The sequence below is a fragment of the Vespa mandarinia genome, chromosome 9, assembly GCF_050613455.1.
Source record: "Vespa mandarinia isolate Hongniang chromosome 9, ASM5061345v1, whole genome shotgun sequence".
Classification (NCBI taxonomy): Eukaryota; Metazoa; Arthropoda; class Insecta; order Hymenoptera; family Vespidae; genus Vespa; species Vespa mandarinia.
This window is the reverse complement of record NC_140818.1, coordinates 5,842,693-5,986,871: the sequence shown is the minus strand read 5'-3', so window position 1 is coordinate 5,986,871 and position 144,179 is coordinate 5,842,693. Positions and strand designations below refer to the sequence as shown.

The window sequence follows — 144,179 nt, the reverse complement described above, 5'->3', positions numbered from 1 at the left end:
ACACACGAAAGGGGGTTGCTACCCCCTTTTCGTCACCCTCTCATCCGATCGTTCACACAACAAGTTTCTCTCATCGATCCGATCGATCCCACCGATCGATTTCGCTTACTCCTATTCGCAAATACAAAGGAGCATGATTCTAGTCATCGCATAACAGATAGATTATCGCACAATGAACAATTGTCGAGATCGACTTTGATGAAAATTTGACGAGATTCTTAATTAATCGTCTTTGACTTTTTGCATTTCTTAATTATATTCTGATCAAGGAATGAAATTGATATTGTATATGATTACAATGGATTTTCAATATAAGCTGTTTAGCTTAAAAAAGATGAGAAATATTGTTTCTGAATTTGTATTCAATAATTATTATATTTGTAATATTTCTTTCATAAATATAGATACTTAGAACGTAGAAGCAGTGTTATTAACAATATATTGCGATTTGTGTAGGGTTGAGAAAAATCGAAATATAGTCAAATTCTAATCACGAATATTACAATCTTTTGTATACCATAAACTCGTCTCTTTGATGTATTCGTTGGTTTCGGAGAATTACGGGTTAAAAGTTTTGTATACCGAACACGGTTGCGGAGTCCAATAATTCCAGGCTGTATAGAAAGAGACATATATATATATATATATATATATATATATATATATATAAATATATATATATGTATATATATATATATAAATATATATATATATGTATGTATATATTTGTGTTTCCTTTTTACAACCTCGTAAATCGCGTTTCCGTTAAACTGCGCTTTTTATAAAGTAGTTCGAAAGTTACGTTATCCGTTCCTATTTTGACTATCTCAGTTGGGTGACGGTCACAATCGTGGCCGGATTATCTGTGCGATATCGACTATTTCATTCGCTTGCTCGGTCAGCTTCGTCGACCCACGAACTACCAAAATGATACTGGAGTAGGAAGTGCTGGAAAATTTAAAAATACTATACTTGCACACGCATACTTCCATTCCCTCGATGCTCATTAATTATTCCCGCTCGAGGTGAGTTCACAAAGTCGTCTCTCGCGTGACCAGAAACTCGAGGGTGTGCCATAGTCCTTCATCCGCCTATTCACCATTTCTCAGCATTCTCATCCGTAGTGTATTAAGACATTACGATCTTAGAGATTACGTGAAACTTTTTTCCCCGAACTTATCTCTCTTTAACATGGTAAATGCTTCAGTATACTTAACTTTTTCTTTTCCTCATTGTTCATAATATTTTTAATCTTTATGTAAATTCTCGTCGGATGAATTTTTTTTTTCCATCAGAAATCAGGGCTAAAAGATGATCAATTAGCTTTAGAAAATGAAAGAAATAATACAAGATAGTTAGTTAAAATCGAAAAACGGAAAAGCCGAGTTTCTTGTACGTCTTTCGGTGTCCGAGAAGTCCGTTTTACGAGAGTATTCCGACAGGAAGAGCTTCAGGGGAAGGTTGGGGTAAAGGGTGAGAGATGGTAGGGAGAGAGAGCAATCGACGAAGCTAGAGGCATGTAATAAGAGAGCAGTGCTTTCGGCTCCCTCACTCTCTTTCTCTCTCGCTTTCTCTCTCTCTCTCTCTCTTTCTTTTCCTTCCCCTCTCTCTCTCTCTCTCTCTCTCTCTCTCTCTTTCTCATTCTCTTACTCTTTCTCTCTTGCACTCCGTTTCGCTTTCTCTGTCTATATGTATCTCTCTTTCTCTCTTGTACGTTGCATGGGACGATGTTGTCCAGTCGCTGGATCTCCGTGCATGGGGGTAGAAACGGAGGTGAAACGAGGGCCGAGGGGTGTCCAGTGACGATGGGTCGTCATGGCAACCGACTGCACCACCTCATCACCCCGTGCATCCCCCATGGCTGCAGTTCGAGTTTGCGAGCGGAACTGCATCCTGCGGACGAGGGAACCCTGAATTTCGGTGGATAAGTACGGAGCCGTGCGGGGTGAAGGGTAGTCCGCCGGGAAAAGGGAGGAACGGACAGTCACCCCTACGCGAATCTATGTCTAATGATTATCGTTGCCTTCTCGGGGCCGTTCGCGTGTAGCCGCTGCCGTCTCCTCGCTTGGACTCGTTCTGTTTAAAATAAAAAGCTGCTTTCAATGATACCGAAACGAGCTATAATATCTCTGATTTTTTTTTTGTTATGTATATATATATATATATATATATACATACTAGAATATCGATTATATAAATGAAAATTTTTTGATAAAAGAACAGTAACTTTTCTTATGATTTTGAGATTGTACAAAAAAAAAAAAAATGAAAAAAAAAAGGTAAAGAAAAGAAGATATTCCTCTGGATAGATTTTTATAAATAAAATCGCACGAAACATCTAATATTTTTGTTCTTTCCAAGAGAATAATGAAACTCTAAGCCTTACAAAATATTTTTAAATACGTATTATATATTCCACGTTTCACCACGATTTTCATTCTATAAAGTATAATTCGATTTCTATTCAATAATTTATTTATTTCAATAAAATGAAAACATGGAGGAGTTATGTGCGCGTTAATGCAAAAATTTCACGAGGTATGCGGATGCATTATTACGCTCACCACGTAATTTGAAAAGTGGCTACATTTTTGTCAAAATTTTTGCTAAAGAATAAAAAATAAAAGTAAAAGAAAAGAGAGAGAGAGAGAAAGAAAAGAGCAGTCGCGCGAGGAAAGTTCCATGATGTCGTTCGTCTCGTACGATGAAATAACGATTTTATATGTTTTATCGATAGAAGAATCTTGCTCTATAGCGTGATAACAACGACGTAAAAAGAATAAAAAAAAAAAAGAAAAAAAAGAAACGAAGAGGTGATAGGAGAAAGGTATTCTCGATAAAATACTCGAGGATACACGCTCAGCCAGATTCGATCGATCTTTCTTCGAGGAAAATATCGTTGAGTCGAGCCAAGTCGAGCAACGAAATCGGTAGATTTATAATCGGTTGAGCTATAATCGGTCTAGTCGATGATGAAAGTAAACGCATAGGAAAAGAGAGAACTAGACCGCTGACAAGGTGGTTGTAGGGAGTAACCAAGTAACGTAGGAGTCTCGTGTAGTACAGAAGAGAACGATCGAACGATAGACAAATAATGACTTCTGCTCTGCGATAAGAGCTAGCCGCGATAACGGTCGACTCGTTCGACTCGGTCGACTCAGCGAATCTCCTTGAACCAGGCCAATCGTCAGCGTTTTACGCGAAACACGACATTAGGGCTCACCTGGCTCGCCTGATGGACGTGCACGCGACTTTGAAAGTTTTTCGCGGGGACGACGGTAGCGACTCGACTAGTAGCGGTTCTACTACTCCTCCTATACGGGAAGGCGCATTACAATATTTATCTTATTTATCGGAGGTTTGCGCCATTTTCTGATCTGATTCCGCGATAGCGGTCACGTACAACCCGTGGCGACGGAGACAACACACAAGGTGGCGTGCCAGAAAATTATTATATGCCTTACTTTGCCGTCTGTCTGCCGAGTGAATATTTTATTAATTCCATAAAGCCCGTACACTGGACTCTCTCTTTCTCTCTCTCTCTCTCTCTCTCTCTCTTTCTCTCTTTTCTCTTGCTTTCATTCTCGCTTCTCAGGCAACGTCGATGGAGGTGTCTCTCGTTTGGCACGAAACGATCAGTGGATAACTGATAATTTTACGTTAGAGACGAAAATGATGTCAACGTGGATACACGAAGCGGGTATTCTCGTTGCCTCAATTTGGTCGCTTTTTAATATTCGTTACATCAGCAGTTAGCATTAGACTTCTTCGATATTTCGTGCAATTGTATGAATCTTCTCGTTAACCGAAGAAATTCCTCATAAGATCGGTCTTCGGCTTTCATGTCCTCGAGCCATTGAGAAACACGGTCACGCGCGGATCCATAATGGCTAGGAGCCAGAAAGTTTTGTCCTCGAAGGGAGAAGAGCCGAGTTCTCGCGGTATCCTTAGGTCGAAGGATACCCAAAGCTGGCAACTATGAATTTATGCAAATCGAGATAAGACTGGCAGATTTCCGTGACCTCGACTGCACGAGTCTCAGCCATCGGCGTATAGCGCAGCTTGCGAAGTGGCTTACCGTTTGGACTTCGTGCCCTCCGGACTAACTAGACTAGTCAAACGGTCCGAACTATCCTCGGACTTAACCGACTGTTAAGTTCGACTAGAGTTACTCGCAAGACCGAGCCCGTGTAATCCAACGGATCCTCGGAAATGCTTCGGCGTAAACGTCTAAGCGTCGGTCCTTGTCCCTGGACGATTCTAAATTCATGACGTCAAATGTAAAGGAACTTACTTATATAGAGTATACAAGTTTTACTCTTATAAAAGTAAAATAGTTTGATTTGACGTGTTTAACGATTACTTACTTGAACTTGCTAGATGACTTTGTAAAAGAATCAAACAAGTGATATAGATCTAGGCCGAAGGGCATGATAAATGCTTTAATTAGAAACATCCACATTGTCTGGATAAAATCGACGTCGTTCGAAGCAGCCGTAAAGACACGGAAAAAAATAGCTACGTACGCGTACTAGGTAGATACATAGAACACGCAGGTTTTGACATTATCGCGATCGCTACGCGTCCTAAGGGACCTGTCTTGATTTCAAAATCGTCTTCTTTTTTGTAAACGCGTCGAGCAGATCTAGATAGGTTGTACGCCGACTCATTAATATTCCATGACGGACTTAATTGACGCGATATCAACTAGGGACCTTGCGGAAAGTCATCGAACGACAGTAGTGTGTCCGCTCTCAGGGAAATAACGAATGCAAGGAATCAATTGTGCTAGCCGAGATAGTCCTCGTCTCTTCCCGCAAGGTGGGCGCGCGCAACGTAGCTTCGACGTAAAACTAAGAGCTAGGGAGCTCAAAACCGATAAGATCGTTCGCGTGAGTCTACTCGGGGGTAGTTTGCCCCAAATGGCTAGTCCCATTTCCCTCTTTTATAAGTAGCCACCGTTTCGACGTGTTTCCATCGTTGCGACCACGTAACGCCCGTTTCTTTTTCATCCTTCCTGTCTTTTCACATTATAAGCTACGTTTTCGTCAATTCCCCCTCCCTCGAAGCTCCAATTACAATGAAAAGCAACAATACACCATGTGAGTGTATTTATTTCATCTTCTCAAGTATCTTACCTTATGTTTGATATCTTACACGCTTATCATACTCCTTATGTGATAAAGCTGATAAGAAAAGTTCATCGATAATCGACTATATCATTCAAATTCGTATGCTCTTCTCGCGCATGCGTCACTTGAGTTTCTCAAGTTTTACGACAATTTAAATACTTCCCCCTTCATAGCGGACTCAAATTTTATTCGAAAAAATTCAGTAGAATCAAAAAAAAAAAAAAAAAAAGAAAGAAAAAAAAAGAAAAAAAAAAGAATAAGACGAAGGGTGAGTGGGATTCGAAAGAGACGATAGCAACTAGCGACTGGTTTATTAACGCCAAGCCGAGTAGCAAAAGCGGTGGTAGGAGCGAGGCCGAGGGTGGATTTGAGCTGAAAAAATCTGCCTATTCCTTCGGATTCCGAGCTGTTCGGGGTGTCCTTTTCCCCCTTTCTCTACGGAGGGCCGCGAAGAGGTACTTTTCGGGGCCGTGCGAATCCCAACGAACAACCGAGCGAGCGAGTGAGCAAGCAAGAGAGAAAGAGAGAGAAAGAGAAAGAGAGAGAGAAAAAGAGAAACAGAGAGAGAGAGAGAGAGAGAGAGAGAGAGAGAGGGAAAGAGAGAAAGAGGAAGAGCGATAGAGAGAGCTGGCAAGCTGAAATCCTGACGTCCTGACGTGGCAGTGCGAGAGATCGAGCGCGAGATCGGGCTTACGAGTGCCCGCCGCGCTTCCACTTACACTTGCGCGCTTGGACGCGCTCAGCTAAGCTCAGCACATTGCTGTATGCCTAGCGGCTTTACCCTCGACAATGTTTTCATATTGTGCCGCGCGCCTGTTTATGGGCACGGGCCGCCTACTTGGCCAGCATTTTGCTCGCTTTTCTCCGCTTCTTCTCTCTTCTCTTCTCTTTCCTCTTCTTGGCTCAGCTCCTTCTACACCATCCGCGACTGCAATCTCTCTCTCTCTCTCTCTCTCTCTCTCTTTCTCTTTCTCTTTCTCTCTCTCTCTCTTCTTTCCCCTCTTCCTATCTTTCTTTTTTTCCCGATATCTCGCTATCCTTCTTTCTCTCTCATCGTTGCAAGAATCAACGTGTCTCTTGGTTTTCAGCTTTACCTTCTTGTTCTCTTACGAGAACGAGCTTAAAAGCGCTGAAGGACTCGCGGGACCTGCCTCCACCGCCTCATCGCTGGAGAACTTGAAAGGAACCTCCAAGAGAGATACTCGACTCGGCTCGAGTACTTCCCTCGGCTTACCGTTTGTCTCCGCTTCTTTCTCTCTCTCTCTCTCTCTCTCTCTCTCTCTCTCTCTCTCTCTATCTCTCTATCTCTCTATCTCTCTTTTTTCTCTCTCTTCTTCTCTTGCTCGTTCTCTGTCCTTTCACCTTCTCTTCCTCTCCTTCTCTTGGTATATTTTCCTTCTTTTTTTTTTTCGAACCTACCCGAATCCAGGCCCGAGTCTCAACATGGTACAGCTCTTCGCGTTCGTACCTGTTCGCACGAGGACGACTTTGGTGTGCCGGTTCAAGTACGTCGATGGCGCCCGTTTATTTCTTCTGAATGCGATTCGGTCCACCTGTCGTTCTTCTCTTTTTTCATTACTTTTTTTCTCTTTTCTCTTCTTATACTTCGCACACCTTCGCGCTTCGCGAAAGAGAAAGGACGGCGAGTGCTTGGAAGAAGTGCGACGAATCGACGCTTCGAAAAAACGCTTGGGCTATTTTCTTTTCTTTTTCTCTTGCTCTCTCTCTCTCCCTCTACCTCTCTCTCTCTCTCTCTCTATCTTTCATTCTCGTCGTCCCTTGCTTTAGACGTGATCGTTAATGATAAGATTTCATTACTTTTCTTTTTAACTTCGTCTTTTTTAACTTCAAAGATCTGTCGATTTATTCAATCTTGACAAATTATCTTTATTATTTTATAGATAATCATCTTTTATAGAGAACGATTTGACATGGATAAGATTGGATACGTATATGGCAAGAAGCATGAGATATGTTGCCCATGTGTTAAAATCATAAGCTTTGATTTTAAATATCTATGATCATTATTATTCTATCTTAAAAAGGTTTATATGTTTGTAACGTCCACGTAAGACAGGGAGATACCTTATGTCGTGCCTGGGGATACCATATGGCAATTAAGCTAGAGGGAGATAAGGGATACGGAGCAAATATTTGCAGGGTGACGCCTTTACTTGCGCGCTAGTAGATAGGACTCTTTTTATGTTATCGACGTTTTCAAATATTGTAATCGTGATAGTTAATATAATTGATGAGAAATAACGTCGATATTACGATGTTACGAAAAGAATCAAATTTTTATTTATACTTTCGAAACTACTACGATTCCTTACGTAACATTACCTTCGGCTTGTTTAAACAAGGATAAAAAAAGAAAAAAGAGAAAAATGCTGCGGAGTGAATCGTCGAGCTTATAAAGAGTACCAATACGAAAAATATCTCTTTTTAATCGATATATTGTCGTAGTTTATAAAATAACGTTCAATTGTTGCGCTTAAAAATAGTATGTCGAAATACTCTTTCGTTTTTAGAGACGAATGAAATAACAGTATGTACTACGGCATGTATTCTTTTGTTCGTGAACATTATTGTACCATCATAATTCATAGGGAAATAGTAGAATCATTTTATCGTTATTACAAATCTCACGGATAGTTTTCTTTTTCTATTTGAAACATCGATAAAATCAATATTTTGTAATATTCTAGGATCTATCTTAGAGAAAAAAACAAAATTGGATTTATATATTTATATTATAATTTTCCTGAGAATTGGGGAAGGGTGAATAATCGATTTAATTAATAACTCTCTCAGAGAAGTTTCCCTTTTTCTCCCAGTGAACTTCTTTGAATCAACCCTTTCATGATTCTGCTTTTTTTTTATATCGTTTTATATTATATATATATGTGCATGTATACATATATATATATATATATATACATATTCCTCCTACTTTACATTACGTATATTTCGTATTCTTTCTATAAGCTACATACCTTGAGAAGAAAAGACGAACGTCCGTTAAAAAGTTCATGGTGGTCAACGAACAGCAGACAAGCCGAAAGTAAAAGAGTCGAGGTGCTTAACTTTAAGCCGGCGCTAATGAGATTGAAACACAATGAAAATGTCGTATAACGAGTGGAAGAAGCTTTTGGTCTTTGAATCAAAGTCCGGCTACTTTCCAAAATCTCTGAAAAGCTCCTCGACCGGTCGAAGTGCAGCCGTTAGATGGTCGACGGTAAAAATTTTCCGAGAAATTTTTAGTCAGACGAAAAAGATCTCTTGTCTTTTCGTCGATTACATACACTACTCAAGAGGATATAAAATTAATGAACTTATTATTATTCTGATCGCAATAATCCAAATCAAGAATTTATTTCTTTTATCTTCTTAAAAGCGAATATAAAATCTATTTTAGATTAATTATTGATAAATACGTCATGATATTAATAATGCATCTTATTTCTAATAGATGTGAGCGAATCGATCATATACGATAACTTAGATAGGTATATACGAAAGCTATAATATAAAGGAAAATAGAATTTTAAAAAGTATGTTCGTTCGACATTTTTCCATTGAATCCGAATCTTCTTTTAACGATCTTAAAACGAAAACAAGTGCGTCATGGTAAACGTGTGTCGTTAACGTATACGTCGCACTTTCGACGTATTTAGATTCAAAGATACATCACACACACATAGATACACACATATACACATACACACGCACACACATATATACATACAGACATACTAGATACATAAGCATAGGTAGGTTGTTGTAGACGAAGGAAATCGTCGACGAGAGTGATGATTTCGAATCTACCATATGGCAAGGTTCTACGTTGTGCTTATCAAGAGATAAGTCGATGCAATTAAAGCGACTCTTTCTCTCTTTCTCTTTCTCTCTTTCTCTTTCTCTCTCTCTCTCTCTCTCTCTCTCTCTCTTTCTCTTTTTCTCGCACACGTAGGCACTGTCTACCTGTCCTTCGCACGTAGGCAACATGTCGAGCTCATTGGGATTTTTAGTCCATGTGGCGGCTTGCTATATAGCACCTAAGTCTTTTTATCGGACGAAGGTACGCCTTTTAACGAGCGTACGGTAAACCGAGATAGGAGATAGCGGATTTGAATGCTCACCGTGCCATAACTATAGTCAAGGCAAATGACGAGAAACGTTGGGAAGAGCTACGTGTGATTCGAGAAAATCCGATGAATTTTTTCTAGCGATAAATCTATCCGCTTTCTACGTTTTCTTTTTTTTTTCTCTCTCTTTTTTTCCCGTTTCCTTTATTTCCCTCTCTTTTTCTTTTTTTTTTTTTTTTTTTTTATAGAAAAGATACGAGTATTTATTTATCTGTTTTTTGTTCAAATTGATCAATCGAGATAGTTTAACAATTTCATTCATCGTTTCCTCAATTACTCTTTTGTTTTTCATTTATAATATCGATAGTTATTTAAAAGCTACGTATTTTAATGTGTAGATTTTTCAGATACTTACGATTTATAATATTTATTATTCAATTTATACATTCCAAATATTTTCGCTTTGTTATAATTAAAGATGATTTTTTTTTTTTTTTTTTTTTTTAATTATAATTAAAGATGACATTTTCATTATGCCATAACTCCATATAATTTCAATGCTTATCTTTATATAAATGAAAAATTATTTATCTTATTTATTGCCATGATTGCGTGATCAAGAAAGAGATAATAGTTGATCAGTAAGATTTTCCTTTCTTGCCCAAAATTCGTTCTCTCTGAGCCATTAATTCCTCGGCGGTGATAATGACTTGGCATCTATGCGCCTGTGCGTTGCATCTTATGCTTTGACAGCATTCACGATCAACCACGCACTGTAAACAAATAAAATATTAGTTGATACAATTATACTAATTATTAAAAGCAATTTGCATTAAATGAACCAGAATCGTTTAGATATATCATGTTCTCATTTACTCGTATATAATTAGAACTTCACTTATTTATTTATTTAGCTATTTAGAAAAAAAAAAATATATATATATATATATTGTTTTCTTTTTATCGTTATAAGACTGTATTCGTCGATACTTTTAAGAAATGATAGAACGATTTTTTTATTGACTTTCTACGTAATAACATATAATAACATAAACGAACTTCATTCGTATCGATGGGAACATTCGCATATTTAAATGGCGAAAAGTCAATATATGATTATCATTGAATACTAAAGTTCTAACCTTATTAAGATGCGCAATGCGATGAATTCACACGATTAGAATTTCCAATTTGTGACTTCACTTTGATTATATAGTATATAGAATAAAATATTAATAATACAAGCTAAATAATCAATAATAGGATGATTTAATTTAATAAATAGCTAATCGTATATCATTTTTGTTAAAATGTCCTTGTATATAGAAACACGGACACAAGGTCATTGCCGTGAAACGAATTTTAACGTAAATTGAAATATTTATGTATGTTTTGTTATTTATTTATTTATTTATTTCTTTTTTCCCCTAATAAACGAGAAAGAAACGTAAGACTAGAGAGATATCATGTGAAACAATCGACAAAGCAGAAAAACAGGCTATATGTAAATGTGTACTGACGGGGTCACCGTGCCGACCGCAGCGTGAGTTATCGGGAGCAGCCACGATAAGTGTGCTAGCAAGAAGAGTTACAAAAACGAGCAGCATGAACTTCGACATCTTCGTTGTTTCTTGGAATTCTGTAAGGAAAACATTGTGATCTAATTAATAAATGATCATTAGTATAAAATATATTTTTATTGTGAAATTTTAATTATATTGCCAATGAATAATCGTAATACTGTTTTGGCATTTCTAACTTTAATCTCTTTCACGAGGAATTTTATTCAAGGTTTTAAAGATCAAAAGCAATATTCGTGAAACGCAGAACCGTCACGCACGAACACACTCATACATATGCTCACTAAAAGAAAAAGAAAAATCACATGCACACACACATAGAAACACAGGCGATGTATATCAACGATTATACAGGTGTGTAGATAAATGAATCATTACTGGTTGCCCTGACTCGTTCTTGAATAAAGGATCCAGTGACTAAAGACTATACATACTCATGGTCGAGCATGTATGGACGTTTAATCCACTTTAAAACGTTTATTCTTCGTTACGTAGCTATTGGAATAAATAAAGACGATTGTTCGAACACGTATACGTGCGAATGTGTGAAGAGAAAGTATGTCACAACGGCATCTCGAACCTTTCAAAAAATATAATATGAAAGATCTCCTTTAATGAAAATATTCACTTCCTTTTTAACGAAACGATCGATGTAAATATGTAACAATAATCGACGCAATCCGTGTGATTAAAGAAATAGTTTTATATTATTATCACTTGATACTTACAAATGGGCTTATTATTCGCTAACGAAATATAAACTACGCACAGATTCCGTCGCAAAGATATCTTCTCGAGAGTTCGACCTCGACTACCTTCCTTCGTTCGTTCTGTTCAAACTATATACGAAGAGTGTATACATATATGTATACACAAAGTATAGAAGTAGGAGAAACGGTGACTTTATGAATCTCGATGGCTTCTTCGAAACATATATGAGTCATTTACGAGCGAGTTTAGGCTCATGGGTCGTTTCAATGAAAAATGACCCTGTTATCTTACTTCTGTTATCGTTTCTTAAAACATATTCATAATATAAATTTCATATGCTGTTGCTTTAACAAGTGTTTTTTATTACTTTATAAAACTTGTATCGTACATAAAAAATAATAGTCGATAGGTTATTCGTATTTCTTTTTTTTCCTGTTTACTTTTTTCTTTCCTTTTTTTTTCTTTTTTGTGTATAATTAAATAAAATAAAAAGGAACGATTAATGTACGCCATTCTCTATTGATCATCGTGCAAGAATGAAAATTTTATTTTTCCTCGAGATTTTATATCGACTGTAAGTCTTCACTTTCTGCGCCGTACGGTATGAAACGGACAAGTGCCTTTTGACTTTTGCACCGATATTCTATCGAGTGCATATTGCACGCTTCGTACATTCCATTGATCTCTCCACAAAGCCCTCTTGTTCTTTAATTCGCTTGACAGGAAATAACAGAGGAAGAAATCGAGTCACACACTGTTATTGCTCCTTTATTTCGCAACGGTAGTCGGAGAAAAGAGAAAGAAATACACAACAATACGATTTTTATCCATCATCGAATATATCGATACCATTATGTTGCGATAATAAGTAAATGTTTTACGTCTTTTTGAGGAACTTAAGTGATTTCATTTTCTTTTTCTTTTCTTTTTTTTTTTCTTTCCAATTTAAATAAAATATTCATAATATGCACGTTTTAAAATTAGTATCACGATAACAATTTTTTTTTTTTTTTTTTAAATATCTTATCTGGATTATTCTTTTTTATTTAATTATACTGTAATTTTAAAAGAAAACAAAAGTATGATAATGTATAGAGCTTTTATTTTCAATAAAATTATCATTTATTTCAACGATTTTCATTAAGTTCATTGATGCTCAATATATATTTTAAATATGTCCAAACCATAATGTTACATTTGATTTTCAAATAATTAAAAAATATAACACGGGTTGTTTATTGAACGATAATATTTTATGTGGTTGGTGGATATGGTGGTGGACCAATAGGTCTGGTATCTGCACCGGGAATTATCAATCCATGTTTTGGTACGCACTTAGCCGCGTAACTTAGACAAATAAGGTTACGACAGCAATCTGAGTAAATTTGACACTGTAAAGGAGAAATACTATTTAATAAATTTGTCTATGAAATTTGATTGCTATTCTTTGTTTTGAAACAATTTTCATTTTTATTTTCAACAAAAATCGTAAATAGATAAATATCACTATCAAAGCTTAATTATTATAGCAAACTTACGTATCCAAGCCACGGACTGCATGAAGCTTCTGATTCTTTAGGCTTAGGTGCAGCAAGAGCTAATGCGAGGAGAGCAAGAAAGATGAATTTTTGCATGATTATGCGTTCTTTTTGTCCTAAAAAAAAAAAAAAAAATATTCAACTTATATATGAATCAATTGCAATTGTGAAGTGTAAAATGTACTATACAAAATAAAAAAGTTTTTATTCGAAACGACGAGATGAAATTGTAATGATGATAATAAATCGAAATGTATATCGGAAAGAATAATATTTGATAAATAATAATTAATAATAAATCGTTAATATACTTACCGTGTTAAATGTTAAAATAGCAATCGGTGTTAGAAGCACAAGTTACTTATAAATCTTACTTAAGAAGATGATAACTTACTAATTTCTAAACGGCGATAATCTAGTATTTATACGATTTCTTGACGTATAAGCTGATAAAAAGAATACGTAATAGAATATCTACCTGCGTATATTTTTTTCTATATAGAAAATATCATTTATCTTTTAACCTTCATTTTAATCGTTGTAGAATTACAACAGTCATACTAATATTTATTTTATTTGTTTAATAATTGTACAACATAATATATATCGAACAATAGAGTATATGCATTTTCTATCTGATGAATTGATATGTATAATAAAACAAGTACTTACATGCTAAATTGTTTTTGAAATTTATGTATACGCATACTTGTATACTTATGTATATTTCAATATATATACTTAACATTAATAATATATGAGGATGTATCCGTAAATATGTATTTTTAAAATGAGAAAGAATTATAATTAATAACATTCATCGAATATCTGATTTATTAATTACTCGTTTTATTCTGAAGACTTCATAATAATAAATATATATTAAAACTATTGGATTGAATAATTATAAATTCATTTATATAAATTCCTTTAGAATTATAAATCTATCAAAGAAAGCAAATAGTTAAATAAACTGTATCTCTTATCGTTCTCTTTTTTGTCTGAAACAAAAAGGGAATTAAATTTTTTATATTAACATTAGAATATTACGCATTATGTTTTATTCAAACGTTAATACCATATCGATAAAACCAGAAATCGAAAAGCAAATATTTTTACGGTGATATCATTCGATCTTGGATTTATCTAAGGTAAAAAAGATTTTATATCGTACTATCGACGAAATTTTCATGGTGAGTAATATGATAAAAAAAAAAAAAAAAAAAAAAAAAAAAGAAAATTTGTTTCTAATAATACATATATATTTTCCAATTAAATAATAAGTCAAATTAAAGAAGTCATTGTGTACGATTAATTGATAAAAAATGTATATTTGATTGTAAGCCTACGAAGTAACGTCGAAATGTCAGTAAGCTCATTGTGATTACTGGTTGCCATCACTGTTAGCGTCAGCCAATGGCCAGTTTCCACCCTTTGTGCAACGATTAGCCCAAGGGTTGCATATCAACAAACCACAGCACTGGTTACTGTTGGAGCACTGTAAAAATCGAAACGCAAAGCTTATCGATAAAACAGCTAAAATCATGGATGGTTGTATAATAGCACATATGTTATACAAAATTTCGTATAGATTTGTTAATTGATTAATTTTTTTTTTTTTTTTTCAATATATAACTCACCATCACAATTATATTTCACCAATAAAAAGATACTTACAGGCTGGCCTGGTTGTAAACAAGCCATGACACAAGTCAATGTCAAGAGAGCAAAGTAAAGAAGCAATAAAAGCTTAGCCATTTTATTTTATTTTATTTTTTTTTTTAATTTTCTGAAAAAAAGATATATAACTTTAATTATTTATGAAAATAATTAAATTAATGAAAGAATTAGAATTAATTAATTTGTACAAAGTTCTTTAATTACGTCCTAAAATTATATCTCACCTTACAGATTTCACTCGGAAATGTGTCACAAGATTTCTAAACCGTTCTAGCGTTAGCATGACATATTTATAGTGTGTCCACATAAACAAACAAAGATAAAATTGTGTTTTATTAACTAATGTTATATGAACATTACCTGGATATCTTTCACAGAAAAAAGAAATATTGTTTACCATATTATTTTTCTAACAATATTATCATCTATCAAGGTTCATCGATCGTAAAATATCACGTACATACTGTATGTATAAAAATATTATATAAAGCTATATATACGCTGCGCTCATTTTTTTAACGTAAATTACCCCTTATTGTCCTGCACTCGCGGAAATAACAAGACTATTCTTGAAATTCCAATCATCTTGATAATTTGATAAGATTCACGTGATGTTTGCCCATCTATGATCTGATTGTGAACTAAGGAACGCTTATTTCAATTATTTCAAAAGATTACTTCAATTTTTTGATAGAAAATATAAATATTTTATTTAATCAATAAGTATTATTTAATATATATGCATATATTTATTACGTTATGTGAATATATAAAGAAAAGAGGCATCCAAAGAGATTATTGATTTGTGAAATTTTCCACTTGTACATATGCACATAAATTTGAAAATTAAAAAAAGTGTGATCGTAAAGTAAATAAATGATATCTCGTATGATTTTTTATTGAATTTATCATCAGTAAAAAGATCTAATAAACTTTCCTGATATTTATGTATGCTCCAAACTAAAATTATTCTGTCTGTATTTGAAGCAATCCCGATATGATCTATATAATATTATATATTGTATTATTACGACAGTATATATATATATAGACAGATATATATATAGATATATATGTCTGAAGTGTACCTTTCGAACAAGTGATTGATACACAAAGGAGAACAACGTTATCTTATTTATATCTTGCAAATAGATAAGATCTTGAACGTAAAGTGTATTTGTATATTTGCTTTAGTCACTGATAGTGGAGAATCAAAAATATTTTTATATATTGTGACTAAGAAAAATAAACTTATGATTTAGAATCATGCGATGATATTACTGAGATTGCGTCCCTATCTCTCGGTATCATAAAGCCATGTTATTTCGGAATGAAAAATAATATCAATTTTTATACATTGTTCATATATTCGCCGAGGTCTTCTATATATAATGATATACATTCGAATATCAATATATAATAATCGTATATTTTATGGTTGATCGATGTAAGTATTACATATTTAAAACGTCATTGATTTATTTATTTAATGTGATACGTATAAATGATTAGTATGATGATACTCCAATTTATACGTTTAAACGAAAATTTATTCTATCGAATGCATACGTATACCAAGCAAATATTATTGCATTGATTTAAATGTGACTCTTGCGATTGTCGGATTACATGAAACACAGATATCCCGATTGATTATTTAAACGTGTTTAATGATATTTGTGCTATTTATTTTCATTCACGTAGTAATAGCCAGAATTATATATCGTCGATCAGATAAATAGGGATTATGCAGTTAAAGTCTTTTAAGTTCGTTTTATTTTGTTGATCAGATAATTTTAATTTTGCGGTTCTTTTACCGAATCTATTTTTTTTTTCTTTTTCTTAAAATATCTTATCAAAATATTGAAAAAGACTTTATTAAATCCTATACGGACTTTTACGATTCTAACGCATTTTGACAAAAAAATAAAAAACACAAATGCATATTGAATCGATATCATTGGTAATCATATCGTATAAGATAAAATTTTACTCTCGTGATTCGTGCATTGATAAAGAGGATACTGACCTACTAAGTTAAGGGAATCATTTTGAATTCTTCATCGTTTAAAATTCTTCCATTAAGGTTTAAACAGATAAAATGCATATTTTTATATGCTATATAATATCTATTGAAAAAAAAAATATTAATAAGAAAAAATAAAGACAGATATTTATAAAATTAAATGAAGTAAACTTGTAATTGATATTAAACGTTGTAGTTTTATTTTACATTTTTATAATAATAATTGTAACATTTATATATTTTAATAACGAATATCAATAACATGTTATTAATCGTATTAAATTAATCAACATGTCCAATTATGTATATGTGTGTTTTTACTTTAATTTGTTCTTTTTAAGGCACACATAATTTAGCGTAGCTATCACATCTCAGATAAAAGCAGCAGTCTGAATTGCGTTTACACTATAACATTAAAAATAAAAATATTTTAGACAAATTTTCTTATAATCATTTATAGCTTTATAGCTTTCGATGAACGTATTCATTACTTTCTATTCATTCAAACGTTTACTTCGTAAACAGCGGTGACTCGATCGAAGAGATAAAGTGTAATTGAATAAATACGTGTTTGCTCAAATATTTACGAATTTAAAAAAAAATAAAAAAAGGTACAGTCTCGTTTGCTAGATTTTAAAATAAATTGACCACAAAAAGTGATGAATGAAATACGACATTCTATCTCGTGATAAGAAATGTTCAAAATGCATATTAAAAATGAAATAATTAATAGAAATAATTAGTTTACTAACGTGAGCAGCCTGATGACCGCATCCGGCTAATTGTCCTTCTTCGTTTTCTTGTAAGGTTGGTGCAGCCAAAATAGTTTGAACGATGATGCACATTATTAGTGCAATAACGATTATTGAAAACGTAACCTTTGACATTTTGATAATATTTTATACTAGAAATTAAACGATTGGTATTAGAACGAATATTAATCTTTTTAAAAGAAATTTTTTAATAGAAATATGTTAAATAAATTCACGATTTTAAACTATTATATTTGAATAGTTATATTTTCTTTGAAACACTTAATGCTTCTATCGCCTTGGCTTATTGACTTATGTTCAATTTTGATACCTATTCCAATATATATTACCGGTAAAGAAAGATCGCAGGAAATAGATTACGAACATACACACACACACACACACATCGATATATACAAATAATCGTATATTAATCAAAAGGTATCTATCTGTTTTTAATATATTTCAATTAATTTTTTAATAATCGGGGAAGACCTAAAGTATATATATGTATATAGATTCGATACATTGTAAGATCGTATAATACAATATAAATATAAATAGTACATGTATATGTTTTGATTTCTAGACATTGGGGATGGCCCTCTGTTTATCAATAAGGATCGTCGAAAGATATAATGAGCGATTAAATAATAGTATCGAATCAATCACCGAACGATCAACTTGCGTGCGTATGTGTACGTATGCGAAAGCACGAGCGTAACAGGAGAAACATTCGTAAGGAAATTAATATCATTACAATTTTATAATAATATATTTCAAAAACAATTTTGTCTTATTAATAAATAATATTATATAATATAACATTAGTAAGTATATGTGGTATATACGTTATTACGTGTAATTTTATTAATTGTAAATCGTCGTCGATCGTTCGCGAATACATTAGGTAATGGGAAAAGAAATTCTCATCTATCGAATAGAAAACGCATATAAGCGATGCTCTTTGGAGCATCTCTGAACTCCATTTAAAATGGGGGGGGGGGTGGAGGACAAATAAAAAAGCGTTGCGATTTGGTGTCGGTAGTAATCGTCCATTACGCCTTTCGGGCATGACGTCGGGGATAATTGGCGTAGCACGCGGGCGTAATATTTCAGAACACCTGCCGTGTAACGCGCTCACATGTCAGGCGACCTATCAAAACCGCTCTCTAAATTGACTCAATTGTCGTTGCCCGAGGGAGAAACCTCCTCGTTCGGATATTTTCGGTCGCTCGATGAAACCATCGACCGCGGTTGAGAATTTATCTTTTTTCCCTCACTTTTTTACGATCTTTCCTCGAGAAATCGAATCATTGTCAGTTTATTGTTTGCTCAAAACAATCTTATAATCGCATTTCACACTGACCTCTGTCCGAGAAGAAAATCTAACTGAGAATACGACGTTCTTGGTAATCCAACGTCAAGAAGAAAATGTTTTATCGAAAATAAGATAACGTCGGAAATATCACACTCGTTATGCATCATTCGAATTTCTCGGATAAATATTAATCAATAATAATATATGGAAAATAAAAATTTTGTTTTTTTTTTATTTCTATTAGATTATATATAAAATAAGTTGTCATTAATTTTCTCTTATTTATTTAATAAATTAATTCAATTCTTATAATTGGCTATTAGTTTATTCGACGTATATATTTAATCCATTTATCATATTATATTTAACAACTCATTTATATGTATTTTATTAATAACACATACCTATGTAGATATATAATTAATTAACAAAAATATCGATAAAAGATATACGTTTAATACGTGGAAATAATTGAAAGTTATCTTGAGAAATGTAAGAAATTATTCTATACGTACGTGTTACGCATACATTTAATAGAACGTTCATTCGTAATGTATGACTTGACTGGGATATATGACGTGTTTCAAGGTTACTTTCAAGGAATAGATAAAGCAGAAACATCTTTCACTAATTCTATTTATGCTTTAAGAAATGATTGATGCTTGAACGTACATGACCTTCGTTGTAAGATTTTAGTTTCTTGGTACTATTGTAATATACTAGATTAAAGTGTATAAACATTTCTTTATCATAACATTTTAATTGATTTACAGATGGAAATATAAAATTGACTTTGATCATATGTAGTAAATAGTAAATGAAACTCGTGTATAAGGGTAACGTCTGAATTAGGATCGCGTGTTAGAAGTATGTATATACATACGTATATCCTTTGCCTAACACGGGGTTCCTTTAGCACGCACTTCCGTTTTACATTTCCGAGCTAACAGCTCCTTTCCGTTAACCGTAAGAAACCATTACGTGTTACGTATAATAGTATTAGCATAAACGCCTTTTAGGGGAGAAGAAATACGATTTGTCGACAGTCATCGTCACTCGATTTACTATTCTTGGGTTATCGTACATCTAAGAAATTAATTTTCTCTATTACTTGTGCGTAGATCTGCATTCGTGTCTTCATTATTTTATCGGAATGAAAATTCTTCGAATTAAGGTCGGTCACGCTACACGCTTTCGATTTATACATCTTTTTTCTTTTTTTCTTATATTTTTTTTTTTTTTTTTTTTTTATTTTATTTTAATAACGATGAATGTAATAGTACTAAGAAAATAGTTGACATTATTTCACAACTATGATCTTTCCTTAAAGATAAAAGAAATACGATTTATTACGATTTTATCGTAATAAAGTTTAGACATTGGTATTTATCGGTGAGAATCTTCTAGAATTACCATATCGATTGATCGGGTTATCTAAAGAGAAAATCAGTGCTTTTACATGGACGTGCGTATTCAAGTAAGAGTGAGTTTGAGAACGAGAGAGACAGTTCGTCCTAAGGGATATCGTTCCCCTTTAGCGAAGTCGCTTAAGTGATAAATCTTAGCCGCTAACGTCGTCCTGTCTTTCGCGGTTTTGCCTCGCAGGATCTATTGCTCCCTTAGTTAGTGCTTCTGTGGTACTTGGACTTACCACCTCGACGGCAGCAGGGAACGTACGTTCTTCTTCGAAGCACATCGTTGCATCTCCTTCAGCACTATTCCTTTCCTCCCTTTTCCTCTGTCGTTTCACGCCATCTCGATGGTTCTCTTGACTAGGCTGAAGTGCCGGACAATTTGATAATTGGATCTGCGGCAGCGTCGTGATTTACGTGTAGGAGGGTCCAGCTGACCATTCTGAACATAGACTAGAGAGAGAAAGATAGACAGTGTGTGTGCGCATGTGTGTGTGTGTATGTGCCTGTGAGAGAGAGAGAGAGAGAGAGAGAGAGAGAGAGAGAGAGAGAGAGAGGAAGAGTAAAGAGAGACTGGCAACCTAGAAGCAACTGCTGGTGGAAGCTACGCTTTCGTAGACCACTATCTCCACCAGCAGAAAGTGGCTCGAGCGTCTTTGCTACGACGAATTAGATGAAACTATCGTAGACCACTGACTAGACACTGTTTTAGGATATCGCTTGCCAATTACGAGATTATATTTAAAACGAATGAAATAAAATGATCGATATAATTGAATGAATTATATAAAGTTTTAAAAAAGACTAATCATAAGAATCACAGATTAATACAATACGTTCATTCTATAAAATAAATTTATTCAAACGAAATTGTAATACAGTACTCGATATAATTGGTATTGAGTTTTAGCTTTTGAAGAACTTTTATCGGGAAGAATCAGAAAATAAGAAGAAGAAGAAGAAGAAGCAGAAGTAGGAAGAGAAGGAGGAGGAGGAGGAGGAGGAGAAAGAGGAACGATTTGTACGTTCAGTACGATAAAGAAGATAAATTCATTAGGTGTAGGTAAAGTATAATAAAAGAGTCTCTTATCGGGCAATTTAACATTCCGATATGAAAGTTCTACGATCATGTGTAAGATCGTTTTCAGTATTAAAAGTCCAAGTACGGTGGATTATTTTGTTTCTTATTCCAACGCCAGGATGTTCTACCTATGACTTTTTCTTTCTATCTCCTTCTCTTTTTCTCTCTCCTGGGAGAAGAGCTACGTGGGTTATTAAGAAAAAAGGAAACGACGAGAGGCAAGAGACTACCTCGGCTGTAGTAAGCAAAAGAAGGAAAATTGTGCCGGGGGAGATTGGATGAGGGATAGAAAGAGAGAGAGAGAGAGAGAGAGAGAGAGAGAAAGAGACAGAGAGAGAGAAAGAGAAAGAGAGAATGTGAGAAAGAGACAGTAAGAGGAAAGAGAAGCGAGCACGGGGAAGGATAAAGTTTCGCTTTACTCACATTATTTCCGCCAGGAAACGCGTTTTCGCGTTATATCCACTGTCGTTTCTTTATACGTTTGAGTTGTTTCACAGCTGCGGTGTTGGTCCCCGCTTTTACAGGCCTCCTTCTTTTTTCTTTCTTTCTCTCTCTCTCTCTCTCTCTCTTTTTATTTTTTACTGTAAATTGATCCCTCTTGGCGATCTCATGTCTTTTCCTCATACAAGGAAATAAGACAAAGGGACGAATATGCTGACGTCTATAAGAGAAGTAACTTAGACGCGAAGAAAATTAAAAATCCAACTATTCTGAAGTAAAAAATTTGATGTACGTGTGAATTTTTGATGTTATTAATTGATGTTATTAATTGATGTTATTAATAATTGTGATGTATTAATTGAATCTATTTTTCTCTAACCTTTCATTGAAGACAATGATTAATTTCTTTAAGAACAATTGCCATTTTTGTTATCTCATTAATAAATTCAATGATATTTCATTGATCCGTATAACGCTTGATAATAATCGATTTATTGATGTAAATTGAAAATTTCAAAATTATATCACTATTTTTTTACGTTATACTAAGTAATGTGCTAATAAAAATCAACGAATGATTCTCATCGGAGAGATTTCTAAAGTTTAGGTTATTTCTAAACTGCGAAAAAGTGAATAGATATAAAAGTAAGACGGTAAACTTTGAAAGTCGAAGTTACAATCTCTTACGAATCTATTTTTCTCTGAGAAGAAAGAGAGGGTATCCATCGTAATAACCTTTAGTTACGATAAAAGGAATCGTTTCTACGATGGTAGCTCTGCAATATCCTTCCAGCTGTAATCTCAGCTTTACTGTCTTACGTAAATCGTACAACCCCCGTTTCGATGCATAAACATGAGAGGAAAAAATCGTACTTCACGAAACTCTTCGATTTCACGAATTACCAAGTCTGCCAAGGGTTAAGACAGTCAATTCGATTGCCTTTTCTCATCTTTACATGCTATAGTTTAAAATCTGGAAGCTTTGAGATAAACGAGATTACCATCAAATTCCTTATATTACTCGAAGTCCGCGAGAATACCTAATTCACTTATGTGTTTTCATTCTGAAAGGGAGCATATAAAAGTATATTAGTTTTGCAAGGATATTAAACGGAGATAAAAAGAAAGAGAGAGAGAGAGAGAGAGAGAGAGAGAGAGAGAGAGATAGAGAAAGAGCTCTAACAGTTCAGTTTTAAAGTATACATTTGCGATTTAACGCGTGAGTTTAAATATTCGAGAAAGGTAAAAAAGAATAAACACCGATGTATACACATATTTACACATGAACGAACGGATAAGAAGGAACGATTAGAAGAAAATAAATTCGTAGTAGGACGTGGGCGAGAAAGGGAGTGGTCTTAATTTCCTGCACCGACATCAAGCTCGCTTGGTGAGTAGCCGTCGACATTTTTTAAATCTAACAACTCAGGCTCAGCTCTTTTAAAGGATTCTCTTCGAGCTATTTAGATTATTATAAGGACGAGAAATGGAACGAGGAGTCGAAAGGGTGACCATTCGCTCCCAGCCATTTCCTAGCAATTTCCTGACGCTGTTTTTCATGTGAACTTTTGAACTCATCCTCCTCTCTCCTCGCACCATTCCTTGTGTCCAGCCTATGGGCCACTTTTCCACTGTAAAATAGCCACTAAGTAGTCGCGGCTAGTGGAACTGGTCAGTTATAAATGGCCACACGAAAATATAGTTGGCTTTTGCGGATTGCACAGATGTGGCTGGTATCCTTAATGCCTCTCTTGGACATTTCTCGACGTCTACTCGAGAACGTCAACTTTCAAGATAAACGATCTCCTAGACGGAAAGAAAAATTATATATATATATCTATATATCTATATATATATATATATATATATATATATATATATATATATATATAGTATGTAAAAGAGTGTATAAGCATTATTTATAGAGTTACTAAAATTGTTGCAAATATTATATATATATATACATCTATATATATGTATTGCATATAATATTTTTCGTAAATGCATTAATACATTGCACTATGTATATATTTATTCTCATACGGAATAGGTATTATAACTTCGATCGCGAAGTTACATCGAGTCGTAATGCATAAATTATCAACATTTCCTAATTTTACGATGTAACATTTGCGATTATTTACCACAATGAGCTACGAAAGTTTTGCTATTTGTGAGCACCGATTATTAATCACCCTTTTAAACATCGATTATTAATCATATCTTTCCTACTTTATCCTATGCAAAAGTTAATTATTAATGAACTCATGTTATAATGAAGAAGAACGCGTGTACCAATGAGGAATTAGTTAATGAAGGGAATATTGTTGTCCTGTATTTTTATTACATTTGTAATTTCACTCAAAATTTTCTTAAATATTTCATTTCATCGAGAGTTTCGTTTCGAAAGAACAAAAAACCGATAGAATATTTATGAACATGATTTTAGAAAAGAAATTGTATCAACGTAATGATTATACGATTTTGAAATATAACATCGTGGAATCAGATTCGATCGTTGTTTGTGCGTTTCGTGCTGTTAATGAGCGATCGATTTAAGATAGCTAATGTAAAAAAATTCTACTCTGACCTTGAATCAGATAGTAAAATATTTCATTTCGTATTCAATTATTGTACTATATTCGTGAATTATTTTTTAAAACGAGCCTTTGATAGATTCGCAAGATAACGAGAGACTCGATATTCTCGTTATCAACACTTAAGTTAAAATTTCTAGTCGATATAACAGCAAACAAAGTTTTATACGTACATAAAATGTATTACTCTTTCGTGATTACGTTTTAACAATTTTAATAAAGCATCGTAATGGTAATTAAAGATTGCTTTGTTTACACAAAGTTGAAAACTAATTATTAACCTTTTTAATTATAAAATATATAAATTAATTGTAACAGATAGAAATAATGATTACGGGCCGTTACCTTTGCGGCTGATAAATAAATAGTAAATAATGTAAATTAATTAGTTTCATAGTCGACATACGCTAACGTGACGCGCACACTTGTAATCGGGACCGTTTCGTACTCACCTCACTATTGACTTCTCTCTTTAGTCTTTATGATCTATATATATAGCGCTTTGCATGTATTGCCTTTATTATATAGCTAGCGCTATTTAATGTTCACGCCTGATGAATGTACGATTATCGATTACAATAATTGTATGGATTTTTCCAACGTTTATTTATCATGTAATTCATTACGCAAGTTCTTACGTTTATAAAATCATTAGCTTATAACTTGTTCGACGATTTTTAATTAATGACGATTAAAGTATGAATAAAAAGTTTCGTACTTTTCTCTCTATTGACTCCTCTCTTTAGTCTTTACAAGAGAGATATATATCACGTATAGCGTTTTGTGTATATTGCATTTATTTTTACTTACGCTCTTGACTGTTCATGCCTGATGAATGATCATCAATTAAAATAATTGTGTGAACTTTTCCAATGTTTATTTATTACCTTAATTTATAATACAGATTTTTAAGTTTTATAAAATTATTAACTCATGACATGTACGACGATTTTTAATTAATGAACGATTATAGAGTAAATCTTTTATAAACACGTATGGTGCATTTTTTCTTTTTTTTTTTTTATGCTATTTCTTGGGTTTAGAACCATCAGTACTTTTAGATATTTCATCTGTTTTTTATTATTAAAATATTTACTCTTTTAAAAGGATTAGTCTCCGTTACTTGCAATAGGTAAACTGCGAAAGCGCCGTTTTTGAAAGACTAAAAATCGATCGATGCTGCTAAGTCAAGAAGGGTGGTCAGCCTTATTCATGTGCATACGTATATATGTGTACGTGTGGTATTATGCATGTACGGAGGCACACGTGACCATTGGTACGCGGAATTCATTGGCCCTTGAAGGTCGGAGGGTAGCACTTTTCAGATCAATGCACCCTCATTGAAGGGTTGCTACGAGATCTTGCCCTTGCAGTACTCATTTAGGGCTATCGGAGAAGATGTTTCAAGCCACTCGATGATTCGATCATAGGTACTCAATACTAATTTATTATTAATTGTATCATGGAAAAAAGAAATTTTTTATTCTTATGAAAAGATTATAAGAAAGGCTTATCTTAGTAATAAATTATGCATCTTCAAACGAAATATGCATATTAAGAAATTGTGTCAAAAGACAATCGACAAATTTATTTTTTCGCTTTTCTAATGATTTTTGATAATTTTTATTTACTTCAAAGTATCTCTTTTTGACAAATACGAAGAAAATACTCGAATGTTGTGTAAAAATCTTAAAATAGACAGAATATTTGCCGGCAGCTTGGACTCGCGGGAAATCAGTGGACAAAACTTTGACTGTGCATTAAGCAGATCGCTGGTGCCATCTATCGGTAAGTGTACGAACCAACGTTCCAAAGCGCATGCGTAATCTTTCAGAAAATTTTGAAGAATAAAGCTAGTCGGTAACGAAGATTCCTAGGAGGATCCGTGAAACAAAAGGAACGCCAATGAAACCTTATCGAATTTTACGACCTTGGACATACAAAAAAAAAATGTAAAAAAAATAAAAAATAAAAAAAAAACTAAGAAAAAAATAAAAACTACAGAAAAATGAGAAAAATTCTTAAGATAATAAAAAAAAAAAAAAAAAAAAAAAAATGAGAAAAAAATTCCGATAAAAGGTGAGTTTCGATCGTAAAAAAAAAAAAATAAAAAACTGTTTTAAAATAAAAATAAAAAATTGCACCAATACGATCCTTCCTTCTCTGCACGTTTGCCTGTAGGGTTGCATCAGACAGGCGTGCCTTATAATCATGAACTTAGAGTCACGATTTTTTATTATTGCACTTATATGCATAAGTTTCGGATCAATTACAAAACTATCGAGTTCGCATTATTCGAACTAATTTATGTAAATTTGTGACATTTCTCTCTATTCCCTCCATTAATATGGAATCCAACATATCGAGTATTACTTGTATTACCTCGTGTACATTAATTAAAATTAGATATTGCAAGTAGGTGCGAAACAAAGATCTGACGGTATAACGACCTAACCATGAACGTTCACCCTTTTCCATCCTTCCCCGCTGATTCTCCAATGCGGCCACGGATTCAAATTGAAATTTTACCGTTAATGTTATTGATATTCCGTTAGTCCGTCTCGCTTTACATTCAAATTTTAACATCGCCTGGGTTGCAGAATTCGTACAACTGTCGGCGAAATGACGTACAGCCATGGGACCGGCTCGCACTGGATATCGGGTATCGATCAGGAAAATCACCCACGCACGAAAAAAAAGAATCGAGAGAAAGAGTGAGACAGAAAGAGTGAGATAGAAAGAGAATGAAAGAGAGAGAGAGAGAAAAAGAGAGAGAGAGAGAGAGAGAGAGAGAGAGAAAGAGCAATAGAGAGAAGCAATGGGAAAGGCTTATAGCCTGTGGGAAAAACAACATTCCTCACAAGGGTACACATTTTTACCGTTCTTTTTCATAACTCGGTCCGTACTGTGTATCTATTCGATATTGTTCCTTTCAAGAGCGTTTTATGAAAAATCATGGTCAGACAACGAAAGGAAACCTAATAAGAATAAAATATAATAAAGAATCGCAAACTTGCCAAATGAGAGACATAAAAATATCGATGTAAAGTATGCAAAAGATTTCAATGACTATTGGTCAAAGGTTGCTTGAACGACAGGAGGTTAGCGGCGGGGTGGAAGTGATAGCGGGCAACCGATAGGGTCCAGTCTTTCTCGTTTGGCCAATCGATCGAGCTGAAAATTTCCGACCCTTAATTAAGATAGCGAGAGCACTTGAGTTTTCAATTAAAAGGGAACGACGCTTCTCTATCGCTCTCTGTTTCTCTTCGATTCTCTTTTTCTCTTCTCTCTCCCTCTCTCTCTCTCTCTCTCTCCCTTTCTCTCTCTCTCCCTTTCTCTCTCTCTCTCTTTCTTTCTCTCTGTTTCCATCTGTCTCTATCTCTATTTCTATCTCTCTCACTCTGTTTGTATGATCTCACTCGCGCTCATATCACGTCGTCTTCCCAGTATCTCTTCCCTTTTTTATTTTGTCCGACTGATCGGACCGCAACATTAAATGCAATTTCGTACGGCGCATCCTAGAAGAGTACTCCTCTACCACTCATCGATTCTACACGATTTGCTTTTTCCTTCAGTCACTCCTCAACCCGTATTGTTTCGAAATACACGCGACATCGTGTGTGCTAACTCTCGCGTATACGAGGATCCTTTGTCGAGCAATATTCAAAAAATTATTTGCTGCTTCGTTATAACGCTCCAACGCTTTACTAATATTCTGTCGACTATAAAAATTGAAAAATTTCGATACACTTTATCCCATTTATTTCCTACTCCTTTATTCAATATTGATATTTGATTTAAATCTTGTCTTTTACAAAATAATAACTTTGATTTGTGTTATAGATAAAAATTAAAATATAAGAATTAATTAATAGGAATTTTGGATCGTATTATTTTGATGAGAAGAGTATAGACGCATTCTCTCGCGTGGACATATAGACATATAGCGAGTAGTGGTGAGGAGAGGAAAGGAAAGAGGAGACGAGAGGGAGAGGGTGGAGATAATCGCAGAGAAGGGGTGGTATTTTTGGCGAGGCAGGTCCATCCTCCCTGGTTGCTATCGGCACGATGCGATCTATCTCTCTCTCAGGCTCATTCTGCGTACAGGGTTAGCCCTCGCGCAATGACAATTTTTGCAGAGGCAGGAAACACGAGCCGCGTGCCGGCGCCCTGCCGCTCTTTCCCACCCACGCACACGCACCACCAGCCGGATACATACGTCCGATGATACCACAGCACCATGACCATGGGACACGGGACTGATTGGGGTGTGCAGTCGAGCTATGCAGTTTAATTTATGTTGCATCACCAGCCAGTCGGACGTGTATCAAACTCCTACGACCTACCTCGGCTCGTTTCTCTCTTCTTCTCCTTTACTTTATTACTTTCCTTCCTCCTTCGTTCGAAGTGACGACATTCCAATCGTGTAAACTCTTCAACTTGGCGTATTGGTGCTGATATAACTTTACTCGTGCTTTCACTCGTGACGTTTTTATGTGTACATACGTGTGTCTCTGTTTTTATCACCCCATTCCCTTTCCTTTGCTATCTCTTTTTTGTTCGTAACAGGTATCACGCACACATCACGTTCCTCTGTGTAGAAGCTTCTACGATTACAGGTTCGTAATCAGTCACATTGGTATCGTTGTATTCAAAAGCTTAACAATTTTTTATTAAATGCAAAGAATTTATTACTATTTACGAAAAACTAAAAGTCAAAGAATTCGTGAAAAATTGAACGAAAGAGTAACAAAATTTTGGGGTTCGAGAACATCACAAGTATTGCAGCTAGAGTGACGACTATTTCCAACTTCACGGTTCTCTCTCTCTCTCTCTCTCTCTCTCTCTCTCTCTCTTTCAAACTCGCAGATGCGAAACGCGAGAGATCAAATGAGCTATGAAGAGGCACGACGAGCTCGAGTCGCTACGTATTCACGATACGGAAACGGAATTCGAGAAAGAACGTGGAGGAAAGCTAATTAGCGTCGATCAAAGTTTTCCAAGCGTAATAAATGAACGGTCAATATTTGAATCGAGGATGTCCCCTCCCCCCATTCCAACCCTTCGATTTTCCCCCTCTTTCATCCTCCGTTAGTTCGTTATCAGTTTTCTCCTTCTCCTATCTATTTTTGTCTTCTTTAAATCCTTTCTCCGTTCGCATAAGAGGGTGAATCGTTTTATTACTTAGAACTTAGCTCAACGAACGTCCACGATGGAAATATTTTGTCTCTGTGCTATTTACTTTGTGCAGAGAGCAGCACGAGTCCGAGATAGCCGATGATTAATGGTCCTTCTTCAAGGTTTATTAACGAGCCGTCTACTCAGTGTACCACACGTTCTCCCGTATGGGATAGCCACCTTGAACGCTTTTTCGAAAATTTGACGGTTAGTAGAAGCTTGGGACACGCGTTAATGCTCTTTTCGAGTTTCTCTCAACGAACCTATCGCTCAAAGAAAACCTCAAATCATCTTTTTCCTTTTTTTTTTCTTTGTTTTCACTCGCGAAAAATAAATATAAATATTTTATTACCTTACGCACGTTCGACAACCGTTCTTTCTCTCTCTCTCTCTCTCTCTCTCTCTCTCTCTCTCTTTCTCTCTCTTTCTCTCTCTTTCGATGCGCGAGAGAAATTAATATAAATGGAATATTAATTTTACCTGTTGCGTAACAATTCTAACACGGATATCGTATCTCGCCTGAAAATAATCATTCAATTAAGTATTTTTATTGCTCTACCAATATCGCCCCGGTCGTTACCCGTGTTTATTATGTATCATTTATAAAATTAAGCGCTGGTAATCGGTACGATTGAAATCGCATACCCTTGAAATTATCCATCGATCGTGAATCTATGGATGTATTTATCAGGGTCACGCGGCCACCAGTTCGCTATTTATTTTCATTGCGTTTTTTCTTTTTTCTTTTTATTCGACGTAATTAATAATTGACCGAGTGTAATTAAATGTGCAATGTAAAGAGAGAGAGAGAGAGAGAGAGAGAGAAAGGAATAAAGGAGAAACAGAAATTTTATTACGAAACGAAAAATTAGATTGGATTACCACCAAAATAATGTAGAATGAGTCGATATAATGATAGTAAGGATTAATAAAGGGGTCACGATGAAGGACAGACAGGAAACGTGACTTCTTTCGTTTGAAGTCGACCACGACGTCACGCCATAAGGCACCGTATAAATAGACGGTAATCGAATCCGATAATAGTCAGTACGGTCAATTAAGATGACCGCTGGTAAGGACCAATTAAACCTAAGTGCCTGACCGTACTGGTTCAAATTACGTATTTACGATCTAAAATTATGCCTTCTCGTAGCACGTTCTCGCATTCATTATGAGCTTTATGATTTTACAACGTTCAACGTTCGACTTAATTTTTATGAAATAACATTTGATTGTAAATGTACGTAATCGTTTTTTTAAGAAACGTCAAAGAAGTCGTAGGAAGCGACGATTGACAATCATTCTCGAGAGGCGTATTCGAGCGTACGCGAAAATCGAGCTCATCGTTTTGCTGCGCGTGACCTTGGTGATTAATTGCCGTGTTAATTGAAACGTTCGCTTAATAATTACACCGAGAACAACGGCGATGCGCGATTCATTTAGCAATCATTTTATTTTGTGTGCGTACGGTCCGTACCGTGTGCTCTGGCCCTTCAACGCAACTCACACAGGCATACGTACTATGCCGACACGATAATGCGGAAAATTCTGAAAATGAACGGTGACCGTAGATAATGACCGATTTATATTCGATTTTCGGCATTTCACGAACGATTGCTCGCGGGGTGTCGAGGGATAATAGCCACGGTCAACGATACACTTTTGCTTTTCACGCGAAACGCGCGAATTCCGATTCTGCCGGATTAGATGAATGAATGAAAGTGTACTAACTCCTATTAGACGTATGTATGTATATCTGTGAATACATATACATGGTTCTCTGTATTTGCATCTCTGTTTAGCCATGCTCAAGCCACGTCTTCCGAGACGTATACTCTTTCGACCCTTTTCCTGCGGTTTTCCCACGACCACGAATGGTCGGCAAACGAGTTTCCGCGAGGTCATAAAAAAATAAAAGAGAGAGAGAGAGAGAGATAGATAAATAGATAGAGAGAGAGAGAGAGAGAGAGAGAGAGAGAGAGAGAGGAAACAAGAAGTGGTTATTAAATATACCTACCTCGAAAAATAACAAAAAAGAACGTGTAAGTTACATCATCGTGTTTCTCTTTTCACACTTCTCTCGACATCGTATGTTCTATTTAAAGAAAGTCACGCTTCCTAAGGATATTTAACGTCGGTCGTTTAATTATGTTTTTAAATAGTTTTCTATCAACTAATTGGCTTTACTAGTGAAAATTTTTCAAAGGCAAGTATCCTTTAGATTCGATACATTATACGAAATACATGAACGATCATTTTGTATTTCTTATGATTAATTATTGAATTACAATGTTGCAAGGAATTAATTACGTCTCTTAATTTACTAATTATATTAATTAGATCGAAAAAGAAAATGAAATGCAATATGGAATTATTTCGTAAATGCTTCCGTCTCGAAAATCGGATCTAATCTTGCTCGTAACCGATTTCCAAGAGTAATAGTCGATCGCATGTGAAGGGTGCCGAACGAAAAACATCTGAATAGCTCCGATCGAGGAATTTTAATTTACGAACAATACTGTACTACCGGTCACGGTTAAACGTGCACGAAACGAGAAGGCCAATGCAACACGCGAAAGAGAGAAAGAAAAAGAGAGAAAGAAAAAAGAGGGAGAAAGAGAGAATAGAAGAGCGATCTCGTTCGGGCATCGATTCTCTCAGAAAAATAAATGGCGCGTGAGTCGGCCGTTGGATGGAAGAAGTTTATTCTATTTTTTCAACGTACGAACGTACATCTCCACCCGGACAATACTTTTGCCATTGAACACGTAGGAAACGGAGGCTATGTTCGCTGATGTATGGAGCCGTCTCTCGTTGATAGATAACAGAAACTTTACAGGCAGAACTTTTTTCCCGGTGCGTCAATGTCGACCTTTAATTTTGACCAGCGACCCACTCTCGCGCGTCCAAGTGGACAAAGCTCGACGAAATGTGGCTGAAGAGGTCATTTTCGAAATATCCCAGTGCCTAATGAATAATTTCACGCCTACAGTCGTGATCGTTTCGCTCATTATGATGATTTTTCATTGGGACTGAAGAAAATTAGTAACGATTATTCGATCGATGAGTCTGCGCGAGATGAACGCGACTCATCGAAAGTATAATCGCGTTGGTAGCCTCCACGATGGTCGAGATATCGGCACGCCAATTATCTCCGAGTCGATCAATTGAAAAACCAGCTGTTGGTGATTGGCAGCTTCCAATCCTGAAGCAACATTAATTGTTTCGTGCGAAACGCCCAAATCGGTCATCATAACGGGAAATATATTTTTGAAATTCGGATAAAATCAATATGTCCGTATTCAGTCTCAAAAATGGCTTAATACTTTTGTTTTTACCTTTATTTTAAATTTTCATATCTCAAGGAACATTGTGCCAGTTGATATCATCTTCGAATTTAATATCGACGATTACGCGACAAATCTAACATGCGGGCAGCCTACTTAACCACGATATAAAAACGTAATGGCGATCTGGCAAATGCGAGAGATAGATAATATCTTCGGCATTTACATTGAAACGATAAAGTATGACGGTGCGGCAACAATTGAATAAATCCGAAGCCGTGCCGGCCGGCGTAATATTTATTCCCGCGGTAGAGGTTAATCACAATTAACGCCAAATATTTGTCATGCCGATGAGAGCCACGATTTTACGTGTATATTTAACCGTATCCATTCTTTCACTCACATACCTATTATCACTCTTTTGCGGTAAAAGATATAATAAGATTTTCGAGCGGAAGAACTTTTTGAAATTTGTATATCATATCATTGCTAATATACGCTTTATTACAAAGATAAAATATTGTCAGATTAGATTAATAAGTATATATATAAGTATGTAAAATGTGTTACGGTTAACGAGTGAAAATGACTTTTTTTTTTTTTTTTTTTTTTTTTGAAAGAATATGGATTTTATCTGTACAAGGATGCACTAGTATATACAAAACACAAATCTTATCAACTTGTATCATTACAAATCACGTAACATGAAATGAACAATCTTTCGTTATTATTGTTTTAAGTAGTTCAAGATATATAGAAGAAAAATGAATATCAATGCGAAATTCATATAAAATTTCGACTGATATTTATCCATAAGTTCTACTCGAGGAATAAATAAGAGAAGGATTTTTATCTTATTCAATAAGAGATTATGAAATAGTAAAATTCTTATCGAAGTTGCATCCATTCGATTCCAATTCCGCTGATAGGAAACGACAAATAATATGAATATCTCTCATAAAATAGATGACAATAGGTGATCACATAATGCGATAATACGATTGATAAAAATATAAGATATGCACCAATTGCTGAAAAGCAACTGAAACAAATCCGATTATTTTATAAAAAAAAAATATTCCTTTATCAATTATTTCAATGAAACTTTCTTTAGGTATCTTTTATATATCTGTGTATCTCTTTCTCTTATATCCTATTGCTTCTAATAATATACTCAATCAATTCTAATCACTTGTAATTTAGAAACAGATAATTTTGTAGATTAGAATAATTACTTTCCAGTATAATTAAATCTTTTCGTTCGATCTCGAACCATCCTTTCTCATTTATTCTGATCGATCAAACTATCTTATTATTTCAGAATTGACGAAAAAATATTCGATTAACTAATAGACTAATAATTTCATGTATCGAGTGAATCTTTTAATTAACCCTTAGCAAATGGTGAAACCGCATTAGTATCGAGAAAGAACATGCCTTTTTCGACGAAATGTTTCTTGACTCCTCCCATGATCAATGATAATTTTGTATTGCAAAGTCCAAGTTTGAACCGCATATAATTTTCGCATTTCTTCGCATGGAATCCTATTTTGCTGTTGATTGATTCGGCAAACAATTCATAAGCCCGTAAATGTGAACACGTACCAACGGCGTCGGCTATACAGCCTGCTTGTTTTACACCTCCATTTGGATAAAAATCTACATCACCAATAGAATTTAAAAAGCCGAGGACACCACCGTTCGTGTGAATGATCTCGACGTAATTAGCGTCACCTTGTGAGATACGCGAGTCTTCTTTAGCTTTAATGAAACCCGGTAATGCTGGATCCAAACCTAGAAATTGATATGTCTTTAGTAAAATATAATAATTCAATATATTTTATTAAATAATCAAATTTTATCGATGTTCAATTTTTATCGATATCAATGATCTTACAAATTATATAGAAAAATTAAATCCGATTTACCAACGATATAATTGACGGTGCCTTTTGCGTAACGAGCAGCCAAGCCAACTATGTGAGCTCCGAGAGAGTGGCCAACCATTGTAGTCGTTGATAAATTCATACCTTCTTTTTCGAGGAAGTCTAACATAGTGCTGACATATTGGCCGATCATTTTCACACGTTTAATGGTCCAAAAATATGGCTTGACAGAGATCTTACTCCAATCGATTACAATAACGTTGTAATCATTGTGATTTAAATATGCTGCCAATGTAAACGATCGATGTTATATAAAAATAAAAAATAAAATCATTGTTAAATAAATAAAAATATAGGAAGTGATTACTCATAAATTATATATGAGAATAAATTTTCGTTTGAAAAATAATTATATTGTAATATTTCGTCAAATTTATATGACTCACCATTGCGAATTAATATGCATGAATCACTATTATGAGAATTAATCCATCCATGAGTAATTATTTGAGTTGTTCTGTTGAAACTGAAGTTACTTTTCTTCAATGATTCTAGATCGTTAATGGAAATAACATCAGGGTTTTTACGATTATTGATAGTGTATAGATAAAAGAAAACGCGATTATGTAAATCTGTTAAAGTATCTTTTTCCGACTCTGCATCTTCTTCGGCGTAAAGCAGATCCGTTGTTAGAGGTACTAAATTATGATCGTCATTCAAGACATACAAGTTGCTATTCAAAAGATCTATATCTTCTGGTCCAAATTGAAACTGGTTTTCAGTCTCCTCCGATACGGAAAGACCTATTTAACAAAATGTCAAATTTACAACACGTTACAACATAAATAATTTATATATATATATATATATAAATTTTAAAATATTAAAACACTATCGTTTGTACAATTATATATAGACATTAAATGTTATGACATAATACATATTTTTTTTATCATTCATAATAACTCGATTAGAGCAACATTGTAATGAAATTTGAAATGTAATTTTTTACCGATAACGATGTAGAAGAACGTGAAACTAATCAGGAGGTGTGTCTTCATGTTCGTCGTATTTTGATTATAATTTACTGCGAACTCTGATATATAAAGAAATTGATGTATTTACCAAATCATACTCTACTCATATTGATAAGATAAAATATTCGTTTTCATATATGTCAATAATGAAATCTTTGATCTCATTATAACGATTATTCTTATATCAACAGAATAAATTATTTATTCGGAATTAATCGATCAAAAGTAAAAATCGAATATTGTTTTATTAAAATTTTTTTCTTTTCAATTGTCTTTGAACTCGCTAAGATGATTTTAAAAATGTAGACTATTCTTTAATCTAACTACGATAGATATTTCTTTGTAATGATAAACTTTGCATCATTATATTACCCTCTATAAATATATATATATATATATATGTATAAGTATTAATAACAATACATTAATTTATATAATTAAAATTTTTATTTTATCGTCCTTTAAAACGATCGATATTATTTTTAAATCCTTATATTAATACCAACGTGATTTGTATTACTTGTCAATTTCAATTGTCATTAGAAATTCTTATGTAATATCGATTGACTTTTATTTTTATCATTTGCGATATTATATCATACATTTGATAAAATTCTAATAAATAAATATATGTAATTTGTATCTAAAAGATTCGGCGCAAAATATATATATACCTATTGTTATTCTGGTAAGATCGCCGATCTTCTATTAAGTATACATTAATAAGCTACTAATGATAACGTAACAAGTGTTACGAAGAAGAAGAGCAAGGAAAGAAGGGAAACTGACAAAAATGTTACAATCGATGGACAACAAATTAATATCAACAAATTAATATCAAGATCAAGATTGATTCTACCGACATATATAATCGTTAACTTATAGATCATCTCAGAAATATATCTCGATGTTATAATCATTTGCACTAAATTGGCGAACTAGTTAACGCAAAGACATATTAAAATTCAAAAGATTCTAATAAGTGAAAGAATCTTAAAAAAAAAACAAAAAAAAAAAAGAAAGAAAAGAGCAAACAAGAAACAAATATCACGTTTAAATGTTTAATTAACATTTCAATTGTATATTCCCATATATCAAATCTTTTCTGATATAATAATATTGATAACGTACGATAAGACTTACTTAGTTTTTATCAAAAATCGATGATTGGCTATTTAATTGGCCGGATATTGAAAAAAAAAAAACCGATCGAAAGTTTTTTTTTTTTCTTTTTTTTTTCAGATAATCGAATTATATAAACACCAAACTTTCGAAATAAATTCAAAATCTTCGCCAGTAAGAATGTTTTTTCTGTATGATATGAATGAATTTTCGAATATTCAATTCATTCAGAATAGATAATTATGTCAATAGTTCTGAATTTCATTTAGATCGAATAAAGAAAATAACAAGGAGGAAACTATTCGTCGATTTCATCAAATTCACTCGTCATATTAAATTATTAATATATCGGAGAAACTCGTTAGTAATGCGAGTATTCCTTTTTATAAAAAAACTTGTTCCAAAGGAAAATTCCAGCTTGTAAAGGAACACTGGACAAAATCAAACAGGTTAGATTGTTGTGTCAAGGGTTGGAAACCTGTTTTCGAGAGCATAAGGCTTGTGAACTTTTAACGTTACATTACCAAGGCTAAGATACCGAGATACCTATATTCTTACAATCACCGAGATAAAAGAAAAGGGAGAAACATTTGGTGAGCTTAAATAGAAGGAGGAAAGAAAAAAAAAGAAAGAAAGAAAAAAAAAAAAAAAAAAAAAAAAAGAGAGAAAGAAATAACAGGTGTTTAAAAAAGAAAAAAAGAAAGAAAGAAAGAAAAAAAGAAAAAGAAAAAGAAAAAAGAGAGAAAAAAAAAGAGAAAGAACGAAAAGTCGATAGTTTTTTTTGCGACGGCGCAGGTCATCGTTCCGGGCGATGCCAAAATCATGCTTAGATGACCGAAGCGAAGAATCTACAGAGGCGAACAGGGTGCGGGCGCTTGCGTGAAGCTCGAAAATGAGGCTCGCGCGTTGGACGCTCGTGGGAAGGGGGGTGCGTTTGGGGGTTGTGAAAGCGAGGGCGCCTGCAGTGACTAGCCTCCATCGATTTACCGTGCGCCGCCATCTTGCCACCCTACGCCATAGGGGTTGACCACCCCTTTTCCTCCACACCACCACCTCCTCCCCATCCCCCTTCCGTCCCGCCTTCACCATCGAGTTACCCCCCTCGAGGCAACGGTAGAGGCAGACATTTTGAAAAATGATTCCGAAAGTCATCACCGTATCCTCTCTTGTTTTTGTCCAGTGGCCGGTCGCTACGCTCCAGCAAACTCACCCTCTCGTTTCTTTTTTCCTCTCTGTGACCCTACCTCTCTTTGAATACGTCAGAGCATTCAGAAAAAAAAAAGATTAGCGCGAAAAAGGAATACTTAGGCGGAGAAAAGGAAACAATGAGCCATGCTAAACGGTCAGTCTATCAAAGTCTATTAATCCTGAAAAATTTTTCGAAAAATATCTTTCCGATAATCTGAACAATAGAATCGAAGATTGATTTTCTTATGTTAGAAAAAGATACGTATCCTTTTTTCTGAATTATAATTTTACGTATAATTTTGTCGAACAGAATATGCATATCTGAAACGTTATTTTTAATACTTTATTAAGATCTTTTAATACGATTCAGACATAATCGATTTTATTAAAGAATGAAATCGCATAAAATTTTGTCGATTTAGAAATACGTCGTAGAAATGTGTTTCGTTTTCTCAGCCGTCATCGCTATTACTATTCTCAAATAAAAAATATCGACGGAAAATGGCACTCTTTACCTCATTTTACTTTAATTTATTCCAAATGAAATTGTCGTTAGCAGGACGATTTATAGTAACAACGATACATCTGACTCGACGATCCGTCCATGCGATATTACACTTATCTTTCGACGTGCGATAAACGTTCCGCTTCAGGGGGCTGCCGTACGCCAATTTTTCCATGTGCTGAATTTACGTTGGATAATCGCAAAAGTAGCAAAACGGATGAATACCTAGATCATTTTTAACGATCAATGATACAACAGTCTATGAAATAAGTGTACATCACTTTATACCTTTTTCATTTATGCATTTTTATTTTCTTTTTTCTTTCTTTTTTTTTCTATAAATCTCGATATCTACGAGTATTTTTCTTAAATGAATTTTTACATAAAATTAAGACATTTTGTATTTTCCTAAGTTGCCAATCGTATCTCATTTCAAGAGAAAGGTGATAGGTAGGTTTAAAACTCGTGATGCCAACGACAATGAGAAAATAAAAAAAAAAAAACAACGGAGGAAAGTGGAAGGAACAAAAGTAAATACGTGGTAGGAAGATTTCAATCGACGCTATACCAATCGAGGGACGAACAATACCTTGCCCCTTGGACTACCCGTCGTCCAGTTGATTGGCTCTCGATTAACCTAAAAAATATCTCCGTTCGTAAAAAGGCCACAGCTGAAAGCAACGGGATTCTGGATTGCGATACACGCCGTCGATATATCTTTTTCGATGGAACAGGAAAGCTTATAGTCGATTGAAAGAAGACATGCGATTACGCTAAAAAAAAAAATCAGGAATGATGTACATGCGAATTTTAATTTATTATTATTTCACGCAAAATTTCAATAATATTTCAGTTCATATAAAATAAATCTAATAGAAATAATTTCAGAAAGAGGAAGAAGATGATAAATAGAGACAGAAATCAAAAAGAAAAAATGAAAAAAAAAGGAAAAAGATAAATTGAATTTTATACGTTAATTAGATGAGATTAAAAAGTATATGCCGCGACCTAGTCTCTCGTTCGACCAATAAAGAAAGTAGTCGTATTAGAAGATCAGAAGAAAAAGGGTCAGAAACTAGGTGGTTCAGGCTTTGTGTGCGTGACTCGAGGGAAGGAAAGGGAAAGGTAGGGAAGGGAAGGGAGATGAAAGCTTGCTAAGATCGAATGTCCGGCGTGTGCAAGAAGCCGACCGGGTGTGTACGGATCGTCGCAAAAATAGTATTACCGGGCGGACGTGGTAATTGAATTTCGAGGACGATAATGGCCGAGCGACAAATACAGCGAGAGCGGCCGCGTTAGATCGCTTTCGATGTGTGGCGTGCGGGCATTCAGCCAGGCCAGGATGGATCCTTGATGACTAGATTTAAAAAACTGTCCCTCTACGGCACCCAACCCTCCCACCCTCTCTCCCTCTCTCCTCTCTTCGGCTTCCACCGCCATGTGTTACGGGGATGGGGGTGAAAACGAGGGGTGAGAACGGGGAGTGAGAGAGGGTGGATTGTCGGTGCCGCTGCTGTTGGTTCGGTCGGCGGCTTCTGTATAACTGATGGTGCTTCTGAGTGTCAGGGCCAGGCTGTCCACTTCTTTGCAAACGTGTGTGTTCGCGTTCACGCTCGCGCGCGTGTACGTTATCTCTCGACGTAAGCTCCATCGTTGATCGTACGATCAAAGATTTTCCTTTTCGAACGTCGATCGACGAAAGATTTTCCTCCGATTTGTCATTCTTACGAATGCATTATAATGCGAAGTAATAATTGCAATCTTTATATTTTTTTCGTCATTTTTTCGTCTTCTTTTCTTTTTGTCTTTTTTTATTTTTTCTTTTTTTTCTTCTTTTTTTTATTTTTTTCTTTTTATTTGGTTCATCCCATTAATCAACTTCTTTTTCTCAATTATCTGTCTTGATAATTAATACTCTTCATAAAACCTATAATCATTGAGAAACTATTCTTTTATCAAAATAAGTGATAAACACGTTTGATCGGATGAACAAAAAACATGGAAAGTTAATCGACGTTTCTTAACTTCCTCGACACTTCTTTTTCCATCTCCCTTATCGCTTCTTATCGAAAGCGAGCACACATATTCTCATCAGCATTCTCCCCTTTCCCTATTTCGCATACTCATTACGGTATTACCTCGTTAAGTACCGCAAGGTCTTTGCTTTTATCGGCGATATTGAAAAGAGGAAGAGGCGCCGGAAAAAAAAAGAAACCGACGTCGAGAGGGGAAGGAAAAAAAAGGATAGCAGTCGGTCGAACGAGTCAATTAAGGTCGATCGAGGAAGCATCCTCTTTTCCATATATGCACGACGCGCGGAAACGTCTACATATGCGTCTACAGTCAAACGTACGAGCATACGGACGTACACGCACGTACATATCGGATCTATTGAAAGAGAGACAAGAGAGATATCGCCCGTTCGAGAGTACAGCAGTACGAGAGAGTGAAAGAGAGAGAGAGAGAGAGAGACAGAGAGAGAGAGAGAGACAGAGAGAGAGAGAGAGAGAGAGACAGAGAGGTCGAGAAGAGCGATGGAGATGGCGGAGTGAGGAGAAGGGATAGTGCATTGTGGATACCAAGGGTCAATGGTGGTAAAACGTTAATAGGCATACACGAGCTCCGAGTGAAGGAACGGTGCCAAGTCCAATCCTCCTGACAATAATCGGATTGATTAAAAGTCGCCGTCCACCGGCAGCGACTCCATTGCTATCCCCACCAATCCCTTGTTTCTACACCCTCTACTCTATATCTGTTCTTTTCTACTCAGATATCGGTAGGCCAACACGGGGTCTCCGTTTACGTACGAATAAATTCCATACATTCTTTGACGAAAAGTATATCTAGTATTTAGTATAGTTTATACGTTTAAAAGAGAAAGAAAGAGAGAGAGAGAGAGAGAGAGAGAGAGAGAATCAAAAATCATCCGTTCAAAATCAACGTATTCATTGTTAATAAGTCGCTAATTACACTGCTATTCGGTACGAGCTTCGTAGCTTTGTAGTTTGAGTCACATGTTATACGATATTACAAAAATCAAAACGGCTTTTTCTTACAGGATGATTCTGAATATAGCCGAAGCTCAAAACGAGACGCATAACTAGGCTCTATAATATATGTGATTTTAATGATGGTTATTAGAGAGATTCATTTCGTTTGTTTGAATTTACCGTGCTCTTTATTTGCGAACTTCCACTATTATTACTGTCATGTTGTACTGTGGATTAAAGAGTTAAAAGTAGTTGATATTATTTATTCTTTCATTATCTTTTTATTTTTTTATTCTTTATTATCTCTCTGTACCGTAAGAGTATTTGTTATAGCATTAAAATTCCAAAATAATCATCGTAAGAAACTAACAGACTATTAATTACAACAAATAGAAAAATTATTAATCATTGAAAATCCATGTAGTTGATATTTTTTTTTAAATTTTTGATAAGAATAAAAACTTATTCGATTTCGATAATATTGTTTGAATATTTGACCAATATACGAGAAGTAAAATAATAATACTTGAAAATTTCTGAAGATTTAATCTGAAAAAAGACAAGAATATTTTACGTGTTTCGATGAAATATTCCAAAATATATCGCTCGTGTTCATGTATACTTTAAAATCGACTACAACTTTGCACCGTCAAATTTCCAACATGGTCCTTTAGATCGGTAACATCCTTTTGTTCCATTTTCGAGCGAATTAAACTTAAATCAGAAAGCTCTTTGTAGTTATCAGGATGCATTGCTGTCCCAAAAGCTCCTCGTGCTGTTAAACAAAATGAACTCTACGAACACCGATAATTTCCATAATTTTTGAGTATAACGCATTTCAGCCGCAGATCGTATGGGAAGTTTTGAAATTATTATATAAAACTACCGTTGTAAATAATATGCGAAAGCTATCTCGCTCAATTGTATTTCGAACCTTCATTAAACGTTAATAATAATTATACTTCTTTAAATTCTTTCGTCGGCTCGTAGTAATTTTATCGTAGTTTAATGAAAATCATCGTATTTGTGGTAGCATTCTTCGTTAAGCGATAATTACATAATTTTTCCAGAAGAATGATAATTGACTCGTTTATAAAAAATCATAAAATATTATCTTGAAAATGGAATGGTATTCTAATTTTATGTTTCAAAAACGGAAGTAAAGAGGTGATGCAAAAAGGAAAAAGAAAAAAGATCGAAGGAACGGAAAGGAATTGTGTGTGTATGTATGAGTATGTGTGTGTGTGAGAGAAAAAGAGAGTGAGGGCGATAGAGGAAGTTTCGCCCAGGAGTAATAAGGCGGTAGATCGGTATTTTTGAACTGTAATTCAGTCTGCATTTAATCAACGTTTAATCACCTTGTCTACGGACCGAGTTAATCCAAACAGGATACCTTGGTCGAGGCATGGATAGGTAGTTATGAAAATCTTGTAGAACAGCGCCATGTTTAGACTCATCGTTATTCGGAACGTTAATGGAGATACGAAGAAAAATAATGTTCATGAAATATAATGTTAAAATAATATGTGATGCAGCTGATACGATTCTTTGTGTTTGTTTATAAAAATAGAATTTCCTTATTACGATATATCTTCTTATATATCATATCAAGTAATTATTTTAATATATTTTAATAAACGTTTTAATAAAATTATATTGATGATAAATGAAATTAAAAGGATTGGCATTGTTAACAAAAGAACACTTTTCAACACTTTTCCTCTAACTGTCTCCTTTTGTTCAGTAGAAAAGAAACGAAATTTCGTAAAAACAATTCATTGTTTAATCGCTAAGGGAAATTAACGTGGCATAGTTCACTTTGCATTTAGGCCTTCATGGGCCAAAGAGTCGTTGCGAAGGTCTAAATTACCACGGGTCCGGTCCTTCGAGTTTAGAAGCTACCCCCGTCGGAAGCACTGTTCTCCATTCCCCTCGGTCCCTTAACCCCCAACACAGCTGCCGACCTCTATAAATTCCCTCAGGATTTTTCTTTCCTCCACTTGCCTTAATTAAAGTCCTCCTCCCTTACTACCCTTATGACTGCGTCTATGGATCCGACCTTTCTCTCGCATTTATCCTAACCATGCGACGTCTTCATACCCGACAGGTACGCAACTCTGGCTAAATGTCAAACGAAACGAGTCAAGATAAGGGTCTTTTCAAACATTCAAGATACATGCACAATCTGATCTCTTTGTTTCCATAATTATTAATAAATTTACATGTGTACATTATTACAGATATATTCTGTAATTCATTCGTCTTCTAGAAAAAAAAAAAAAAAAAAAAAAAAACAAGGAAAAATGACTTTCAAATATAAGTGAGATTAAATAAGATTCCAAAGTAATAGAAAAACAAGATGACAAAGATTCTATAATAGTCAAAACGATAATATTGATGATACAATGAACATGTTAATGAAATTGTTCCATAATGCAAGAACTTTATTTGATTTTAATAAAAAATAAAACGTTGAAATTAAAACGATCAAATACAACACGAAGGATTTCTTCTCAGTCGTGGCTTAGTATGCGGATCGACGTCATCCCACTTTAAATCCACCGTAAAACTTTCCAACGCTTGCTCTATCTCTCTTTCTCTCTCTCTCTCTCTCTCTCTCTCTCTCTCTCTCTCTCTTTCTCTCTTCTTCTCTTTGCGAATGCGCTGACGTGTAGAGGAAGGGGGTGAATGGTGAGAATCTGACAGGAGCGGTGGGGGATGGCTGAGGTAGTTTGAAAAGTTTTCGCGCGCAAAAAGCCGAGCTTTTCGCACTTTTCTTTGTCGCCTGCGCGGAAGGGTGCGCGTAAGAGTGCGCATTGCGTCGTTCGTAGAAGGGTGATATCGTCGTGAGGATGGTTTTGTTAGTGGTGGTGAGTTGGCTCGTTTCAAGTGGTAGTGATGCCGACGCTCGGAGGGTGGTATCCGTGGGTGGCACGGTAAAGGACACTTCGAGAGTAGGGATTGGGGGGATACAGATAAGAGAAGATGAGTAAGAAAGAGAGAGGGAGAGAGATACAAGCAAGGATGAAGGGGTCGACAAGAGAAAGAGAGAGAAGGGAAGACTACAAATAGGAACCTTTCTCGGTATCCTAGATCACTCTACTGGAATATTGAAATCCTTTTGGGATTCGGTACGCGTTTTCTCGTCCAGCAAGGATACATTATTGCGATTTGAAAGGCAAGATGGACCGCCATGATTATTTCGCGAGCGTACAAATTATTCATTCATTAGTAGCTTCCTCGCTGGCGGCGGCATAGTAATCACTTTGAAAGATGCCATATACCATATTTATCCCTATCTAGGAAATAAAGGGAGACAGTCAAGATAATACGATTGTGAATGAAATTATTTGATAAAAGGACACCTTTAGTGATTTAAAATTAAATAAATCTTAGAAGAATTTATTATTTATCTAGATCAATAGATTGTATTTTAACTTTGTTATTATTATTTATTTCCTACGCATAAATCCTTGATCCTGATGTTCCGCAGTATAACTTTATTAATTACATAAAAATAAAGAAATAAATTTTCAATGATTACCATCGCAAACAACCATTCGATAAACCAAAAAAAGAAACAAATAATAAAAAAAAATATATATATATATATATGTAATTACAAGTATATTTCTTCGTTTAAATATTTAATATGCAATTCGCCTAATGTATAGTACCTTTGTGAAGCGGACATCTATAAGCTCTATATTATCATAAACTAAAATTCGCGTAGCCATTGTAGTGCGTCCCATGGAATGAGGTAGATGACTAGTAGTTTACATCAAAGGATACATCAGCAGGCAGCTCGTCTCGTCTAATTTCCCAGCTGGATGACGACGAGCCGCTAGAAACGACGTATATATATATATATATATATATATATATATATATATATATATATTTCATATATATATATATATGTGAAATCGAAATTGTCCTTTGGACCTTTAAAAGAGACCTTATCACGCTTCGTTGAACGCTTTTTCCTTCTTTTTACTTGATCATCGTCTTTTCGTAATCGAGACATCGTAGGTAAACATGCAGGTGCAAATGGAGCTTTAAAGGCAAAAGATGGGCTTGTTCGAGGATAGTGTGAGTAGGATGGAATGTAGTGATGAGAAGGAGAACGAGAAGGTTCGAACAGGAGGAAGCGGAGATGGAGGTGGAGGTGGAGATAGAAGTGGAGGATGGGAAAGCATAGAGAAACTACCTAACTATACTCGTATATGGCGTCGTAAAAGAGGATCGACAAGAGGAGGAGCACGAGATGGGCTAGCTAGTATCCTCGAGAAGCTTTTGCAAACCGAGTCGAACTTGTCGCTTGCGTTGTGCGCGGTGCTGATGGTGGGGAAACTGGTCGGTCGATGCGCTCGGTCGCTGCTGGAGCTGCAGGGGGCTGTTTTTGCGGGTGTGGCTTAACGCACCCCCTGTCGCCCCACTGACCCTCGCTTCCTTGCCCCAGGAACTACCAACCCTTCTCTCTCTCTCTCTCTCTCTTTCTCTCTCTTTCTCTCCCTCTCTATCTCTCTTTCTCCCTTTCTCTCTCTCTTTCTCTCTCTCTCTCTCTCTCTCTCTCTCTCTCTCTCTCTCTCTTTCTCTTCGACTCGCTTACTCTACGTCGATTTATCCTTCTCTCTCGCACTGCGTGTTTCTCTCTTATCCCCCTTCTAACCCCTTACCTATCTTCTTCTCTTCCTAAACTACCCCCTTCTATCACCCCACCACCACACCTTCTCACCAACAGCCTTGTGTAGCCCGAGGACGAGTATGAGCACGAAACTAACGTTGCTCGATCGTGTCTACGTGATCACCGGGGAGCTTACCTCTGAAAATGCGCTCGAAATGTTGAGATTAATCTAAATATCCTTCTAGCCACGATCGGTATATCCTCCAAGACTGCCTTGCTCGCGCTTCGAGCTGCTTTCGGCCGGGGATCTCGATCCCGGCCGAACTCAAGCCACGAACACGTTATTATGGAGATATAATATCACGAAAATTGACGAGGTATAATGAAACCATTCGAACTTAACCGCCTGTATGTTTTTCAAAAGTACGCTTGTTTCACGCTCGCTTGATTCTCTTAATTTTCGAACACAAAGTTTATTTTCGATGAAACTTCCATCATGCTTGAATCGATCTTCCAGAGTATTAAATACTTATCGTTTTATTTTATTTTGTAATTACGAATCATTAATATTCTAAAGATTTAAATAGATTCGTTGCGATTATTAGTCTTTCTAATTTCACATTATGATTTTAACTTCGTGTCTTATATATGTTAACGATCTTTAAAATGACAGATTTGTAAAAACCCAAAGATATATTTATTTTTTAAACGAAACAACAGAGTATTCCAATGTTGATCAGCAAACAATGACCTACCCATTCGGTATTCCATCCATCGTACTCTTCTTAATTCGATTGGACACGGATTAACGTGACATGCTCATCCTCATCGATTGTTGCACAAGCTGTGATAAAATGTGGTTTTAACGAATTTGTGAAATCCTTTTTTTCCACCAAATAATACTATCTATGAATGTTTTATTCTGGTAACAATTGGTAAACAATCTTTCGATAAGATTCTATATCATGATCGTGTCGATATTAAATCGATATAGTATAATCGACATTTTTTATTTGTATTTAACATTATCTTCATTTGCTATGTATGAAAAATTATAGTCACTCCATAATAGTGATATCGGAAAAATATTTTTTACATTTAATGAATAAATTTTTTACTCGTGGAAACTCCAAATCCATTTATTTTACGATTCGTCGTTATTATAATAACGAAGAGCCTCGATACTACATCGAAAATGATTACATTTATTATAATGAAGAGCTTTGATATTACTCATAAAATAATAATTGGAACACACACTCTCCAAGATCTTACTATTGAATCATATATTTATATTTTAGTCAAGTTCAATCTTACAGAAAATGTGCTTAATTAGAATTTACTTTTTAAGATAAAAATTATTTTGTTTAAATTATTCGATACAAATCACATTAACCATTTATCGAATAAAATATAATAGATATAATCTTCATTGAAATCTATACACTATTTAAAACTGAAGAACAATGACATCATTTAGGAAAGAGAAGTCATTAATCATTCATTGACGTTGTATCGAGATCGAACGCGCGCTATATGAACGCGTTAATCAGACACTTTCATAAAACTTCTTAAAAGAGAATTTTCATGTAATTACATTGAATTCGATTTGCGAATAAATATCAGAGGAAAAGCTATTGAATGTGTCGTGAGATATGTATCGTAATATATATATATATATATATATATATATATATATATATATACATATCGTTGTTCTTTGTGAGGAGAAAAACGAAAAAGAAAAAAATACACGAATACTAAGTAAATTAATTTATGGTAACTAACGTTACATTAACGAAGAATTAAAAATACAATGCGAATCTTTAAAAAAAAAAAAAAAAACCAAAAAAACAAAAAAAAAAGAAGAGAAAAAATACACGTTTAACCGATCGTATGAGCATCTGGATTCTAATAAATCGATTCGAAATCAAGTACTTGGAACGGGATACGATATCTGAGGCAGATGGCATATAGAAACGTAGATTGTGTCCGACATGTATATAGAGATACATGTACGTAGAGGTTGTTTTCCTTTCAGCTCTGTTATCGACACGTTCGATTCGGGGTCTACGGTCCGGTTTGCTTACAAAAAAGTAAAGTGAGAGGCAGCGACATTGAAACAACGTGTTTCATATGATCGCACCGCGACGGGATACGACGTGTCGCGACGGCCAGGCCACGGCCGTTGCCCGACACGCTTTCGATTGTTGTGTTGCTGCTTTCCACCCCTTCCTCCTCATCTCCCCACCTTCCTACGCGTCACACTCATCCCACTTCGCCTACTTCTTCTTCCTTTTTTCTCCACCTTCTACTATAGCGAAACAGCTGTTACTTCGCCACCACCGCAACGACGACGGGGCGCAAACGCAAATTCAAATTCGTTCTTTTTCTTTATTTCTCTCTTTCTCTCTTTCTTTTTCTCTCTCTCTCTCTCTCTCTCTCTCTCGCTCTCGCTCTCTATCTATCTATCTATTTATCTATCTACCTTTCTCTCCCACTCTCTTTACCTTTGCCTTCTTTCTTCGTTACACATTACACATATATCATTTATAACATTTTATATATATTCTAGTTCGATTTTGATATAGATCGAGTATTGCAAAAAATAATTGAATTAAAAATCATTTACTTTATTTACATCATCCAAGTCGAAATCAGTTATCATTTAACATATTTTTTATGATTACAGATATATTATATTTTCATCTTGAAATAAGATATTTAGGATAATAATCATTAGATTATGCACGTATTTATTTTACAAGTTTCTTGATTTTGACATTATCTTATTGACAGAATCTTGATATCTTGATGATTGATTATGATCAATACGTGCTCGAGATAACAATCAAGTAATGCTATATATATATATATATATATATATATATATATATATATATATATATAAATAATCGAATGAACATATATATATATATATATATATATATATATATAAATAATCGAATGAACATATATATATATATATATACATTCGATTCTTAATTAACGCATATTTTTGATATCGATAGTTATATAATTGATCGATTATTTTCATGTTATTCTATGACAAATTGTTTTCTTCTTTTCCAATTGATTGGTAATGTATATATATATATATATATATATATATATATATATATATGAAGATTAGATATAAGAAAAACGTGATCTTATTTAAAAGGTGACTTTCTTAATGATTATGAAATGGACATTAAGACGAGCAACGATGCTGAATGTACTCTTGGAAAGGTCAATTAACCACGTGACTGATTAGGAGCAAAAAATGAGCGTAGCAGCACTCAGATGTGCAAACATAATTAAGGGATAGTCGTCGAGAAATAAAGAAAAAGGGGTCGATTGTTTGAGGACACACGATCTGCCTTGCGCTTGCCTTCGGAGTCTACGATAACCGAGTGGTCATTGCTAATGGCGTCGGTAAAAAGTGTTTACCCGCGTTTACAAAGAGTTCGTGAGTACGCGAGGTCAGAACATGGGAAGTTAACTTGGTAAGCTCACCGTCTACTCGATTAGATTCCCTGCAAAGACACATAAGACCAATAAAAAGTCTGTAAAAGAAATCGAAGTTTATGAAGGAATATCTTTTTTAAATACCCCAACATCCTTTTCTAGAACGAATTTTACAACCTATACGAGTAACTAAAGTTCATTAAAATTTTTATCGCTGGGAGTAAACTTTTCCTTAAGTTACTACTTTACGAAGATAAAATTATATTCATTTAAACTGAAGACTTAATTACTATCCCATTTACTATTAAATAAAACTTCGTAAAGCTGTGATAATTTAGACATATTCCTTTGAATAGAAAACTTAATATACAAATCCATATTAACCGCGCCACCGCATAATGTGTTAAATTTGCCGTGAACGTTTATACATCTTTCGTCTCTCTCTCTCTCTCTCTCTCTCTCTCTCTTTCTCTCTCTCTCTCTCTGTCTCTCTTTCACACATACATGTATACGCAAGCGCATTTCTCTCTTTCTCGTCTTCTCCTATGCTCTCTGATATGAGAAGCCGGCTTTCCAAGCGCTTACAGATCGCGTCAATGGTCGAACAATCACTGGACTATTAGCAAACTATTACAATATCGATAGCAGTCGATGGGTCGATAGATACACGAGCCATCAGCTGTTGCGCTGATCGGATATCTCCGATAGGCCAGAGTTGCCTCTGCGGATACGCGCTACGAACGATCTCCAAATTATCCCCCAGTCGATTGCCAATCTTGACTTCCCTTCGAATCTTCTCTTTCGAGCTTCATTTTCAAAAAGCAAATAAATGATTCCATTGTCAGTCAAGTAATTTCTTTCTTTACAAATTACTTTTTCGTCACGCTTAACTTCTTGTAATTATCTAATATAATTAATAGCAATAATAATTGTTATTAATATTCTTACAAAATATCATGATTTGATTGTGAGGTACAGTACACATTATACCGACAGAAAAAATGTTCCATCGAGCTCGTCAGTGTTTCCTTTGAAAACGTAGACGAAAATTCCGCTTACGCTTACCATGGAACAAAACCGTACGAAGCGAACATGAAAATTACTTGGCTGTGTAATACAATATTTTGATATCGTATCTAGCAGAAATATTAGCAGCTTCCAATGGTATAATGGTCCCATCCTACATATATATTTTAGTTTTCGTAGCTTTTGCGGTATGTTTAAAACGCCCCAACTTGATAGCACCTAGAACTAGCTGGATTTTAGTAAAAGCTTCGTCCTGAAAGTTTTTCATTACGCATATTGTTTAGTGCCTCTTTTGTTCAGGACAATTTCATCGGGGAGCCGCTATTCCTATGTTATATTGCCCAGCAGTGCGATATCATCGAGTCGTACAATTTTTATTGTTCCCAGAGTCGACGAACTGTAAACCATCAGTATTAGAGAAAAATATAGAAAAAGAGGACTAAGAGAAGAAAAAATAATATGCTTGTATAAATGCAATCCCAATCTACTGAGTCCCCGATCGAGAAAGTAAATATATCCATTAATTTATTCAAAAATGAAAATATGTATCCAATTAAAAAAGTTTAAGTATATATTTCGTTTAATAATCTCAATGACAAACCTGCCATTTTACAGATACGTCCATACATTGTCACGTTTCACGCGTGATACGTATATATGTTATATCAACGTACGGATTATATACCTGCTGTCTAATTCCTTGCTACCCTTTGAACAAAAATCACAAGCCAGATATTATTCTTCACGAGCTGCCGTATTCAAATAATTGAGCTCTCTGTCTCATTCTCTCTCTCTCTCTCTCTCTCTCTCTCTCTCTCTCTCTCTTTCTCTCTCTCTTTCTCTCCTACTCCCTCTTCAAGCACGCATCGAATTTGTTGCTTCGTTTAATTGTTAAAACCCCACTTTCAATTAACAGATTGATTTTATATGCACGATTGATCGTTTGAATATTCTTTCTTGTCCTATCAATAATTCCAAAAGGTATTAATCTTACGATTAATGACAATAAAAGACAACGTAAAAGTTTTCTGAATGGATTTTCATCAATTTTAACGAAATATAGAATAATGAATTTCATACGGCACACCAGAACGTATTCGTTGCTTATAAATAAATTTCTATTTCTGTATACTACGTTTTTCAACTTTCATTTTCCATTCTCTTTAACTTTCATTCTTTAACCTTCCATATTACTTTACTTTATTTCATCTTACTTATAAGGTTACTTTACTTTAATCTATTGAAAGAAATCTTGCAAATGAGATGCAAACGAAAGAGAAAAAATTTGATCCCGTCGATCGAGCTTATTGTTCGTGAGTGAGAAGTAGGCGGACTGAAAAATAGCAGAGGGAGAGACAACAAAAAAAAAAAAAAAAAAAAAAAGAAGAAAAAACTGTCACGGGAGTACATAAATGTAACCCCGACCTAGGGGAACGTACATGGCGGGATGGAGTGGTAACATGGTGGGGGGTCGCGCCATTCAAAATCGATTCCGCAACGCTCGCCGTTGTGCGGTGCCTTCGATGAACGGGACACGAGTGAGTGGAAATATGAATGAAAAACGGCTCTGCGCGGTTCTTCGGGAAAAGCCCCGCCTGGAAAAAAAGGAGGAGAGCCACGCTGGCCGACCATCGATCGACCACGTGCTTCGGCTTCTCCTCTTCAGCTTTACCGCCTTTTCTCGGATCTACTACCACCCCCAACCCCATCGTCGTTGAACGTTAAGCCAAGTTAGACTTTCCTTTTTTATTAAAACTTTACGTCACATATCTACGTTATACACGAAAACTAGTTGCTATTTATTATTATGAATTTATTAAAATTGTTAATTAATGATTTATATAGAATATAAATTAATTACTCGTATTAATATTTGAAAGTGAAAACTGTTTCTCTTAATCGGAGATATGATTGTTAGTTAATAATATAAAAAATTGTTCGTTCCAATAATCCTAATTGTTCGTAATAAATCGAACAAGTTCGAATTGCCAGCATTGAACTTTCCATGATACGAGAGGAAAAGATTTTCAAAAGAAAAAAAGCAGAAGTAATCGGTGTACTCGTGTAACGTCAGTGTGGCTAACTCGATTCCGAGGAGCTATATTCGGGTAGAGAAGGGGGGGGGCATAGCATAGTAGCATCAGTAGTAGGGGGTAAGTTCGAGCAACTAATTATAAATTTCCGTGGACCGCAATTAATTTTCCCTCGGAACGAAATTGCCGGTAAATTGACGGCTCTCGGGCTGCGAGTGTCCGAGTAGGTTAGTCCGTAGTAGTGTCACCAGCAAGAGTAGTAGCTATAGTAAAGGTAGTAGAGTTTGCTTGAATATCGCAACCGTAGAAGTCGTCCTCGTTGTCGTCGTTGTTGTTGTTGTTGTCGTCGTCGTCGTCGTCGTCGTCGTCGTCGTCGTCGTCGTCGTCGTTGACGGAAGCAACGACTGATGGTGCCCAGACGACGTTTAGGGATCACGTCAGTGCCTTTGTACTCCGGGGGTTACTATCGAGTATGGGAGAAGGGATGAAGCTCGGTGAACGAGCGAGTAGATGACAACCGAGCGAGCTAGAACGATCTAGCGAGTGAGCGAGTGAGCGAGTGAGAGGGAGAGAGAGAGAGAGAGAGAGAGAGAGAGAGAGAGAGAGAAGATTGAAAGAGAGAGAGAGGACAGATAGGCGGATAGATAGAGGGAGCGAAAGGGAGAGAGTGCTTTTTGGTAGGTGGGCTACAAAGGCTGGAGGGTGGCCCGCGAGGGTGGACCTAAGCGAGGATAAAGGAGAAGGAGAAAGCACAAACCGCTATGGTGTGTGCTTTCTCTTCGCCCCTTTGGGAGGTAGGTTGGTGGACGATCAATAAGGAGCAACGATGGTGGGGGGTCTTACCAGGACCTCAGGCTCTATCCCTCTACGTCGTACTGCTTAGGGTGAGGCTCCGCAAGAAAGAACCGAGAAAGTATTCTGAAAGGGGTCGCCCACTGGCCGTGCGCGCGCCTTCGCCCTGTGTTCCCTCGGTCCGTGAACTTTATCTCCCCACCCGTCTATCTATCTCTTCTCTCTCTCTCTCTCTCTCTCTCCCTTTCTCCTTCCTCTCTCTCTCTCTCTTTCTCTCTCCTTCCTACTCTCCGATTCGCACATATAACACTAGCACGCCTTCATTCGATCCTACTCGCGTGTAGAGAATACACGAGAATTCCAAGGTTCTCTTACACATATACTCTTTCTTTCTTTCTTTATCTCTTTTTCTCTTTCTCTCTCTCTCTCTCTCTCTCTCTCTCTCTCTCTCTTTCTCTCCCTCTTTCTCTTTCTACTGCGACCCTGAGAGCTCAGAAAATTCCAACAAAAAAAGGGCCGAGAGTGGTAAAAAGTTGTACGAGCAATTACTCTCCCGACCCTTTTGTCGATAAACACGATTTCTTTCGGAGTTTTCGTACTCTCCACTCTCGGTTAAACGCCGATGCTCTTTTCCCTTTCGTATTTTTCGATCTTTCTAATCTTTCTTCTTCTTCTTCGTCTTCTTATACTTTTTCTTCTTCTTCTTCTTCTTCTTCTTCCTGTTATTTCACTTTACAGTAGAAACAAAAAGAATAAAACGTATTATAAAGTACATTTTCTGAAATCATTTATTTCTTCTCCTCGTAGAAAAGATTATCGCTGATATAAGAATAAACGAAATAGTAAATAATATCAACACGTATAGAGTTCATTTCATAGAAGAAAATTTGATAACACAACGTCGAACGTAAGGTCAATCGTAATGAAGTATGCCGGAAAGGCATATCAAGGAATCAGTGTCAATTAACGACGATGAAAGCAAAGGCTCGAGGAGAATATAGGTGGAGAAGATCCAGCATGAATATTCATCCGATTCGGAAAATTTAATAGATAGACCGAGACGGGGCTTGTCGGTGAGCATGTATGTTAGCGTTAGTTTGCTGGTCAATCATTCATTGAAAATAGGAAAAAGAAATTGAAAAGATATAACGCTAAAAAGAATGTCACCGATGACGACGACGATGACGACGATGACGACGACGATAACAACAACGACAAAAGGTTCTAACGTACACGTATGTGTACGTGGGTATAGTAGTAAGTAGAGGTAGTAGTAAGCCCGCGGAAGCGTCTAATCCATCGGGTGGGCATTGTTGTCAGACATATTGGGGTTTGTTCTTGAGGCGGTCCTAGCAGGGAAAGGGTTCACCCCCGAGCGGACAGGTGGATAGGTCGAAGAGGTGGTCAGAGGGGGTTGACGAGGGTGGTTAGCATTATTGATCTGTAAGACTGCCAAGCTACGAACTCTCTCTCTCTCCCTATTTCTCTCTCTCTCTTTCTCTCTCTCTCTCTCTCTCTCTCTCTCTCTCTCTCTCTCTCTCTTTTCGATCTCCACATTCTCCATCAGCGCCTTCTCTCTTCGTAGAAACGTGTGTGCGTGTGAATACATTTGAAATGCGAGATGGAGAGAGAGCACGCGCGCGCATATTGTCACTCTCTCACTCTTCCTACTTGCTCCTCTTCTCTTCTGCCCCTCTCTATCCTACCGTCCGGTAAGCTTCGCATAGCTACTCCGGCCACCCTTAACGCTGGCTTAGGAAGGGACAAACCCCCGACCATTTCCTCTTTCAATCCCTCCTCTTCATCCTTCTCATCCTCTCTGACCGTCTCTGATGCCTTCTCTTCCTACTATATCTCTACTACCTTCTCCTGGAGCAACTCGGTTCAGCCGGATTCACGAGCAGCAAACCAACACGCAAGTAGTTTAAACCCACGTTTCAGCCGAGTCTCTCTCTCTCTCTCTCTCTCTCTCTCTTTTTCTCTCTTATTGTGTGTTTGTATAACGACCGAAGACCTCACCGACAATACTCGTTCGCCGTAACTTTCTCGATGGCTCACCTCGACGAAGCTTCCTTCTACCTCACTTTTCTCTACTTCTTCGCGAAGCGAGGATAGCGTTAGTTTTTTTCTCTCTTTTTCCACTTGTCCGCTCTTCTTTTCTGTGGCGTGAATGGAAGACGAGAGCCTGCTAGAGGATGAGTACCGGAACCTCAAAAAGTTTCCCTTTTGTTCACCGGACAACGGAGGATGACTTGACTCTTACACCCCTTCGACAATTTTATATAATCTCATTATGTTATTTTCTCTTAATAATAACGAGCATTGCTTTGTTCATAAGACATCGTTTCTAATCTATCAAAAAATAGATTAATTACTTTTTAATCGAACTTAATGCATGTGTGTATGCGTGTGTATTTGTTTAAACATTCATCAGCTATCAACTCATGACCTGTAATTAATTGATTGAAATGAAAAAAAAAAAACAAAAAAAACAAAAAAAAAGATGATCAATCGCAATGTATTTGAAATTTTTAGAAACAGACTGTTTCCCGTTGGTTTTATTTACTTTGTATAACTTTGTTATACATCGTTAGCCATGAAGCCACAAAGAAACCGAAAAAAAGAACGAACGCTTAATTAACGAGTTCCCTTTTAATCTCCAATCTAGACTTTCACATTTCCTTAAAACCTTCTATTTGAGACGATGAAAGTTACGACGAAGGGGATGTAGACCATTTCTATACCCTTTTTCCCCTACCCTCAGTTTCGATTTACCCTCGGACGTAACACCATCCCTCTACTCCGTCTCTCTCTCTCTCTCTTTCTCTCTCTCTCTCTCTTTCGTCTTGCCCCCTTCTCTCTCGCATTTTTCTTACATTCCCCTCTCTTCCCGTCGACGTCCTTTCCTCCATTCTCGTTCTCTCGACCTTCCACTCTTCTCTGGAGGGTAGAACACGCGTTGCTCGTACCACCCACGCAGGGAGAGTACGAACAAAGGCGTCCTAGCCATACGCACACCGTGAAACATAGTGCTTCATGTATGATGTGAGATTAAATTCTAACGGGTTACCTCCCTCTAAGGGTAGAGGCATTTTTCTTAGCTCGTCGGGGAAAGGACTGCGTACCTAAATTAATACTCCATCCCTCTCGTATTCTTGACTTCGTCGTAAAGAACGTTGGAAGTCACGTATACGCATATTGGTATAGGTATATATACGCTAAAGGGCACACGTAATCGCGTATATACGTGTGAATGTGTATGCGTACCTTCGCCATAGTAGTCCATACAGCCGTTCCAACCCCCACGGCGAATTTCTAACGGCCATTATTTAGCGCGCTTAGAACTAGCTGCCGTTGGGGTAATGGCGCCCTTCCGTCCGCCAACGTAACGTACATACATACGTTACGTTACGTAGCTCTGTATAAGCGAAGCATAAACCGGACGAATCGTCCAGCTCGGAAGGACGAGAACAGGACGACGAAGAAGGAGAATCTAACCGAATCCTCGAGCTGCTCGCTCGCGATGCCCGAACTCCCAGCAATCTGGGAATTCCTGTTAGTTCTTTCCCCGTAATGAGTCCCTCATCTCTCTCCTCCTCCTACCTCCCCCCCCCACCACCACCACCACCGACCATCGTTTTCTCCCTTTCGCGGCGAAATTACGGAAAAAGGACCTTATGGACGGCATGCCTGAAAAGCGAACTCGTCCGTTCTCCGACTTCCGCAATCGAACAAAGTTTCTCGGTCGGACTATAGTTTCATGAGGGAATACTTTTCGAATTAATAAGAGAATAGTTTCTACCTTTTCTGATTTTCTTTCTTTCCATCTAAAATAGAATCGTCTTTGAGCATTATAACGAGCTTTTGTTTGAGCCAATGATATATGTTTTACGTTCTAAATGGATAACGAATGAAGTATCTATATAACATATATAATATATTTCAGGAATAATTAAAAATGATGGAATAGTGGGATGGAAGATCTCGTTATTAGAGCTTGCCATTTGAACATTCTTGATATACACGCTTATTCGATTTTACATATACATCGATTCACATATAAGTTGAATATAAATAAACGAATAGACGAGCCATACCGAGAATAGATAATATCGAATAATGCAGGAATAATGCTTTCTAGAACGAGTGTACCGCCCCGGCGGACTTAGATTTAGGGGCTGCTAGTTGGAGGCAGTTCGCTGGGGAGAGGGGTGGCAAAGGAGGCAGAGGTGGAGGAGGAGATGGTATGGTAGAGCTCGGTGGAGTTCAAGAGAGAGAGCCAGGGTGGTTAGGGTGGTTAGGAAAAGGGTGGAGATGGCGAGCTCACGACGAAGAGGGAGGGTCGGTTGGTTCGCATTTACATAGCGGACCCAGCAGGACTAGATGACTAGGCGGTGGGGTATTAAGAGGGAGAAAAGGGGTGTTGGGTGGGTGGTGGCAATTCTGGCAACATGGCCGCGACCGAGCCGCGCGACGACGTACATACACGCACACGTTGAGAGGATAGGAAATGAGAGAGAAAGGGTTACCGCGAGTAAAGCGAGTAGAGATAGATAGATATATATATATATATATATATATAGAGAGAGAGAGAGAGAGAGAGGGAGGAATAGCTGGATTTCCTCGGGCACACTACCACCCTCTTGCCACCCTCCAAGCGTCGAGCATATCCCCCGGAACCACCCTACCGGTCTGCTTAGACGCGATTCTCCGTGCAGGCTTTATTCGATTATTAAGGACCACTATTGGATTAAGCGCGATTCCGCGCACCTCCGCGACTGATTTCAAACTCCACCTACGCTCGACTTTACCACCCTCTCGGACGTCCTCGATTTCCCTCGATTTTCACCCCCTCCTACTTTGCCCTTATAAGCTTTTCGAATATATGTCTTCGTCCGTGATGGTCTCATGAAAATCATCCCCCTCTCTTTGTGAACCGACCGTGATCGGTCTCGATATCCGTGCGTATAACTTTTCTCGACGGAAAACACGAAAAGGGGAGAAAAAGTAAGAAGGAGAGAGAAAGAGAGAAAGAGGCTTTGGAAAGGCAATTAGGTCCGTGATTAGCGGTGAAACGCGTGAAATCGGGCGTGCGTAACGATCCCTCTCTCTTTCTTTCTCTTTCTTTCTCCTTTCGTAGATTTCTCGCTTGAGAACTTGGATTAACGTAGAAAGGAAAAACGCCGCGGGAAATGCATACATGTGTTTGTGTGTGGGAGTTCTTTCTTTACCACGTGTGCGATGGTGCGAAGGAAAAGTGCTGGCTTATTTTTCCTCGCTCTTTCCTCAACTCGGCAAAGTTTCCAAGGATATAAAAAAATCGTTTCTTTTTTTTTCTCTGATTACACCGTGAATGATCTTATCCTCTCAGATTGTTATCATAAATTACAATCCACGTTTTAAATCGATAAAATAAATTGAAAGATATAATGAATTTTATAATTGTTATTGAAGAATGATATTGTATTTATTTAAGGCACTTTCATTTTTTTATCATTTTCCCTGACTATAAGGATTAGAATTTAAAAAGTATCCACATTGAAAGATATAAAGATATGAGAAATATTTTGACATAATAAAATGTCACAGCTATTTCCATCATTTCTAGAAGCTATGATATATTTGTACATTTATTTGAATATTGAATATTGAAGGCATATCACGAAAAATAAATATCGTTTATGATGTCTAATAATTTTTCAATAAAAAGCATCGTTTGATTTTTATGTATATTATCATGCTTTTTAATGTTTGTTTTATTTCACTTTCTCTTTTCCTTCATCTCTTATCACGATTAAATTCTTAAAAATTTTTCATCAAATTTAATACATGAATATTTCTCTCTCTCTTTCTCTGTCTCTCTCTTTCTCTCTCTCTCTCTCTCTCTCTCTCTCTTTCTCTCTCTCTCTTTGTTTGAAGCCTTTATTCATGCCTTTAGCGTGTTATAACGTACACATCTATATTTAATAAAGTCGCCTTTGGAAATAATAATTCAACACAGAATGTCATCCAGTTGTTTACGTTTTCGTCCTATATGGAACAGAAAAAGACAAGCTGATTTCTTAGAAAAATGTATTAGCTAAAGATCATAGATGTCACTGGAACAATATCGTACAAATATACTGTTTATAAACATAAGAGAGTTTCATAGTAGTATCTCATCGAAGTCTTTCATATTCGTTTCTACCTCTGATCAGATAAGATCGTGCGTTAATCCTCGTCGACGTAACTTTTAACAACAGTAACTCATCCGATCAAAACCATGAAACTTGGAGGCACGAAGCTTAGTCCTAATTTAAGGGTGGAAGTGAAAACCACCCCTGCCTGCGCTAATTTAAGGCCGGCACAGGCTGCTCATTTGTTTTAACCGCTCTCCCGTGGGAAAGTGAGAGGGAGTGAGAATGAAGGTAAGAGAAAGAGAGAGGAATAGAAAGAGAGAGAGAGAGAGAAAGAGAGAGAGAGAGAGAATGTATACGTGTTTCAAGCGTCAAGGGGGTGAGCCTGAGCGGGGAGGAAGAGGGTGGTCAAGCACGGAAGTGGATGGGATAGATGAAACGCGGTTTAGTTTAGTTGCTATTCGCACCAAAAGCACGAGCGAGAACTAGCAAGCAAACGGTTTTACTCTGCGTTTCAAAAACGCACCGAGGATATACCGACGTCTCATCCATTTGATCACACCGCGTACGTTCTAAATTCCGCACAATTTTTTTGTTGTTGCGGTTTTCGTTACGCTAGTTAGCTACTCCACTTCGACAAAAAAAAGTCCTGATTAATCGTCACCGACTTTTCGCACCACGACTCTCTACACTTTTTTTTCTCGTAATAATGATTCTCGATCTTTTTTGTAAACCCACGAAATTGGATATTTCGTCGTAAATTTATAACTTAGAGATTTGAAAATACGATCGATATCTTATTAATATATTTTCTAATCGATCAAATTAATGCACGAAGAAATAAAAGAGAAAGAGAGAGAAAGAGAGAGAGAGAGAGAAAAAAGGTGCGACATTTTCGAAAAATCTTGCATCTTCCTAACTCTCACCTTTTTATAGTCCGAGAACAATGTATCGCACTTTCCCCACATCGGTTAAGGAAAAACTCACACCGTAGAGAAAAAAACCACGAGAATTGTGGGGAGCATAAGAGAGAAAGAGAGAGAGAGAGAGCGAGAGAGAGAAGAAAAGAGCGTCTCCATTCGGAATTTAAGCCTGACAGGTGGTTTCGAGGTTTATCGAATTCTTCGATTTCACCTCACTTTTTATTTCGATTTTATTTTGTTCCCGCGTATCCAGCCGCCTTCGTTTTTCCGCTCATCGCGATCGCTTTTAAAGCTGCTTTCACCGTCGCACAACAGTGACGCTTTCCTCTTTTTCCAAGCTTCTTTTCCTTTTTTTCCTCTTATACCGGAGGTACGTGGTAGCGTGCGCCTTTCTCACCTCATCCCCTTCATCCTTTCTATCTTTTCTTTCTTTTTTATTCCTGCGAATCGCATGGACACTCTCACTCACGACGTAATAGAATTAACTTGCGATTTACCGATTATTAGCGGGATGCTGCCCGTCCATCGTCCTCTAAGAGCTTGTCATCATTCTTTTTTTCTTTCTTTTTTTTTCTCTCTCTCTCTCTCTCTCTTTCTCTCTCTCTCTCTCTCTTTTTTATTTTATATAGACACCAATACTGACGGCCGACCTCTATCGATTCGCCCTGAAGGTAACCTTCGTTATATGCGATCGTATATATAACGTTTAACGTCGTAGACAAAATTTCACAGATAATCGGATACGTAGGTTGACGAGATTAGCAAGCAAACCAACTACACGTTGTTATGGAGTTTATATTACGGAACATATTTTCGATCGTAGTGAACAAAAAAATAATAATTCTTTAGAAGGATAATTATTATACAAATTTAATGACCCTTTGATATCATATAATATTAAACCTGATCATAATCATGATATCAATTTCAAAATATATAATGAACAAATGTAACAATAATATAACGATAATTTTAATAATAAATAAAATAGATTACGAAATTATCTCAATCGACTTATCTTTTATTTTATGCGTTCCAGGATGTATTTCGAGAATCAGTGTGATGTAGCGCTGTCGTCGTGATAGTCAAAGGGAACGAGTAGATCTCGTGCTTCTCGCATGCTTTTATCACAGAAGTCGTATCGTTTTGTCCGTTTGGCTCGCGGCACGACGAAACAAACGCGAAAACGACCGCGACGGAACTAACGTTTCAAAAAATATACCAAAGGCGATATACCACTAGAAGATCCTGGCGATCTCATGAAACACGAACGAATCTGAATATCAAAGAGACCCGAATGTTAACGAATGAAAACTTGAATGACGGCTGGGGGTCTTTCGGTCCAGGTGGGGTCTACACCGGTCCTTCTAGTTCATCTTCTATTTCCTTCCGAAAAACTGGACCACCACGATCATTTCCCCCCTTTCTCTCTCTCTCTCTCTCTCGCGCGCGCGCGCGCGCGTTCTCTTTTTTTCTCTCTTCTCTCTGTCGGCATTATCATGCATCAACGCGAAACACAGCATCCCTCTTGGTGGTCCAGCGTTACTTCTTCACGCAAAAAACTCGTTTGCTTATTTCTAAACGAGTCTTAACTCCCCACCCCTCGTGGTGGTCCATCAAGAAACTCGTTTTGTTAAAAACATCCGTTCGACAAATAATTCCGGTATCTTCTCTTTCGTCGATTCCTTTTGAAACCGTTTATTCAAACGAGTTTTTGCTTTATGATCGTTAGAAAATTCTACATATCCGTTACGCATAGAAAATAAAATACTATACGAAGGAAGAAATTTTATTGTCTTTTGATACATAGCATTTATTTTTAGCAAAATAAGAATATAACAAATTTCTGACAAATTCGATTTATCATTCGTTCTATCTTAATTTTATTTTCTATAGGGAAGAAAATTAATCGCATTACAGAAAATTTTCGCAAACCGATATGTAAAAACACGAGGCCGAAACCGAGGCGTGTTTGTTGTAAAACGCTAAGAAAGATAGGATAGACGAGCCACAAGCTTATTGGATAGCGCTAGCTTGGCCACCGCAACTGGTTAATAAAGCTCGAGGAGAGCGAGCATCAACCATAAGACACAGAGAGAAAGAGAGTATAAGAGAAAGAGAGGAAGAGGAATAGTGAGGAACGCTTAAGGGGAGGAACGTTAATGATGCCCGCATTCCCACGCATTTTAAGAGGGTCGAATATAAATGGTTCAAGTCTCTCGGCCTCCCTTTTTCACAAAATTCCTCTTTTTCGCCATTTCTCGAGCTCTTTCTAAACGTGTATCTAGCACAAGCAAAAGGCATATGTTACATCATGACACGTGTCATTCGTCATTTTCGGTTCACAAAATGTCGATCGAAAAAATAATAACGAATACAATAATAAGAAAGAAAAGAAAAAAAGATAAATGATAACATTAATTTTATCTACATCGCATTTTTTTACAGCATATTAAAAAAATATTATATTATTGCTTCGCATTAAACTAAAGTTGCAAAGGGGTAAGATATTTAAATAATATAACAATGAAACACAATGAAAAAACATATGAACGATCTTTTCACGTATATATAGTATATGGAAAAGTACAAAAATTTGATTCGCTAATAAGAAGAAAGAAAAAAAAAAAAAGAAAAAGAAGAAGAAAACCTATATAATCAAAATAAACTTGCATTCATAATCGATTGATATAGCAGAGTCCGTTCTCTTCTTTGCTGTTAAATATACTTCACACATGTCTAAGCCTTAAATATAATTTATATCTCGAAACAGGCAAGATCTTTCGCATTCTCTGCGTCAACTAGAATTCGATGAGTATAAAAGTGTGCATTGTTTCATAGCTTTCATTAGCACTCATGCGCGCGTGCGCGCGCGCGCGCTCACTCGAATACCTCGCGTTAACGCACGGTTCCATTCGCGATAATTATAAAAACGCAATTCGTACGCGTCTGAAAAACATGATGAATATTGTAAAGGATAATAACATTCTTTATGCAATAAAATCAGTGGTCGACGTACCCGATCCATTATTTTGTCGATTATTTTATGGACACGCGCATGGTGACATGCAATCGCGAATTTTTTGTTAGGTGCTAACAATAATGAGAGAATACATGTGCGAAACGCAAAACGCGACGTTATCCTTACCGATCGGTCGAAATTATCAACGAAACGAGAAAGCATTATCGAAACCTTAAAATCTCTATACTAAAAGGTGCGTCAACTATTATATTTTGATTTTCATCTATGAATTTGCTCTTGTTTTATTTGCTTTTATCTCTCTCTCTCTCTCTCTCTCTCTCTTCCTCTTTATTTTTGTTCTTCTATATATCTATAAGTATATATTATATATATTATATATATATATATATATATATATATATTTCTTTTGAATCATATATTCTCTCGAAATACATTCATTCGATTTTAAAAGTCTCTTAGATATACATATTTGGAATTTGCATAGAATAATTGAAGACTGCACCGGATATTATAATGTATTGTAATTATATTGAAATGCGTGTAATCATACATATTTCATTCTTGCTTAGGGCTATTACCAAATGCGAATATATAATCTAAAGTGAAATTTCTTTGTAAAATATTTATGATACTCAGTAGTATTTTTTATGTCTTCGCAAGATCGCGAACATCGTTGATACTTCAATGTTAGTTTTTCTTTTTCAATAATCATTTTTCTAAACGATCCTTCGAAAATAAAATTTCTATGAAGACAGGACACGTGTACAGGGACACGACCGAAAAGGATCCCACGCGTCGCAAACTTTTACTAGCGAAAGTAATGATTTTAATTAAGGACTTCCATGATTATCTATCTACATCTTTATTACGGCGTATAATGAAATACGGACTGTTTCATAAATTTCTCTAGGATTAAAAATTACCGCGGTGGAACGAGAAAGCATGAAGAAGAACCGAGATATATTTACCGCAACACGGCACGCCGGATTTCCTCTATTAATATCAAACTTTACCTGTTTAAGACTTTTTCTCTCTTGTTACATAATATCACAAGATACATTTTCATTATTTTTTAAATCTTAAATTTAACGTATGCATCCTCTTCTTTAATCTACCGCTTAAGATAGTTTTCAACTATATATAATTGAGGTATCCTAATAATAACGCACGATAATGAAATTTACAAGAAACGATAACTTTCACAAAGTCACATTTTCTTTAAATATCCGAAACAAATTTAATATAATTCTATATTTGGTGAAACAAGTTCGTCATTTTAACGCAGCCCTGAGCATGCGGCCCTCGCTTTATCCTTCTCTTATACGCCTTTATACCACCGGTCGCTAGTACGTCAGCCGGTTGTAACATTGTGTAAAACAACGCGGAACATACGACATGTATCCCGGGCCACGTCGTTACGTTGCACAGTATGTAACGTGCACCTCTATATGACGAACGATGAATAATAAACGGTCGAGCCAATGAACAACAAAACGGCGAGAAGTGCATGGAGAATAATAATTGCTAACCCTTTGGCAATGTTCGTGGTTTACATAAAAGGAGAAACGATACGAAAAGTATTTAGAAAAGATAAGTTGAGATAGTGTTAATACCATTTTATCGGTTAACAATTTTTTTCATTCTCGCATTACATTCATCGAAATAATAAATAGCCATTTTTCGTTCTTCTTTTATCGTACAAATAAACGATATCTATATATTTTCGTCTCTTCTTGTATTTTTTTTTTTGTTTTTTGTTTTATTTAAAGAGACATATTTTTTTTTCATAACAATAACATATTAACATTCTCTAAGAAAAATTTAACTAAATTCGTCACATAATCTAATAACAAACTCGCTATCCTATTGTTGCCATTATATTTCTTCCTCTACGTAAGTAGACGATCGAGATAAAGTGATTTAACAGCTGATACTATATTCATTAAATCCTAAACGTTTATCAGATATCTGAGAAAAGTCGATAGAATTCGAAAGGAATAGAAAAATCAGCTGATAAAAAAGCCATCGTGAAGAACGAAAGCAAATAGCCAAAAGGACTCGCGGGAGTTATCTGAAATGAGAAAAGGGAGACGGAAGTGAGAGGAACGAGGCAGGAACGACGTAGGAAAGGCAGAAAGGCCAGGCAAGCCCGGTGAACCAATCGCACGCTGCGTCTGACAACCAGCCGACTACTATACTGCACCATTGCGACCATTTGAGTTTCCTACTACCGACGAGTTTCTACCTCTCACTCGCCCGCGCACGCTCCACTATCGCGCCTCTATCCATCTATATTCTGTCCACCCTCTCTCTCTCTCTCTCTTTCTCTCTTTGTCTCTTTCTCTTTCTCTCTCTCTTTGTCTCTCTCTCTCTCTATCTATCTATCTATCTCTCTCTCTCTTTCTCTCTTACAAACTCACGCTCGTTCACTATCCGTCCATCCTATTCCAACAGCGGCCACTACCCTCTCGGTCTACCGTTCCTATTCCCTCTCCCTCCCACTATTTTCATCTCTTTCTCTCTCTCTCTCTCTCTCTCTCTCTCTCTCTCTCTCTCTCTCTTGCTCGATCCATCCACCTCTTCTACATTCCCCTCTTTCTCCATCGCCGTCTCTATCTCTTTCTCTTTCTATCTCGCTCTCAGCCAGGCGCTCACGAAGCGACGGAGCACCGGCCGATTTTGCATTTAAATTTGGTAAATTTGCCGGAGTTGGCAAATGAGCTGTGGGCATGGTGTCTAATACTCGCGCACGAGCACGGCCGCCGATACACTGCGTCTAATGCCTCTGGAGAGGGTACACCGGATACACGGATACAGTCCTTTGCAAAAGTCTCTTAGAAATAGAGATTTCTTTTTTCTCGTGCAAAAGTTTGATCTCTGATCGATCGTATCTTTTTTTATCTAAGATCAAAGAAAGAATATATAGGGTCACTAATGAAGCCCAAAAGATCAAAATTTCTCAATAGCCTGACGATAAAACGTCTTCAAGATTGAAGAACATTCAATGAGATGTTCAGTTCTATTCCTTATTAAGATCATTTTAAATCGATCAATTAATCTTTCCTTCTTTAACATTTTTTTCTTATTATTAATTGACAATAACAAAATGTTTCATATGCGCAAATAAATACATGTTGCACGTCATCGATCTACCTCTAAACAACTAAGTTAATACTAAGACGAAAATAGTGATAGATTATAAAATGAGTTCATGTATGGGAAAATAAACGTGAAAAAGGGGATATACCACGTAAACTTTCAATTTCGGTTACAGCGGACCTATAGAGAAGAATCGGACGATAATGGAAGATCGATTTTGAAAAGCGCCAGGAGCGCGTAGAACAAAACGAAAATATTTGGGCGAGTGTAGAAAGCCGAAAGCATTTTTTTCCTCCCTCTCTATCAGCCATCTCTTACCCACCCTATCGTTTTTTCTCTTTCCCTCACTCTCTCGCCACTCAACCACGCGGTCCAGTCTTTCTTTTTTTTTTTTTTTGTTTCATATTCCGGCACGGTAAACTGATAGAAATATTGCATCAGCGAGTCCGTGAATCCGCAACGTGTGTATCTCGTTTGCGGTGAGGTATCCAGCTTTCGTACTGGACTGTACGCACCCACACGTGGGAAATAGTGCATAGGAAATGCAAACGTGTAGCGGAGAACTTCGGACAGCACCCTCTAATTTTAGCCCGCAGAGGGCAGCACCCTGTCACGCCTGTACGTGTCTGTCCATGTTGTAAAGTTGCGTTCCATTTTCATCGTAGTCCTCTTTCCAAATTCGACCGTAGCAACTCTTGGAAACCCGACTAACACCGATCGCTGCGGTTTTCTACCGGCCAACCTGTCGAACTTTTTATGTAGTTTCCAGTCCTACACTCCTTCCTTGGGTCTGAAAATAGTCAGCATAAATGCGGCTTATTAGTGATATATCTTTTCTCTCGTTAATTGTTCTTTTGAATATACAAATGACAAGTCCATTGTTATATAGAACACAATGATATGGATCACGTTTCCGTTTATAAGTAATTAGCTTTCTATATAATATGGGATCACGATGAATACTTGCTCGTCTTTGTTAAAATTACAATACATCGTACGCTTTTCCGTCCGTATAACTATATAGATAAAATTTCGATAATCAATAGTGTATTTAATCTGATTACGACAAATATATTTCTCCATAAAGCGAGAAAGAAAGAGTAAATATTGTTCGTTTTGGACATTTATGTGAGACGAGCAAAGCAAAGTAACCGTACAACTGAAAGAGATCGATAGAATACTACCGTTTTTACAATACCGAAGAACTAAATCGGAATTGAACCACGAGGGGATGGGGCAATGAAATAATTAAGAACAAAGAGAGCTAGATAAAAATATTACAGTCCTGTGCCCGCTTGCCAATGAGATTTATATGAAGTTATCTGAACTCCATAGAGACAAGACTTTATCATTCATCGTGGAATTCTTCATTGGCCGATTTTCTCTTGGGCACCTACTGAAAGCTCGTTTCTACTGAATCCATTCATAAGGTAAAAAAAAAAAAAAAAGGAGAAACGATAAATGTAAAAATCAATGAAGATATACTTACCGATATTTCATCGAATCTATAAATAATCTCTTCGATCGATGAATGTGAATTTTATAAACATATCAAAGCTCGTCCGTCTCGTAATCAAGGAAAAGTCCATTCCAGATTCCAGTAATCTGAAAAATATCAAAGAAAAGCTCGGAGAATCGAGAAGCTTATTGGTCCCGCGAGATGCAAAGTAAAAAAGATGTTGAACGATAAGATGACTTTCTCGCGTATATCTCATTCTAATTTGCGATCTCGCCTGTAAACAAAATAGATATCAAAGCCGTAGCTTTCGCATAAAGAGACAAAACACAGAAGACAGTGAACTAGAGAAAAAGAGAGACAGAGCGATAGAGAGTTGGTACGAGCGAAGCGAAACAAACCGGAGTCAACGCACGTTTTTATCGCAACGAGCCAAAAGAAAATCAGATTTTCCGCGAGCTGGTACGTCGCTTTTACATGGACATTCGCATTCGCACGGTGATTCAAACTCGTTCGTTGCAGTCGTCATCGTCGTCGTCGTCGTCGTCGTCGTCGTCGTCGTCGTCGTCGTCGTCGTCGTCGTTGTCGTCGTCGCCACCACCGTCGTTGTCGTTGTCGTTGTCGTCATCCTCAGGCAAAACGCATTTCTCTCTTCTGCGGAAGCATCAGAAACGAAAGGATGATAGGATCGAAGAGGGTCGGAGGCCGACTCTCGACGTTTGCTCTCTCATTCTCTTTTTCTCTCTCACATCATTCGCAAATGAGAGTAAGAGAGAGATAGAAAGAGAAAGAGAGAGAGAGAGAGAGAGAGAGAGAAAGAGAGAGACAGGAAACGCGAATAGCTCGCTCACACCGAAAAGCGACATAGCGACGTAACGTAATACGGAGAAATAATGGGTTGATGAGCGAGATAAAAGAGTTGAGAGAGAAGAAGAGAGAAAGAGAGAGAGAGAGAGAGAGAGAGAAAGAGAGAGAGAGAAAGATAGAGAGCGAGAGAGGAGTCGTCAACGAGAAAGAGAGCCAAAGGGGTTGACGAGGAAGAGGAAAAAAAGGAACGGAAAAGTGTGAGAGAGAGAGAAAGAGAGAAGCAACGCGTCCTGTTCATTATGCAACGACGCGACTGCACCCCTCAAACCCTCTCTCTTTCTCTGTCACGAATGAACGCGCGCGCACACGCTGCTGCGACGACCGGGCGTCGGTTCACCACTGCTGCTGCAACGGAGAACCGACGCAAAGTACAATCGGGAGGCCCCGTGGTTAATGAGTCGGCCGAACAAAGCGAAAAACCGTCCATTAAATAATGCGCGATGCAACGTCGGCGCAGCCGACAGACTGCAACGCTCCTGCCATTTCTCTCTTTTTCTCTTTCTCTCTTTTTCTCTCTCTCTCTCTCTCTCTCTCTCGCTCTCTCTCTCTTTCTTCCTGTCTGTTTCTACCGGCTAATTCAGGAGAGAAAAATTTTTTTCACCCCAAAAAATTCGATACCCCGAATCTGATTGTGAAAGGCATAACAATCTCAAATTATTCTTCAAAAGATATTCTCGCAAGAGTGATAATCTATATTTATTGGTACGGATTTGCTATATCGAATTCGGCAATACGATTTTGATCTCTTCGACGTTCACCGATTTCAGCCAGGAAAATTTTCCTCGTACGATTCACTTCCCGTTAATATACGATTCTTCTCGGGTACTAATAATTCTACGATTATACGAATTAATTCACGTTACCGCCGATATTGTACGTGCATTATAGGTAAAATACAATTAAATTTATTAGATTGATTATGCGCGTGTAATATTACGTGATTATTAAATGATACATTATCATTTAATCCAAACGCGTTCGTATTATACGGATGATGTTTTCTGAGTTAATGACTAATAAATTCAACGAAAGAGAAAAGAGAGATAATCAATATTATAGGTGTTAGAAAATGATCTTTTCTTTTTTTTATTAACGAGAAAATAATTTTCTAAGACTCCGTTTAGTTCTGATGCCAAGAATGCCTCCAACGTTGGTTGACGCACCCTGGATTTTATCTAAACTTTCATCTAACCTCCCTCCAGCATCTAATCGCGCTACCCCACCACTATGTTCTATGAAAAGGCTAGGGAAGGATCTAGAGTGGGGAATACAGAGTATGGTGGGGATGAACGCACACATATACACACACAAACCATAAGCGCGCCAACCTCAAGCATGTGTGGATCGGCATGGGGGAAGGAGGATAAGAAGCCTTAATAAATGCGCACTCGATGGGGACGCAGCAGCTCGTGAAAGAATATTAAGGAAGATCATTCTGAAGACTTTTTAAGACGTTGAGCGTAGCTGCATAAGTTATGAGTTGTTAAATTTTAAAAGAGAATTCTATCTCTTTGTAATTAATATTTTTCGATGAATAATTTTTCTCCACCGTTACATAATTATCATATATAAAATATTTATTATTTTGAAATCTCTTAATGTTTAATTTAATAATCGATTATAATTTTTTCAATATAATACACGCGCACATACGACAAAAAATTATCAATTATTCATAATTTCAAGAGTGAAAGAAAAATAAAAGATAATAATTTCGAAAACCGGTTGGTATAGATGGAAAATTTGCATTCCGTAACGTTTTGGAGAGTCTTTTTGCGTCACAAGGAATAAAAAGTCACGATCTCTTAGCATGAAAGAAAACGTCGGAGGCAAGAAAAGGGAGTCGTAGGCACAGAGACTTAAGGCGTCTCTGGAAACGACGAAATTTTTCGTTTCTTTTTTTTTTTTTTTTTTTTATTTTCCTCTTTTCCGTCCTTTTTCCTGGCAAAACGGTTAAAATGTAAATTAAGTCAACGTGCTTAAGAATGTGAGATTATTAAGAGAGACCGCTGGCTTGCCACCCCCTCGGGTACTACACGCTTGCAAAAACATTTCCTCGGTTTTTATTCTTTTTCCTCAGGCACGCATTATAAAGCACATATTACTCTCTTGCCTTCCGAGCTGCATTCCTCAATTTTTTCTTAGAAAACCGCGCTTTCTCTTCCTCCGAGTACAACAAAATATTATCATTCGTACGATCTTCTATATTTTTAATATGAATAATAATTTAACGTGAAAAACAGATGGAAAATAATTTATCATTAATTTTCTTTTTCAATTAGATCCCACGATCGATCAGTAACAAAGGGAATTGTTAACGGAAGGAATATAAAATCAAATGTCTACTGCGTTTAATCGATTTATTAAGAGAACCTGTACTGTCGCTCAAAAAAAGAGGGCGCCACATTACTATGGACACTAGGAAAAGTAGAAGTTGCCACCCCAGGCAATGTCGGCTCTCCCTTAAGACAAATATTCTCCCTTATTTACTTAAAAATGGATAATCGATTTGGAAGAGAAGCATTTGTAAATCTTCGACGGAATGTCAAGGATAGATAAAATAAAAAATCAAAACAAATGATTTAAATAATTTAAGGGAATAATTAGACGCAGGTACAATTATCAATGTCAATTACTTGAAGACATAATCGAACGATTAAACGGCATTTATTTTTTTTTTCGTCCGTTTAAAAACATGTTAGAATGCAAAAAAAAGCCGACGCTCAGAACGATCGACGTAGCGGTGGAGATCGGCTGCAGGGTGGAGAAAACGGCGGCAGCAGGAAGAAGAGGAGGAAGAGGTAGAGAGGAAGAGGAAGAGGAGAGTCGGCGATCACGAGAACGACGAGGGAGGCCGATGGCGAAGGGGCACATCATAGCTTGGCTGTTCGACGCTGTGGTGGGGTTAGCCGAACGATGGTGGGAAGACGACAGGGGGTGGAATGGAGAGGGTTAAAATGCAAAAAGGCGCCGGCGGCCTCGCTCAATACCGAAGCGGCGGCGCAAGCGCCTTCATTTTGTTTTTCCTACGTCGCTGCGACGCTTTTGTTTTTCCAAGATGGCCGTATCTAGGCATCCGCCGGACGACGTCGGTAACAGTTCTCTTAAGAGAAAACGCTTGTCGCGCTCTGCCCTACCGGCTGAGACTGCAAAATCCCCGAATAAGGCCACCGTCGCGCGGCGCTTCGTTCGCTCTTTTCAACCCCTTTTGAACGCGATTAACCGAGAGATTTCGATATTGCCGTTCAAATTTTTCCTTTTTCTTTCTTCTTCTTTTTTTTCTTTTCTTTTTTTTTTCTTTCTTTTCTTTTTTCTTTTCTTTTTTTATTTTCTTTTCTTTTTTTTTCTTTTTTTTTTTTTTCATTCTTTCCTTTTTTTTTCCTTTTTGTTCTTTTTCCGATGCTCTTGAATTTATTTTATTCTAAATAATAAAATATATACTAGGATAAATCTGAAGCCGTTCTTTTTCTAATTTTGTTCGGATAACGCGCGTCATGTAAATAAACAAATTCATTTTTTAAATCATTTGTCATAATCTAATAATTTTTTATTATATTTATATTATATAAGATTATAATTTTTAATATAGCATGTATATACGTGTATATATTTTGATGCAATATAATATTTAATTTTTTTCTGTAAAAATTCTCTATACAATCTTAAATTATGATTTCAAAGATAGGGAGAAACTTCTCCCTAAAAAAATAATTGGCAAATTCTGTATGTAAAATCGTGCAGGAGTACGATAAACAGCAAAACTTTACAATCTACCGAAGATGTTACTATCGTTAAACATCTACTATACATACATATGTTTCATACTCGTACAATCACGAAAATCATGTTTCGCAGCTGATAACCGACGATATTAAGCATAATTCAAGCGTTTATCGCACCGCAGTCGCTCATAATCCTACGTTTGTCGCGTTTCGCTTTCTATCTCTTTCTCTCACGTTAAGTTCTCACGATGGCGGTGATGGCGTTTCAACCAGCATCGTGCTCGTTTACACGAGAACCAGAAGAGCCTCCCGGCAGAGATATAAAAGAAAATCGATTCCACGGAAAACAGAATCCGGAAAAGGAAAAGAGAAGAAAAGTGAGCAAGAGAGTCGTTCTACAAGGTAGGGTAGGAGAAGGGTGTGGAGGCTTGAAAGGTTGCTAGGGAAGAGGAAATATAGAGAAAAAGACTCAGACTACCACCGCGGACATTAAGAACGTTTCGTGCGGCAATTTAACAACCGTCGAGGGACGTCAGGGACACCGTAGGCGGCGTCACCAAGCGGACGAAAGTACGGAACGAAGAGACGCCGAGGGCTTCGGAGGGTGTAGTGGGAGAGAAGAACGAAAAGAGAGAGAGAGAGAGAGAGACAGAGAGAGAATGAGGGCGAGAAACGCGGGGTTGGAAACAGCAGAGTTTTTACGATTTCTACAGCGCGTGCGCTGGCACACCTGGAGATTAGGTTTAACAGCCTTAATTTTAAAAAATTGCCGCCTCTCCCCTGTCGTTTCGACTACCCTTGTCTCCTTTCCTCTTCTCCCTCTGCCCCTTCCATACACCGTCCGAAACGAAATTGCGTCGCTTTGCACTGTCCAGGGGATAAAATTTCTGGATAGTCCACCCTCTCCTCCCACGCGAACGTTTCTCCTCTTTCCTACCGTGAATGCCGTAGGAGACAAGAATATTTAGCCCGTTTTCACCCTCATCCAAGTGTGTTAGCGATCAGACATCGAGGAAAACTCTCTGTGACCGATTGATCGATCCTTTATAAGAATCATGAGATTCGAAGGATATTAGGACGACCATTTAGGATTTTTTTTTTTCTTTAATCTTATTAAAAATCGTTAAAGTTTTGTTTGTCAGACAAAGAAATGAGAACTGACGTTTGTTAGGAAAAGAAACAAAATCTCATTGAAAGCAAAACGATGCAAATATAAAATATGGAAACACATAGAGGAATGTAATCTCCAGTTACGAACTATTTTCATAATTTTGATAAAATCCCGTTCGTATGTGGATTTCGCGTGATCCGATTGTTCCACAGAATAGTACGATATCGTGGTGGGGTAAATCACGAAAAAGCAACGAACGCATTAAAGATTTTTCTATAACTCCACGCGTAATAAATACAAAATTTTTATAAATGTAAATAACTAATAATATAATCCGTTGAGTTTTTCGTAATAGTAATAAACAGGAGAGGAAAGTACGTGTAAACAAAGAATCGAATAGAATAATTAACAAAAGAAACAGGATAAAAGGGGAAAGGACAATAGATCGGCCGTCAGTTCTTCGATAGGCGAAACGGTGGATAGCATGCTTTCCTCATGTAATGTTAGATCAAACGCGAAAACGAAGGGCTATCTCCGAGAGGGTTCCCTTTCAGAACGTACTCCGATTGAAGTCAACACGTTCCGAATCATTCAATTCCAAATGTATGCGAACTAAGGTAGTCTTCCCTTATTCAAACTTGTAGCTAACTTAATTAACGAGCATTTTCTCATAGACAATCTATACGTTTATTCATCGTTTACTCGCCGATCTCTTTTGGCAATTCCATGAAATTTTTGCGTTTTCAGCCCTCGGGACGCCCGCAATAAAACCCACGTTGAGCCTGCTTCCAGACTCGCGTGAAATATCGTTGCGAATTATCATACCATCTGAAATTAAAGGGCTGAAATTTCGGCTGGTACCGCGAGGCGCTGCAGTGTTACCCGTTGGAAAATAATTTTGATGCTTGCTCTTTCTCTCTCTCTCTCTCTCTCTCTTTCCTCTACTCTCGTCTACTCTCTCTCTCGCTTTCTCTCATCCACGCACATGGCTTTCTCTCATTTTCTCTTGCGCACGTATAAGTGCTCGCATGTACACGTTCCTCGTCATCCTAGCAATGTGAAAGAGGAAGGGGAAAAGAGAAAGAGAGAAAGAGAGAAAGAGAAAGAGAGAGAGAGAGAGAGAGAGAGAGGGAGAAACCATCGAGCCAGTGGTGGTTACCGTGACGGCTAGGCGGCTCGGGGTACGAAAAGGTAGAAAAGGGAGAATGGAGGGAAGCAAGAAGAGAGAAAGCAGGAATGAGAGAAAGAGAGAGAAAGATAAAGCTTCGTCCCGAAAAGTGCGCGCTCTGTCGAGCGAAAAGGCGCCCTCTTTGACCGCTCGTGCGCATTTTCCTCCCTCTTTCGTTTCTCTCTTAGCCAGGCACCCTCTCTCACCACCTACCCGAGCGTCCAGACCACCCTCTCCGATTTTTTCGTAGCGTCGAGAGCGTCGGACGGCGCGACGCGCGCCGCATTGCTTTTCATCCCGCGAGCGAGGATTTTTCTTTACAAGCGTCTGCGCAGCCACGCCCTCTCAGCGCAATGGCCGCGTTCGAAATCCGTCGCGAGGGCGTCGCCCTTTTCTCTCTATCCATCTATCTCTTTCTTTCTCTTTCTCTTTCTATCTTTCTCACTCACTCGCGAATCTTTTTCCTCCCTTCTACGTAGAAATTTTTGTTTCTCTTGTACACCTTCTACTAACTTCCTCTCTCTCTCTCTCTCTCTCTCTCTTTCTCTCTTTTACTCCCTTCTTCTCTATCTCTCTCTCTCTCTCTCTCTCTTTTTCTCTCATCTCGATCCCAGGGGTGTATTTTAAGAGGTCCCTCAGCCATATCCTACGTCCACAACGCGATCTATCCATGCCAAAATATATGTCCTTGGATCGCATCTACCTAACCGATAGCACGCACGCGTCTTGTTTGAGCTTTCGTCTGATCCTCCTACTAGCAGCCGATCAGCGATTCGGATGATCCGTGAATCGTTGCTGACCTTGTCACCGATTGCAATATTTTATTTTTTGCTAGCCACTCGACCAATCGTTATTTCGTTTCTTTTTTTTTTTTTTTTTTTATGTATATGTATATATATATATATATATATATATATATATATATATATATATATATAGAATAACATGACGTCTACATGTGTACATTAAAGTCGCGCGTGTAACGAAGTGTTTATTCTTCGATATAACGAAATATAAAAATATAATATAACGATAGATCTACAGATTCTTCTTTTGGCTAACGTGACTTTAATTTAACCGAACGAAATTGAATCGATCGTTTCGTTATTCATTAAAAGGTATTCCTTCACGTATTATAATATTAACACGATTTTCTCTTTTTTCCAAGTATCCCATACTTGGCTCGATAATGGATTAATCGTTCCTCCTTTGACGCCTGTAGGTATTCCCGCGCGTGGAGAATATCGGAGATTAGCGGCGCTATAGGTAATCCAATACAGTCGATAGCTCGTTGAAATATTTATGCCTTTGCGATAATAATGAACGACAAGACACTCGTGCTCATCATTGAAGAATCGATTAACTCGTATTACACGAAGTAACGATCAATTTTTCACGTTTTCTATTTACTCGTTTATCAGTCAAATATGTCAATCAAAATACAATTAGAATTTTAATATTTTCCTTTTTCTGATTTTTTTTTTCTTCTCTTTTCTTTTTTTCTTTTTTTCTTTTTTCTAAGTAGTCGTCACAAGAATCAAAAAAATTGAAAAGATTACGATTGACACGCACGTGCTCTCTTTTACTCGCTAAATGAAATAAAAAAAGAATTACTATAACGAACGAAATACCATTTTGAAGAATGCTAAGGATAACATCAAAACTCGTAATATCGAAGATTACACTTTAATTATGTTTATTAGCGAGCAGACCAATTTGAGCCGCTTCGTACAAACGTCCATAACTTCCTGTATTACGGACACACGTAAGCTCGTATTATTTCTCTCTTCCTCTGGCCTGTTTACGTACGATTCGATCAAATTTAAAGGGCTAATCCGCGATGTTCGATAATTATGAGAACGCATGCACGTAATTATGCTCGATGTTTTCTGTCAGCAATGAGTAGATGTTAGCTACATATCAAAATGTTAAGAAAACAAGAATCGGCTGAATTATCAAAATTTTATGAAATGGCCAGTGTTGCCTCAAAACCATAGAATAGCTTGCTTTTCATTCTATACTATTTTCCTTGATTTTTCTTTTCTTTTTCTTTTTTGTTAATTTTCAAGATCTAGTCGGACTCTGTGATATTTCCAAATGTATGAATTTAAACATAATTCAATCAATATTGATCCAAAAAAACAGTTTTATCGGTGTACGAATATGTACATGTATCTTCAACTTTACAAAAATTCAACATTACGCTCTTAGACTTATATAAACATCAAAACGAAAAATCGAACAAAATAATTTGCAGTAGTAGAGCAGTACTGAACGATATGTTCTATCAATAAGTTTCTCCAATTTGAAAACAATTGAGTTGATCGAGTTTAAATTGCTTAACCTCATTTTCTTAAAAAAGACAAAATCTAAAACGAGAAACGTTTAATGATAGAGAAAAGAAAGGAAAAAAGGTATGAATGCTTTCTCCGTGAACGGTAAGCAAGGCATCCGCCTTTTGTATTGGCTCACGCTTCCACGGCTTCGGTAATTAGGAGGAAACCTTGGAAACTGATCGGTATATGTGATATACATATGTATATACGTAGCAAGCTCGTGTGTGAATGATGTCGCGTCGGCTTTGCTGCGTAGCTCCAGAAAAAAAACGCGAGTACGAGGAGCAACTTTTGGTGGGGATTCAACGAGGTTTGCGCAGGATACGAGGACACCAGGCGTCGGTGGTGGACAGTGGTGGGGTGATTTCCAGTCGTGGAGACGGTTGCTGAGCTCTCCAGAGAAGAAGGGAGAAAACTCGAGTTTGCTGTTGGTACCTCTTGTAGTAGCGGCTGCCGTTAGGAGAGAGTGGGAAAAAATGAAAAGGATAGACAGATAGAAAGAGAAAGAGAGAAAGAAAGAGAGAAGAGCAGATCGACGAATATTGAGGGGAAGGAAGAGCCAAACAACGCAAGTCAATCGTGCGTCTCTTAATAGAAAAGTGGGGTCGATTTATGGGTTATAGGTAAACTGCACTCTCGTCCTTTTCTCTTGTTCCCTCTCTCTCTTTCTCTCTCTCCCTCTCTCTCTCTCTCTCTCTCTCTTTTACACTTACTCTTTCCCTCTCCTTCTATCTTCGCCGGTGGGTATGCAACACGATTGTCCAACAGATATCATCGCTCTTTCGTTTTCCATCGCACCTATCCCCCTTTGTCGAACGACAACACCCGACTTCACAGCCCTGACCGACTGCCACGTGTGAATTTCTTCCACGTGACCATCACCTCAGACTATTTCCGATCGATCGCCACAATCGCTTTCGTATGTCTTCATAAATAGAATCTTTATTAAAACATCGACTCGAACACTTAATGATTATTACTGATTTTCTAACTTTTTAATAATCATTTATCGTTCTATTTACATGCAACTTTCATTATTTTAAATCTCTTTGTAATTATTGATTAGAATTGATTATAAAAATTATGCTTACTTCTAAACCGATTATCCTTTGAAAAGAATATTTTTATTTTTAATCATCAAAGGAATCTTTGAAAATAAGATCTCGAAATAACTTTTGGAAAAGAGCTTTTTCAAAAAAATTTCTTCCACGTGTGCCACAATACGGGAAGTGACCGAAACGTCAATTTGGGGGAAGCTACCGATCATGGTTTTCGTGCATAGGCAATACGTCTGAACTGTAAAGGGTAACATCGATGTGGGAAGAGGGTGTATCATTCATGGGTTCGATGCAATAGCAATACCTCCTAACCCACATTTTTGCGGCACGCCATATATTATCATCACGGATTAAAATATTTTGTTGCAATACAACATTATTCATTCCATTAAACGAATCCCTCGTAAATTCGATATCTTTAATTTATTGATATTTCTCGCGGTTCGTGCCAAATACATGATTAAATATTTTGTTCGAAAGATTACGTAAAAAAATTCAATAATTTTTTCCTCGACACTTTCTTTATATTTCGATCGATATAATTCGCATATTTTAGATGAATCTTTTTCAAGTAATCTATCATTTTTTTTTTTTTTTTATTGGATCGATTTATTTTATATCAATTATCGTTCGAAAGTTTGCTCACAGTCGTATCTCCTTTATCAAGATATAAACAAATCGACAGATAAAGAGAAACGGAAAGAGAGAATTCTTTTGTCTCATCAATGAATTTATTAAAAATGTAAGTAAGAAAAAAAAAAAAAAAAGAAAAGAGAAAAGAAAAGAGAAACTTGAACAAATCCTTTCATTCTTCAAATCGTTATCATTTGAATCAGCCGATTCGTTGACTGATAACCTGATTTCCTGAAAAAAATTTTGTCGTACAACGTCCCTTTTTTTCCTAGGAAATAACCGGTTTAATCAGGGACGGCTTCCTTCCCGTGCTATTTGCACGAAATTTCGGAGTTTCGAGCCCGCACGATACATGTGGGCAGGCACAGCTGCGCCAAACGCCGACTAAAATTAGGATATGCTCGCGTGTGTGCTCGCGTTCGCGCGCGCGCACTCGTTCTACGTCTTTCTCTCTCTCTCTCTCTCTCTCTTTCTCTCTTTCTCTCTCTCTCTCTCTCTTTTACAAATTCTCTGTAGAGAGCTCACGCGCACCCGCTCGACTGGATACGTGCTTTTTTCCTCTGTGTGCGCACGAAGGTCGGTCGGTGGCTAGGAAAGAGAAGGATGAGTGAAAAACGAGAAAGAGAGAGAAAGAGAAAAAGAGAGAAAGAGGAAAAGAGAGAAAGAGGGAGAAAGAGGGGAGAGAGAGAGAGAGTAGAAGCCGAGAGGGTCGATAGGTGGGCACAGACCACTCCAAAAGTCCGCGCACTACCTCTCTTTTCCCTTCTCCATTTCTACCTCTTCACCTCCTCCACCACCTCCTCTTTCTCCCTCCGCCTTCTCCAACCAACCCGTTGCAAAGGGTCGACGGGGAAAAGGACGATGTGGCGGCGGCGGGGGTGGCAAACCAGGGAGGGTGCCCGTCCGACGCTTTGCCGGAGAACGTTAAACAGTTCGCTAGTTAGTAATGAAAAAAGGAATAACGTTTGATATCAGTTCCTGGAAGTATGAATTGTTGCTCCTCGTTGAGTATTTTTAATGCATGGAATTATCGAGACAATGTTAACTTTTTCCGACATAAATCCGATCGTGATTTCGTCCAGAGGATATGACATTTCGAAATTTTTTCTTAGTTGAAAAGAATAGAAATTGAAAAATTCAATGAAATTAATAAAATTAAATAGCCGAACATTCTTATTGAATTCATCCAATCAAAGTAGAACAACAGTCGAACGATTACTTTCGATTCTTTTTCGTTTTTCCATCATCTTGAAACAATTTCATTAAAACAGCCTTGTCAAACGCAGCTACTTTAATTATGAACCTGCAAGCAAAGTTTTGTAATATGAAATAAATGCACGGTTATGTGTACGTCCGTTTTCAAATAAACAGAGACGGCCGTGTTCATTTCATTATTTAACCACCGAAGATGTATGCGCGCGTGTGCGTGCGTGAATTTACTAACATTGTTACACGCACATACCGTACACGGTGCGAAGTCGCGAGCTGGTATTTCAGATATGTAGGAACGTCTGCGTACTATAACCGCGAACGAGAAATATGTGAACCTTGCGAACCCTTTCAAAAATCTACAAAATAACATTACATATATATTAACATAAGACCAGAATTCTTTTGTCTATCGGCAAGAATAAGTTTCATTTTTCTTTTTCCAAACTTCTTCGCAAATAACTTTTTAACGTAATGAAAAAGTTACATAACAAAGTCCGTCATACATTTGGAGTCAGTATCCTTCTTTCCAGCAGAGAGAAATTATAAAATTTGATACTTTTCGTAAAAAAAAAAAAAAAAAAAAAAAAAAAGAAAGAAAGAAAGAAAGAAAGAAAGAAAAAAAGACTTGAAACTGCTGGCGTATAAAGAAAAAGGAAAGGGAAATTATCCCAAAAAAAAAAGGGAGGCAAACTTTAATTACAATTTTTATAAGAAGCAACTAACACCTTAGGTACTTTAAATAAATTGCTTAATACTTTCGAGGATAACTTAGTTATTTAAAAATGATAAAAAATTTCTTTTGGAAAGTTAAAATATAATGAGTAAAAAATTTATGAGATATCTGTCTTCATTTATTATCTTTCTTTACGATACGCTGTACTTCTTTATAGGAAAAATATGAAAGGTAAGACGTGCTCGTCTGTCTCAGAGTGTTCAGTTTCACGTATAAAAGCGAAAGACGAAGTAGACACTTGACAGGAAACGTCTCGGTCTCTTTCGAGACGGCGTAGAACGGTGGCTTGACGTCTGAGATTTAGAAGCCGCAAAATAACAAAAGCTTAAACAATTTCCGAGCACAAAAGCGTAGCCATTCTCGTGGGCGACGTCACGCCATTGTTTGGCTCTGCGGGGGCTCCAGCAAGGACAGCCAGTCCGCGAGGGCAAGAGACGCGCGCGCGAACGACCGAGAGAGGAAGAGGGTGGAAACGCAAAACGGTGGGGTGGACTTGGGCCGTGGCTAAGGGTGAAGGGGTGAAGGGGTTTGGCAACGTACCGCGTTAATATCCCGCGGACGCAATATCGCTTTAACAGCCACGTTGTATTTCTATAAGGAAGTTGGTGAAAAGACGAGAAAGAAAGTTGGCATAGTTTTTTACGGATTCCTCAACTTCCGCAAAGGAAAAAAATAGCAGCTAAAAAAAAAAAAAAGAGAAAAGAGAGAGAGAGAGAGAAAGAAAAATAAAGAAAAATACTCTCCGAGTTTTTTTTAAAGTGCGATATATAACTTTAAATTCGTTTATTGAATTTTTATTTATTTCTATCTAAAAGATATCGTATTTAATAGGATATATATCTTGGTTATATTAATAATCTTGACTAACTTTTAATTTTTTCGATCTTATTGTTTGTATAGAATCGACGTTATCGTCAATACAAAATTAGCCGGGAAGTAAAGCCGACACGGTCATGATTTAGCGAAACGAAACGAAAACAAAAGAAAAAACAAGAGAAAAAGGGAGAAAGATAGAGAGGGAGAGAAAGAGAGAGAGAGAGAGAGAGAGAAAGAGAGAGGGAGAATCATCGGCCGTTATCACAGTCTCGCTAACAAAGAAATGCAACCGCGTTTCGCGTAGCTAGCGAGCAGTGAGGACCTTCATCATTGATTTTTCATTAAACCGACGTGCTACTGCACGCAACTTTATTGAAAATATCGATGAACCGTTCCGCGTGCCTAGATACCAACTTCGATTTGGAATCGCTATCTCTCGCGCTATCTCTCGTAATAAAAAATATTTCACGGAAGAGGTAAAAGAAAAGAAATCTTTCCGTCGTAATACGAACTTTTCGAAGAAATAATTTTTCTAAAACAATGACGACATTGTCGAGAAGTCCGTAAACGATGAAATATCAAAAAGAGGGTGGTAAGTGGGTGGTTGGGCGGTGGCTAACGGTGGTTCGGACAACGGTTATCAAAATTGCGCGTGCCATTATAATTTTAAAGCCGGCTTTCCTCGCAGTACCACCGCCGCTTGCTCGTTGGTCCGCAGAAGGAGACGTGAGGGGCAAGACGAAATAGAGAGAGAGAGAGAGAGAGAGAGAGAGAGAGAAAGAGAGAGAGAGAGAGAGGAGAGAGAGAGAAAGAGAGAAAGAGAGAGAAAGAGAAAAGGATAGCTCGATGGGTTGCCGTCGACGGAGGAGGACCACGGTGGAGGATGGTGGCGGCGACGGTGGAAGAGGAAGAGGACGGATTCGTGCACACTGGGGATTGAAGTTCGGGACGCTCGGGGGTGGCTGAGGTAAAGAGAGGGAGGGAGAAAAAGAGAGAGAGAGAGAGAGAGAGAAGGGCCAGAGAGGGTGGGTCATTTATTTCCCTCCTGCACGGCATAATTTATCGCGAGGATTTTCGCGAGAGCACGCAGAGAGAGCCGCGATAGAGAAAGAGCGAGAGGTGGATATATATGTATGTATGTATATATACATATATATACTTTGAAAGAAAGAGAGAGAAAAAGAGAAAGAGAGGGCGTCGGGAAAAGGATATCAAGCAAAGAGAAAGAGAGAGATAGAAACAGAGGGTTGAAAATAGATGCCGCTTCTGTAGCCGCTCTTGCCTCGGGCCATCAAGAAACCGAAGTAAATGACGGTAAAGTATACGATGTTCTATGAACCGCCTTTTCCGTTGTTCTCGCCATTCGCCCTCAGACTATACTGAGGGTCAACCGACTCGAAAGCGATAAAATACTCCAGATAAGTTTCTTTTTTAGTTGGGTATGGGCGGTAGGTGAAGGGAGGAGGAGAGGCAACCACGAAAAATGTCGACGCTATATTTTATATACAGGGTGACTTGCCTAAGTTATTACCAATCGGTATCTCTCTTTTTAATAAAAGCGAAAGGAAAAATATTGTCTTTAATAACGATAACATATTAGAAAACTTAATTGGTATAATATTTTTCCAAATCGTTCGAGTATTTACAGTGAGAATTTTATTTCCTTCTTATTTTTTAATTTCCTACTTTTTTTCTTTCTTTCTTTCTTTCTTTTATTAAACTTCTTAACAATCGATGTAAGATATATTTTTTTATGATAAGTTATAAGATTCGTTCCGTATTAAATATAGATCGGGCATCGATATTTTTCAAGAAACTATTATTTGAACGTTCATCTTTGTCAAAAGATTTTTATAAGTCGCGATAAACATGAAAATAAATACGAATATCAAATAGAATTTACGGAACAATTATCGTTAGATTTAGTACGTGAGCTTCGATAAAACAGATATTCACGTATGCTCACTGGTGGAGAGCCCCCATGGTATTTAATATAAACATCGTCTATAATGTTTGTAATAGCTTTACAATATTTGCGATATCATGAAAGAAACAAAAGCTTCGAGAGGCCATGAATAATTAGTTATCATTATTTGTGAGAGTTTTGTTAACACTTTTAAGATTTATTTATTGTAATCAGTGTCCACAAAATTTTATACTACCCGGCAATAATTCTTTAATACTTTTCATATCTATACGCTTGTTCCCCTAATTTGTATATCTAAATGGTTTCTGATGATACATTATTATATTATATCAAATGTCCCTTTGTTGGTATCATTAGTGTAATCAAATTCGTAGTATTATTTTACTATGAAAGTATTTTATTATTTAGATTATTAAAATATTCGCTTTTACCAGATGTAATATATAAATTTATTAATAATATGAATTATAATTCGGTATAGCGGTCGTAGTACATTATATAAACAAATGAGATAAAAAATATTATAAAATGTTTTTATCAATCATTTAATCGATATCAAAGAACGTATCAATTTATGTTCAATATTATCAATTATCATTTCAATGTTTTTAATAACTAACTAGAACTGTTTCTTTTTAATTATTCAATCTAAAATATATCTTAATCTTTCAAATATTATCAATACGACTTAGAATCTATTAAATTCTCACTTCGAATAATAAATGAATCTACGCACAGTGCTCGATAGAAAAGTAATTAATCCAAGCAATTTACCGACGAAAGGGCTACGCGATGATATTCTGATCTTGACTTTTCAATTAACTGCTCGACCACTTTCCTCGATCGCGCATATCCTTGTTGAAGGACACGTAGTACCAGAAAGAGAGAGTGTGCATGGTAGAAGGAGTGGTAGGAAAAAATGCAATAAGAAGAATATAAAAGAAAGAAAGAAAAAGAAAAAGAAAAAAAGAATAGACGACGGAGAGAGACGAATGAAAGAAAAACGGTAGGCGAGAAGCAGGTTCTCATGAGAGGTCGAGGTGGGAAGGGGTTGGTCAGGCATGAAGAAAAGGGGTTGAAAGAGACGGAATTCGAATCGATTTGGGGAGCCTCGAAAGTCTAAGGGATGTTATTTCGAAATTGATCTCGAGCTCGACGCCATCGGCCGCGTAAAAGTTGCGTACTGCGCACACCCCTGGCCCGATATCCCTTCCACTCACCTTCTCCACCCCTTCTACGAGCACTACGACGACGACTACGAAGCAGAAGAAGAGACGTGGTAGAGGAGAGGGTGCCGGATGAAAAGGCAGGCTCGCGACCTCAGAGGGGAAAATACAGATATATGTATATAATATATATATGTGTATGTATATATATGATATACATATACTTTAATATATATATATATATATATATATATATGTACGTATATATATATATATATATGTATATACTTTTAGATTGCGCGAGAGTCGCCAGCTAGGTGGCGCTGGAATCACGAGACGCATTGGTAGCATAGCTACCACTCTTCCTGCTACCGCCTGCCCGGCTAGTGGTGGAAAGGTGGGCAAAAACTACCCCGAATCCCGATTGGATCGTTGCGACCGGGTAGGGCACCTTTTCGACCCCTCTCTCTTTCTCTCTCTATCTTTCTCTACTACCGAAAACCGTTCGTTCCTTTCCACGCTCACTGCCGCATTCGTGAAAATCCACCTTCCCACTCTTCCACTCTTTCCATCCCTCATCTACATTCTCTCCCTCTGTATCTCTCTCTCTTTCTCTCTCTTTCTATCACCCATCTTTCCCAAAGCTTCGTCTTTCCGACCGAAAATATTTTCTACCACATCGGGACGCGGGCACGCGTCCTACGTTGTTTCTTTTCCGTGAAATTCTTCAAACGATGCTAATGCCTTTTACGCACATTCAATGCCTATAGAAACGATAATAATCGTCAAAATAGTTTTGACGTGTGTATAGAGTATTAACTTATTCAAAATGAAATAATTACAGAGAATTTATAAATTCTGAATCAAAAATTCATGCCAGCTAAAATCATTAAGTATTTTAACGGCGTTATACTTTTTTGGTTATCCAAAAGAATAATTTATACGAGATATACTTGAATATATTACAAACGTGTGTTACTATGTCTATCTAGTGGCAATAGTTCTATGAACATGTATAAGTATAGACGCGCACGCGCTACTATCTATATAACATTACGTAAATTAACGCTACGTTTTAATGCGCATTACATACGCATTGATACCTTTAAACACTCGCGAACGGCGAAGATACTGACGGTATTTCATTATCACTAATGTTTCCATTAGCGATCGCATAAGAGACAAAATATAAGATTAATTTGTACGGATTATGAGTTTTACTTTTTCGTCTGCTTTTCTCTTTGTTTCTTCTTTTTTTTTTTTCTTTTCTTTTCCTTTTTTTTTAATTTATTTTGAATTCATTATTTGATTAATTCGTTGAATAGTAGAATATATTTTTTTTAAATAATATTCTTCGTTTGTGCCGAAAGACGAAATTGCTGCAAGTTTATTCGCCGTCATCTCGTCGATCGATTTTTGCGAGAAGGCCACCGAAACAAACGGTAGGAACGAACGAACGAACGAACGACTGAACGAACGAACGAACGACTGAACGAACGAACGAACGAACGAACGAACGAATGAACGAATGAACGAACGAGCGTGCGAACGGCTTCTTGTCGTCTAATGGAAATTCCTCGTTTTAACGTACGAACGGACGGACGGACGGACGGAGTGGCGGCGGTAGCCGGCACCGAGACACTCGGAAAACGTAAAAATTGTCACTTTCAGCCAGCTTTCTTTCTCTCTTTATCTCTCTCGTTACCTCTTTCACTCTTTTGCATAATGTGCGTTACGTAGCGATCAACATTCATAGAATAATTTCGTTCTAGAGACGCGAGCGCGCGACCTATCTGCCCGTCACAGCTGACAGCTTTTCAGCGGACCCATTTTAATTATCTCATTCTGCAAATTATTCGCCTGAGGAAATTTACCCTCTTCCTATCGACTATTTCCGCCATCTTTTTAAACGTTTCTTGTCGAAGACTTACTATTACTTCGAAATAGATCAGATAATTTTTCATCTTTAAGAATTTCTATGAAACTCGTTTCAATGGTTTAAATCGTTAAAACGTTAAAAAAAGAAAAAAAAAATAAAGATCGTACTCGAATATTATGAATTTTGACGTACTGTCAAAAATATTGATAATGAAATGTAATACTAACGAACAAATAATGATTGAAAAGATACGAAGAATAAAATGAAAGAGTTTTAATTATTACTACAGTGTAGCAATCGTCCCTTAACAATGGCAGAAATAATGGCGATGACAACTCGAACTTCTCTGAATGAATACGAACATCCTAAAACACGTCTTCTCATCTGCAATTTTGCAACGAACATCAGAAACGTTCGTATTAGAGGAAAGCCAGCAAAACACGCACGATTACGATGTGTCCATACGCATCTTGCAGCCGGGAGAAAGAGCTCGTAGTAATTAAAGCCCACCCTCGTCCTCTTCCACCCTTCATTCCTTCCTTCCTTCCTTCCTATCTACCTTCTAATTTATCACCCGCTAACAGTCGGACGTATACATCTACGTTTCTCAAAAATTATGCACGACCGGATGCCTTTTCATAATCCTCACGTTCGAACTTTGATACGGCGAAAACATATTAAAGATAGAAGAAAAATGTTAAAGAGAGAAAAAGAGAAAGAGAGAGAGAGAGAGAGAGAAGATAAAAGAAAAATATAATGAAATACAAAAGAAAGGAAACTTCATTTTGGTGAACTGTAATTAATCAATCTAAGAAAAGCTCAAACACGTGGAACATCAAACGTATCGACGACAGGAAGGGATAGGAAGGGTTTAAAGTAGATCAAGAGGATCGACAGAAGGGCAAAGAGAAAAAAAGAAAGAGAGAAGAGACGGTGATCGAGTTGGAAGGTGGCAGCAGCTTGTAGGTAGGAAATTTGGCGGGAAAAACGAATCGAAATACAAACGTTGTGTAGTGTTCGGGGGTGGTGGGACAATGCAAGGAACACGGCGGGGGACACGCGTGGCAATACATCACGCAGGTTTCTCTCCGCTGGTAGAGGGAGCGACAAAAAAAACCGAACGAAGAAGAGAAAAAGAGGAAGGGGGGAAAAAAAAGAGAAAGAAAAGTACTGCCTAGTCCTTTGGGGTACCCTTTCCCTTCCTTCATACTCTATCTCTTTCTTTTTTCTACTTTTCCTCCTTCTTCCTCTCTTTCCCTATTTGACTCTCTCCCTTTCCCTTTCCCTCTCTCTCTCTCTATCTCTCTCTCTCTCTCTCTCTCTCTCTCTCTCTCATCCAAACATCCCCCACTATTCTCTTTTCGAACGACTTTTTCAATAGTGGGGGAAGAATTGTAGCACCACCCCCGTTCATTCGCCCTCTCCACCTGCCCCACTCTTTTTTTTCTCTGTCTTTCTCTCTTTCTCGTTTAAACGAAGCGAGAAGAGCGTAGGCGAGGACGAAGGGTAATTTTTAAAACGCCGCTTGTGGGAAAATAAAAATTAGCGGGAGACGGAGCCACCATCGGTCTTCTCGAAAAGAGAGAAGTGAAGAAGCAGAGGAAGGAAGATGGAAAAAATGTGGCAGGAGAGGAGCGGGGGAAAAGGCTCATTTTTTCGAAGGAGAGGCAGATCGGAGAGGGAATACAGCGTGATCCGAAATCGTTCGTGGTGGGGTTCTTGGAGTGTGACAGAGACAAGAACAGGGGTATATCTATGTATACCTATACACATATTTATATATATGTACATATATATATATATATATATATATATATATATATATATATATATATAATGGATGAGAGAGAGAGAGAGAGAGAGAGAGAGAGGGTGGGTGAGAGAGTATCGGGAGAACGACACTACTGTATGTTCTCATTCCTCCTATCCCCTTTTCCTGAGGGAGGATCGGAGATATTTACAGGCTGTTCCAGAAGATATCGCTTGGTTCGTGTTTATTGGCACACACGATCCGTCACAGTGAAAGCGGTTTGTAGCTGGCCATGCGATCGTTTTGGCGGGAACCGATCGACCTCCACATAAAGGGAACAAAAAATTTGATCTCGAAACGCAGGTAAAAGAGTACAATAATAGCATTTCCAATACCGCTCGTTCGTAAACGATCGCATTGTAATAATTTTTGTTTGCTTCTCTCCTTATCTTTAGATCATAAGAGATATGAAAGAAAATCGCTATTATTATAGATCACGTAGTTAATATAATAGTTAATAAAGAAACTCGTGTATACCATAAGTCATCGTAGATTAGGAATCTTATACTCCTCGAATATTTAAAGTTTAATTGTAATCGGAAGAATTAATGATTTAATATATTGATTTTTTTAAATTTGATATTTTGCAAATCATCACTTTTATTATTTTATCGATTTTATTTGGAAATGTTTGCCAATTTTTTTTTTTTCACGATTACGATTAGATAACGATCATCGATAATAAGAAAAGTAAAGCTTTAAAAATGAAATAACAAAGAATCTTCGAAAACGACGACAACCCATTTTATAAATCGTCTATCTAATTTCTATCGAGGATTTGTATAGAACTCGTCAGGATAACGACATTGATACGGTGAGTTATAAATCATCTTGTGAAGGATCGAATTATCGTGGGACGAAATAAATTCTCGTATTACAGGCGCGCGCGAACACGCGCTTACTGCTCGCTTGTACTCGTATTCTATAGTCTACAGTCTGTTACGCGGTATAAGCCGCATACGTTGGAAACGTTCAGCTCGTTCCTAATTAAATTACTCTTCCTCTTCGTTCTAACACGAATGAAGCGTTCGTAGAATAGAGCACTGCTCGGCGGACATTAGTAATTCGTAGCAGCCGGACGCTTAGTCCTACTAAATTGCGTTCGCAAATTTAGTTAAGGCATCGTTCCTGTTGTTCACGCTACTACTTGCCGTTTCTATACTAGCCGTTTCTATTAGCCGTTTCGTCGTGAAAGGAGAAAAATAAAATCGGTATTGTCTTTCCCCGCACTCAGCAAATCTCAATTTTCCTCAAACCAAGTATGAAGGTATACGTGAATATTCGAAATTAGATCGTCAAGTTATTCACGGTTCGAAACATTTGTCGCCTATACTGTGATAATATCAACGAATAGACATTGATATACTGAACATCGGCTTTAAAAAGGTCTATAAACGAAGCCGATCGTCAAAATCACGATATGAATTTTTTAAGGCTGGGCAATGGAAACTTTTTCAAAGGAAAATATTCTGACGAATACCTGAAATGATTAACGCGTAATAATATATGCTTCCGTGCATTCATGTAAATACTCATTTACTCGCAATTACATGCTCATAAAAGCTAGTTCATAAAGCTAGAGAATGTGTAAAACGAGTATAGCGTGTATCTACGCGATTCGAGCGAACATTAATGAAGGTAAGCGGCCATCTTTCTTTTTCTCTTTGTTGCACACGGAAGCTACGAACAGGAAAGCGAGCATCGTTTTCACGAAGAATTTTATAATTGTACGAACAAAACGGGACACCATCGAACGCGAATAACATATGTCGAACGTAATTTTTCCAATTCTTCTCATTTAACAGTAAGCAAAATATAAAGCAGGCGAATTCCACGTTACATCGATGTCGAACACATACGAATATTCCGAAAGGAACGCGAATAAAATGGGATACTATGTTTTCCCGTCTACTCGAAAAAAATATCCGATGAATTGTGCGTACTGATTAACTACAAAATGGTATATACGACATGAATTTATGTAAATCTAAAAGCACGGAATCCGTCTTAAGCCGCGTTCTCGCCGTCGGCTACGATACCACACCCACCCTTCTTAACTCCTCTTATATTTTATTAACTCCCACTCTCTCTTTTTTCACGAAACGGACGTTTAACACTCTAATTAATGTAATTTGGTTTCTATGCCCGGATAACTCCCACTCTCTCTCTCTCTTTCTCTCTCTCTCTCTCTCTCTTTCTCTCTCTCTCTCTTTCTCTCTCTCTATCTCTCTATCTATCTATCTATCTATCTATCTATCTCTCTCTATCTCTCTCTCTTTCTGTCCAAGCTCGTTCCTCGTCAACCCCCGAAGCCAGCACCCCTTTCGTAGGCCACCGAACGACCCGACGGTCATCTAAACTTTTCCCGTAATTAGTTATAAATTTCATTCGCGTTCTATGTAACAATATTCCTATGCGGCCTTCCTGGAACATCATGTAGCGGTGATGGAGGTGGAAGAAAAGAGAGTGGGAGAAAGAGAGTAGGAGAAAGAGAGAGAGAGAGAGAGAGAAAGAGAGAGAAAGATAGGGAGAAAGAGAGGGGGTAGAAAAAGAGTGGCCGGAAAAGGGTGAAAGAGAGCAAGAGGGGAAGTCGAAGATAGATACGGAGGGTGGCTTCTGCTTGTGTCGAGGGTGTTGGGAGAGTGGGGATAGCCGATAGGGACTCTCGCGAGTGGTTGGGGTGGGGGTTACTAGAAACACATGGTGGGGAGACTAGTAGTGGGTGAGACTCCGGAAGGGATAAACCTCGTGTGTGAGAAAGAGAAAGAGAAAGAGAGAGAGAGATGCACTAACGAACGAACGAACGAACGAACGAACGAACGAACGAACGAATGGGGTATAAAGAGAGCAGGATGGAGAAAATTCGAGTCCTCTATGCGTTCAGTCCAACCGGCAGGCACATCGGCTGCTGATGGTGGTGGGGGTGGCGGCCATTTTGCGAGTCACGCGAAAAACAGCCCTCGGCCGAGATGGTAGTGCCGTGAAGGGAGATTTCTCCACCCTCTCTCTCTTTCTCCCTCTTTTTCTCTCTTCATCCCTCTCGCTCTCTCTCTCTCTCTTTCTCTCTCTCCCTCTCTGCACCCTTCTACCCCTCTCGTTCGTCGACCCTTCGCACGAACTCGTCGCTCTTATTCTCCGCATTTTTCGCGCAAGCCCTCTATTAAAGTACAGAATGTGAGCGAACCTTCGAGCCGGAGTTAACGCACGTACGCGTATTCTAGAGTCACCTTGTTGTTACTAATAACAGAGAGAGAGAGAGAGAGAGAGAGAGAGAGAACGAGAGAAAGGTAAAAAAAGAAAGAGAAAGAAAACGGAGTCCGGCGGTGGAGCTTCATGAATTTGCCGAATCGAAGCCATTTACGCTCGGCCTCGCTTTTACTCCAGACGGAGCCCTCTTTTCTGCACTAATGTCCGGTTAAAATACACGATTCTCTTTCGAAGATAAGTCATTCAGAAATGAAAATGTTTCACGAATTTTCTTTGATGAAAATTTTCTCAAACTAAACTAAATGAAAATTACTTTCTCGAGGTTAATACATCGATTTTCGAACGATAAGAAAATCCTTCTAAAAAAGGCTTACCTTCACCCCAGATAGTCCTTTGTCCGCAGTTCGAGACCTTCGACTTGATTGGAGGAATTAAACTAGGCTTTAGTACGAAATCCTTACGCTTTATTAGCCATCTCTTCTCGGCTTAACTCTCATTTAATCGCAAATGCAAATCGCAAGAGTTTGTTACGGCTGACGTCGAGCGTCCAAGGGATTTGGAGAAAAAGATATGAGATTAAGAAGTGGCTCGTTACAAGTAAACTCTTCAGGAGTACGGTGGTCGTATCGTCGTGTTAACTTAAACCGGTCCTTACTTCCTCTTTATCCGCGTTAGAAGGGAAAACAAAAGAGACAATTCTAGCTTATCGCTTAATCGCACTAGTCTTTTATATGAAGGAACAAAGAAAAGAGAAGAAACATGGACGTAAAATCAATAGTTTTGTTAATGGCAAGACCTCTTGTTTTCTTTCTATTACAATAACATAACCAAAACTTACTAATTACGTATACCCTTTTACAACGAAGCGACTGGCTAATAATCGCAAAAAATATATAACCGATGCGGCGTTTGATATTCATCTCTTTGTATAATTCTCATCATAATACCGATCATTTTGGAAAATAAAACGATTGATATTCTCATATCGGCGATAGTATGTTTTCAAATATGTACGTACGTCGTAATGATATTTAAACATTGTTACAAAAATCGAAAAAATTCTTTACGATCGAAGCCGACCATCTTGCGTTAATTTATTTTCCTACTTAACGATCGTTTGCTCGTACAAAGGCAATTACGATATTCCTTACGAAATAAATAAAATTATTATTATTCGCTGCTTTATCAGATAAACGCGTATATATCGTATGTGTATGTAATGCACCGTCGATGCAGTTTAAATACCGTGAAATCCATATTTTACAGAAATTCAATTTATTACCATTCGCGGAATCACCTGTTACTAGTACTCGATTCATAATGACTCGTAAAACGTAGAGGTCATGCGATTTCATGGCATCACGCATCATCATTTAAGTACAAATATATTTAACATAAAGTGTAGAATAAATTTAAAGGGATTGAAAGGTTTGCATTGTTAAACAAATTATAGAAAAACTGATTCCAGCGAGTCGTTGACTCTTACGCGTAATTACGTATCAATTATTTTGAGAGCACAAAAAAATAAATAGAGAAAAAAAAAAAGAAGAAATCCCTTTAAAACACACATACTCCTGACCGACGAACAATGCGCTACTTTACGATGTTACCACCCCTTCGAGTCTTCTCTATCCTTTTTTTCCTCTATTTCTTCTCGACTCATGAATATTACATGGTCCATACCTTCTTTATTAACTCCGTCCCGACTACATTAAATTCACTCATCTTTCCTCGAGAAAACGCATAAACAGAGTCTCGTTATATATTCAACGTATTATAATTATTATTCTTTTCCGAACGTGTTCGTCCGTGCAAAACGTCCTCGAAAATGAATGTTAAACGCTTTGAACGGCGATAGTAATCTGTGTGTTAGCATGTGTCACCTTTGATCAGTGCGAAGCACCCTTTTTCAATAACCTTTTTTAATAAATAAAAGCAATGGGGATAATACCTTTAGATCAAATTTATTAGAAAGCGAATATAATTAATTTTTCTATAATTCATTTAATTAATCCTACATACATTTACCAAAATGAAATGGATAATAATCGATGGAGCAATGGAATGGAATTTATTAAACAAAATCTTAACTTTTTATATTTATATAATCTGTTTGAAGAAAACCTATAAACGAAATGAAAGGCCGACAAAGAATAAAAAGATAATCGGAAGTCGGACATGGAAAAAATGGAAAGAATGGCGGATTCGCGCAGGCCATCGACCGCGTTGCGAGCGACACGCTTTCACAATATCACTCGGCGTACCGACACATCACCCTTAAGCCACGGAGCACCGATCGGAGGATGTCGAACAGGTCCTCCCAACGACCAGATTTGGGGGTGGTTCGAAAGCCGCAGGTGCAACGAGCGAAAAATTGAAGCTGTCCCGCAAGCGCTTAGGGACTTTATTTGAAGAGGTTTCGCGCTCTGTGTTTTTCTCATAGAGGAAAAGAGAAAGAGAAAGATAGAAAGAGGGAACCACCTTCCTCCGGAGACCACGAGTGCCTGGGAGGGTTGTCCCTGGCTGCGTAGAAAATAGGGTCCAGAAATGTTCCCAACTCAGACGAAGAGGATGAGAATGAGAGAGGACAGACCTGAGGACAATCGAATTCGCAACGTCGTCGTCCCTTGGTAGGGACCAGTCCCTTATTTCGACGTACTTTCTTCCACCTCTACTATTTTCTCCATTTTTCCTTTCCTCCTTTTATTCCCCCTTCACTTTCTCTCTCTCTCTCTCTCTCTCTCTCTCTCTCTCTCTATCTATCTTTCTTTCTTTCCATCTCACTCATCCTCTATCGTCTATCCCTTTGTCTCTCTTTCTCTCATTCCCCTTCTTCTTTTTCTTTCTCTCTCAAGCAAACATTCACACAGTCGTTAGTAACAAGAGCATTACGTCCAATTACAAGAAGCTTTCAGCAAATCAAATTCGGTTTAGCGGAGTTTTGATCACGACCCAGAAGAGCGACTCGGATCAATTAGAACAAAGCTGAACGTTCCTCCCTGTGTCGCTTTAAATTCATTTCGCGATTCCTCCTCTCGCACCTTCCTTTCCCTTTCTCATCGAAATCGCCGAAGCGAGCTCTCGCAGTCGAGTTCCTTTCAAACGGCCTTCATTTCGATTCACGATCAGAATAGACCAAGAAAGGAAAGTGTCGGTAAATGGATCGAATGCGAGAAGATAGGTACAAGTAGGAAGGAATTATTTAGGAAGGTCAAGAACCGATCGATAGGTATTCTCGTATGATCGATTATATATGGTCAAAGGCACATGCAATTTCGAATGATGATATTGATTATTCGAAATAGTCTACAGTTTAGAAACTCTATTGCATATAACAGATACTATTTCACTGCAAATTATAAATTGATTATAAAATAATTTTGACAGATATAATAGAATAAATAAAAAGAAAAGTAATCCCTTAGATCTTTCGTAAAAATTCATAAATGAAACGAGAATCATGACGAATACGAGATATTCTTAGTGACGATGGTGGATATTATTAACGGTGATCTAAAGATATCTATTCGGCGTGATCATTGGGCAACAAACACGATATGTGGCGATCCAAGTAAATGCTTAACTACCGTAGAAAAATAAATGCGCCGTCTGCGCAAGAGTATGAGATATATAAATCGCACGTTTCAGGAGGAGAATGGCGTGAGAAGCAACCGCGCACCGGCTGCTGTTGCCGTGGCAAATTAACGCGAATGCGGCTAAGAAAAAAATCAAAACTTGTGCAAGTTTAAACCGCTAGAAGTGCCACCGAGGCTGATTCGAAAATTAGACTTCGTCGGGGCGAATGAACCATCTCGCGGTTCACAAAACATTTCGTAAAATTTTCACCGGGAATGAGTCAATCGTGTTTCTTAAAAAATTACTTTAATGACGTAAACGAGGAACGTGAACGAAATCAAATGTCATTAATCTTAGCCGCTTATTTTTCTTTATTCTCTAATAGAACACAATATTTCTTTTTTTAATTTACTTTAGATAGAAGAAATTTACAATTATTTTATTAGATTTGTTCGGGAAGATATAAATAAACGTCAACAATTTTTGTTTATTTTAATCAAGCTTGCTGCTAATTCTTATCTATCGGTCAATCTATCGTGACAAACGAGCACGTTGCAAAAAGTTGAATCGTTCTAGAACTAATCAAACTTGAATCGATTGGGAAGCTGTGCATAGGAGAGAGAGAGAGAGAAAGAGAGAAAGAGAGAGAGAGAGAGAGAGAGGTGGAGCAAATGCTGATTCGCAATGGAATATACCTACGAGACACTCGTAGCTTAACATGTATCGAACAGCCCCTTCGAACGAGCCAGAGTTTAATGGAAATCGACTATGGTGGACTTGGAAATTTGCAAACATTCCATGGTCCTCGCGCGCACTAATTTTGCGTATCGCGCGTGTACGTGGAAACGACACGTCACAGCGGGAGGTTCCACGTTGCTCGACCCTCCTCCGTATCCTCTTTGTCCTCATCCTTCTCATCTCACAAACTGCATAACGTCTCGGCTTCGTTCACGAACGATCGAGCAATTACAGGTCGGCCGTGATGACAGCTCTTCTCAGCTTCGAACATGTTCGTCGGAAATGCCTTGTTGTTCTTACGTTACTGCCTGCAACTACGCATTCTCTCCTCCTTCTCCGGCTCACCGGCGACACGCCAATAAACAATGAATGCATGAATATGAAAATTTCCATGAGAATTCGCGAGAGCGCTTGCACAACATCGACATTCTGTCATTTTATCTTATTTTCAGTTTTCCATGTGTTTTGAATTTTCATTTCGGTTGCTCGTGAAATTGTATTATTATACTCGTCGACATTTTTAAATGAGAAAGCTCAACAAAATTCTTCCAAAAACGATTAGACTGTGATTTTTTTTCTAATTTTCGAAAAAAAGAAAATCAGAAAAAAGTCAAAGATAAAATTCGTTTTCAAAAGAATCAGTGAAAATCGAAATTCGAGTAGTACCGTTACGCACTCAAATTTAGAAAAAAGAGAAATTGAAAGAATAAAAATGCAAGAACCAACGGTCCTCTCGGCTTTTGGTTGCCGCGAGGATGGCACATCGAAACATCAGAGCGTGGTAGTAGGCAAGCAAAACTGGTTGAGCCTTCTCTCTCTATCTCTCTCTCTCTCTCTCTCTCTCTCTCTCTCTCTCTCTCTCTCTCCCTCTCTCTCGTAATAAGAGATGTAAATTACGTGCGTACACGTGTGCACCTTTTCGAGACCGTAACTGTGCGCTCATGTAGGCGCGCGCGCACGAGCGAGCGAGCGCACTCGGCCTGCCCGCGGGTCGAGAATATTTGCAAGCCAAATTTTAATACCGGAATTAATTTGACCCGAAGAGACGACCGGCGGAGTCGGAGGTAGTTAGGTATACCTCTCCGCAGACCACCTCTACTTCCACCCCCTCATCGTCCTCATTCTCCTCTTCTCCACTGAGGAATACGTTTTCCCTAGCTCTTCCTCCTATTATGTAAAAAGTCTAAGCTAATTTATCGACGTCGCGCGTCCGACTACCACCACTACCACCACCGCCACCACCACCACCACTACCACCACCACCACCACCACTACCACCATCAGTCGAAAACTTTGTTGTACTTTGGCGTTATATCGTGAATTATTATAGCAAGCCTCTCCTCCCGATTTTCTCTCTCTCTCTCTCTCTCTCTCTCATCCTATCTATCCATCTATCTCTCTTTCTCTTTCCCCTTTCTAGAACGGTTAAATCCACCCTGATTCTTCCACCTCTTCTATCCCCTCTCTTTTCCCACCCTCTATATCTACTTCTCCCTTTTCCTCCACTCTCCTTCCATTCTCGTTCTCCGACCGCAGCACACCCTCTCCCTCTCCCTCCTTCCTTCTTTCACCCATCGTCTCGTCCCTCCGTCTAGCCCGACCGTTCTTTCTCTTCTCTTCTCTTCTCTTCTCTTCTCTTCTCTTCTCTTCTCTTCTCTTCTCTTCTCCTCGTCCGCCGAAACCCCTCTTTCACTCCACCTCTCTTGGACTCCGCTCTCTTCTCGATACAAATGGCCAAAGTAAACTTAGCCATTACGAAGTACCTAGCACGAAAGTCACCTCTCGCCGGCGAAGCCACCATTTTGCCTACGCCGACATCACCATCGCTTACCAGAGCGATCCCCTTAGGAGTTTTAGGCTATAAAGAGAGAGAGAGAAAGAGAAAGAGAGAGAGAGAGAGGGAGTGAGAAAGAAATAGCCAACCCTATGTTCGCGTACGCCTAAAGCTTTCTGCTTTTATAACAAAGAAACCATTTTTGTCATCTTCGTGATAAGCATTTTATGTCCTTGACAGAAATTTCGTCCCATCTCGTCCGATAAGCAATCAAGTTTCTTCGAAAGGAAAAAAGGAAAAAAAATAGATAGGACAGTTTTAGCAGTCTGGTTCATATCTGGCTCTTACACGAAACGTATGGATTACATTATCGAAATCCAAGCTTTTAATACACTCGAGGCACTTAATCGAAGCCGGTAATTAAATTTTTTAATTGTCGGTTTGGTTAAGAAAAAATAAAAGGGAAAGAAGGAGTATGGGCTCGTTCGACGATTTTAATTAAAATTATTTAGATACGGCGCAGGAAAGATAATTAATTAAGAGTAAGGATACGCCGGTAATTAAAATCCTGCAAAGATGAGCTCGATCGTACCCTCCTAGGGACGTACGTCGGACTTTCGTGCAAAAGGGTGGCAAGAGGCTAGTGAACGTAAGCGAAAGAGAATAGAATAAAGGAGAGAGAAGAACGACGAATGGAAATAAAGTAGTGTATTCAAAGAATGATGTCTCTGAAAGGGATTACTTTCCGTGATTCAGAAAATTCATAGGAATAAAGTAGTATAGTCAAAGAAAGATGTCCCTTTAAAGGGACTAATTCTGTAATTCAGAAAATTCATAGGTACGTTCATTTTGGTTCGATGATTTTAACGGTCGAAACTCACTCTTGCTCGTTGCATCTCACAGGAGCATTAATTCAATATCTAATTAACTCGATCCTCGAGTCCGAGTTCTCGTCTAGGTCTCGAGGGCGTACTGCTTCTATTTTACGAGCTGTCGTGAAAAGCTGCAGCCTACCCAAGCAACACGCTCCGTATTCTACGACTACTCTACCAACTCTCACCTCGAGGGAAAAACGAGAGAATATCGCGCATAAACTACGAGAAAAATTCAGTTAAGACAATCGTAGACTTCAACAATGCAACGTGTTCTTCTACGGATTAGAAAGGAATAGAAAAGAAAAAAAAAAGCAAAAGAAATATAATAGAATCAACGCGACGAATCTACACGTCTATTTTTACTTCATTAGAATATCGAAATTAATTAAGATACAAATCAATTGCGAGATACGTTTCTCTTTAAGAGGCCATTTTTAAACGATGAAAGAATATTTTATACTCACGAAATATTTCACAGCAATCCTTTAACAGAGCTCTTCGTTGTTCTAACGTTCCTTTTTAATTCTCAAACGCGAGACGCGTCAAATGCTTCCACGCGTTAAAAAGGAAAATTTAGAAAAATTTAGAAATAAATATAAAAAGTTTTTTCTCTTTTGTTTGATTACAAAATCCTTATTTAATTAATTCCCGATAATAATAACCAAGAAAAGGAAAATAATCGTTTCTATAGCCTTTAACTAAGAATAAAAAGACCGTGGAAAATCGCGTATGGTCTTACGTTGAAAATTAAAAAGAAAAGAATGACGTTTCCAAACAAAGAGAAATGACCTTCGGCGACAGCGTGTTTGCTTTAAAATCTATTGCGCGTAGCGTATTACATTATGATTAATGGTTCCGATGCAAAGCGAAGTTCAATAAATTATAAAAATCAATCGTAGCGATGCGAGCTACTGGTGGTCACGATTTTGTGAACATTTTTTTGCAACATATTAGATATTAATTATCGTACATTATCGATCATATTAAATTTTCATTTGGTTATCCAATATATTAGCGTCTAATCAATAGCCTCATTAGATTAACAATGAAATAGAGTTTTTATATTATGCAAAAAAGTTCTTTCTACCTCGGGAAAACAGAAGGTATAATCGTGAATACGTAAGTGACGATTAATGGGATATCTGACCTTCGAAAATATACGATACATCGTATTCCATTGATTGAAGACAAATGAATTTTGCGAAGCTAAACGATACATAATAAACGTGTACGTGCATATACGCGCCACAGGAATTTATTTTCCCGTCTAAAAAGAGAAAAACAAAGAAAGATAGAAAATAAAAAAAAAACTGGGCCGTCTGGAAAGCGGAGAGATAGCACGACCGATACTCTTTGATTTTCACTCTCAGCATCCTTGACCCACAGACCACGTTCGATTCCAGCGTTGGCTTCAATTTTTTCGCAGACTTCTTTTTTCCTTCGATACTCACCTTTCTCCCTTCTGCGGCACGTTGCTCTCTCCTCGTCGCTCTATCTCCCTTTCTCTCTTTCTGTCTCTCTTTTCCTCCCTCTCACGCCGCCCACCCCCTTGAAAACCACCCCCTCTACACTCGCAGCCTCCTCTTCTTTCTAGTCCTTCCGTCCTTCTCTACCGTCGCCATTTTGTGCTCTTCATCGATCCTGCGCCCACGCACTCACCGGCTTTTCCCGCCATTTTTCTTCACCACTACCACCCCCACCATCACCAAGAGCAGTAGCAGCGCGACCACAGTCACCACTACCACCCTCTTCGTTCCGTCAATCTTTCGTTTTCTGCTCCGAAAATCGTTCGCGTACGACGTACGATTCTCTTGCTTCTTCTCCGTTCAGCTCGAAACTTAAAACTGATGGCCCTTCCTCACGGTACTTCGGTAGTCGTCGATGCAAAAACCCGCTTTCGAGTCGATTTGCATAGAGCTCTGCAGAATCAGAGCCAGTTGGTGTTCGAAGGAGAGGAAAAAAGAGGGGTTGAGTCCGAGGAAGCACCTTTTATGATGGAGCTAGAATTCATTGTTAGACCCCCAGTAAAGCTTCAGCTCGACCCCCTCCACATATTCTTGAATTGCAGACAGCTCTGCAAAATCCTGCAGAAACATACCGAACCTATTGGATTCTTTCTGAGCTAGCTAGCTTTAAGAATGGATGAATACAAATTGTCTTGTCTTTGAAAGGAACCTGAACCCGTTTTCAATCCCTTTCCATAGCAACCGTAAAATTTTTATAATTTTAAATACAAAAATGATTAATAATAAATTGATTTTATTTATTTGATTATCTTATATCGTAGATATAAATTATTTTTATTTTTATCTAAAAGATATTTTTTTTTGTATATATTGTTCGCTGGTTAGAAAAATATTAGCCTTATCACGTACCGTTTTAGAAAGTCTCTCATGTTACGTTCGAGAAACTTGTCAGGTTCGTAATACCAATACCATTGGGTGACTCACAATACGATCAACTTGCACGAAGTTTCCTTTTATCAGTCGAACTTGCGTTCACAGTCAGACCTACAATTGGATCGCCCAGTTCACTACATCCAACTCTTGCAACAACCATTCTGCATGATACTTTTATCTATTTGAACGAGTTTCGAAGAAAAGACAGAATATGGGGTAGCGTTCAACGAGAGGAAATGATCGATCCGTGCGTTATTTCGAAAGGATCTAATTTCAAATCACATTCCACTAGAAGATTTCTAAAGCTTTACAACATGAACAGCGGAGAAATCAATAATCATTAACAATACGCTACAATAGATACAATAGACAAAATCATTACATATCCTATTTATAATAGACATCTATTATACTAATAATAATGAAAGCACATTTAATTATGATTACGAAAATCATAACTCGCATACTCAGCTACGCGTTGAAATTATGAAGGTGGTATAACTATAAACTCACGTACTATATTAAATCGGTATTGAAACGTGTACAACAACTTGTTTCATTCATTTCCTACGATCAACAGCCTCCATGCCGCGTTCAATAATCGTACCGTCGTTCGATGACAAATAGCAGAAGTCAGCGTCGCTTTTACAAACATAATTGAACAAAGGCTAAAAGCTGGCATCGAGGCATCGATCCATATAAATTCTCTCGAGTTCATTGAAAATACTGGGTCTGTACAATAAGTCTACAAGGAAGTCATTCAACTTATTTTACCAATCAGGATTTCGATGATATTACTTTGCTGACGAAATACAGCTCGTTTAAATTAATATAATATGTTTTGTTTGCGAGAAAACGAATACTACTGAAATGTGTACCTTTTATAAAAGGATTCGGAAAATCCCTCATTATTCTAATACATCTGTTAATTCCGTAATGTATACGATATGTGTATGCAACTAATATGATACAGAGCCAGCATAATCTACGTTAACGTTCCAACTGTCCAAACTCTCACGTTTTTACAACTTCAGCTTGATAACACGGTTTCTTCGAAATTTCATCATTCAGTATTATACGGCGCACAAAGCTGTTCTTTATTTACAGACATTACTCGTCTACGAGAGATATCCCACAATTACGTATGCAAGAACCCTCAGCTTTTGTAACAGCTTTGATCAATCCTCTACGTCAAATTCTCTTTCATCTTCTCAGAAGAATCTAATCCTTCCCTTTTATAAAATCCATTATTTTCTTTAGGAGTCTTACGATCTCACGTTTACTCGTCACAAAGGGAGAGCCGTGAATTTTTATTTCGAGCTAGCTCATGTCCTAAAAAATTGTCTCGTTCTCACGATGAACGTCTTTCTAATGAATAAAGCTAAATTTCTTGATCGCCTGAGTTACCCATCGAGCATTGAAAATCGTGCAAAATTCGCTAGACCACCCAAACGCAAGACGACAAGAGGACCTCCAGCAAGAAACCGGTTATTGCAGAGTCTGCAAATCATCCCGTTGTTCCCCTGAACTATGTAGTTTCGGGTTAAGAGACACGAGACATGTTTAAATGGGGTGTCACGCGAGAAACAGGATTGGCAGGTTGTCGTGAAAGACTCAGCGGAGTCCTAGGGTTTTGACCTAAAGTTTACCACCTCTGACCTATCACAGGTATATTTTCTGTATTATTGTCCTTGCAAGACACCGACTCAACTTGCATAAATTTATTGCTCATTTTATTTTTAGAAAATTTTAAACTCAAAAAAATGACGAAATTCACAACTATTTTCTTTACATTTTTCTCTTTCTCTCTCTCTCTCTCTCTCTCTCTCTCTCTCTCTCTATCTCTGTCTCTCAGATGCACTTGCTAAATCAATTATTTTTATATTTTTTTGAAAAAGCAAGTTGACCTGGTTATACAGTAGCTTTATTGACCAACAGGCAATCGATCTATAGCTTATAGATATCCAATGTAATCGAGATATAGGAGATAGTACGTATATATCGTTGGCATGGTAGACACATAGTCTATGCGTGATCTCTGCACGCTCATCCTAGTACTGGCATATCATAGAACGCAGAAATGCACGGAGGAACGCGGGCAACGCGCGTGCCACGACACGGCGCGAAACACATGTCGATACGGCCACATAATGGGAACATAACCGCTATGTAGGTATCACAGCGGAGTATTTAGGTGTCATGGTGTCACAGGTTAATTGCACATGATTGGTTATTGTCCGTCTGCTGAGTCCCCAACCAGTATGTGTAGTACATGTATATGTATATGTATATATATATATATATATATATATATATATATGTTTGTATGTCATATATATATATATATACATATATACAATATATATATATATATGTATACATTTATATATGTATTCAGTCGCGTCATCTACTTTCGTTTTCGATCGGCACTACAGCACACTGGCCATTACGCAATCACCGTTGTCTCGTTCGCTTTTCGATCGATCCCCGCAGCTGACAGTGGAAAAAATCGAGCTAAACGACGTGAAAAAAACTGTGTCCACCGCGGTGGTATACACCCCTCCTCGAGCCATGGCACGTACTATCGCCGTAGATACATACATATACATACAACGACCCCTCCCAACGTCGAGCGAACTCTTTGACCGATTTATTGCAACGCTCCTCGTCCAGCCGACGCTCTCAATTCTTTCTATTCTTCGCTTTTTCGTCGCAATTCTTTCACGCGCACTCATCCTTCTCTCACTTCTCGCTTATACTGTGAACCACGACCTTCGGACAAAGGCACGAAGTACCACGTGGATTTGGATGTCCGCTTTTGCTCTCGTATACTAGGCCAAGGTCGTCTCTCTCTCTCTCTTTCTCTCTCTCTCTCTCTCTCTTTCTCTCTCTCTCTCTCTTTTTCTCTTCTTTCTCTCTCTCTCTCTCTTTCTTTCTAGTTTTTCCTTCTTCCCGTTCTTAGAAAAAATAAATATCCTAAAATTTCTTGTAATATTTTAACGTTGTAAATTTTATTAATTTTTGCGAACTTGGCTTACCTCTTCATATATATGCGCAAATGAATTATCTTGGATCTTTGGTTTGCCACTTTTTCAAAAAAATTTCACAGATATTAAGATAAAATGAAAAAGAAATAATGAAACACATTGGGTACTTGAATCGTGAAAGTTGGGCCCATACGCTGACTGTGTTCTACATAGACTTGGCACTATAAATCTCAGCCTGTTGAATCTATCGGCACGTATATAACAGAGCGTATAGTTAAGTAACGAGACAATGAACGTGCTGGACAATGAAAGCTCATCGATGTACTTCCCTAACAGGACATTATTAGTGATGTTAACTTACACACGATTACACTTGGCAATCGATTCGACAGTAACTGTATCATATCGTGGGTCACTATCTCATCATCGTCTTATCGGTCTTTGTAATATCGCCCTAATACAGAAACACATATACTTAGAGTTATACAACCACGAGATATGTCCAATAATCGATGATAATGCGATGACGCGCGAGAGAGGTTTGACCTTGACACTGAACCAATTAACGCTCGGCGTATCCCCCCTCACTTTCTCCTACAAACCTGTGGTTCATTGTTACCGTGCGTACGTGTGCCACGTTAACGACTATATACATGCGACCGAACTATATACTGGGTGATACTTGCTATCCGGTATCCAATTCTCCGTATTACGGTTGTATAAGCCTAATAGATCCGATCGTTACCCTCGAATATCAAACGAGTCGCTTTCTATTAAAATTGAATCATAAATACGCATGCATAGGTACATCTATAAGCAAGCAGATTGAAATTTCAGAGTGAAGACTTAGTAGTACATATTATCGAACAATAACATTTTACATAATAAATTAAATCGGTTAAGATACCCTAATCCTATGTTCAGTTACGAATTAATAATGTATTCATTAATAACTTGTTAAATATTTAATGTATATAGTACGAGTCATTTAACTAGAACATAACAATACGTAAAGAGACAATATTTGTAAGTGATTTTAATTTATACCTCGGTCCATAATCAACGAATCTAACGATGAATCAACCTTAGTGCCACCCAGTATGTGCGTGACCATGAACGCACATTCTCCGGAACATTGCGGAACACTATCGCTGTCAATGACCGATATTACGCACGGCCGTGCGCTACTACGAATCCCTATGGTAACACAGCATAACCCATTTCGAAGCTCATGCACCTGTGAAATTGGCAATAAGCTCAACATTCATGCTTTACGTTCACCTAACGGATAATCTCAATTGACTCCTCGTCTGGTCTAAAATCTAACGAGTACAAGATTACCAAGTTCAATTTAACAAGTGAAATCAAAAATCATTTAAAGCTGATCAATTTATTTATTCGATCAAGTATTAATTGATTTAGATTTAACAAGATGAATCACGTGAGATTGACGAATTAAGATAAAAGAATCGTTCGTAGTTTGTTTGTTGATCGGAGTACTCCAAACACGAGGATCCGAGTAACACATGTATACTACTTTTTTAAAAAGAAGAAGATAAATGAAAGAGATAGATGGATAGAGAAAGAGAGAGAAACGGACAGACGGAGAGAAAGCAAAACAAAGATAGAAAGAGATGGTGCCTGTCGATGGTTACTGTAGAGAAAAAAAGAACCAACAGAGAGTAAAACGAAGAAGAGGGGATACTTTTTTGCGCATGCTGCATTGTTTCTCTGTCCTGTCGAAGAAGAACAAAGAGGGCTAAGCAAAAAGTAGATATAAGAGAATAGACAAGGTGAGAGGGAAAAGAGAAAGATAGAAAGAAGGGACTATATCAGTTATTGGAAACCTGTATTTTTGTAGGGCACAACTCATACCAACGTTTAAGTTCAGGTCCCAGGATGAACACTGAGTGTATCACAGCAACCAATCGGGTCACCCCGATCGTCTCCATCGAAAACGAACGAAACTCGACGGTGGTTATGCTCGTCGGAATGGTTTCAATCTCTCGACCGATGAAACCAGCCGAGAATCGCTCAGGGCGATTCCAATCTAACGTACAATGCCGACGTATTAAAGGTTCTATTTGCGGCCACCTCCTACTGATATATATCCTCTGTGTCTCCGGAATTACGATGCGTCCTCTTCCAAATACCGATTTTCCCATCGTACCCTGATCCTTTTGTCTTTTCAACATTGCAGCTACCGAGCTTACATAACAAAGATATCCCATATCGCTTATATATTTGATGAAGACTATTAGGATGGAGGTCACCACTAACCGATACAAAACTTTTTTAAATTTCCATTATCCAAGATTAACAATAGACTCGATATCGTAATAATAATATTTATCAGCATTTCGATCGATATCTCCAATTTTTTATCATCCAAATTCAGAAATCCCAATGATAGTTTACTTATACACGGATAAACATCATTATGAATGTCTATTAAAATGTAGGCTTAAGTCTACGGGCTTTCTCTTTTTTCTTACTCGATAATGAGTTATAGATTGTAAGTCAATTGGCAAAGAGAAAAAGAGAGAAAGAGAAAGATGAAAGATCAATGAGTATGGGAAATACGAAAATTATCATTTCTTTTCTCGACTTGCTAATTATCTATTTATTCCATCGTTCGCTTGTTCAACATTGCCCACGTAATATTCAGCTGTTCACCGAAAAGCAGTGCTTAGATGTGAACCTGGTAAAGGTGGCAAATAGTCCAATGACGAAATTGACTTCAAAGTTAATGAATGCCGCATAAAGAGAGAAAAACTCTGACGTCTGACGTTGAACTCTTTTACATTTAAACGATACTCTTTTTACACTCCATTTCTCGCATTTGCCAAACGTTTATACGTATCAACCCACAAGACCAAAGTCACGACGATATATACATATTGGATCTTAATTTATTAACAAATATAAATCAAAGTAATTGGCTGATCGTTAACGTTAATTAACCTGTTAACTTTTGTAGGTCTATTTTTAAAATGTGTATCCATGTAGTAAAAATAAAAAAAATGACGAATATATACGTCAAACACAGAATATATTGAACTTTTATAGAATTGAAAGAAAATTACAACGAAATGGCAATTGATCTTTCTCAAAAATTCATTTACATTATTGACAAAACTTAAGCTGTTAATAGTGTTTTACTTCTCATGAAAAAATGACAATTTTTATATCTAATAGCGAGTATAATAATGAAAGTAACCAAGGACAGGACAGGACAAGGCAAGACAGTTCTTTCTAACAGAATACATTACAGAAATTAGTAGAGGTCCGAATAAAACCTTTTACAACAATGACTGTTAACTGTCTAATTTTCTTTCCACTTCGTTGTCTCAAAATATTATAAAGCGTCTTAAATTTACGAATATTTTTTCAGTTTATAATAAAATTATAATTTAAACAGCAAAAGGTAATTTCTTTTTTCGCATGACGAATATACCCGTCAAACATAGTTAAGAGTTTAATACCAATGCCATACCATGATTCTTTAACTAGCTTGCTAATATTTATTTATTTTATTTGAAGCGTTTATAATGTCTTTATTGATAGACGTTTGTAAATGATTCAGAGTCTTAATTTAAAAATTATAATGAATTCTTTTCCTGTATATCTATTTAAGAAATAATTTTTGTAAAAGAAAGAGAGAAAGAAAGAGAGAAAGAAAGAGAAAAAGAGAGAAAGAGAAAAAGAGAGAGAAAAAGAGAGAGAAAGCATCTCTCATCAAAGAGAAACGACATTTCGTGCAATGGATAATCGTATCAGATCAGGATAACGCGTGCAATCGAAAGCTCAAACGTTCTTATGGCTCGGTGGAGACAAATCTTCGCGTTGGTGATGTCACGAGAAATCTCGACACTTTAAAGGTTTGTACACAGCCACGTAGGAGTCGGTGGTACGCGTTCTCCGGCGTGACGATCCTACTACTCACCCTTTTCCACCCTCTAACGCCACCTCCTGAAGGGCTAACTGCGTTGCATCGTCGACCGAACGAACGACGCGCTGCTCAAAGAGGTCCAATTTTGCATGGCGTTAATCGCGTTACCTTGCACGGCGCTACCCGGTTTCCGATCGAAAACTCAAACGCCATCTCCTCCTCCACCAGCAACTCCTCCTCTCACCTCCCGACGCCACTCGTTACGTACATACACCTTCGTGAACCACGTCAAACTTTCTCGAGTGAAATGCTTTCAATATGATTTCGCTTTTCAATTTGCATCGACCACCTAGCCGCACCGTACGGTAATTGTTCGAATCAATTGCCACGACAACCGGTAGATGATAAACTTTCTTTTAGCTCTTAAATCAGAAATGGTTACAATTTGATTTCAAAGAAAGAAAAAATAAAAAATAAAAGAAAAGAAAGAGCAACGTGAATAAACTGCTTTTCATCATCCATATAACGAAATATTTGATCACTTTAATCGATACTTACTAATATAAATGTTGATGTAAACGATTCCACGCTTATATTCTTCTTCTGATAATGAAATAAATCGATAGAAACACGGATGGTTTCCCTAAGCCAGATTAAGGAGAACATTTCATAGGATTGATGGAGGTTTTTTTTTTTTTTTTTTTTTTTCTTTCTTTTCAAGCGTATAATAATCACGTGATACGTTCCGAAAGTATAACGCGATAGATAATAGCTAATTAGCATCTCCAACTGTGATTTGGAGAAACGAGATAATTAGACGCTGTCGTTCATATAGTCGTACCATGTATATAGAATATTCGTTAATTTATATAGACGGGGAATAAGTATTGAAATCAGATGAATATATCGCATTATTAAACCGATATCTGATAATAATCGCGGGGGAGGGAATACTAAATTCGTGATTTCATTAAATCGCCAGGTAATTAGGTATGTCTCGATGTAAATCAAAGCGATCGATACGGCACCGATCGCTAACCAAAAAGTGATAATAAGATACCTTAAATCGCCTATAAAAATTATATCAATGGGTAATAAATTTTTTAATCTTATTAGCGTTTAACAATTATATTAAAATTTCTTTTTACTCAATCGTAATTGTGAATGTACATATGTACAAGTTCATTTGTATCAATTACATATGATATTATCATTCAATACATTTACATCCTCATTCGTATCAAATAAATACATATAATATTTTTTGTTAAAAAAAAAAACGCTATAAATATTCTCAGCATATACTTGGGGAAAAATTTTTATTCTTCTTAAGTCATCGGTTCTCGTACGAAGTTACGTCTTACTAATAAAAACCGATCGAGCTTTACGTGGTTAAGCTCATTGGAAAAGTGTGTCGCGGTAAATGGTACTCGATAAATTTACGATGAATTTGCTGATAAAAATGGAAAAAAAAAGGAGAAATGAAGGACGAAAAGAGGAAAAGAGCGAGAGAGAGAGAGAGAGAGAGAGAGAGAGAGACACCGTAAATCCGAGCGTCGTGAAACGAGCTAGCAGAGTTCGCCGAACGATCGACGACCATTCAAAAGCCGCCGTCTGAAAAGTTTTTCCACGACCGGTTCCAGTAAACACCACCACGGTTTTTCTTCAACTTTCCACTCCGTTCCGTTCACCCTTCCTCCCTTAAACCCCCTCTTCTATCAACCGACGACCGATCGTTTCCTTTTTTTTTTTCATACTCTCTGTCTGTTCCTCTCTCTTTCTCCGGCTGAGCTGGCACACATCACGAACGAGCATCGGGCAATTCCGCGGAATTTATACGACCGTTACTAGCGCGACGCGCCGCTTTCCACCATTTTCAGTTTCGTGCCGTTAAAAGTCTCGACGAAGCTAGAACGTCGGAGTAACTTGTTTGACTCGTTGTAAAACAAGGAAATAATAAAAGGATACCGGCATAGTTGCTTTTCTGCCTTTTGAAAGAGAAAGAGGAAGAGTGATAAAATTACGACGGCAAGGCTGTTCTTCTTTCCGCCATTTTTGTCAGCTCGAGGAAAAGGTAATTACTTTAGGAGATACAATGCTCATTTGATTGTGAGAAATATTATATAATTTTTAAGATTTTTTTCTTTTCTTTTCTTTTTTCTTTTTTTTTTTCAAATTAATACGACGTTAAAAATCTAATCTAGATTTATTATCCATTGTTATGCTGTTTAGTTATAGGGATTAAAAAGCTCAAGAAATTACAATATTTTTGCATAAAATTAATAAATGAATAATAAAGCTAAAAACTCGATCGTAGGAATAAAATAGGATGCATAATAAATAAGATGAAGAAAATAGAAAAGGGTCTTGCTAACTTGGCCAGATGTTTCTTCACAAGAGAAACGTGTTATACCGTCCACTCGAAACGTTCTCATGCCTAGCTGACGTCTCGAACAGCATTATCCAATTGTTGGCATAATGGTTCAAGTTACAATTTCAGTGAAATCGATCGAAATTCCACGAGCGTATCGTGTAAAACCGAAAATCCCGCATCAAACGCATTCGCCTTGGGTATCTTCGTTCTATATAAATGCCAGAACTCTCCTCGTATCTGGCATATCGTTAAATATTCGTATGCATGAGCTTTTGTTTTTCGAAGAAACAAAAATAAAAACAGGATATGGAATATATATGGGTTTTACAGAGGAAAGAAATTTCATTCGCAGTGATTTCATTCTATTTCATAAAATTACCTAGTTACACAATGATTTGATTCTCATATGATTTTGTACAATTATTTATCCGAAATATATTAAATATATAAATTGATTAAAATTTTAATCAATTATATTAAGGTCAAATAGAATAATAGTTAATGACTATTTTTCTCTCTTGCAAAAATTTGAAATATTCTTTGGCATAGAAAAAGTATATAAAAAAAAAAAGAAAAAAAAAAAGTACATATCTATAAAAAAATATAACATTTATAGATATTATCTAGATATATATATATATATATATATATATTTTAATGTATAAGATAAAAAAATTATCATTATTGGCACTAGGCTCATTACGATAACTACCTTAATTTCTTCTCATTAACGTTTTTATCCCTTAATTGCCATCGATCAACGTGTCGTTTATTAGTACATGGATAGAAATGTGATATTCGCCAGTCTGTCTCTCGATGATAAAACCATCCGTTCGCGTTAACGATTAATAGCGTAATTCGTCGATCTACAAAAACTGATCCTTGATTATGTATTACTTATAAAGAAAATCATTGAGCAGAAAGCATGGTGACCATACGCTCGTTGAATGTTCTTTTAAAATTCCAATATTAAAACGAAAGGAAGAAAGGTCAGCAACGAACTTTTCGCCTCCGGCTCACCTACTGCGATTTCATACACTCATGTCAGAAGATATTACGTTTTATTAATATTTGCTTTACATGCACGAAAAATATTTCGAAATCTATATAGCATCCCTTTGCTCCTACTCCCACTATCTTTTCACTCAGTGGGGATTATACGAATACGATGAGTCATAAAACTCTTTTTTTACAAATACAAGAAAATGTTCTTTACCTTTTTCGTAACATTCTTTTTACAGTTTCTCTTCAAAATTCATGGTCAAAGAACTATTATCAATGCTATATCAGTGATATTGACTGGTTCGCATTGAAAAAAAAAAAAAAAGAATATTAAAAAAAAATATAAAATGTAAAAAAGAAAAAACAAAATGAATCTCTGATTTGTGACTAGCTGGATTCTAAAAATAATCCATGCATGTATAAGTTTCGTCTAGTTATATGAGATCGTGTATGTGAGCAGCACACATAGCATGTAGTAGTTCGTTTCATAGGTAGATGTGCTCCAGCATATCCCCCACGAAGAGGAGACGAACTCGTTCCAGCCACTGTTCGCGATTGGCCGGCCCACAGGAGAATATTCTCACGGTCCCACGAAACTTGGGACTCACATGACACAGTTCTCAGTTCAAAACATTCGTCGATCTCGATGGATCGTACGCTCTCTTCTTTCTGTCTATTAAAAATATTCTATTAAGTTATTAACCAATCAATTATTATTTTCGCGATCGTTCAATATTCTTTCGTTAAAGTGATAGATCAGTGTCACGACAGTGCTATTTCAATATTTTTCTTTTAATAGTTTTGTGTAGAAAAATTTTCCATAAAGAAAGCAAATGTGGATGTCAGGATAACAAAACACTTTTGCAAACCAAATTGCAATAACTTCGTAAGATTCGAATCAATTATAATTCGATTCCATTAAAAGAAATTTTATTATACATAGTTTTCTTCTCCTTTTTATCTGAATTTCAACATTCGAATCGATTCGGAGAACAAATTATACTTCTAAATTATAAAAATAACGCCAATGACGTCGACCGTTCGATAATCGGTACGTGATAAAAATTCTGAAATTTTTTTTTTTTTTTTTTTTTTTTTTTTTTTTTTTTTTATAAAAGTTCAAGAGTCATCGGCATTTGACAGGACTTTTATAGAGATGTCGATATCCTGTCTTTTCTCGAGAAAATAATGACTTTAACATGGACTTTATCATCACGTATATAACTCTCGGTGTTTTTGAAAAATTCAACAGGTACCGTTCAGGCTTCGTATATCTATTTTGTACCGATATCATTTTATCAGATCGTTAAAAGGTTGAACAACTTACAGATAACATCATCCTTTTACCATTCATTGCGTTCTCCTAACAATCAGTTTTTTCTGCTTCTATTTCACTTTCTTACAATAAAAAAAAAAAAAAAAAGAAAAAAAAAAGAAAAATTATTATTTCAACTTTTACTGTATTTATAATATTAAAATTAATCGATCGATCGATACCATACAATATATTTATCAAAATATTTCCGACAGTATTGCCCGACGTACGCACATAGAAATATCATATGTGTATACTGTTGTTGTTTATTTCGATTAATCTGAATTTCCATCGGTACAATACGGCCCAATTAATATCACCCAGAGCGTATAAAAATCCGCCGTTCACGCGGCACCGGCGAAGTGTAGTCCGCGTTTTCGTTTTCCCATCGATAACCGAAAGTGCGATTCCCTTTCACTTTCTGATCGCGGATAAAGTGAAGAAGAGCTCTCTGCTATCTACTAGCCCGAAGGTTATACCCGCGCTTTTTTTCGATTATGGATTTCCTCTTGATTCCTCTCGATTTCCTTTTTATATCCAGCCTGTTTCAAACGCGATACAAACTATGAAGATAAATTCTTCTCGGATATAAATGTTTGTCTTATGATACCTCAAATCATATTCTTTTTTTCTTTCATTATTACAAAAAAAAAAAAAAGAAAAACAAAATAGAACGATTGGAATGAGGTCGGAAAATATGGACTCTCCTACTTTTTTCTTTTCTTTTTCTTTTTTTTCTTCACTAAACTTGATGCCAAATCTACAAACATGAAATATTTAATAGGATCATATTAATTTATGGATAATTTATGGCGATAAAAATTGACAAAATTTTACATGATCAATTGTACGACGACAACATTTTGATAAGTAGTTAGATTCAACTAAATCTATTTGAAAAAATGATCTTCCTACAACTCTTCATTTTAATTTGCCTCTCGACGTCTTCCATTTTACATGGGAAAAAAATGGAGGCGAATCAATACGCGAGAAGAAAGCTGAACTTGCGCTTGCCGTCGGTTGAAATCACCGTATTTTTATGGCGGCCTCACGAGACTCGTCCATTTTCTCCGCGTATCCTAACTCAAATACTTTAATCATTTCTTTAAAACCCTTAAGAATTATAGAATGTTACTTCGAGAAATACACAGGCGTAAGATTTATTTGTTAGAATCGGTTTATTACCATAAAAAAAAATTAAAAGAAAATAAAAAAAAAAAAAAAGAACGATAAGAAGAAAAACGCTCACTTCGTTTTGACCGCAAAAAGCAAGTTAATTTTCTAAAATAAATGATATATTTCATTCGAATTGACAATAAGTAATATTCCTATTTGAAAATTAAAAAGTTAGCAATCTGAATTGTGAAATATAAAGAGACTATAGAATAATGCGAAAATAATTTTCTTTTAAGCTTCACTTCGGAAAGAGTATTTTTTGATTGACAGGAATATTTTCCACGATAAAAATTTTATAGAAATATGTTCTCTTTTATTTTCGCGTACCTATCTACCGTCGGATACGCAATTTGCGTTGGACCATATTCTGGACTAGTTTATTATAAATTTTTTTGTTTATATATTTCGAAAAACTTATAAAGAATGAATTGGACAGATCGAACGTACTTGTTTTGATTAAAAACTAAAGTTTATTTAAACAATCCCGTTCCTTCATAAGTTCAAATGTCCCTAGTTTCAAGTCATCATTCAATGTAGGAAAAAAAAAATAATCTTTTGGATTTTTCAATGGCATCATCTCGTTCTATCCAAGAAAATAAGTCAATTAACGAAACTAATGTTAATGCGGAATACCGTAATCCTAGTATCTCCCCGGCGGCACTGAAAAATATTCTGTCACAGCCGTCGGCTAAAGTTTCTCAGAATTTGTTTCTCAAACATTCTAAAATATTTATAACGAACTTATGAATGTTCCGCGGTTTATGTATTCTCATTAAATGTTACTCGTTAACGTGATAGTTACACGTTTCTAAAACTTACTTATTCATTGACGTTCGCTAAACAGAATAAAATATCAAAATGGTAGAATTCCTTGTCGCTTGTGAAAAATTAACTCTTCTTTTTTTTTTCTATCAAATTTAAACAATGCTTGTAAACAAGTATATTTACCTGAATTCGACTACGATCGAGCTATAATAAAAGTACGATTATTCGTCAATAGAATATCGATTAAAACTATCGAATGATCGCGAATATCGAGTTAGACTGTTTAATTCGAATTGAAATTTATATTATTCATCACCAAACGAGTTTATTTAACGCAATAGAAAAAAATATTACTCACCATTGTAACGGTAGCAAATATGTATAATCTACGAGAAACTATCAGTGGATGTTTCTTGAAAAATATTATTCAATGGTTCGATCCGTGTTTATGAAATTGTATATTGTAAAGACATGCAACGCGTGGATTTTATTTTTAAAGCGCATACGTGTAAAATATATCGAAGACAAACCATAAATATGTATGCGCGAGTGAAAGTTTAGGTAAAAGCTATTGAATTTTTTTTTTATTTTTTATTTTCTTTTTACTTTTTTCTTTTTTTTTCTTTTTTTTTTTTTAAATTTGTTTATATTTTTGTCTAAAAAAAAAGCCATCGTTTTCTATATAACGTGGCGTGAGATATTGATTAAATCAGATTTCATAGTCGCTAACACCAAACAAAATCTAACGAACTTGTTAATAAAAATATTGACAATATTATAATAAACCTTTGCACGTGATACTTAAGTTTATTAAACTACTTATGTTAATTATTTCATAATCTATTAAAAGTAAGCGTATTTATTAAATCGTATAATCCTTTTAAACAATTTTTTCATGTTTCTCTTCGACCAATGTCATCTTTTTAATGTAACAATAAAAAATAGTTGAAGCTTCATTATCGCACATTCGTTCACATTAACCTTGAAGGTTCATGGAGAACACGCTCCAATAATTACGCAAGTTCATACAATTTTATCAATTCTTACTTATTAGCCAAACATCGTGACCTATGACTCGCTATTACATTTCATTCATTTTTTATTTTATCCATACTAACGATTATTCCTTCCTTCAATTTTTTTACCATTTAATAATCCTTGGTGTTAGCGTAAATGATATACACACATATATCTACAATCATGTACGTACATAGCTACTTAGGTGCACACACAGACGTATGTACATATATGTATATATATATATATATATATATATATATATCACGCCGTTTGAAAACTTTTTAACACAAGTTTTATTCAAATCAACTATTGAGAAATCGGATCGAATTTATGAAAGAATTCGTTTCACATGAAAGGCAAGTGAGGCCAGATACCATAATTGTTAAGGATTATGACTGATTTCATCGATCTCCTCCACATGAGTTAGATGGGTCACTTTTCCATCCCTTTGTTCTTCTCTCTTTCTCGTTTTTCTCCATTTTCATCGAACTCTTGAACGTTATCGTTGTCTTATAAAATATTCCTCCTTTGATATTATAGTTACATTCAAATATTATGCATTAAAATATATTCGTTCTTTAATCATCTGATTAAAATGTGCGACTAATTAATATACATTAATTTGACGACTTGAACAAACTAATCGAAATTCGATATTATTATACATTCGATACACCATAAATTGTATCGTAATTACTTCTTTATTCTTTTTCTTTTTCGAGAACGCAAGTTCATTTGTTTGATTCTAACGATATTTGTTATTCGAAGTGCAAATTGTAAATTAAAATAAATAACCAGAGATATATAATTGAACGTAGTTATATATAGATAGATATGCGTATCGGTGTTGATCCGTTGGTAGAGAGTGAAAGGGAAATGGCAAATCGATCAAGGCGAAAGGTAACCCAAGCTGGCCGCAATTTCTCATACATCGTTTGTGAATGTATGTTTGTCCTATGTGTCACATAAATTAAGCTTTTTATAGATGGCAAATCAGACATTTCATCGTAAAAGACTCAGCTATTTCTCTTCTTTTGTAATGAACTTCGTAATTAATTGCACACTATTCCAATCTAACAGGATCGCTCGATATTCTGTCGTTCGGTGTTTCGTTGTCAATCAAAAATTCCTTTTGAATGGATAAAATAGAATCCAACATCGTTCTGTTACTTCTGATGAAATGTGGCAATGATCTTTTCCGCTTTATATAGATGCATATGTATGTACATATGAATGAATGTAGGTATATCCTGTGCATGTACACAAATTATAACCTTCATGGAAAAGTTAATGAACATATTAGCAATAAAGTACCTCCTACATTAAGCTGCACTGAATTATTATCGAATGACCGCTAATATTTCTTCTTTTTCGAATAATCGATTACCGGCTCAATATGGGCAAGCACGATATACAGGAATTTAAACGATTTTCACCGTTTATTTTCGATAAACCTATACCGTATAACCTTCGACATTAACGCTTACGTTTTATCGATATACCCATTGCGATCATAATCCTAACTAATCGTCGACTATCCTACGATTTATTTAAAAGACTTCAAAGACGAGTGTGTGGTCATTCTTTTTCCTTGTCGTTTACTTTCTATCACGACAAAACTCCATTTCATAATCTAAAACCCATCTTAAATATCAGATGTAATACTTAATGATGTAATATTAATGAATCGATAGATCTATTAAAAAGAAATTCTTACAAATCTGAAATATTAAAAGTAAATCTTGAGAAAATGAAATTGCACAAATCTACAAAAAAAAAAAAAAGAAAAAAAACTACAACGACAACAAATTTACAAAAAAAGAAAAAATTAAAAAAAAAAAATAGAAATAGAACGAAAACATTACTAGGTAAATAAAACTTTAAAACGCAAGCGTACGACTCACACGATCGCATACAAATGCAACACAGTCGACCTATCGGCAATAACGCGTCGATAAAGGGAGAATACTGTGGCCTATACACAGTAGCACGCGTAATTCCGTAACAGTACCTGCGATTCTGATCCGGAGCGTACGATACACGACGTATACACAAACACGCGCATATATACACACACGAACGCATAAATGCAAACAAAGACATATAGATATATGTGTATGTGTGTGTGTGTGTGTGTGCGTGTGTGTGTGTGCGTGTGTCAAGCGGAGTCACGCGAATACAAATGTTCTCGATCGCCTTCGGAAAAAAACGAGCTCGTCCACTTTTTCTCGACGATTTTGTTTTTGTCCTTTTTTGATCTATGTAATCGATCTATCTCAACAAAATTTACTGAAAGGTCGATCTACGAACATCGGATATGAAAGAGTGCGTACCATATGGGCCTCATTTAATCGATGTAGGTACACAAATTGATAATAGTTTAACATACAGTGCGGTAATAAAAGTTGAATGAAAAATAAAAATATTGAAAAAAAAAAAAACGAAAAAGTGAAAGGAAGTAAAAATCGGAAAAGCTATCGAGCGTAATTGCTAAGAATAATTTTTGTTGCTTCGTACATTCCTTATGGATCTCTATAAATCCTTGCTTATAATCGATAATCATTCGCTTTGATTAATTAAATTTAACCTGATAAAACATGTATATTATTGATAATTGATCTTACCTTCTAACTAATATCGTACTTCTCGTTATTATCCTTGAAATTAACGACATCCATTGACATCCTTATTACACGTGATGTTCTCTAATACACTAAATCGTCGTATTTCAATGTTTCTAATGTTGAAATAGTAACGATAAGGGTGATAAAATTTCGTTCAAGTTTTCACCAAAATGTTACATGGATACGTGACCAAATCGCAACACGTTCGATCATCTCCAAGTCTTCGAAGCAACTGTGCTACCAGTTCGAACGTATACACCAAAATAACAAACAAGACGGACAAACGATCGAACGACGATTCAGCGCTCGTGCTAGCCGCGCAACGATACGGAATATAGAACGATTCATTTCTGAAAGTGAATTTTGATAAAAACAAAGAAAAAAGAAAAAAGGAATCGTTGGGTTGATATGGATTGATCTTAAAGCGATAATCGCATTTATTTATTTATCGAAAACAAATCAAAAAGTTTATCGGTATTTTTCATCGCTCGATCGTTTCGGTAATAATTCATTTATAAAGGCGAAAAAAGAAAAAAAAGAAGAAAAAAAAAAAAAAAGAAAAAAAAAACGAAAAAAGAAATGCTTGCTTTGACTCGAATTGGTAGATACTCGGAACGTAATCGTGAACGTGATCGATCGCGTTTAGACGACTCAATGAAAGATTTCCGGAATACAGGATTGGATCGTTAGGTCGTTCGATCGGTCGCTTCTCTCGGTCTGTTCATCGCACCGAGCTAATCCGATCGATCGGCATCGTGCCGGCACACGGAGAGAGAAAGAGAGAGAGAGAGAGAGAGAGAGAGAGAGAGAAAGCTCTGCAAACGTCAAGCGTGAACGGCACCACGACGAAGTAACGAGTCATATAGTGAGCTAGCCACGACGTTACCTGAATCCATCGGGCTTCGAGGTGAGCTAATCGAGAACGGAACGGTCATATCGATGCAAGCTTGAAAGGGTTTCATTCATTCTTTCGAAAACAAAAAAGAAAAAGAAAGAAAAAAGCAAAAGGAACAAAAAAGGATGCAAAGTGTGTCAAGAAAAAAATATTTAAGAAATATGAGATTCATATAGTAATTAAATTTGATTGTGATCAAAGAGAAATAACAAGGACAAAGAAATCGAGAGAATCGTAAGAAAAGAAAATAGAATCTAACATACGGAAAAAAATATGGAGGATTGTAAAAGCGTAAAATGGTTTGATGGACGTTGTACCGAAGGGGCTTAAAATTAATTAAAAATTAACCGAAAGGAAAGTTCGCCGACAAAGGGACCACTTTCCTACGGCACAACGTAATCGTCATAATCATCGTAGTAGGTGACATTCTCAACGATATCATTTCATTGTCGTCGTAGGACGATACGTTCAAATCTCATGGTCGAACTGCTTACGACGACGACGACGACGACGACGACGACGAAGATGATGACGGTATACAATCGGCATAATATTTCAAAGTGCCTAACCATAACGGGCGGGACAATGGAGGCCAGAGCAGCCATCTTTTGCAATGAGGCTCGCATCAACGACGTAGGCCGGAGCTTTGCCCTATCAGCGAAGCCGTACAACGTGGAGAAACACGAGGAAAAGAGGGTTGCCGAGGGTTGGCCTGAGGTTGAGGGATCGTTTAGCATTCGTCGTCGTTTTCGTTTCTAGGGGGGAGTTGGTTTCTATCTATCTCTCTCTCTCTCTCTCTCTCCCTTCCTCTCTCTTTCTCTCAATTCCTGTGTCTCTTTTCCCTTTTTCCTCTCCATCTTTCACCCACCTTCTCTCTTTCCCTTTTTCTCTCGCGCGCTTTCCCCGAAAAAGCATCTCCGCAAACAAAGGGCCAGAGAACGCGCAGCCCTGGACAAGAGAAAGCGTCCGATCGCACGATTATAACGGGAGGGATAATGCTTATTATGCGGCACTGCGTCCTGGAGTCCAGCGTTCGAGCCCCTCCCAGGGTTTGAGAGACCTCCGGAGAACAACGAAATATCCTGGACGAGTCGTATTCCTCGAAGGATTACCCATCCTCAACGATGGCTTCCACGATATTCCCTCCAGCAAACACACAAACTCACTCTATCTCTCTCTCTCTCTCTCTCTCTCTCTCTCTCTCTCTCTCTCTCTTTCTCTCTCTCTCTCTCTGTCTTTCACGTTATACCCAGCCCGCTTTTTCGAGGCAGCCATCCGTTCGTCGTTTTCGAATTAACCTAAGCGTAGCCGCGCTTCGGGATCAGCGCGTGTGATTGGAAAATCCCGCGTGGTTAGGAGCACGGTGATCGGGGAACAATGGGAGGGCTCGATTCAATGCATCGCGCGTGAAACATGGGTCAGTAGGACCGTTCCATCGATATACCAAATATTTTTCGATTTCTCTCCCCTTCACTCTCTCTCTCTCTCTCTCTCTCTCTCTCTCTCTCTCTCTCTCTCTCTCTTCCTGGTATCTGGATAACCAGTTGAAATATCAATTGATCGTTCTTTATTTCTTTAAAACTACTTCCAATTTTTCCGATTGAACCTTTATACAAAACAAACTAAATAATTAAAGGATCTTTCATCGTAAAAATTATTTTTAACTAACATGTAAAATTTGTAATTATCACATATATTCGAGTCAATAGGAAATCGGTGCAATTTAAGATTTAAGTCACATTGTATTAAAACGATGGGCAGGTTCGATGAAATTCATATCATGTGAGGAAGAGATAGACCAGGAAGTTGTTGCTGATATCGAATTCTTGTGGACCACATTGGAACTTGGAAGCGATAGCTTGTCCATCCACAATACAACGTCCAATCTAATAATCTTGATTTCTATCGATTTCTCTCTCGTTGGATCGGCTAACCGTAACGCTCTCGAAACTGCCAGCTTTCCTATCTTTTGTTATTTATCGATCCTTTAACGTATCGCTTTTTCGATTGATCAATTTTACAGGAGAATGCGAAATAACGAGATGTGTTAAATCAGCGAGATTAAAAAGACTTATAAGTTTGCATAAAATTATTTTTATGACTAACAGAACATATTCAGGCAAAACGTTTATCATACATTTCCAGTTTCAATCGCGAGAAGAGGGGGTTCTCTCTAAAAAAAAAAAAAAAAAAAAAAAAAAAAAAAAAAAAGAGGAAAAAAAAAAGAAAAAAGGATGTGAGTAAAAAATTATCTTTTAAAAATAAAAAATAATTAACAACGATAAACTATCGAAAAGAATAAAAATCTTGTCGAGATTTTTCATTGTTATGTGATCATTCTTTAAAGATCGTAAACTACATGAAGAACCATGTTCATGTAACTGATGATTCTACATACGATCGCGATGTTACCGACAAACCGGATTAATCTGTGTCGTTACGCGTGCAACAACATTAGTGCTTCTATTCGAAGTATTGTAAGCCGATAAATAGCAAGTAAAATAATTTATATGCCGAATTTCTACCATAGTCCGATCAATTGGAATACTACGACATCGTATACATAATTTCACGCTTTGGTAAAATTTATTCATTAATCGCATTCGTCTTATATTTTGTACTTATATACATTACATTTAATTACATAAGTCTAATTATTAGGTGGACCGGAAAGTGATGTCGCTTTCTTAAATTAAATTAAAACAAATAAATTTTTAACAAGTTTTTATTTTTAATCATAATCAAATATCGACATGCGCAGAAACGACATTACTTTTCGGTCCACCTAATATTTCACTTCTGTAACATAAATATATAATACCTATTTATAATATATATTCACAATTAACTTATTGCACTAATGTATTCATTCTTCTAGACGATTACATTTTATACTTACGATTTTTCTTTTTCTTTTCCATTTAAAGCTATCGGAATAATGAATCAAACCGAGCGTACACAGGTGTATATCACGGTATTTGTGTATTGACTTTGGTCGATCGAAGAACCGTGGTTACAGAAAATGGATTCGTTCGCTCCATTACCCGAGCGATTATATCAATATAACAGTCGATCGATGAACTGTGGAGGATGAATTTAATGTGCTGCGATTAGAGGCAGATCTCTTTTCCAATCTTTTATCCATTCACATACTATATTCGTCTTTTCCTTTTTCCTTTCTTTATTCGTAAAACACGGAAAATTTAATCGCATCGGTATCTTTAAAATAGATTTAAAAATTTGTTTCTTGATTTTTTTTTTTAAGAGAATCTTTAAAACTGTACCATTCTCTCTATTCTTTTTTTACTTTCATTGCAAAAATATAAATATATATATATATATATATATATATATATATATATATAAATATATATATATAACAATTCCGAAATTTTAACGTACATAATCATAAAAACTTCAATTTGTTAGGGATAATTAAAAGAATATATTTTTTATTATTTTACGAATCTTTTACTATTTTAACGTAAGGTAACTTTATTTTATTTCGAATGTAACAATGAAAAATTGATATTCTAAAAAAAATACATTTTTTCAACTGTTCATAATTATTATATTGACATATTTGTTATTAATTGAGAAAAACTTTAGATTATTAATAAAGATTTTCGCAAATTTTGTGCTTCGAAACGACGAAACAAAATGTCGTTCCCAATGGCGTCTATCCGACGGTCAGCATTCATTCACCGACATTATGTCTTTCTCGGATAAAAGCATAAAAGATGTAAAAAATTTACTTCAAAATATTCATTTTAAATCATATATATAGTAATACATAATTAATTGACGTTTAATAAATAATAAAATGATCAATGTGATGGTTGAAGCGATGATTGAAACGGTGAATGAACTTTTAAGATCAATGAAACTATGAAAAAATAACATTTTAAGTATAAAATTGTACAATATGCAAAAATATTTTTATAACAGTATTAAAATTACATAGTTATTTATTAAAAATTAAATAACATCATAGAATCATAAAAAGATATGATTTATAAAGGACCAAAAAAATTGCCATTTTTACTTAATTATTTGCAAGAGTAAATATATGCAATCGATAATAAGTATAATAATTATGAAAATTCATTCACTCGTACCTATCTAAAAGACAATAACGCTATCAGACGAATCAAATTTATAATATAATAAGGAACGTTTGTGTGTTTCTATATGCTATCAGTGACAGAAATGTGAGATGAAAATAATCGATAAAACAAATCATTTTCAAGCGACAAAGAGAAAGATCTGAAAGAGAAAGATGCGTTCATTATCTTCACTTCGAACGTGGCTACGTAATTGCTAATGTAATTCGTATAATTCCACGAAATTACAAATAATCGTTTTACAACTACCGTCGTGGTTATAAAGAAAAAAAAAAAAAAAAAGAAAAAAAGAAAAAGCTATGAATCCGCATGAAGCAAGCCGTTGTTATCAATAACATTTTTGCAGAGCCGTAATATCCCGGGAAAGTAATTAGAGTAAATTCAAGGGCTCCGGGCGACCCTTCCAGCCGCACAAAATGGCGACGGGAACCGCCCTTGCGAAAAAAATTAGGCCTCCTTCCGCTGCGCAGTAAAATTTACATGAAAAGAAAAAAGGAGAAAAAAAAGAAACGAGAAACGCCCAGCGGTTTTCGGGAAGCTCAGCCACGACAATGCGAATCTTTCTCTCTCTCTCTCTCTCTCTCTTTCTTCTTTCTCTATCTATCTATCTATCTCTATCTCTCTATCTCTCTCTCTCTCCTTTTTGTTTATTGATAAATCGAAAAAGGGGCTCGCGTATGTGGTCGAAAATTCATGTAATTTATGTCGCAAGGAAACGTGAGGCGAGAACAATACAGGCACGTATTTTTCTTGATATATGAGAATATCGAGAGTAAGGTTGCCTCTTTGAGTTAACTTTATCATTACAAAAGGATCCGATCACAATCACTATTACCACCTGCATAGATACCTAAAGAGATATACGAACGAATATTCTCATGAAAAACATATTTCGATAAACGAGCAATAATGATACTGTACTATTTATTAAATGTTCATGAATTTTAAAGGTGACTAAATCACCTATCGACCGATATTACTTTTCACTTTCGTATAATTACTCCGATCATATTTTATATTTTGTCTTTTAAATGATCGAACATGTGGCAAGATCTAATTTCGATATAAATTACTACACATCGATAAGCCGTGCGTTCATTAATAATAATAAACATCGACTTCTTGTAGTTATATTTATAAACTCGTACTATAAATAACAAAGATATTTTCTAAATGAAGTTTCTAACAAGAGAAAGAGAGAGAGAGAGAGAGAGAGAGACTATTTATTAAAAATACAATATGACATACAATTATATCTATAAAATACCTGTTCCTAAAATATATTATATTATTTTATATTAAATATATCATTAAACGTACGCCAATTAAATATTTTACTTTCAATAAAGCGGGACATTAGATATAAAAATGTTAACCGTCATTGGTGAGAATAAATTGAATACGCTGCTTATAAGTTCTTCCAATTAATTTCCTTCGAGGATCTAAGAAGAGGAACCTGGCTCGAGTCAGACTCTAATTGATATCGAGAAAAATCAATTGGCGCTCATCCTCCCTCTTTCTTTCTGTATATCCGAAGTACCTATCGGAGATGATGAAGGAAGAAAGGAGGTTGGGGATATCGCGCGATATTTTTTTCACCCTCGTAAATATTCCCTTCAAGCGGGCTTATTAGCAAGCGGTACGTTCTTGGCAAGGAGCCGCTGTTACTGACAGGACATTCATATTAGCGAACGACCACACATCGTCCACTCTTTCTCTTTCTCGGTCTCCATCCACTCTTCCTCCTTCCTCCGATTCCCTCGTTGAAGCTGTGCGAACCCTCCTGACTCCCATCCTCGAGCTAACCCAAGTGGAAGCTGTTGATTGGTAATCGTTAATTACTTCGGCAACTTTCTCTCGAGGAACTCCTATTTCATTCATTTTCAAACAGACCCTCTCAGAAAATCATCCTCCACTGAAATACATTTAATTGTATATATATATATGTATATATGTATATATATGTATATGTATATATGAATATAGGGAATATACATATATATAGTATACATATTACATAAAAGTATATAGAACATGTATATACGATATATAATACGGAATTGTATTTAGAAATCTATAAAAGAATAATTGTTTAAAAAATATTTTTACTCGTAAATTAAAATCAAAAGTAAAGAAAATTATTACAGTTGTGACCAATGACGTCATAAACCATCGGCATACCAACGTTGTGTATAGATGACAAGGAATTCCTGAAATCCTAAGCGAATAGAGAGGAAAGGATGGGAGGGTGAGAAATAGGTGATAGCACGTGGAGAGTGCATACGTGTACTGGTCCCTTTCACACTGGTCCTTTCTCACCCTCTCGTAAGATCCACGACCGACAGAGGGTGCACCGGAGAACGAGGCTCGAGGACATTAAGGGTAACAAATGAGACTACGTGGTCCTCCTCCACTAGGATTTCCTCTCTCTTTTTCTCTCTCTCTCTTTTTCTCTCTCTCTTTATCTGTCTCTTTCTCTCTTTTCTCTTCCGACTGAGAATGAAAATAAGTGTATCCCACTTCTCGTCCACCCAACCTTTTTTCTTCATTTCCTTTCGTACTTTCGCCTCGGAGAAGCCTCGTTTCCCACGACTTTTTTATTACTCTCCTATGACTCCCATTTTCAAGAACAACCCAGAGAGATTTACGCGGTCGGTCAGCGCGTGTTATGGACGCGCTGACGTTATCGATAAGATACTATTGGTAGAAATATTTTCAATTTAATTGTCTGAAACGAAAGAACTTAATTTCTACCTCGTCGCATAAATAGTTCTATTCTTTTCTTTTTTTTCCTTTTTCTTTTTCTTTTTTTCTTTTTTTTTTTTTAATCCTTTCTTTATTTTTTTTTTTAGTTGCACAGTCCCATTACCATTGAAGGAACATTATTTTCTACGTTAACTAATAGACAATACTTTTTAAGGTAACCAGAAAGTAAAATATATGTATATATCTATATGTCTTTTCAACAATCGAGCAAGTAGAACGAAGCAAGTTTAAACCAACGACCGGGCGTTAATACCATTTTGCCGGGCGTAAGCTCAACTTTCGCAAAATGTCCGCCGTAGGAAAGAACGAGCCGAAGTAGTACCTTCCAGGGAAAATATTTTTGCCTTCACCAGGAGGATTAAGGAGCACGTTAATTGCGAAATACTGGTACTGGAAATCTCCCATTTCGCCATTTTCGCTACTTCCTGTATTATTATGCAAAAATGTTACTCCCTTGATACTACCATCGCCAATTTCATACGAACTATTTTTCACCGATCGATCTATTCTTCTATTGCAAATTATCCTTATAATTTAAATAATTAAATTAACAAACATTATATTTTTGCAGAATATTTCATATTTATTATTCGACAATTTATAATATAATACTTTCATAAAAAGATTGAAAAGAAAAATTGAAAATAAAATAAAATTCCTTTTTAAAGTTTTATTGGCTTTATGATTTTTATCGAATTCTAGGTCGGTAGGTAAAGATTAATAAACTTGTACGGCAAAGCGAATACACGCAAAAAGAAACGAATGTATCGGTGAATGCGGAGGAATTGCGGATGGGATGAGAATACGCCGATGTGTACAGTCAAAGTGACACGGTTGACACAATGTACGAACGATCGAGACGCGCCGACGTCGATGGATAGCCACTACTCTGCCGAAGGGGTGCTACAGGTTGACCCCGAGTTGCGTCCTTTCGTGACGTAATCAAGAGACCTTGGCTCGCTTATGATTTACGGATTTCACTACTCATCCTCTGCTTGATAAATTCTTTCACATTAAACTCCTTCATTTTCTTTCGTATCTTATCGTTAATCGATTATTCATTAAAAGTTTTCTGATTGCTTTTTAACAAGTAATGCGAAAAAATTCCCACGTCTTTGTTCTTATTTCTATTTTCAGTATGCAAATTTTTTGTTCGATCTCTCCGAGCAGAAGCATTTTTTTCAACGATCGTCTGCTCGTTCATTTGAAATATCAGCGCAATGTTTACCACGAGAAACGTACTATTGTAACATATGGAGAAGCAGTGATACAAATCAATAACTTTCGTTACTCTCGTGCTTTAATCTACACGTAAGTGATATAAGTCAATATACATTTCTACCTCGACAACGCTGCGATCTTTCGCGGAATAATTTCACAAAAAAGTGAATGAACAAATTTACATAGACTATTCAAATTCATTTTATATCTATAATATTAGCAATAATCTTTAATAAATATCAAAATTAATTAAAGCAGACAAAACGAGTTTCTTCACGCGAATATATTTTTTCCTACTATGATTTTTATAAAAACTTAATTTTTCTAATATCTTATTGATTTTCATGTCGCTATAATCGTTAAAACATTCAACATTTTTATTGATCTATCCGTCATTAATAATATCAAATCAAACGATCTAACAGAAACAAAATATTTAATTTCGTATGATTGTTTCTCATCAAGCTGATTTAAAAGCTGGTTCCATTGAAGAAAAAAAAGAAAGCTCCAGGCGTACATTCATTGATAAAAATTCTCTTTTCTCAATCGATCAATCCGATTAATTCCGACCTGAAAGTATTGCGATCATTCTCTATAATCCAACGTTCTCTCAGCTGATTCAAGATCAAAGCAAATTAAATATTCGTAAAAATACATGAGAATAATAAAGCATTAAGTAAGCAAAAAGAGAATTATATATTTATCACAGGTAAGTTATTCAAGATTTAAAAGTTAACGATTAGAAAGTATAAACAAAACATGAACCAATCAAATCATAATTATAATTTCAGATGACTTATACATGCGACACATGGGATAAAAATATCAATAATAAATAAAGAGAAAATAAATTTAACATTAAAATGGATCAAGGCTAATCGATAAGTCGGCCAGCTTGAATCCTTCTCCCTCCAAACCGATCTATAAACCACCATGGACAATCCGACCCTCTTCGTTCGCAACGCACGAATCCCATCCTTAGGTTCCACTCCCTCTACCTTTTAGTCCCTCTACCTTTTAGTCCCTCTCACCCTTTAACACTTCTTCTCCCTCACTAGCGGTCGAAACAAATTCGCGGCCATTTTTCCATTCCGTAGCTTCAGCGTTGAATTCGCGAGAAGGCACACGATTCATAGCGTGAAAAAGTTGTTGGCTCCCGAATACGTGTTTGGTACTCTTTTCTGAACGTTCTCGTAGCTACCACCGGGACCTGCTACGAAGCTAGAATGCCAAAGCTGGAAAGCTTGCAGTCTGGAACGCCGAGCAAGAGCCATGCCCGCTCATTTTTTTTCCCTCGAGTTTAGCAAGGGAAATGACCTACGATATATTTCTAAGGGGTTTTTGCTGGTTGCTAAGCGGCCGAGAGACGGCGTTATCCAGCCACCCAGCCGGTCTACGGGGTTACCGGACAATTTGCATTTCTCAACCATTAATCTAACCTTCGTCCAGCTCTTTTTACCAGAGATTCTTCCGTCTCTTTCTTCCTATGTCTCTCTCTCTCTCTCTCTCTCTTTTTTCTCGGTTCCTCTTCCAAGCCTCTCGCTCTTTACCCTCCTCGGCCTCAACGCGTCCTCCTACCACGGACCTTTCTCTACACGCTCGAAAGAATGCTTTTGACGATCAAGAGTCTTCCAAGTACAAAGCGAGTTCTGTGTACGGGGGCTTCTGGTTTCCATTTCTGTTACATCCAAACGGAGGAGGTGTACTTTGAGGTATTAATGTGTACCCGTCCTGTTAACGATGTTCCAGGCAATGTTACTAAGGTATAGCCAACAACGGATACATCTTCTTTCACATATAAACTCTTTTAAATATCTAATTGATGTGCTATAAGAAATACGAGGGATCTCTTAGAAATAAATATATATATTTACGATAAACATTGAATTTTTAATTGAAATATTCTTGAAATATATTCAAGCTAGTACGCTATAAGCCATTTAATAATGGTATCCACGTTTTAACGTTCGGCTACTGCAAACGAAAGAACGAAAAATCCACGGATAGAATTTCCTATCCTATGCGACATGAGATTGCAAAAGTACGGCATGGAAAAGGGGAAGGACCAAAAGGTACGAGAGAACATGGATGGTAACGCGTTCTAACGGCCATGAGGAGGCCGAGTCTGTACCTCTTCCTCTCTTTCCCTCTCTCTATCTCTCTCTCTCTCTCTCTCTCTCTCTCTCATGCATCCTCTTTTCTCTCTCTCTCTCTTTCTCTCTCTCTCTCACACACACACACACATTCTTCTCCCTCACTCGATTCCCCAAGCGTTCGGATATCATTTTTCAACAGTTTTACTTCGCAAGCACGTCCCTACGAACAAATGAGCTCGCTATCACCGGACGACGACTTTTCCTACCATCAGTGACCGTTTCACAGATATCCATAAGAGAGGGTGTCCCTAAAGCTCACGATGCATTTTATCTTTCTATCTCTCTCTCTCTCTCTCTCTCTCTCTCTCTCTCTCTATCTCTCTCAATCCTCCTTCACGAGAGAGAAAAGAGAAAGAAAAAAGGCATAACTAGATCGAAGTTTTTGTCGAAGATTATATCCAAAGCCGCTTCCCTGAAATCCTTGGAGTAATTTTTTTTTCGCACGTTTCCTCCATCTCTCCTTTTCTATCTCTCTTTCGTTTTAGGAAAATATTCTTGCGTGGAGAACGTGAACGAATTCGTCGCTTCAAAATTTCAATCCTTAAAAGAATCCACTTGAGAGTGAAAATTTAATGCCCGTTACATGATGGCAAAACGAGAAAAAGTGAAAGTATAATGCATACTTTATCTAGTACCATTCGAACATATTAAATAATTTTATCTGCGGATTAAATTTCTAATTAAGATTTTTGACTTGCCTAAATTCGACTCTCTCCGATCGTACTCTTTGACATTTGTGAGTTCATATAATTCTCCAGGCACATTCATAATTCTTTAGATAAAAGCCTCCTGAAATGTATTTAGTTAAATAGCATAGGAAGAGAGAGAGAGAGAGAGAGAGAGAGAGAAAGAGGAAAGCGAATAGAGTACTCGAAATGCCTCCACTTCACATCGAGCATAATGGACGGTTCCTCGGATGATGCGTTTCGACTAAAAATTTACTTACCCGAGTAGAGACAGCACCTCAATGTACGGTAGAAACTTTTTTTTTGTTTTACTATCAGGCTACGCTAACCGACAAATATCAATGATCGAACAAAATACAAAGTATTAAGAAATTGAAATGTAAAATCATAAAATGAAAGTTTTCTTAAAAATTCGAACAAAAATGATTCGATTTAATCTCAAAATTAACACAGAAACAATTTAACGTTAAAAACTGATAATCGTTTTTATTTCTTTTTGCAGTAAGTCAACAAATGAAACGATCCAACTACGAGAGATAGATTCTTTATCCACGCCAAGTAACGAAGAGATCCGTGAGCTCGTCAAAGGGCAACGCTAACGCAAGATGCAAATTTTAAATTGATATCAATGATAACAGCGTGGAATCTCATCCTTCTGCGATCAGAAAAGGAAGATAGAAAGTTAGATAGACTTTAGGTTGGTACAGATGGCTGGTAATTTGTTAAGGGATTGACGTCTCGGAAATTGGATATTAAACGAATCTTTCTCCTTCTAGTCGTTGTTCTCTTCGTCATTCTCTTTCCTTCACTCCTCGCGGCTCGACTCTCTTCTCCACTTCCTCCTCCTTTCTCCCTATTTCTCCCTCCTCCAATTTCCAGGACCCTACAATTCTGTCCTTCGGTTCCCAATCGTTTATTATGAATACAAGCACGAATAGCACGCTTTTGTTTTATCATGCGAATGGTTTTACCTTTGAATGAGTATTTTCAATAGGAATGAAATGTTAAGTCTACCGAACGTCATTAAAATCATCCAAACATAAAATTAATTACAAATTCAAAGGATCTTTTAATTATTAAGTATAATACAATATATCATCGATTGTATAAGGTTTCAAGGTCATCTTAAATATTATTATACTTACATGTAAAAACCAAAACTTCCTTTTAATTCTACCAAAACCTATCGTTTAGTACACACGACTACGATTTATTACTAAAACGAAACTAGCGTGCAGTGCCGTCGTGCCAGGCAGTGATTAGCGACGCTATTGGTTAATCTGTCGGCGATTACGTCGAATTCATCGGCGTAGCGCTCGGAATTCGGTCGACTTCCGATTTAATTATTGCTATTTACCATTTCGAATTCATGACAACTCGCATCGCCGATCGAATCAGTATTATTGGGATAGATGCAAGAGCCTCCAGCTATGTAAGAGTCACGAATATTCATACGGATTTTATCCCTTTTAAATTCTCTCATAGAAAAAATTAAAAATCTTTTCTCAGAGCATTAAATGTTGAATGTTGGATAAATTAAAAAATGAAATGTAATGAGTTACTTTGGAGTGTCGATTGTGCATAAAAAAGAAAGAAAATTCTTGATAGACGCTTCCTACCAAACGAAACCCATTACCTTCGTCTATTCTGGCTAAAGATCCAAGTTCTCCAAAATGGCGATCGTGATGGTAACTCTCGTAGAAGGGTAGGAGTAAAATGAAAGAGAAAAAGAGAGAGAGAGAGACAGTGCATGCGACCCTTCCGCCTGGGCACTCGGGCGGAGGCTTAATTTATTCATTCGTTCCCTTTTACTTGGCGGTATCACGTACCTTACTTTCGGATCACCCTTTGTAAAGAGGGTCGACTGGGCGGGTGCTTACGGCGCATAGCAACGTGCCGCGTATTTACGTTGCTCGATTTCCCGGCTCACCCCGTAACTTTTTCATCCCCTCGACTCTTTCTATGCGCGTTCCATCTCCGTAGGACCGACAGACCACCTCCTATAGTCCCTCTTCAACCCCCTCATCACCCGTACCAGCAGAGAATCTCTTCCCCTTCTACTTTTCCGCTCCCTTTCAATGAGCCTTTTTTGTAAGGAGACTAATTTTTCAACACACGCCCCTTCTAGCTCTCGAACTCGCGTGTATTTCGTGTCCAGTCACTTCCGACGACTGCTTATTAACTTTCCCTCCCCCTCCCGAGATACAGAGAGAGGGAGAGAGAGAGAAAATAGGGGGAGGGCGGGAGAGGAAGAGAGAGAGAGAGAGTGCCGCGTGAATACCTTCGACGTGGAGCAGCGCACGTGCTCCATACGGCACCGATTCTACCTAACCCGTATTCCACTAATACGTGAACGAGTTCGATCTGCGCGTGTCAATACGCGCATGCGTTCTCCACGTCGTCACACGTGCGTTGAACGATGCAACACGCCGCGATCCACGATTTCCATCCCTCTTCCATGTATTTTTCTCCTTATCGGGTTCTCCTTCGATCATTGTCGGAAGATCTTCTTACCTCATTAACATTATAAGATTATAATTATATGAACTAATTATATTTATGTATGACGCAAGTATACGTGTACAAATATAACTTGTTAGAAAATATTGGAATAGATTAAAATACGATAAGATAATAGATAAAAGTATAAGTTGAAGACGAAGTTGAAAGTGATTAATTAGCAAACAAAATAAACGGAATATATTATAAAATGAAAATGATAATATTGATCGTGGAATTTGTAGATTCTAAGAAAAAAAGCATTTCTCTTTCAAAGGACATCAGCATTCGTGTTACTTAGGTGAACAGGATCGCTTTATTCCTGTCCCTACCTAGAAGTAATGGACTCGTCAATTGCAACGTGAGGATAATAAAAGGAGAAAAGCCAAGAAGAGAAAGTAGAAACGGTCCTATGTTGTTCGTTCAGGTTCTCTTCTGCCGAAAAAAGTGGCAGGAGCATGGAATCGAGTCCTGGCGTGTCTCGACAAAGAGTCTTATATCGTCTCGATAAAGAGAAAGAGAGAATAAGAGAGGCAAAGGGTGAAAGAACGGTATGGTTCGAGTGCCAGGCGTCGAGAGGGAGCCACAATCTGAAAAAAATTGGCGGGGAATGATGGCGCCGTCAGTGTAGGTGCACCCCCACTTACCCCCATTTCTCTATCTTTCTCATTCTCTTTCTCTCTCGGTTTCTCTCTGACGCACACTCAACAGCCTCTCATGGGGCCTTCTTTCCTTCCTCGTGCTCACTCCTAAATGCGCGCGAGGCATCCGAACGAAGCGGCAAGTTGCACGAACGAACTCACACAGAGAAAATGAGACTATGATCGGCGTGGGGCGGTGCTTTTGCGCAAAGTTTTCAACGAATAAGGCGTCCCGACGCGGACACGTTGCCACGCCTACGCTACCTTTCCGCCGTTGTATACGCACCGTCCGGAATTTTCCCTCTTTCTCGCGTAATCAATGAGAGAGAAGAGAGCCTGGGCCAGGGTATAGCGCCGCCACCGTCGCCACTACCACCACTACTATAATCTCTACCACCTCCACGACCATCACCATCACCAGCACGCGTCTGGCTATTGTAGCAGTGGGTTATGTTACACGTTACACGGCCAGCCTAGAAACCCAACGTCCTTCCGTGCGGCACTCGAGGGAAACCCCTCTGATCATTCCGTTTCTCATGCGAGAGGAAAAAATGCTTCCCACCTCCTTCATCACCTCCTCCTCCTCCTCCTCTTACTATCTCGGACCCTTCTTTTTGCTTCTCCATCGTGGCTGGGGATGTTGCGACGGAAAACATTAGGGTTTTCGTTATAGTATCCCATACACGTGCTCGTTCGACGGACAAGAAACGTCTAACGAGAACGACGATTACGGGAAGGGTCCATGGATCTCACGATAACGTCACTCCGTTCTTGGTTAATTTTACTTTGTACGGTTGTTCAGCCAAATCTTCCCTGATCTTTAATTTCTTCGATAAGGAGTTAATAGCGTAAATACGTTTATAATTAGATAAATGGTCTATCTTCGTTATCTTATGAACTAAGTAGTATCTGTCAATATCTAGTTTGACAAAGCAGCGTAAACCACTCTATAGTCAGACGGGTAGTACAAATCAGTCCACGTTCAGACATATCCAGTAGTATGAATCGCCCTACAGTCTGTCACATAAGAAATTTTTGATGACTATTATTATTTTGTAATTACGTTATATAAATAAATGTTTCAACATTTTTCTAGCTTTTGTTTTGTACATTATCCCTTCCCTATGTTCGTATAATCACTTTAACAGTCTACATAAGTCGAAGCTCATCGAACTAAATTACGTAGTATCGAAAGGCGATCGCGCGTGATAGTTTCATTATTTTTTCGAAAGCTCGCACAAAATCCCATGATAAAATTCAATCTCCGATCTCTCACACACTGGATATCGATCGGGAACAGCAGGAACCACAATTATTTGTCACACGTACAAAGGAATCAGCGGCATGTCTGCAGAACTCCACCGCCAATCAATATTTTCGTAGGATACAACGGGTGTCCTGTTTACACGACGTCAGTTTACCGTGCGTTCGCTTCAGGATGTATGAGTTTGCCGAATTAGCGTGCTGTTTAATCAGGCGCGAGGATTGTGTCCTTCCATTGCTTGAACTTTGACGATGGTGAAATATTACGGCCGGATAAAGATTCACGATTTATATATCTTTCTCAATTTACCCATGATTCCATATCCATAAGTTAGCAAAGAAATTATATTTAGGGGATGAAGGATGCATTCGGAAAAAGAAACGGAAGAAGGTAAGAGAATAAAGTGCAAACACTTGGACCAACACTCAATCGAGAAAGTGCTGTTCTATGTTATACGATGTCTACATCGTGAAGATTGTCTAGTGAAAGCTTCGTTCCATGCACGATCCATTCAAGACATAGCTCTTAGTTTTCAAAATCCCATAAATATAGGCTCCTTTGCTTAAATTTTATATGATACATATATACGATGAGTCTATCTGATTCAATCAGAAACAATTTTTATAAATTCCAATTTCATTAAATTATATACATATATATATATATATACGTTATACAGTTTAATTCCATATATGAAGAATAATGTACAAAACAAAATTTATAAAAATGACAGGATATCGCTACTATGATAGAATATAAATATCTAAAAATTTTTCAGACAAATTTAAGTTCGAAGGACAGTTCGAAGCTCTTACTCAGTATTACTGTCCGGTCGATCTTAACCCATGTGCTTCCCATGTTCCTACGATACGTTAGAACCCTCCTTCGTCACCAGAAAGTGTCGAAGTACTACATGTACCAGAAGTACTATCTTTGGATTCTGCATTTTCGTGGTGTCGAGATAGAAAGAACAACGAAAGAGGAGGAGAAGGAAAAGAGAGATAACAATGGAAGGAGACAGTTTTACGTCCTAACGTTTTACGTTTCACCCATGCATCGTTTCATTCTAAGAGATTATTTTCCATGTCGGTTTTATGGGACATAGAGAGAGATGGCCGAATACTCATTCTAGGAAAAAAGTATGGCTATTGGATTCTCGTCATACTGCTATGACGCTAACTCCTCAGATACTTCAGACATTCGAGTTTTTAATGAAAGAATGATAAGGATAGTATGATAATGACAGGCCGATAAATATCATATTGGCATGAAAAGTATTGGCTTTTTTTTTTAACAAAAGAAAAGGTACTATTATAGATAAAAGATACTGTTCTCGGATATACAATAAGAAAATGATGTTTACTACCCATCTTTCAGAAGCTTAATTATTGCCGGCCTAGATACAAAAATCGTCCACGAAACACATTGACACTCAACGCGAATCAGAAGAACGACGTTTACTCTGTTTTTATTTTTTTTTTTTTCGTTCCTTTTTTCCCTCGTTTTTGATCAATTTGAAGCCATCGATGCGTCCGACAGATTCGACAGTGAAAGCGTAAATATGTGACATCCGTGAGTCGATACGATTTATTCTCGCATATACCTAGGAATCGGTGTCGGTATAGAAACGAGCAGAAAAAAAGGGAAAGAAGAGGAAACGAAGAGGACCGATTCGTGACAATATTCGCGGCAACGATCCTTGTCTCCCATCGTACCACCCCGATTCATCTCTCATCACGAAATAAAACCTATCCATCCTGAAAACTCGTCGTCGTGAAATAAACGACCTCCTTCATAATCCATTCTCTTCTTCGTCTCTTCTATTCTCCAACTTAGATCAGTTGATTTCATAAAATTGATTCGATTGATGCCATTTCTAAATTAATTTTTTTTATTTCCTCTTTCTTTTCTTTTTCTTCGTCAAAAATCGAGAGTTAGCTTATTTCTCTTTTCCCCCTCACGAACCGCCGTCGAATCAGCGATCGTGGTGCGATGCTGACGCAGCTCATAACGATAATGCGCCTCGGCGAAGCGAAATTCGATGATAATGGCTCGTGGCCGCGCTTGTTCCCCAGTAAGCTCGTAAAAAATGCACGCGGCTCACCGTTCGCTTTAATCGTCGCGACGGCGTTGAACGCTTTTAAAATCGACGTGTGGTTTGTCTCGGACGCGGAAGCGGTAATAGAATAGCTCGAAAGAGTAGAAAGGGGATGGGTTGTGAGGGTGTTATAGATCGAGAGAGAAAGAGAGAGAAAGAGAAAAAGGTTCGAATAATTGGCGTTTCCAGTCTCTCTCCACGAAACGCCAGGAGAATATTTTTGCGGCGTCGCTTGGCTCACCCAAGAAATTAACCGCGACTCGTTTCGAGCAATTAAACGGCTCTCAAATTCCAATAAATTGAAACTCGCGCTGGTAAATCACCTTTCCCACGATCCAAATCGTCGATGAACGAATCACATGATCCTAGTTTTCACTACTGTGGTATCCTTACCGACTCGGTCGGTCTACTCAGGAAGCTACCTTACCGATCACGAAGAATCCTCAACGAATTCATGAATAAAACGCGGGCGTCGCCACTCTCGTGGAAAAGGTTGATAAGGAGAAAAAAAAAAAAAAAAGAAGAACGAGTCCTCGCACTCCTTAGACAACCCCCACTTTTTTCTAAAGAGAAACTTTCAGGGTAGCTGACAGATATGCGACTCATTGTCGTTGCACTCGTCGCGTTGAAAGCTTGCGTTCTCCGGTAAAAATTGCGCGAACGAACGACATCCCAGGACTCGTAAAGCGTGCAAGCTCCCCCGTAGAGAGCTTCCACAGGTAGGTGACGTACATGTCCTAAGACCAAATCAATAATGTCACTGACCTAACCTTTTGCACTGTATATCTCGTGATATATTACATGTCTGATAGATAGTATGTACGTAACTCTTGATACATTTACTTATTCGTATTATATTGATTCTTATATAAATAAATATATTATCGTTAAAAAAAATATATAACATGGTAAAAAAAAAAAGAATGTGCATTCGCCATTCTCAAAGAAATATCAAAATTCGACGAGCGACGAGAATCAATGACGTTGTTACTGTTCGCAAGTAGTAAAATACGTAATATTACGGACCATGTCTGACATCGATCGATGCTTGACTTGTTACATTTAAAAGAAAAATGTCTTCTAAAATTATTATAAGAATAAAAAGGAAAAAAAAAAAAAAAAATAAAAAACAACTTTTTTTTCCTAATATAACGCTATAATACGATTCCTTATAATATGACATTATCTCGACGCGATTGACGACTTACTGATAAAACTTTCCATAGCTACTACGTAAGACTCTTAATAAAAAGAAGATAATGAGAAGAAAGGAAAGAATCTCCTCCACTGACCTACTGCAACACGCACGCTTGCGCCGTTCGAGACTAATGCTAGCCATGGTCTGTATTTACACGTGGTTTCCGGCGCGAACAGTGACAGCCGTGGAACGACACACTCGTCCATTTTTTCGCCGGTAGATACACGGGTAACAAAATTATTCGCGAGCACGCGCACGTATATACACAGGGCCTAACGACTACATGACTCTACCAACCTTTCATGTATTCCTGAAAGAGAGAGAGAGAGAGGGAAAGAGATAGGGTGAGGAAGAGGGAGAGAGAGAAAGAAAAACATGTATAGAATATGCAACTCTCACATGCACAAGAGCCTCCCCACGTAAAATACGTCGCCGCATAGCTCTGACGATACATAAACATCGGGAGGATCGGTGGTGGGAGGAGGAATGAAAGGGAGAGAGAGAGAGGGGTGATGAAAAAGCGAGGCGCGGCTGAAGATAAGAGGGAAAGAGAAAGAATGCAAAGCAAAAAGAGAGAGAGAGAGATAGAAGAATCCAATGGGAAGCTGCGAGAGTAAAACGAGGATAGAAAAGATAGTACGTGTATATGTGAAAGACAGATAGATATAGGTACAGGAAGAGAGAGAAAGGCAGAGAGATAGAGAGAGGGTGAGAGAGAGAGAGAGAGAAAGAGAGAGAGAGAGAGAGAAAGAGAATGAGAGAATGAGAGAAAGAGAGAAAGAGTGGGAAGTTTGATCGAGTGGGAAGAGAAGGAAAAAGAGGAGAGAGAGGAGTGTGAAGAGAGATTCATCGAAAGAGAGAGAGAGAGAGAGAGAAAAGGGAGAGGGAGAAAGAGAGGCAGAGAGAAATGGAGAAGGATAGAGCTAGAGTGAGAGGAAAGGGGAAAGAAGTGAGAGCAAGGCAGGCAGCCGTTGCTAGATAGAATGAAGAGAGAAAGGGAAAGAAAGATAGAAAGAGAAAGAGGAAGAGAGTGCAAAAAGGAAGGAGCGAGTGGCCGGTACGTTTGCAGGAGAAAGACGAATGCATATGTGTTCTGAAACAAACGTTCGATCAGAGTGCCGATTGTTGCCAATCATACGTTGCCGCGGCCGTACCCCTCTATGTGCCTGGTGGGTACGGACTCGCGAATTCAGTTCTGCGTTTTTACGCGCCGCGGTAACCACCTCGCAGATCTTCTTCCTCGTTCTCTTCGTCGAAAAGCAAAAAACTCGAGTCCTTTCTTCTTAATCTTCACGTTTGCGTGCTCCTTTCCACGTGACCTTGAAATTAAGGGACCGGACGGAGGAACAGAAGGAAGTCACACTTACACAGCAACACGTACACATCAGCACATTGCATAGAAAGAGGAAACAAGAGGAAACTCGAGAAAGAGAGAGAGAGAGAGAGAGAGAAAGAGAAAGAGAAAGAGAGAGAGAGAGAGAGAGAAAGAGAGAAAGGTGGCCTCTTTCGGATCGTGCGTGCGTGCGTGTGCTTTTCGCGGAAAATGTCGACGCTGCCGGTGGCATTCGATGATTGATGACGATGGCGAAACTACGAGCTCGTAACGAGAGAGAAAGAGAAAGAGGGCGTGCGAGGGAGAAATAGAGAGAGAGAGAGAGAGAGAGAGAAAGAGGGAGAGAAGGAGGAAGGGAGGGAGAGAGAGGGAGAAAGAGAGTTTGTGCGCGTATATGTGCGATTATGTATGTTTGTGCGTGTGCGTGTGCGTGTGTGTGTATACGCGCGTACGCCTCTTGCATACTCATCGAGAGCCTCAACCTCCTCCACCCCTCCCACCTCCTATTTCTCATCATCCCTTTTCCACCACTACTATTATCTCGCTCTCTTCCTAAGCGTGCACGTGCATTCTGCTGTGCTCCGTGTACGCGCGCGGGATGGCCGATGATTTCGGAAAACACGGCCGGCAGTGTCGACCAATGGCAGAGCGGTCTAGTCGTCCGGGCGAGGCAGCGATACGCGATGACGAAATGAGACGGTGTGCGAGGAAGACAAGGAGAGAAAGAGAGAGAAAGAGAGAAAGGCAGAGGGTGGAGAGGAGAGAATGACGGAGTGGGATGACGGTGGTGCGTTGAGTTCGAAGAGGTGTACGAGGGGTAGTTGAACGGGTGAGAGGAGAGAAGGCTGCTGGACGAGCTAGCGTTTCGTGCCGAGTAATAATGAATGTTCGTTGCCGGCGGCCAAGGATTCGTTCTCCCTCGTTTCGTAATGACGTACTGCTTCTCCTCTTTATCTCCTCTCTCTCTCTCTCTCTCTCTCTCTCTCTCTCTCTCTCTCTCTCTCTTTCTCTCTCTTCTCCTATCGACACTCGAAATCGAAGCATTCCCAATATCGATCACTTATATATGATCTTCTATATGATCTTCTATATGATCTTCTTGAGGAATGTGCATTCCTTTGATCAGCATTCTTTAAGATATCGAAAGAAAGAATGAAAGGAGATTAAAGAGATTAAATTGATAAAATGAAAAAAAATATTTAGAAATATTATTCGTCATAGAAATTGTAGAATACAATATCTAGCTCAATTGTTATTACCATAATTGCTATGACTCACGCACGATTTTGAATTAAGGATCATTATCGTTCGTTTTTGATGCTTAAATTTCGCTTGACTCAAAATCGGCTTAAACACGTCAGGTTTTTCAATATCGCTTGCTATGCTCGCAACTCGTTACTGAAATTTGCTGAATATAGAACATTTCCATAATAAAATCGAAACATTATTCAATACAAAAATGTATATGTCATGTTCTTATCCTTAATATTAAACACGAAAGAAAAAGGTATGACTCGGTTGAAAATCTCAGATCTAATGATACACTATCCGTCATTATTTCTAAAATAGAATAAAATATTCATTTTCATTTCAATTTGTTCTAATTCAACTAAAATAGTATGGAGAGAAAGAAGTCATCGGAAAGATGTTAAAAAAATAAAGAGAAGTAAACACAAAAGAAGAAAAAAAAATCGTTCTTTTCTCTTTTTTCCGCGTAAACAAGATCTCCTAAGAAAATAGGAGAGAAGAAACGAGTTTGAAATCGCGAGAAATTTTTAACTTCTTTCGCGGGAAAAGCGAACATCGACGCGCGTGAAACGCTCCGGTTCAAGGGGAAGTGAAATGAGAGAGGGAGAGAGAGAGAGAGAGAGAGAGAGAAAGAGATAGAGACAGGGTGTTTTGCGCAACCAGATAGGAGTCCTGGAAGGAGAGAAAGAGACGAAGATGAGAGGGGGTGCGCTTTTCACGACGACGATGCAGCTCGTAGGCGATAGTGCGGAGAGCGCGACTCCGGGCGCGCACGCGCTTTTTCGAAAAATCAATAAAACGAAAAGCTTACCTAATGCTATGTTACCTACGGTAGAGTCGGTGAGAGCGGGGTGGGAGTAGCGAGAAAGGGGAAAGTAGACTCCGCCTTCGTCTACTAGCTATAGTGCTGCACGATAGCCGCCTAGATATTACAGTGAACGAAGCAGATGATCATCTGAAGATGATCTACCTTCTGCCCTCGGCGTTATTATGAACCAGGGTGCGTCATTCTCTCTTTCTCGATAAGACATTTACAAAAATGTAAGAAACTCCAACAACGACTGGTTCGTGTAATAAAAATATACACGATTGAACGTTAGATACATCATTATTTTTTTTTTTTTTCTTTTTTCTTTTTCTTTTTTTTTGTTTTTTTTTTCTTTTTTGTTTTATAATATTCTGGAAATCTTTAAAAAATTTCTTTCTTAGGATATAACTACACAAAGTTGAAAATCCCATGTGCTTACGCATATATGCATATAACAATAGAATTATAAGATGTATTGTAAGATAATACAAATAAGATCTTTCCAAATGTTTCCTCATCGAGTATGGTGGAAGAAAATGTGTTTGAATTTAAATAAATAACACGTAACAATAGTCACTCTAGCTAACAATTTAAAACATCGATACCTAAGCTATACGTAGGTGATATGCGCGAAACTTGACCACTGCCGTGTAAATTTCGACGTTGGAATATTATAGATCGCGTCCTATGGAGGTCAATCAAATTAAAACTGACCGCGACCACTTCGCTCCAAACCTATCCGACCGTGCTTATTATTTTATCAAAACGGTAGGACCACAAAAATCATTTCGAAGCGATTAAAAGCCTCGGCGTGTTAGCGCGATCGAAGCAAGTCCAATTCGTACTCCATCGCGACTCTTCACCAAAATCGGAGAGTCCGATAGGGAGAAAGAGAGAGGGAGCGATACGAATGGGAGAGAGAGAGAGAGAGAGAGAGAGAGAGAGAGATGGAGAGAGAGAGGGATAGAGAAAGAAAATATAGGAAAATACGATCGACACGAATGGATCAAAACTTATCGCTTCGTTAAAAAGTGAAGCTAAAGAGGAACCTTGCTTATTGGAAATATTAAAATAAAATCTATCTATATAAAAGTACGTACATTCAAATTCAATTAGACTCCAAAGTATACGAAAGAAGACTGCAGAATTAAACATGTCCGTAAGGATATTTTAAATGGACAAAATAGGCATACGTGTACTTTAAAAAAAAGAGTATAAAAAGCTGTAAAAAGAGGGTAGTGTCATAGGGGTGCCTTCGCAAAACGGGAAGTTGCGAATGCGGCGTGCCACGATTAGATTGTGGCTTGTGCTCGAGGCGTCCGACTAGGTTCAACACGTTAGCGAATTCAGTCGGTTGAGTGTTGACAAGTCCGCATCCTCCTCTGCTGGTACCTTTAGTACTGGCCGTGTAACTCTAACGAGCTTAAGGCACGCCACCTTTTCGCTCGAGTGCATTGTCTAAAACCGCGAGATGTTCTTGGACCCTCTACTATCTCCATCTCAACATACATCGCGTAGCATTCCTATGTTGCAACAATGGTCCTGTCGGCAGTTAAAATTATTGCTGACAATGCCACTTATGTAAAATAAAATGTAACGACATTTACAGGATACCTCCGATCTATCATTTATATCCTTAGCGAGAAAGTTATTTTGAGTCAGTACGTCGTTTTATCGATCTCTTCTCAATCTCGGTGCAATTGATTCTTATTTGTCTATCACTTCACATATATATATATATATTTTAATTATTTAATTATTAAATTAATTGTTTTGATCGTTTCACTGTTCCAAATAATATATAAATTTGATCCATCTTATATATATTTATAAATCTGTAATGGGCATTTTTTTAAACATGTCAAATCCACGAAAGAAGACGACAAGGTGACTCAATTTTGCCGCAATGATCGAATCCCGAACGACGCGACGCAAGTTAAAATAATTAGTGTGTTCCTAATGGAAAGGACATGAATCTTTTATGATATTTCATTACAGACTTGGATCGATGTTACTCTTTGAAGAAGAGGGTGCGGGAAATGGAAAGTTGCGAGCATTGAAACGATTCCACTCTAGAAATTCGTATCCTATTAGTAAACTATATATCAAACATTTTCAATGATTTCTTATTTATACACGATACCACATTGATAATACATAGGTACGTGAATAGGTTCATATTGCTGTGTACGATGCTGTGCTTCCTAAACATTAACGGCAAGATATTATCGTTCATTTTTAGTACTAACCACGTGGCCAATAAACATAACCATTTTCGTAAAGGATAGGATACTACAAAGATACGCATGTAAAATGCGTAGATCGATGAATTGTAAAGTTCTCATCGATATAAAAAAAATCAATCTATTTAAAATTTATACCTTTCTTTTGCTTTCAAGAATTTATTAAAATTCTATTGCATTTGTTTATGACAGAAAATAATTGCGGAATATTTAATGACTTCTAATGCTGTTGCGAATAAAATAAAGAAATAAAAAAAAAAAAAAGAATAAAGAAATAAAAAAAAAAATAAAAAATGACAATGACAGGTTTGCTGACATCGCGGTGACGTGACACATCATCGTCGAGGTGTCGAGGTGATTCAAAATGTCGGATATCTGAGTTTAGCACGAGTATAAGTCGGTAGGGCGAAATCCGTTGAAAAACCGCGAAGGCTCAGTCATTAATTGTCTTAGACGTTTAAGCGATGTAAACAGGAGGCCACGAAAGGGAAAGCAACGGGGTAAAAGCACCGCCAAAAGTATTCTCAGAACTGACCGAACTTTTTCCGCGACCGGCCGCAACCAATTTTCGCGAGTTTTCACGATTTTGCCGAGACTGTACAGCGGGGTAGCCCTTCAAGTATAAACCACCCCCTACGGTAGTCATGGCGACGCGGACGTGGTATTCCTACCCGGCAACTCGAACACTCCCTCCCTCCTTCCCTCCACCTGGAGCCACCACCCTCCTTCTGGCTCGCATCAGTCCACCCTCCCCCGCCC

General features: G+C 37.2%; 4 protein-coding genes and 3 long non-coding RNA genes across 7 annotated transcripts in view; all 7 read right to left on the bottom strand.

The window, feature by feature from the left end:
• LOC118443234 (uncharacterized) overlaps window positions 1–4,462 on the bottom strand; it is a 103,351-nt gene extending 98,889 nt beyond the window's left edge. Inside the window, exons 1-3 of the mRNA XM_035869878.2 lie at window positions 4,368–4,462; window positions 4,173–4,260; window positions 3,807–3,976 (exon numbers count right to left, since the gene is read on the bottom strand). Coding sequence (XP_035725771.2) covers window positions 3,807–3,976; window positions 4,173–4,260; window positions 4,368–4,462 — 353 coding nt within the window. The remainder of the gene's footprint in view (window positions 1–3,806; window positions 3,977–4,172; window positions 4,261–4,367) is intronic.
• Window positions 4,463–9,631: 5,169 nt separating this feature from the next.
• Window positions 9,632–11,689, bottom strand: LOC118443271 (omega-conotoxin-like protein 1). The gene is made up of 3 exons (XM_035869997.2): window positions 11,529–11,689; window positions 10,741–10,859; window positions 9,632–9,993 (listed from the first exon to the last, which is right to left on the bottom strand). The coding sequence occupies exons 2-3, from the start codon at window positions 10,837–10,839 to the stop codon at window positions 9,859–9,861; spliced, it is 234 nt and encodes a 77-aa protein (XP_035725890.1). The 5' UTR covers window positions 10,840–10,859; window positions 11,529–11,689; the 3' UTR covers window positions 9,632–9,858.
• Window positions 11,690–12,593: 904 nt separating this feature from the next.
• On the bottom strand, window positions 12,594–13,500 carry LOC146872774 (uncharacterized). Its single transcript, XM_085659350.1, has 3 exons — window positions 13,365–13,500; window positions 13,050–13,165; window positions 12,594–12,902 (listed from the first exon to the last, which is right to left on the bottom strand). The coding sequence occupies exons 2-3, from the start codon at window positions 13,143–13,145 to the stop codon at window positions 12,765–12,767; spliced, it is 234 nt and encodes a 77-aa protein (XP_085515476.1). The 5' UTR covers window positions 13,146–13,165; window positions 13,365–13,500; the 3' UTR covers window positions 12,594–12,764.
• A 789-nt stretch (window positions 13,501–14,289) lies between these two features.
• LOC118443238 (uncharacterized) lies at window positions 14,290–15,141 on the bottom strand. The gene is made up of 4 exons (XR_004838619.2): window positions 15,127–15,141; window positions 14,954–14,999; window positions 14,727–14,838; window positions 14,290–14,547 (listed from the first exon to the last, which is right to left on the bottom strand). It is a non-coding gene; the product is annotated as an uncharacterized LOC118443238 (long non-coding RNA).
• Window positions 15,142–17,048: 1,907 nt separating this feature from the next.
• Window positions 17,049–21,869, bottom strand: LOC146872773 (uncharacterized). The gene is made up of 4 exons (XR_014982581.1): window positions 21,745–21,869; window positions 20,480–20,693; window positions 17,508–17,659; window positions 17,049–17,160 (listed from the first exon to the last, which is right to left on the bottom strand). It is a non-coding gene; the product is annotated as an uncharacterized LOC146872773 (long non-coding RNA).
• A 12,041-nt stretch (window positions 21,870–33,910) lies between these two features.
• Window positions 33,911–35,771, bottom strand: LOC146872772 (endothelial lipase-like). Its single transcript, XM_085659301.1, has 4 exons — window positions 35,723–35,771; window positions 35,157–35,513; window positions 34,753–34,995; window positions 33,911–34,618 (listed from the first exon to the last, which is right to left on the bottom strand). The coding sequence occupies exons 1-4, from the start codon at window positions 35,769–35,771 to the stop codon at window positions 34,212–34,214; spliced, it is 1,056 nt and encodes a 351-aa protein (XP_085515427.1). The 3' UTR covers window positions 33,911–34,211.
• A 31,313-nt stretch (window positions 35,772–67,084) lies between these two features.
• Window positions 67,085–118,467, bottom strand: LOC146872771 (uncharacterized). Its single transcript, XR_014982614.1, has 3 exons — window positions 118,241–118,467; window positions 68,112–68,227; window positions 67,085–67,412 (listed from the first exon to the last, which is right to left on the bottom strand). It is a non-coding gene; the product is annotated as an uncharacterized LOC146872771 (long non-coding RNA).
• Between the last annotated feature and the right edge of the window lie 25,712 nt (window positions 118,468–144,179).

Excerpts from the sequence above, each read along its gene's own strand:
- LOC118443271 (XM_035869997.2), bottom strand. The coding sequence starts at position 10,839 with ATGTCGAAGTTCATGCTGCTCGTTTTTGTAACTCTTCTTGCTAGCACA. Across the intron at positions 9,994-10,740 it reads GCGGTCGGCACGGTGACCCC|TGCGTGGTTGATCGTGAATG; the intron begins GTCAGTACACAT and ends ATTTGTTTACAG.
- LOC146872772 (XM_085659301.1), bottom strand. The coding sequence starts at position 35,771 with ATGAAGACACACCTCCTGATTAGTTTCACGTTCTTCTACATCGTTATC. Across the intron at positions 34,996-35,156 it reads ATGCATATTAATTCGCAATG|CATATTTAAATCACAATGAT; the intron begins GTGAGTCATATA and ends TTACATTGGCAG. Across the intron at positions 34,619-34,752 it reads CACCGTCAATTATATCGTTG|GTTTGGATCCAGCATTACCG; the intron begins GTAAATCGGATT and ends ATCAATTTCTAG.
- LOC146872774 (XM_085659350.1), bottom strand. The coding sequence starts at position 13,145 with ATGCAAAAATTCATCTTTCTTGCTCTCCTCGCATTAGCTCTTGCTGCA. Across the intron at positions 12,903-13,049 it reads GCAGTCCGTGGCTTGGATAC|TGTCAAATTTACTCAGATTG; the intron begins GTAAGTTTGCTA and ends TCTCCTTTACAG.